The following is a 144,179-nucleotide window of genomic DNA, read 5'->3' as shown; positions in this document are numbered from 1 at the left end:
AGCTTCGACAACCAACCCGGAAACCAACCCACCCTACCATCTGCTGAACACTCTCCCCCCGTGAACACCCTTAACGACTGGAACCCAATCTCCACTGAGGACACAATCCGCCTGATGAATTCCATCCACTCAGGATCCCCCACAGACCCATGTCCTCACCACATCTTCAACAAAGCAGACTCCGTCATAGCACCGCACCTTCGAGACGTCATCAACTGCTCCTTCAACTCCGCCACCTTCCCGGAAGACTGGAAACACGCTGAACTCACCGCCCTTCTGAAAAAACCCACAGCGGACCCCACCGAACTCAAAAATTACCGCCCCATCTCGCTCCTTCCATTCCCGGCCAAAGTCATCGAGAAAGCTGTCAACAACCAGCTCGCCGCCTTCCTCGAAGCCAACAAATCCCTCGACTCCTCACAATCTGGTTTCCGAGCAAAACACAGCACTGAGACCGCCCTCATCGCAGCAACAGACGACATTCGAACTCTACTGGACAATGGAGACACAGTCGCCCTCATCCTCCTCGACCTTTCTGCAGCATTCGACACAGTCTGTCACAACACCCTTTTACAACGCCTCAATCACATCGGAATCCAAGGAAAAGCACTGGAATGGATCACCTCATTCCTCACCGGAAGAACCCAGAGAGTCCGCCTCCCACCATTCAAGTCCGAGGCCACTGAAGTCATCTGTGGCGTACCACAAGGATCCTCACTCAGCCCCACCCTCTTCAACGTATACATGAGCCCCCTCACGGCCATCGCCCGCCAACACAACCTCAACATCATCTCTTACGCGGATGACACTCAACTAATCCTTTCTCTCACCAATGACCCCAGCACCGCCAAAACTAACCTACACGAAGGAATGAAAGAAGTTGCCGAATGGATGAAACAAAGCCGTCTGAAACTGAACTCAGACAAAACAGAAGTCCTCATCTTAGGTACTTCCCCCTCTGCATGGGACGACTCCTGGTGGCCGGAAGCCCTTGGAAAAGCACCCATCCCGACAGACCACGCACGGAACCTAGGCGTCATCCTTGATTCTTCACTCTCAATGAACAGACAAGTCAGCGCCGTATCCTCTTCCTGCTTCAACATTCTTCGCATGCTCAGAAAAACATTTCGCTGGATCCCCACCGAAACAAGGAAAACAGTCACCCATGCTCTGGTCACGAGCCGACTGGACTATGGAAACACCCTCTACGCAGGCACTACCGCTAAACTCCAGAAGAAACTCCAACGAATCCAAAACGCCTCAGCCAGGATCATATTAGACATCCCACGCAACGAACACATCTCTGGTCACCTTAAAGACCTCCACTGGCTACCCGTCAATAAGAGGATCACTTTCCGACTGCTAACCCACGCACACAAATCACTCTACGACATCGGACCAGAATGCCTCAACTCTCGACTGTCCTTCTACACCCCCTCCCGCCAACTACGTTCTTCCAGCCAAGCCCTCGCCACTGTACCTCGCATCAACAAGACCACCATGGGAGGCAGATCCTTCTCATACCTGGCTGCTAAAACATGGAACTCACTCCCCGCTCACCTTCGCCTTACCCAGAACCACCTAGCATTCAGAAAGCTACTTAAAACGTGGATATTTGACAAGTAATCCTCTTCCCCTTTCTAAGCGCCTTGAGACCCTCTGGGTATGTAGTGCGCTATATAAATTCTCTGACTTGACTTGACCTGTAAGAGTCACCAGCAGAGCTCAACATGTGACCTGCAGGGAAGACAACGGTCTCTGCAGCACAAAGAGTAACCAGCAGAGCTCAACATGTGACCTGCAGAGAAGACAATGGTCTCTGCAGCACAAAGAGTCACCAGCAGAGCTCAACATGTGACCTGCAGAGAAGACAACGGTCTCTGCAGCACAAAGAGTCACCAGCAGAGCTCAACATGTGACCTGCAGGGAAGACAACGGTCTCTGCAGCACAAAGAGTCACCAGCAGAGCTCAACATGTGACCTGCAGGGAAGACAACGGTCTCTGCAGCACAAAGAGTCACCAGCAGAGCTCAACATGTGACCTGCAGGGAAGACAACGGTCTCTGCAGCACAAAGAGTAACCAGCAGAGCTCAATATGTGACCTGCAGAGAAGACGACGGTCTCTGCAGCACAAAGAGTCACCAGCAGAGCTCAACATGTGACCTGCAGGGAAGACAACGGTCTCTGCAGCACAAAGAGTAACCAGCAGAGCTCAACATGTGACCTGCAGGGAAGACGATGGTCTCTGCAGCACAAAGAGTAACCAGCAGAGCTCAACATGTGACCTGCAGGGAAGACAACGGTCTCTGCAGCACAAAGAGTCACCAGCAGAGCTCAACATGTGACCTGCAGGGAAGACAACGGTCTCTGCAGCACAAAGAGTCACCAGCAGAGCTCAACGTGTGACCTGCAGGGAAGACAACGGTCTCTGCAGCACAAAGAGTAACCAGCAGAACTCAACATGTGACCTGCAGGGAAGACAACGGTCTCTGCAGCACAAAGAGTAACCAGCAGAGCTCAACATGTGACCTGCACGGAAGACAATGGTCTCTGCAGCACAAAGAGTAACCAGCAGAGCTCAACATGTGACCTGCACGGAAGACAATGGTCTCTGCAGCACAAAGAGTAACCAGCAGAGCTCAACGTGTGACCTGCAGGGAAGACAACGGTCTCTGCAGCACAAAGAGTAACCAGCAGAGCTCAACATGTGACCTGCACGGAAGACAATGGTCTCTGCAGCACAAAGAGTCACCAGCAGAGCTCAACGTGTGACCTGCAGGGAAGACAACGGTCTCTGCAGCACAAAGAGTAACCAGCAGAGCTCAACGTGTGACCTGCAGGGAAGACAATGGTCTCTGCAGCACAAAGAGTAACCAGCAGAGCTCAACATGTGACCTGCAGAGAAGACAATGGTCTCTGCAGCACAAAGTCACCAGCAGAGCTCAACATATGACCTGCAGGGAAGACAATGGTCTCTGCAGCACAGAGAGTCACCAGCAGAGCTCAACATGTGACCTGCAGGGAAGACAACGGTCTCTGCAGCACAGAGAGTCACCAGCAGAGCTCAACATGTGACCTGCAGAGAAGACAACGGTCTCTGCAGCACAAAGAGTCACCAGCAGAGCTCAACATGTGACCTGCAGGGAAGACAACGGTCTATGCAGCACAAAGAGTAACCAGCAGAGCTCAACATGTGACCTGCAGGGAAGACAATGGTCTCTGCAGCACAAAGAGTAACCAGCAGAGCTCAACATGTGACCTGCAGGGAAGACAACGGTCTCTGCAGCACAAAGAGTCACCAGCAGAGCTCAACATGTGACCTGCAGGGAAGACAACGGTCTCTGCAGCACAAAGAATAACCAGCAGAGCTCAACATGTGACCTGCAGAGAAGACAACGGTCTCTGCAGCACAAAGAGTCACCAGCAGAGCTCAACATGTGACCTGCAGGGAAGACAACGGTCTCTGCAGCACAAAGAGTCACCAGCAGAGCTCAACATGTGACCTGCAGGGAAGACAACGGTCTCTGCAGCACAAAGAGTCACCAGCAGAGCTCAACATGTGACCTGCAGGGAAGACAACGGTCTCTGCAGCACAAAGATTCACCAGCAGAGCTCAACATGTGACCTGCAGGGAAGACAACGGTCTCTGCAGCACAAAGAGTCACCAGCAGAGCTCAACATGTGACCTGCAGGGAAGACAATGGTCTCAGCAGCACAAAGAGTCACCAGCAGAGCTCAACATGTGACCTGCAGAGAAGACAACGGTCTCTGCAGCACAAAGAGTCACCAGCAGAGCTCAACATGTGACCTGCAGTGAAGGCAACGGTCTCTGCAGCACAAAGAGTCACCAGCAGAGCTCAACATGTGACCTGCAGGGAAGACAACGGTCTCTGCATAACAAAGAGTCACCAGCAGAGCTCAACATGTGACCTGCAGGGAAGACGATGGTCTCTGCAGCACAAAGAGTCACCAGCAGAGCTCAACATGTGACCTGCAGGGAAGACAACGGTCTCTGCAGCACAAAGAGTAACCAGCAGAGCTCAACATGTGACCTGCAGGGAAGACAATGGTCTCAGCAGCACAAAGAGTCACCAGCAGAGCTGCAGGGAAGACAACGGTCTCTGCAGCACAAAGAGTCACCAGCAGAGCTCAACACGTGACCTGCAGGGAAGACAACGGTCTCTGCAGCACAAAGAGTCACCAGCAGAGCTCAACATGTGACCTGCAGGGAAGACAATGGTCTCTGCAGCACAAAGAGTAACCAGCAGAGCTCAACATGTGACCTGCAGGGAAGACAACGGTCTCTGCAGCACAAAGAGTCACCAGCAGAGCTCAACATGTGACCTGCAGGGAAGACAACGGTCTCTGCAGCACAAAGAGTCACCAGCAGAGCTCAACGTGTGACCTGCAGGGAAGACAACTGTCTCTGCAGCACAAAGAGTAACCAGCAGAACTCAACATGTGACCTGCAGGGAAGACAACGGTCTCTGCAGCACAAAGAGTAACCAGCAGAGCTCAACATGTGACCTGCACGGAAGACAATGGTCTCTGCAGCACAAAGAGTAACCAGCAGAGCTCAACATGTGACCTGCACGGAAGACAATGGTCTCTGCAGCACAAAGAGTAACCAGCAGAGCTCAACGTGTGACCTGCAGGGAAGACAACGGTCTCTGCAGCACAAAGAGTAACCAGCAGAGCTCAACATGTGACCTGCACGGAAGACAATGGTCTCTGCAGCACAAAGAGTCACCAGCAGAGCTCAACGTGTGACCTGCAGGGAAGACAACGGTCTCTGCAGCACAAAGAGTAACCAGCAGAGCTCAACGTGTGACCTGCAGGGAAGACAATGGTCTCTGCAGCACAAAGAGTAACCAGCAGAGCTCAACATGTGACCTGCAGGGAAGACAATGGTCTCTGCAGCACAAAGTCACCAGCAGAGCTCAACATATGACCTGCAGGGAAGACAATGGTCTCTGCAGCACAGAGAGTCACCAGCAGAGCTCAACATGTGACCTGCAGGGAAGACAACGGTCTCTGCAGCACAGAGAGTCACCAGCAGAGCTCAACATGTGACCTGCAGAGAAGACAACGGTCTCTGCAGCACAAAGAGTCACCAGCAGAGCTCAACATGTGACCTGCAGGGAAGACAACGGTCTATGCAGCACAAAGAGTAACCAGCAGAGCTCAACATGTGACCTGCAGGGAAGACAATGGTCTCTGCAGCACAAAGAGTAACCAGCAGAGCTCAACATGTGACCTGCAGGGAAGACAACGGTCTCTGCAGCACAAAGAGTCACCAGCAGAGCTCAACATGTGACCTGCAGGTAAGACAACGGTCTCTGCAGCACAAAGAGTCACCAGCAGAGCTCAACATGTGACCTGCAGGGAAGACAACGGTCTCTGCAGCACAAAGAGTAACCAGCAGAGCTCAACATGTGACCTGCAGGGAAGACGATGGTCTCTGCAGCACAAAGAGTAACCAGCAGAGCTCAACATAAGACCTGCAGGGAAGACAACGGTCTCTGCAGCACAAAGAGAAACCAGCAGAGCTCAACGTGTGACCTGCAGGGAAGACAACGGTCTCTGCAGCACAAAGAGTCACCAGCAGATCTCAACATGTGACCTGCAGGGAAGACAACGGTCTCTGCAGCACAAAGAGTAACCAGCAGAGCTCAACATGTGACCTGCAGGGAAGACAACGGCCTCTGCAGCTCAAAGAGTCACCAGCAGAGCTCAACATGTGACCTGCAGGGAAGACAATGGTCTCTGCAGCACAAAGAGTAACCAGCAGAGCTCAACATGTGACCTGCAGGGAAGACAACGGTCTCTGCAGCACAAAGAGTAACCATCAGAGGTCAACGTATGACCGGCAGGGAAGACAACGGTCTCTGCAGCTCAAAGAGTCACCAGCAGAGCTCAACATGTGACCTGCAGGGAAGACAACGGTCTCTGCAGCACAAAGAGTAACCAGCAGAGCTCAACATGTGACCTGCAGGGAAGACAACGGTCTCTGCAGCACAAAGAGTAACCAGCAGAGCTCAACATGTGACCTGCAGGGAAGACGATGGTCTCTGCAGCACAAAGAGTAACCAGCAGAGCTCAACATGTGACCTGCAGGGAAGACAACGGTCTCTGCAGCACAAAGAGTCACCAGCAGAGCTCAACATGTGACCTGCAGGGAAGACAACGGTCTCTGCAGCACAAAGAGTAACCAGCAGAGCTCAACATGTGACCGCCAGAGAAGACAATGGTCTCTGCAGCTCAAAGAGTCACCAGCAGAGCTCAACATGTGACCTGCAGAGAAGACAACGGTCTCTGCAGCACAAAGAGTCACCAGCAGAGCTCAACATGTGACCTGCAGGGAAGACGACAGGGAAGACGATGGTCTCTGCAGCACAAAGAGTAACCAGCAGAGCTCAACATGTGACCTGCAGGGAAGACAACGGTCTCTGCAGCACAAAGAGTAACCAGCAGAGCTCAACATGTGACCTGCAGGGAAGACAACGGTCTCTGCAGCACAAAGAGTAACCAGCAGAGCTCAACATGTGACCTGCAGAGAAGACAACGGTCTCTGCAGCACAAAGAGTCACCAGCAGAGCTCAACATGTGACCTGCAGGGAAGACAACGGTCTCTGCAGCACAAAGAGTCACCAGCAGAGCTCAACATGTGACCTGCAGGGAAGACAACGGTCTCTGCAGCACAAAGATTCACCAGCAGAGCTCAACATGTGACCTGCAGGGAAGACAACGGTCTCTGCAGCACAAAGAGTCACCAGCAGAGCTCAACATGTGACCTGCAGGGAAGACAATGGTCTAAGCCCGTCTACGCCCGTCCGCGCCTGGACCGCGCCCAGCGCCAGACCCCCTGGCCCCCGTCCCTCCCAGCCCCCCCGCATTACCTACGCTGCCGCCACCCTCCTAGCCCTTAACCCCGGTCGAGCCCCCAACTGCGTCCAAGCAGCCCCTGGACACACCCATGGCCCTTTCTCCTGCTACTCCTGCAAATTCAGCGGCAACGACAACATCTCCGCTACGACCACACCACTGATTCCCGACCCCAACCACCTACAATGCATCCTTCTCAATACCCGCTTGGTCCACAGACACGCCATCGACCTATGGAATCTACTAGACACCATCTCTCCAGACGTCGCCTTCCTAACAGAAACCTGGATGAACGCTTCCTCCGCCCCAGATATCACCATTGCCATCCCTGAAGACTATAAGATCACTCGCAAGGACCGTACCAGCCACACAGGAGGAGGAATCGCTATCGTCCATAAGAAATCAATCCGCATCTCAACCAGCTCTGACGCCAACCTCACCAACTCCGAACACCTTCACTTCCAGATCCACATCGACCCCAAGACCACACTCAGAGGCACCCTCCTCTACAGACCACCAGGACCCCGCGCAAAATTCAGTGAAGACATCACGGACTTCATCACTCCCCACGCGCTCCCCTCCAAAGAATACATCCTTCTGGGAGACCTCAACTTTCACCTTGAAAAGATCAACGACCGCAACACCGCCACCCTCTTAGACAACCTCGCCAACCTCGGACTTAAACAACTAGTCACTTCCCCCACCCACATCGCAGGTCACACACTCGACCCCATCTTCACCTCCAGCAACCATGTCTCCTTCAGCCACACTACGGATCTCCTCTGGACTGACCACAGCTGCGTTCACTTCACCTACAACAAACCAAAACCCACCAACCTCCTCCAACCAACTCTGCAAAGAAACTGGAACAAAATCACCTCGGACCAGATCTCCGCATCGCTCCTTCTAAACACCCCAGCCCACTCTTCTAACGCAAACGAAGCCGCCACCAACCTCACCCTATGGTTATCCAACACCGCCGACAACTTAGCACCACTGAAAAAACGTCAAAGCAAACCTAGCAGCAAAAAGGCCTCATGGTTCAACGATGATCTTAAGAAGTCCAAGAAACTCTGCCGCTCCCTTGAAAAGGCCTGGAAAAAAGACCCAACCACTAGCACCAAGGACGCCTTCAAAAACGCCACCCGCACTCACCACCAACTAATCCGAAAGGCCAAGAAAACAGCATTCAAGGATCGACTTGACAACAACGCCCACAACAGCAAGGAACTTTTCAACATCGTCAAGGAATTTTCCAATCCCTCGGCCAACTCCAACGACATCACCCCCTCTCAAGCCCTCTGCGACTCCCTAGCCTCATTCTTCCACAACAAGATTGCAGACATCCACAACAGCTTCGACAACCAACCCGGAAACCAACCCACCCTACCATCTGCTGAACACTCTCCCCCCGTGAACACCCTTAACGACTGGAACCCAATCTCCACTGAGGACACAATCCGCCTGATGAATTCCATCCACTCAGGATCCCCCACAGACCCATGTCCTCACCACATCTTCAACAAAGCAGACTCCGTCATAGCACCGCACCTTCGAGACGTCATCAACTGCTCCTTCAACTCCGCCACCTTCCCGGAAGACTGGAAACACGCTGAACTCACCGCCCTTCTGAAAAAACCCACAGCGGACCCCACCGAACTCAAAAATTACCGCCCCATCTCGCTCCTTCCATTCCCGGCCAAAGTCATCGAGAAAGCTGTCAACAACCAGCTCGCCGCCTTCCTCGAAGCCAACAAATCCCTCGACTCCTCACAATCTGGTTTCCGAGCAAAACACAGCACTGAGACCGCCCTCATCGCAGCAACAGACGACATTCGAACTCTACTGGACAATGGAGACACAGTCGCCCTCATCCTCCTCGACCTTTCTGCAGCATTCGACACAGTCTGTCACAACACCCTTTTACAACGCCTCAATCACATCGGAATCCAAGGAAAAGCACTGGAATGGATCACCTCATTCCTCACCGGAAGAACCCAGAGAGTCCGCCTCCCACCATTCAAGTCCGAGGCCACTGAAGTCATCTGTGGCGTACCACAAGGATCCTCACTCAGCCCCACCCTCTTCAACGTATACATGAGCCCCCTCACGGCCATCGCCCGCCAACACAACCTCAACATCATCTCTTACGCGGATGACACTCAACTAATCCTTTCTCTCACCAATGACCCCAGCACCGCCAAAACTAACCTACACGAAGGAATGAAAGAAGTTGCCGAATGGATGAAACAAAGCCGTCTGAAACTGAACTCAGACAAAACAGAAGTCCTCATCTTAGGTACTTCCCCCTCTGCATGGGACGACTCCTGGTGGCCGGAAGCCCTTGGAAAAGCACCCATCCCGACAGACCACGCACGGAACCTAGGCGTCATCCTTGATTCTTCACTCTCAATGAACAGACAAGTCAGCGCCGTATCCTCTTCCTGCTTCAACATTCTTCGCATGCTCAGAAAAACATTTCGCTGGATCCCCACCGAAACAAGGAAAACAGTCACCCATGCTCTGGTCACGAGCCGACTGGACTATGGAAACACCCTCTACGCAGGCACTACCGCTAAACTCCAGAAGAAACTCCAACGAATCCAAAACGCCTCAGCCAGGATCATATTAGACATCCCACGCAACGAACACATCTCTGGTCACCTTAAAGACCTCCACTGGCTACCCGTCAATAAGAGGATCACTTTCCGACTGCTAACCCACGCACACAAATCACTCTACGACATCGGACCAGAATGCCTCAACTCTCGACTGTCCTTCTACACCCCCTCCCGCCAACTACGTTCTTCCAGCCAAGCCCTCGCCACTGTACCTCGCATCAACAAGACCACCATGGGAGGCAGATCCTTCTCATACCTGGCTGCTAAAACATGGAACTCACTCCCCGCTCACCTTCGCCTTACCCAGAACCACCTAGCATTCAGAAAGCTACTTAAAACGTGGATATTTGACAAGTAATCCTCTTCCCCTTTCTAAGCGCCTTGAGACCCTCTGGGTATGTAGTGCGCTATATAAATTCTCTGACTTGACTTGACCTGTAAGAGTCACCAGCAGAGCTCAACATGTGACCTGCAGGGAAGACAACGGTCTCTGCAGCACAAAGAGTAACCAGCAGAGCTCAACATGTGACCTGCAGAGAAGACAATGGTCTCTGCAGCACAAAGAGTCACCAGCAGAGCTCAACATGTGACCTGCAGAGAAGACAACGGTCTCTGCAGCACAAAGAGTCACCAGCAGAGCTCAACATGTGACCTGCAGGGAAGACAACGGTCTCTGCAGCACAAAGAGTCACCAGCAGAGCTCAACATGTGACCTGCAGGGAAGACAACGGTCTCTGCAGCACAAAGAGTCACCAGCAGAGCTCAACATGTGACCTGCAGGGAAGACAACGGTCTCTGCAGCACAAAGAGTAACCAGCAGAGCTCAATATGTGACCTGCAGGGAAGACAACGGTCTCTGCAGCACAAAGAGTAACCAGCAGAGCTCAACGTGTGACCTGCACGGAAGACAATGGTCTCTGCAGCACAAAGAGTCACCAGAAGAGCTCAACGTGTGACCTGCAGGGAAGACAATGGTCTCTGCAGCACAAAGAGTCACCAGCAGAGCTCAACATGTGACCTGCAAGGAAGACAATGGTCTCTGCAGCTCAAAGAGTCACCAGCAGAGCTCAACATGTGACCTGCAGAGAAGACGACGGTCTCTGCAGCACAAAGAGTCACCAGCAGAGCTCAACATGTGACCTGCAGGGAAGACAACGGTCTCTGCAGCACAAAGAGTAACCAGCAGAGCTCAACATGTGACCTGCAGGGAAGACGATGGTCTCTGCAGCACAAAGAGTAACCAGCAGAGCTCAACATGTGACCTGCAGGGAAGACAACGGTCTCTGCAGCACAAAGAGTCACCAGCAGAGCTCAACATGTGACCTGCAGGGAAGACAACGGTCTCTGCAGCACAAAGAGTCACCAGCAGAGCTCAACGTGTGACCTGCAGGGAAGACAACGGTCTCTGCAGCACAAAGAGTAACCAGCAGAACTCAACATGTGACCTGCAGGGAAGACAACGGTCTCTGCAGCACAAAGAGTAACCAGCAGAGCTCAACATGTGACCTGCACGGAAGACAATGGTCTCTGCAGCACAAAGAGTAACCAGCAGAGCTCAACATGTGACCTGCACGGAAGACAATGGTCTCTGCAGCACAAAGAGTAACCAGCAGAGCTCAACGTGTGACCTGCAGGGAAGACAACGGTCTCTGCAGCACAAAGAGTAACCAGCAGAGCTCAACATGTGACCTGCACGGAAGACAATGGTCTCTGCAGCACAAAGAGTCACCAGCAGAGCTCAACGTGTGACCTGCAGGGAAGACAACGGTCTCTGCAGCACAAAGAGTAACCAGCAGAGCTCAACGTGTGACCTGCAGGGAAGACAATGGTCTCTGCAGCACAAAGAGTAACCAGCAGAGCTCAACATGTGACCTGCAGAGAAGACAATGGTCTCTGCAGCACAAAGTCACCAGCAGAGCTCAACATATGACCTGCAGGGAAGACAATGGTCTCTGCAGCACAGAGAGTCACCAGCAGAGCTCAACATGTGACCTGCAGGGAAGACAACGGTCTCTGCAGCACAGAGAGTCACCAGCAGAGCTCAACATGTGACCTGCAGAGAAGACAACGGTCTCTGCAGCACAAAGAGTCACCAGCAGAGCTCAACATGTGACCTGCAGGGAAGACAACGGTCTATGCAGCACAAAGAGTAACCAGCAGAGCTCAACATGTGACCTGCAGGGAAGACAATGGTCTCTGCAGCACAAAGAGTAACCAGCAGAGCTCAACATGTGACCTGCAGGGAAGACAACGGTCTCTGCAGCACAAAGAGTCACCAGCAGAGCTCAACATGTGACCTGCAGGGAAGACAACGGTCTCTGCAGCACAAAGAGTCACCAGCAGAGCTCAACATGTGACCTGCAGGGAAGACAACGGTCTCTGCAGCACAAAGAGTAACCAGCAGAGCTCAACATGTGACCTGCAGGGAAGACAACGGTCTCTGCAGCTCAAAGAGTAACCAGCAGAGCTCAACGTGTGACCTGCAGGGAAGACAACGGTCTCTGCAGCACAAAGAGTAACCAGCAGAGCTCAACATGTGACCTGCACGGAAGACAATGGTCTCTGCAGCACAAAGAGTCACCAGCAGAGCTCAACGTGTGACCTGCAGGGAAGACAACGGTCTCTGCAGCACAAAGAGTAACCAGCAGAGCTCAACGTGTGACCTGCAGGGAAGACAATGGTCTCTGCAGCACAAAGAGTAACCAGCAGAGCTCAACATGTGACCTGCAGAGAAGACAATGGTCTCTGCAGCACAAAGTCACCAGCAGAGCTCAACATATGACCTGCAGGGAAGACAATGGTCTCTGCAGCACAGAGAGTCACCAGCAGAGCTCAACATGTGACCTGCAGGGAAGACAACGGTCTCTGCAGCACAGAGAGTCACCAGCAGAGCTCAACATGTGACCTGCAGAGAAGACAACGGTCTCTGCAGCACAAAGAGTCACCAGCAGAGCTCAACATGTGACCTGCAGGGAAGACAACGGTCTATGCAGCACAAAGAGTAACCAGCAGAGCTCAACATGTGACCTGCAGGGAAGACAATGGTCTCTGCAGCACAAAGAGTAACCAGCAGAGCTCAACATGTGACCTGCAGGGAAGACAACGGTCTCTGCAGCACAAAGAGTCACCAGCAGAGCTCAACATGTGACCTGCAGGGAAGACAACGGTCTCTGCAGCACAAAGAATAACCAGCAGAGCTCAACATGTGACCTGCAGAGAAGACAACGGTCTCTGCAGCACAAAGAGTCACCAGCAGAGCTCAACATGTGACCTGCAGGGAAGACAACGGTCTCTGCAGCACAAAGAGTCACCAGCAGAGCTCAACATGTGACCTGCAGGGAAGACAACGGTCTCTGCAGCACAAAGAGTCACCAGCAGAGCTCAACATGTGACCTGCAGGGAAGACAACGGTCTCTGCAGCACAAAGATTCACCAGCAGAGCTCAACATGTGACCTGCAGGGAAGACAACGGTCTCTGCAGCACAAAGAGTCACCAGCAGAGCTCAACATGTGACCTGCAGGGAAGACAATGGTCTCAGCAGCACAAAGAGTCACCAGCAGAGCTCAACATGTGACCTGCAGAGAAGACAACGGTCTCTGCAGCACAAAGAGTCACCAGCAGAGCTCAACATGTGACCTGCAGTGAAGGCAACGGTCTCTGCAGCACAAAGAGTCACCAGCAGAGCTCAACATGTGACCTGCAGGGAAGACAACGGTCTCTGCATAACAAAGAGTCACCAGCAGAGCTCAACATGTGACCTGCAGGGAAGACGATGGTCTCTGCAGCACAAAGAGTCACCAGCAGAGCTCAACATGTGACCTGCAGGGAAGACAACGGTCTCTGCAGCACAAAGAGTAACCAGCAGAGCTCAACATGTGACCTGCAGGGAAGACAATGGTCTCAGCAGCACAAAGAGTCACCAGCAGAGCTGCAGGGAAGACAACGGTCTCTGCAGCACAAAGAGTCACCAGCAGAGCTCAACACGTGACCTGCAGGGAAGACAACGGTCTCTGCAGCACAAAGAGTCACCAGCAGAGCTCAACATGTGACCTGCAGGGAAGACAATGGTCTCTGCAGCACAAAGAGTAACCAGCAGAGCTCAACATGTGACCTGCAGGGTAGAAAACGGTCTCTGCAGCACAAAGAGTCACCAGCAGAGCTCAACATGTGACCTGCAGGGAAGACAATGGTCTCTGCAGCACAAAGAGTAACCAGCAGAGCTCAACATGTAACCTGCACGGAAGACAATGGTCTCTGCAGCACAAAGAGTAACCAGCAGAGCTCAACATGTGACCTGCAGGGAAGACAACGGTCTCTGCAGCTCAAAGAGTAACCAGCAGAGCTCAACATGTGACCTGCAGGGAAGACAACGGTCTCTGCAGCTCAAAGAGTAACCAGCAGAGCTCAACGTGTGACCTGCAGGGAAGACAACGGTCTCTGCAGCACAAAGAGTAACCAGCAGAGCTCAACGTGTGACCTGCAGGGAAGACAACGGTCTCTGCAGCTCAAAGAGTAACCAGCAGAGCTCAACGTGTGACCTGCAGGGAAGACAACGGTCTCTGCAGCACAAAGAGTCACCAGCAGAGCTCAACATGTGACCTGCAGGGAAGACAACGGTCTCTGCAGCACAAAGAGTCACCAGCAGAGCTCAACAGGTGACCTGCAGGGAAGACAACGGTCTCTGCAGCACAAAGAGTCACCAGCAGAGCTCAACATGTGACCTGCAGAGAAGACAATGGTCTCTGCAGCACAAAGAGTCACCAGCAGAGCTCAACATGTGACCTGCAGGGAAGACAACGGTCTCTGCAGCACAAAGAGTCACCAGCAGAGCTCAACATGTGACCTGCAGGGAAGACAATGGTCTCTGCAGCACAAAGAGTCACCAGCAGAGCTCAACATGTGACCTGCAGGGAAGACAACGGTCTCTGCAGCACAAAGAGTCACCAGCAGAGCTCAACGTGTGACCTGCAGGGAAGACAATGGTCTCTGCAGCACAAAGAGTCACCAGCAGAGCTCAACATGTGACCTGCAGGGAAGACAACGGTCTCTGCAGCACAAAGAGTCACCAGCAGAGCTCAACATGTGACCTGCAGGGAAGACAACGGTCTCTGCAGCTCAAAGAGTCACCAGCAGAGCTCAACATGTGACCTGCAGGGAAGACAACGGTCTCTGCAGCACAAAGAGTCACCAGCAGAGCTCTGTATATAAAAAAGAAATCGCTCTAAATATAAAAAAGAAAAATCGGTGATCTGCATGTTTCATGCTGTGCATTACAGCAGCAACATTGACCCTCTATGCAATTTTATGTTCAGTCAAACCTTTGATTAGAAGAATGCACACACACATTTTCAGCAAGTGCATTAACCACCAGAGTTATTAAAGTGCCACTCTACCCGGGAATGGACTGGATGCACAAAGATCTCTGTACCAGGTTTCGAAATGCAGCATGCTGTGATGATTTAGACAAGGCAGATTAAAGGTATTATCACATTTGTCTTGTTGTCAAACTGTTTGGGGCAGAGTTAAAAAAAATAATTAAGTTTCAAATCAAAAAAATACTTTATTCGGTTTTGCAAAAGAAAACCATAAAAGCAGCGTTACAAAGATAAAAAAGTGACAGTTTTAAGACTCAAGTACATTAATGGTAAACATGTATTTAAAAAGAATTGTAAAATATTGGTATAAGCCTAGTAAGAACCTGATACCCATACAGTTTATGTAAAAAGCTGAAATAAAATGTTACCATTTAAAATAGTGGCCACAGTATATAAACAATTCATTTGGAAAACTCTTCCTCAATCTCAAAGCCGATTTTAAGAATCAAACCACAAAAAAAGTACTTTCTGGTTTTAGCATTTGCAAAAAGCAGAGAGCTGAGTTTAAAATAATAATTAAGTTCAGACTTTACTCTATGAGACTGCGCCATTTTCTGCTTCCAACCCTTGGCCTTTGCCCGATGAATAAAGCTAGAGTTGGCCCCATGAGTAGGTATTTTTAAAGAGCATTTGTTAGAGGCGTGTGAGCCACTTGCAGGTTGAGCCGGGCTTCAGCCAGATGTTGGGTTCTGGATCAACTCTTGGAACTTCGAGCCCAAAATGAGGCAAAAGTTCATGTGGCTTCTGCCCGCTGCACTCGCTGTGCCCTTATGCACAAAGTTAATGACAAAACATTAGCATCTGACGTAAAAAGAGAGATAAATAGCTACCTATTTAGTGGCTGATATGTACAAAGTGAAACAAGAAAACCTTAGATTTATCCTGGCTTCTCCACTCAACCAAACTCTGTGATCTTAGTCAAATATTGTGTTTTACAAATGTCCCTTTTTTTCTACATTATTCCTCAATATTGTATAAAGAGACCTATTAATGTCAAAGCTACACCATGTTAAAGAAATATGTTTCTTTTTTATTTTTAAGATATTTTATCCTTTTTGTCGGATGAGTTGCATTGGAAACATTTCTGGGCTTGGCTGATTCAAGGTCTCTTAGAGCCCAGCTAGGCCCTTGGCTCGGCTGCCCCTGTACAATCCCCCCCCCCCACACCACTACATGTGTGTTCTGAATGGTAAACCTGCTGCATCATTTGCTCACATGACTCGCATTTTCTTAAAGAGATACTCAAAATTCCACAAAATAATCAGAGCATCACAAGAAGAGATGGACTGTTAACACACATTCCCTACAAGCTGAAAAAAAGTCTAACTACATTTGCCCCCTTTCACACACACTCGCCCCTCACACACTTAAAAGCCTATTTTATGCTCCCTGAGGCACATCTAGTTTCTCACAAAAACACAGGATACTTTTCACTCTCAGTCACACCTACGCCTGCTAACTAACACACCTATTGCTTTTACTTCCTGGCCCTCACACATTCTCTTTCACACGCAGTACCTGACGTTGGAGGCAGGGGCGGCCTTAGGCATGTGCAAGCTGTGCACCTGCACAGGGCCGCCAAACCCCAGGGGACGCCAATATATATCCCTAATATAATAATCCTCTGAGAATGGATACATATTTGCGTGGCAGCCCCTGGCAGGGATTTGGCGGCCTCCGGCTCTGTTCCACTTCCAAACACCCTGACCCCCCTATTCGGGGCCCACGCCCGGACCCCCTCTTCCTGGACCCCCTACCTACGGTCCCTGCCCAGGGCCATGAGCCTAGAGCCGCCCCTGATGGAGGCCACCAAAAACCTTAATAGGTGCAGCACAATGTTGGGGGTCGCATTTTGTGTGATGTACGTATTCGGTACTGAAACTGTCACGGGTGTGTCTTTCTCATTGGAAAACAGATTCTTTGGAGGTGATTTGGCTGCTGCTGCGGACCCCAAATTCCACCTCCAATCACAGAAACAACGACCCCTACCATCAACCTCAGCGCATGGACACCCATCAGCACGGAAGACACCACCCACGTCATGAACACCATCCACTCCGGATCCCCCCGCTGACCCATGCCCCCACCACATCTTCAACAAAGCCGACAGCATCATTGCACCCCACCTCCGGAACATCATAAACAGCTCCTTCACATCAGCCACCTTCCCAGAGAGCTGGAAGCACGCAGAGATCAACGCCCTACTGAAGAAACCCATGGCGGATCCCAGAGACCTCAAGAACTTCTGCCCCATCTTTCTTCTTCCCTTCCCGGCCAAAGTCATTGAGAAGACCGTCAATAAACAGCTGACCGCTTTCCTTGAGACGAACAACTCGCTCGACCCGTCCCAGTCTGTATTCCGAGCAAACCACAGCACCGAAACCGCTCTCATCGCAGCCACTGATGACTTCAGGACCATGAAGGACAACGGAGAAACAACCGCCCTCATTCTCCTAGACCTCTCGGCAGCCTTTGACACCGTATGCCACCGCACCCTAATAACCTGCCTCTACAACACTGGGATCCAAGGAAAGGCCCTGGACTGGATTACATCATTCCTCTCCGACAGAACCCAGAGAACCCGCCTCCCTCCCTTCCGCTCCAAAGACACCAAGATCATCTGCGGCGTACCCCAGGGCTCCTCACTCAGCCCAACCCTCTTCAATATCTACATTATCCCCCTTGCTGCCATCGCACGCAAACACAACATGAACATCATCTCATACGCCGACGACCCCCAATTGATACTCTCCCTCACCAAGGACCCAGCCGCTGCCAAAACCAACCTCCAGGAAGGAATGAAAGACGTAGCAGAATGGATGAAGCTCAGTCGCCTGAAGCTAAACTCAGACAAGATGGAGGTCCTCATCCTCGGACGATCCCTCTCCACCTGGGACGACACCTGGTGGGCCACAGCGCTAGGCCCTGCGCCGACTCCCATGCACGTAACCTAGGATTCATCCTGGACTCCTCCCTCTCATTGACCAGACAAGTCAACGCCGTCTCATCATCCTGCTTCAACACCCTGCGCATGCTCCGAAAAATCTTCCGGTGGATCCCCACAGAAACCAGAAAGACCGTCACCCAGGCCCTCGTCACCAGCCGTCTGGACTACAGAAACGCCCTATTTCGCAGGCACCTCAGCCAAACTCCAGAAACTACTTCAGCGCAAACAAAACGCCTCTGCTCGTCTCATCCTCGACATCCCCCGCCACAGCCACATATCCACCCACCTAAGAAACCTGCACTGGCTTCCCGTCAACAAAAGGATCACGTTCAGGCTCCTCACGCACACAAAGCACTCCACGACAAAGGACCCGCATACCTCAACGACTGCCTCTCGTTCCAAACCCCCACCCGCCAGCTCCGCTCAACCAGCCTCGCCCTTGCCACCGTTCCACGGATCCGCAGAACCACCGCTGGAGGAAGGTCGTTCTCCTACCTAGCCGCCAAGACATGGAACTCCCTCCCCACACACCTTCGACTGACCCAGGACCACCTCACCTTCAGGAGGAACCTCAAGACCTGGCTATTCGAGCAATGACAGCACCCCTCCCCTCAGCGCCTTGAGACCCTCATGGGTGAGTAGCGCGCTCTATAAATGCATTGATTGACCTAAGTTTATAGTTGTATACCAAATGTTTATCAATAAATGGCATATTTTATTTTATCTTTTCTTTTTCCCCCATTGGTAGCATTGCAATGGTTTTAGTTAACTATGCAACAAATAAATAAACTTAAACACATTGACGAATCAGTACCAGTGCTGCAGTTTTAAAACAAGCATTTACACTGCAATAGGTCTCGCATTAGGAATGTGTGAGCTATTAGTATTGTAAATGACATGTTTGTTTAATATGTGTTGGTTTTGCAAATATATAAATTAATAGTACTGTTATTTACCAAGCCAATACTTTAGAGTGTCCTAATGCGAGTTTTAATAGCTATGGTAATGCTTTTTGGTATCAATGAAGGATAGTGCTGTTGTGGTGCTGAGTGATGATGTGGTTGTGCTGAGTGATGTGTTGGTGTCCTAGAGTGATGTCAATGTGTCTTAAAGTGATGTGGTGGTGGTGTAGAGTAATGTGGTTGTGTTCTAGTGTGATGTTGTTGTGTTTGAGAGTGATGTGGTGGTGTCCTTGAGTGATACCTCTACTACAGAACTGGAGTTACAGGACAGAAACTAGTAATGTAGTGTCGTAGTGATGTATTAATGTTCCTGAGTAATGTTGTGGTGTTTGAGAGTGATGTTAATGGTATCCTCTAGTGATGTGTTGGTATTTTTGAGTGATCTAGTAGTACTTGAGTGATGTGGTAGTGTCTGTGAGTGATGTGGTGGTGTTCCTTAGTGATGTGGTGGTGTTTATGAGTGATGTGGTGGTGTTCCTGAATGATGTGATGGTGTCCCTGAAAGGTGCCCCTGAGTGATGTGGTGGTGTTCTTGAGTGGTGCCCCTGAGTGATGTTGTTGTGTTCTTGAGTGATGTCGTTGTTGACTATAGTGATGTGGTAATGTCCTAGAGTGATGTAGTGGTGTTCCAGAGTGATATGTGGTGTCCCAGAGTTATGTGATGGTGTGCTTGAGTGATGTGATGGTGTCCACGAGTGATGTGGTGGTGTCTTTGAGTGATGTGGTGGTGTTCTAGAGACATATGGTGTTGTCCCAGAGAGATGTGGTAATGTCCTAGAGAAATGTGGTGGTGTCCTAGAATGATATAGTAACGGCGAAGAGTAATGTGGTGATGTCTCTGAGTGATGTGGTAATTGAGTGTTGTGGTGGTGCTCTTGAGTAGTGTGCTGTTGTTCCTGAGTGATGTGGTGGTGTGTCCCCCCAAACAGGCACTATGGCTAAAACGCGAACAAATGCTATTAAATCGACTCGATTTAGATCTGTTAATGCCATCTGGTATTAAAATATGTACTTTAAATGTGAGATTTCAGCGGTAATACAAAATGTGTACAGTTATAACAAAGCCCACAAATAAGTAATTTACCAAAAAGCAAATACAGCTGTGGATATTCCACAAACGCAAAACGACTGAAAAATGCACTGCATGCATGCCTTTATTGGCCATCACATCTGAACAAACAGGAGGAAGCAGACAAACAACACGCATTCACATAGAAACATGCTCACTAGGCCAACATGTTACAATGTGGGCCCCACAAATGTACGACGCTGTGAGAATACGGTCCATCTTAACAATTACTGTGTCCCCTAAAAAAGTTAGAAAAAGTGCGGTCTGCGCCTTACCTGCCCCCACTGGACTGGCTGCTCCCAAGGCACGTGTCTGGCAAACTGAAAGCGACCGCGGGCAGGCAAATGTTTTTATCAGGAGCAAGGAGATTAAGTGATTTGCCCCGAATCACACGACATTGAGGTCCCTGACGGGCCACCGCTCTAGCCGTTAGGCCACATCCTCTCCCTCTGTACCACAATTGCATGATACAGAGGCTGGCAATTGTAATTTTGAGGCCAGTATTCCTGTGGCTCTTGTACTGTACATCTCTGAATCGTGCTCCAAGTATGTTTGTGCACCCTAGGAACAGCTATAACCAGGTATCATTTAATGGCAGGTCATTACGCCACTTTAGTATTAACATCACAGAAAAAAATGAAGAAAACATGTATGTCACCCTGACAAACAGTGAAAGGGTCCCATTTTTTCGTGCTTAAAAGGCCCGGAGCCACTAACAAGAAACGCGCTTGGAATGTATTAGGAATTCTTATTATTGGCAGGCAAGCTATTCGCTAGGTGAAGCCATCCCTAACTAGGCTGCACTTCCTTTGTTTTCAGACTGGACGTCCTCGTCCTGTAATTCGGATTCAAATAAAAACGCTGCGCAGCTTTTGACATCTGACAATTGGAATCGCACAAGAACTGAGCAAACAGGAAACGGCCAGTGTTGTTTGGAGACTGCGGGGGAAATGGTTGACGGGAGAGGTGAGGTGAGGAGGGAAGAGATAGCGGAAATAGGTAGGAGAGGTGAATTAGGCGCTATAATACTGGAAGTGTGCTTAGATGCCTCGGCGGGCACCCCAGTTCTTGGCTGGTTGCTGTTGCCTTACAATGTTTTGTACTGATGCACACACACACACACACAGTAAAATAAATAAAAATAACTTATGTCGAGTTAGGGTTCTCCTTTCACGCCAGAATGTATTTGCTTTGCTGTCCAACTTCCGTCCTACGAGAACAGGGCTAAGGATAGGTTTTGAACAATGTCACGTGACAGAAAGGACGCCCAATGGGAGAGCGAGTACGTTCTGTGACGTAAGGTGGACTTCCAGGATATCCTTGTTGTGCTAGAGAGACGTTGAATGCGGCGCAGTGCGTCAGCTCTACATCCTGGAATTCTGGGCAAGTCGTTTAATCACCCGGTGCCTACCAAAAATGAATGCGTCCGTGTGTAATGCCGCCACCACCGCGGGGACGAGAGCAGCCTGAGACACCCGGTGAGTAGGGGAGAGGGGGGCTGTGTGCGCGCGTGATGAGCCTGTGAGTGGTGGTGGGGGGTGTGTGCGTGCGTGGGTGTGGGCGCGTGAGCCTGTCCTGTGAGTGAGTGGGGGGGGGTGCGTGGCTGTGTGTGTACGCGTGAAGGGGGAGGGGAGGGTGCGTGCGGGGGGGCTGTACGTAGGTGTGTGTGCACGCGTGTGTGTATTCGGCGGGGGTGGGTTCTCTGTATGTATGGGTGCGTGCATGGGCGCTTGTGTGTCTCTGTGTATGGCATACGTGTATTTGCCACTGTAAACGAAAATCAGAAAATTATGACACGCGCTTAAAAGGAAAGTCTACTTTTGCAGTTACTTTGAGAGAAAATCACACGAAAAGCACTCAAATTAAGGTCTGCCTCATTGTGTGCGATCGCAACGGAATAATAAAATAAAATAACACGACACGCGTTTCGAAAAGTCTGCCTTTGCAGTTACTGTGTGAAAGAAAATAACCGACACGCACTTAAATTAAAGTCTGCCTTATTGTTTTACATACATACAATGTCTTGCCAAAGCCTACTAAATAAATAACAGGAATTAATGCTGTCAAAAAATAAAGACACGCACTCTAAAAGTGAAAGCGCTCAAGCTTTTACACAAAAGCCAGAACACGTAGTTCGAAACCGAAAGCACTGAAGCTGTCTCCAGCAAGCTGCCAGCAGCTAGATACAAAAGCGCGTTCACACGGACGAATCTGAGACAGCGAAGCGCGTGGGCGATCGCTGTCTCACATTCCCCCAGACACGCCAGCAAAAGATGTCTTCGCAGACAAGCATGCTTCGCATGCTTTTTAGGTCTGCTCGACCTAAAAAGCATGAATGCATCAATTTAATCTAGAGGTCCGGGATTGTGTTTCATGCAAATCCTTTTCATTTAAATTGTTGATGGGCGAAGATTTGCGCATTGAAAACAACGGGCTGCTAACAAGCTGTGGCCCTGAACAATGTGGCCCACGCTCGCGCCCGTCAGGGGTTTTGGCCCCTTCTGACCCCCTCTAAAGGGACCCTTTCCACCCAGAGAGGCCCCCGCAGCTCTGTGCTGGCGCTTTGAAGCAGCTCAGCTCAGCCCTGGCTTCAGCTCGGTTTCAAGGCGCTTCAACCCATTGTAGGCCGAGCAGAGACCTGCCAAAGACAGAGCTGAGGAGCGCTGCACCGACCCCATAACAACCGGGCCATTAACTTAGGAGTACCAGTACTCAAGTGCCGGTACTCTGTAGCGGCGAGTACCTACCTGCCCATTTAAAGCACTGGTTATAGTGGGTGCTGCACAGTGGACACAAGGGGGCGCCTGTTTGTTTGTTTAACAAGCTGGAGGCAGAGGAAACTGAAAGCTCCGGTCCTGGGATCAGCCTCATCCGTGGCTGCACCCCTGCGAGCTGGACCACAAAGGATGCTTCAGCCATTAAATGAAGTGAGATGAGGGAAGTTGTTTTCCATATCCCAGGTCTGGCAGCCGGTGATGTCTGGAGCTGCCTTGGCCCAGTGGCAAAGAATACAGAGCGCCAGGGGAGCTGTAAAGTGTTTGGGGAGAATTGTGGAGGGCACCGGGTGAGGCCAAGTTCAACAAGCACTGCAGAGACAGACAGGGTTGGATTGGGATTGAAAATCGGCCACATTTGCATAATCACCCCTCAGTCAAATCACTGATTTGGCTTAATCTTATAAAAACAAATTTAGGATGGGGAGAGGTGGGGTAGTTAGTTCACAATGGTGAAAGAGGTGAGGCCGCTCCTCCTCAGGCCCCCTGCCCCCCCTCGGTGTGTGCACACATGAATGGGCCGCCAGCGAGACAAAGGCTGCTGCAGCGCCCACCTGCCCCCAGAGAGGCCACTCAGACCCCCCCCCCCTGGGCAGCTGAGACAGTGCCCACCTGCCCCCGGAGAGGCCTCTCAGACCCCCCCTGGGCAGCTGAGACAGCGCCCACCTGCCCCCAGAGAGGCCACTCAGACCCCCCTGGGCAGCTGAGACAGTGCCCACCTGCCCCCGGAGAGGCCTCTCAGACCCCCCCTGGGCAGCTGAGACAGCGCCCACCTGCCCCCAGAGAGGCCACTCAGACCCCCCTGGGCAGCTGAGACAGTGCCCACCTGCCCCCAGAGAGGCCACTCAGACCCCCCTGGGCAGCTGAGACAGCGCCCACCTACCCCCAGAGAGGCCACTCAGACCCCCCTGGGCAGCTGAGACAGCGCCCACCTGCCCCCAGAGAGGCCACTCAGACCCCCCCTGGCAGCTGAGACAGCGCCCACCTGCCCCCAGAGAGGCCACTCAGGCCCCCCTGGCAGCTGAGACAGCGCCCACCTGCCCCCAGAGAGGCCACTCAGACCCCCCCTGGCAGCTGAGATAGCGCCCACCTGCCCCCCAGAGAGGCCACTCAGACCCCCCCCCGGCAGCTGAGACAGCGCCCACCTGCCCCCAGAGATGCCACTCAGACCCCCCTGGGCAGCTGAGACAGCGCCCACCTGCCCCCAGAGAGGCCACTCAGACCCCCCCTGGCAGCTGAGATAGCGCCCACCTGCCCCCCAGAGAGGCCACTCAGACCCCCCCTGGCAGCTGAGACAGCGCCCACCTGCCCCCAGAGAGGCCACTCAGACCCCCCTGGCAGCTGAGACAGCCCCCACTTGCCCCCAGAGAGGCCACTCAGACCCCCCTGGGCAGCTGAGACCACGCCCACCAGCCCCTAGAGAGGCCACTCAGACCCCCCTGGCAGCTAAGACAGCGCCCACCTGCCCCCAGAGAGGCCTCTCAGAACCCCCCTGGCACCTGAGAAAGCGCCCACCTGCCCCCAGAGAGGCCACTCAGACCCCCTGGGAAGCTGAGACAGCACCCACCGGCCCCCAGAGAGGCCACTCAGACCGCCCCTGGCAGCTGAGACAGCGCCTACCGGCCCCCAGAGAGGCCACTCAGACCCCCCCCTGGGCAGCTGAGACAGAGCCCACCTGCCCCTAGAGAGGCCACTCAGACGACCGAGAGGCCACTCAGACCTCCCCCCCCCCCCCCCCCCCCCCCCGGCAGCTGAGACAGCGCCCACCTGCCCCCAGGGAGGCCACTGAGACCCCCCCTGGCAGCTGAGACAGCGCCCACCTGCCCCCAGAGAGGCCACTCATACCCCCCTGGGCAGCTGAGACAACGCCCACCTGCCCCCCAGAGCTGCGAGACGAGGAGAGACAGACGCTAGAAGAGAATGAGACAGTCACTGCTGGAAGAGGACACGAGAGACAGACAGGGCAGCGGGGGCAGAGTAGGAGGCCCGGGAAGAGCCAGACGGCAGCACTCAGGGCGCTATAGTGAGGCGCTAAGGATGAAAGGCCGAGACAAGGAGGGGAGGTCTGAAGACCAAAGAGAAAGACAGGGCTCACAAAACCAGACTTTGAAGCTCAAAGAGCTGCCTGTCCCGGGGTGCCCTGTCCCTCCCCACCCCTCGCCTGGAGGTAGAGACAAGGAATGAGGTGAAGAGAGGTCACAGGGCATGGGTGCTCCAGCGGGGCCTCTCACCTGGCGGCGGAGTCCGGCTTCAAAACCCGTCCGACCGGGGGAGCTTGTCTAACCTGCGCGGCTCCCTCCGCCCCCGCCCCCCTCCACCCCTGCAGCTCCCTCCCCTCTCCCGCCTCCCGCCTTTCTGGGCTCCTCTCACCTCCTCCCGTCCAAAATCGACGCAGAAGAATGCCTTTCCGCATTGCTAGAGTTCCGCCTAGAGTCCCACAGCGCCGAGAGGCCTCTGATGTTCTTCTAGGCGCTGTACCCCCTGGAATCCTGCTCGCCCGTGATCCTGAGGAAGCAGGAGGCGGAACGCAAGACTACTGCCGTAAGTGTGACCTTTCCACTTCCTGTATGTTAATGTGAAGGATGTTGTGTAGCGCTGAATTCTGCCAATGCTGCTTCTGGGCGCCTGTGAAAGGGATGCAGCATGTCCTCCAACAAGGCCTCCCGCGCATGTCCTTCTTGAAACGCAGCGGATAGTGCTTTCATGCTAGGGAAGGCGCTGTATTCTTTGCTAGATTATGAGCGATGGATTCTTCTAGAGCAGAGGTCTTCAAACTTTTTGATGCCGAGACCCCCTTGTAAAACCTTTTTAGGGGTAAGGACCCCCTTCCGACAAAAGTGTCTAGAAACTGGTACTCCTCATCATCATCTTTTGACAACCATAAATGCGCCTGTTAGACCTCATCACATCCATCATTCATCCACCCACACTTTCACACATCCATTCATCCTTTCATCCTTCCTTCCATCCATCCATCCTTCATCCATCCACCCTTTCATCTTTCCATCCATACATCCATCCTTTACCCATCCACCCTTCCATCCATCCACCCATCATCCATCCACCCACCTTTTCACACATCCATTCATCCTTTCATCCTTCCTTCCATCCATCCATCCTTCATCCATCCACCCTTTCATCTTTCCATCCATACATCCATCCTTCACCCTTCCACCCTTTCATCCATACATCCACCCACCCACCCTTTCATCAATCCATCATTCATCACCCCCACCTTTTCACACATCCATCTATGCATCATTCATCCATACAACCTTTTATCCATCCATACATCCATCCTTCATCCATCCACCCTTTCATCCATCCATCCACCCTTTCATCCATCCATCCATCCATCCCATCATTCATCCCCCCACCTTTTCACACATCCATCCATGCATCATTCATCCATGCAACCTTTTATCCATCCATACATCCATCCTTCATCCATCCTCCCTTTCATCCTTCCATCCATCCACCCTTTCATCCGTTCACCCACCCTTTCATCCATTCATCCACCCATTCGTCCTTCATCCGTCCACTCTTTCAATCTTCCATCCATACATCCATCCTTCATCCATCCACCCTTTCATCCATCCATTCACCCATCATTCATCCACCCATCTTTTCACACATCCATCCATCATTCATCCATGCAACCTTTTATCCATCCCTACATCCTCCATCCATCTACCCTTTCATCCTTTCATCCATCCACCCTTTCATCCATCCATCCTTTCATCGATCCATCCACCCTTTCATCCATTCATCCATTCATCCTTTCATCGATCCATCCACCCTTTCATCGATCCATCCACCCTTTCATCCATTCATCATTCATCCACCCACCTTTTCACACATCCATTCATCCTTACATCCATCCACCCATCCATCCACCCACCTTTTCTGTGCCTCTCTCATGGGGGGGGGTCAGTATCTCTCTGCGTCTTCTTCCTTCTTTCCCGATCATGGGAGGGCATCTCTGTGCCTCCCTGCTGGGGGCGGGGGACGTGTCACGGGACCCACAGCTCCAGGCGCGCAATATCCATTGACCTCAAAGGGCTACACCCGTGGTTCCCAAACAGTTTGAACTCATGGCTCCCTTGACCTATTAGTCGTTGACCGTGGCTCCTCATTATGTTACTTTATTATGTTGGTTGGGGGAGGTGCAATTTCGGCCTCAGGAGTACTTCCATTTTTTCTCCCTGAAAATGATTGGGATGAAGCAGATGAAGGAATTATAATCATATACAGCCTGAAAGCATGGAAACACGCCCATTAACCTTGAATTGCGCCCACAAACCTAAGTCCACGCCCACAGGGAAATAGCCTCTAGTCTTGTACAGGTCCAGCCCACAGGCCAAAGAAATAGAAGCCACCAGCGCCCCATTCTGTGGCTCGTCGCATAGCCATCCACCTAGGTCATGGAGTGTTCTAGATCTGTTTGTGTTGCCTGCATTTCTGTGACCAAGCAGTGTAATATATACATGCAAGAAGTATTTCTCTGGGAGAACCTGTACATCTGGGATTGCTGCAAGGAGGTATACGTGTGCAGTTTAACATGCACAGATTTTACTGCAACCAAAGTAGCAATGGTAATTTAATCTTTAGTCTGCAAAAACCCTGAATGCATGTGTGCATTTATTCAACACCTGGACTACTGTTCGTGTCATGCTCATCACATTGTGAGGCTCATCAACGAAGCACTGGAAAAAATGTCTCCATCTTCGATCACATCAGTTTTAGGAAACGCAAGTACCAAACATAAGTATTTATGTCTTCTAAGAAAGCCAATGTTATGTGTATGGTACATAGAGTTTGCCTTTTGGAGGTTTCTGTCCCCTGCTAATAAAGGCAAGTGTCAAAGTCAAAGTCAAAGTTTATTATGTTTTGGCTCTCAGTGAGGGCCACATAAAATAAAACACACAGTATACATCACATAAAGGAAACAACAAAGTAGAACCATACAGTCTAGAAAAAGCGATGTGGCACATACAATCATTAGTCTAGCAATCCCCAGCAATTCCCCGTGCATTATTAATAAATATCTAAAAAACTTTTAAAAAAGTTAAAAATTCTGTAGCAAAACATTTCATTAGGTGGGCTATAAAGTGCATGGAGAAAAGTATTTACATTTAAAATTCCTAGCTGCAGACAAATTGGTTTTAGCCATTTGAGGCGAAAAGGACGCAATACCTTGCATACAAACAAAACATGATTACGATTCTGTACACCATTATGACAGAAATTACATACGGGAGACACACCGTACCATTTTGCGTGAAGAGAATTTAAAGGAAGCAGATCTTGTCTCAATAAAAACCATAACCTTCTGATTCTGTGAGGGATGTTCCAGATGAGATATTGTTGGGGCTGTTTAAACAAGTATGTATTTAACAGAGATTGTCTATCTTTTTTCCTTGATTGGGCTATCCTATCTAGTTTGTAACATAGTTCCCAGGATGCATTTTTTAATTTCATCTTAAGTTCAACAGGGTCTAATAAGAACAAGATGTTTGCATCCAACTCTAGTAGACCAACAGCCATTCTAAAGTTTTTTACCAATAAAGAGAAGTCGTTGAGATCCCCCAAAAGTTCTCTTTTAATCGCTTCTCTGAGGGAACCATTTTTTCCTCTAACCAGACAGGCTACCCATCTTACAAGGGCAATCAACCCCTGCACCCAACCACTTCTCAAACCAAATTCTAGCCTGCATGAACTGTCAGAGCAGGCCGTATTTAGACATGATATTTTCCTTAAGATCTTTCCTTCTGTTTTCGGCACAAATCCCCAGTGTTTTATATCCACTAATTCAATCCCATAAAGGAGAGTGGCAGGTATCTTAGCTTTGAATACATCAAGGAATAATGTGAAGTGTCTCTTCCCTGTAGCATTATACAAAGAGCACAATCCCATCCCATGTGACAATGCTTTACGAGAATTGTGCTCTATGTGGGCAGTCTCACTTATGTTTGCTGTAATTATTTTCCCTAAAAAGGTGTAGGTTTTAACGACCTCTAATTTCTGTCCTCCTAATATCCAGTTGTAGTTTGCAGACCTGCATTTTTTCTTACCGAAAATACACATAATCTTGCTTTTAGTAGCATTAATCTTCATAAAGTGTGTTTCTGCGAAAAGTGTTAATGCATGCAGGCGGTTTGACAGGCCCTTCGGAGTTAGGTCAAGAACAAGTATATCGTCTGCATACATTAGAACAGATATTGGTACTCCCCCGATTTTTGGGGCTAGTCCTCCACTGGATGTTATTTGGGACGGTAGGTCAGCTGTATATAGGGAGAACAGTATAGGGGCTAATATGCATCCTTGTTTTAATCCATTCGGGGAAGGGATTGATTGGGAAAGTCCCCTTTCCCCACCTAGTAACAGCTTGCACCATGTGTTGGTGTGAAGGGACTTTACCAATTCTAGTAAATATGCTGGCATACCCATTGTGGCAAGTTTTTTCCATAACATTGACCGATCTACCTTATCAAACGCGGTTGAAAAATCAATGAATGCCACATATATTCCGCCTCCTCGAACTCGGACATGTTTGTCTACAAGCACCTGTAAGGCAGTTAAATTATCCAGGGTTCCATGCTCTTTACGAAAGCCAGTTTGCTGCATAGGTAAAATATCATTTACATCTATCCATTTCATAATTAATAATAAAACACATTTTGCGAAAATTTTTCCTATTGAATCTAAAAGTGCAATTAAGCGATAATTCTTAGGGTTATCCCGTTCTCCCTTTTTGAATATGGGAATCAGAATACTACCCCTCCAAGAATTGGGGACTAATTTAGTAATAAAACATGTCTGAAACAGTGGGAGTAATATCTTACTCCATAAAGTAACATCCTGCTTTATCATAGTCATGGGCAATTCATCCGGGCCCATGGCTCCGGAAGAGCGCATACTTCTTATCACAGCTGCTATAGATTCTTCAGTAGGAAGATCTATATTATCATCTTTATTCAGGATAAATTCCAAATTATTATCCTCCACTCCATTGGAAGCGTAAAGATTAGAGATAAATGTCATCCATACTTCCTCTGCAATAGAAACTGGAGTAGGAAGAGTTCTCGCTCCGCATCCTTTTCCTATTACAGACCAGAAGTCTCTAGAGTTATTATTGACAGATGCCTCTCTTAACCGTATCCATAGATTGTCTTCTTTTTCTTTCTTTAATTTATTTTTTAATCTGTTCCTTCTTCTTTTGAGTAGGGCTAAGTTTCGTTCGTTTTCTCTAGTTCTGTTTAGGTATTGTTGCCTAACGAGTTTATTTACTTCCTTATTTAAGGATAGCAATAAAGGCGGAGGGCGTGGGAGGTTCTTAGGATTACTATTCTTCTTTGCCATCCTTCTTAGTTTCTGCGATAGTAATTAAAACTGAAGGAGTTCTGAACCTTGCCATTCCTCTAGTTCCAATATGGTTTGGGCAAGAATACTTTGAACGTTCCTTATAGATCTAGAATCCCAGAAACATCTTCCTCCCTTACACTTAATATTAATTCCTGTATTACTCAAAGTCCAGGACTCAGCCGCAGGGGGTTGGAGGGAAATTGTTATATTAATGATTTTATGATCACTCAAGGTAGAGTTAGAAATCACAATATCCTGAATAAAAGAGTACGTCTCATAGTCTGTGATAACATAATCTAAAATAGATTCACCTCTGTATGACCCATGTGTGAACTTAGCTGGGACATCAGAGGGCATTCTGCCATTTACTATAAGCCCCTCTACCAAGCTTATTTCCTCTAATAAGATCTTTCCTCTTTTATTGGTTTTTATTTTATTAGGAAAAACAGATTGAGGTATATTATACGCTTCTTCCTTTGTCTTATTTCTAAATAGCTCTAGGCTTATGTTAGAGACTTTACAGTTCAGGTCACCCATAAGAAGGATATATGGAGGGACAGCCCCCTCTATCAACTGTTTTATGTACAAGAACATTCGCTTTAAGACAGCATTAAACTTATGTTCTGGGGGTATATATGCATTAATAACTACGAGTGACTTTCGAGGACCTTCTAAAGCTAGATTATTAATGGTTATTACTTGAAAAAGTTTGCTAATATCAACGTGATGAGAGAATTGCCATTGGAAAGCATTAGATAAAAAACAGACAATTCCCCCTTTTGCATGACCTCTATTTGATGGAGTAGCGGGGGCCTCAAAAACAAAATAGTCTTTCCCCCCATATTGTATATCTTTACACCATGTTTCTTGGATACACAATATATCAGCATTCAGAGAAAGGAGATAGTTCAGTTTCTCAGGGGAATTGTATAAACCTGCAGCATTCCAGGAGATGATATTAAGTTGTCTGTTAAAGATGCTGAAATAAGCATTTACTCATCGATGTGTTACTCGATAATGCTCCAGGTAGCCAATTCCATTTCTGGGGGTCATGACATTGAGACGAAATCACGTTCTCATTACATGTTGGAATCTTTGAAACCATACGCTTTCCCCTTGATACACAGATTTTTAAATCCTTGTTACAAGCGGACAAGACATTTTGTTTAACACCCAATTTAAATGGTCCTTCTCTACAGCAAATACTAGTAAATGGTAATACATCTATACCTCGACATTGAAAAGCTTCTGCTTGCTGGAGAATGATATTAGCAATTATTTTTGAGCAGAATTTAACCCTTGCTCGTTGACCATTCTCACATGTTACTATTGAAACCAGATCTATGTCACTTGACTGAATTAATTTTAAACTTTCAATATCTTTAAGGCAGCTAAGCAGCCATGACCTATTCAAAGTTAGGTCAAAGTCAAATAATGGCAAAAAGTCCAATGACAGTGTATCTACCCACACCGGAGCAACTTTTGGTGGCACATTAATTGATACCAGTGGTACTTCAGAAGGCAATTGAAAAATAGGGGCAGATGGATTAAGTGTCCGTATTACCGTAGTCTCCTTTCTTATGTTTTCTTCTGCTGATACACGTGGTTCTGACTCGTTAATCTCAGAACTTGGGGCTCTTCCATCACTAATTTTAACAGCAGGAATGTCTTTCACAGTCAAGGTGGAGGCGCAAACCTCTGCCACTTTCATATTGGTATCTAATATGGAGTTTTCTGAGATTTCCAGTTCCTCCAAAGCTTCATTTACATGTTGCTGAAATATAACTTGCCTTTGTCGTCTCCTCGTATACTTGCGAACTGGCTTCCTGTTCTTTCCTTTATATTTTTTACATTTTCCCTTTTTGAATCCCTTAGTATCAGATGTTGATTCATATTCTTTTTTGTCATGACTAAAGATAGGGAATAACGCATTTCCAGTGGTTTGATTGTCCTCTACAGGGCCTTCTTCCTCCTTTGTTTGACTCTTTGATGTAGTATCAGATGTGAGGCGTGAACTTTCGTCCATCACTATAGAGTCTCTTTGTTTTTCATTCAACTTTATTGTGGAGGATGGTATTAAGGTTTCAACATGCTCATGTACTTCTACCTGGAGCGTTGGCCCAACCACAGGAGTTGTTCTTAATATGTTATCGCCTTCCACAGTATTTGGGTTCACAGGAGTTGTTCTTAATATGTTATTGCCTTCCGCAGTATTTGAGGTCACTGGAGTACTGGGCATGACTTTTCCATTCTCCGTATGCTTTGTCACTAGGACTTTCAAAATCTCAGTTACTGAGTCCATAATACAATCAGTACTCACAGCAAATTTTCCTAATAGCAATAATATAGAGGCCAGAAGGTCCTCGAGAGCTATTAAAGAGTCTGAAATCGGTTTTTCATTTTTTGGATATTCGGTCTCTACATAAGCACGAATCCCTGATAGATTGAGATTTGGAGATTTCATCTCACTTTGCATAGAGGGAATGTCGTTGGATGCAATGGATGGAGTACTGCTATATAATGTTAGTCCAGGGGGATGTACTTTGTTGGGAGTTTTGTTCAGTTCGGATTGGTTCCCCTGTCTCTCATCCATGTATCGACCACAGAGTTCTAAATCAATACTGGACAACATAGATAGTTCCACTGCATCCTTCTCCATCTGTCCGACTTTCTCATTTTGCTGTTTTACTTCTAACTTTGATGATATCAACTTAGGGAGCTCACTGTCAGTAGAAGCTGGCATAGTACTTGCCTCCTTAGAGATTGGTAGAAACATGGAAATTGAGTCTTGAGTAAAATCAGACTCAAAAGGAAAGTCTAATTGTGGTAGCGACCCCTCTTCCTTTGGAGGAGATCTTTCCATTTCCTTTTTTGCCGAATTTTCCCAAATTTCCATTAACTGCCTTTGTCCCTTCAATTGCAAGCTATTAGCGTATTTGTTCTGCAAGGGGTTCGATCTTATTAATGCATTTGGCCGCCCTTCAAGCGTTCTTCCAGAACGTAATTTCCTAACTGACATAGTGCACTCTGCAGAAACCTGTCAGTCGTTTTGTGATTAGAATCAAATTTAAGAAATTAAAATCTGGGATAAAAAAAGTTGGAAATGGACTGACTTAAACTATATAAAAGTCAATGCACGTGTTATGCTGTATGTGCCAGGCCCAATGAGCGAATGGTCACCTCGCCAAGTATCCGTCAGCTATATCGACTGATGGTATATTTAAAAATATTTGAAAGAAAGTGGGCCCAGCCCAGCCTACCTCGGCCACTGAGGGCCACAGAGGGCCCGCCCTTTGCCCGGGCTTAGCCCGGCGTCCCGCTCGCGTCCCGCGAGACGGGGGTGACTCCCCTTTTCTGCGCCTCCTGGCGCGAAACTGACGCGGCCGGTGCCGCTAGGGCTGCTGGGAGTAGTAGTCTCCTCGCCCTGCACCGCGCTCCGCTCACCGTCTTCGAAGCTGGTTTTAGGAGCGGGAGGCGGGCGGGTGAAGGCGCCGATCTGTTGGAGGTAAGCAGCAATCCTCAAAGCAGTCCTCAGAGCGTCAGTTCTAAAGATACCCCCTCGACCGGGGTGACTCCGCTTTTCTGCGCCTCCTGGCGCGAAACTGACGCGGCCGGTGCCGCTAGGGCTGCTGGGAGTAGTAGTCTCCTCGCCCTGCACCGCGCTCCGCTCACCGTCTTCGAAGCTGGTTTTAGGAGCGGGAGGCGGGCGGGTGAAGGCGCCGATCTGTTGGAGGTAAGCAGCAATCCTCAAAGCAGTCCTCAGAGCGTCAGTTCTAAAGATACCCCCTCGACCGGGGTGACTCCGCTTTTCTGCGCCTCCTGGCGCGAAACTGACGCGGCCGGTGCCGCTAGGGCTGCTGGGAGTAGTAGTCTCCTCGCCCTGCACCGCGCTCCGCTCACCGTCTTCAAAGCTGGTTTTAGGAGCGGGAGGCGGGCGGGTGAAGGCGCCGATCTGTTGGAGGTAAGCAGCAATCCTCAAAGCAGTCCTCAGAGCGTCAGTTCTAAAGATACCCCCTCGACCGGGGTGACTCCGCTTTTCTGCGCCTCCTGGCGCGAAACTGACGCGGCCGGTGCCGCTAGGGCTGCTGGGAGTAGTAGTCTCCTCGCCCTGCACTGCGCTCCGCTCACCGTCTTCGAAGCTGGTTTTAGGAGCGGGAGGCGGGCGGGTGAAGGCGCCGATCTGTTGGAGGTAAGCAGCAATCCTCAAAGCAGTCCTCAGAGCGTCAGTTCTAAAGATACCCCCTCGACCGGGGTGACTCCGCTTTTCTGCGCCTCCTGGCGCGAAACTGACGCGGCCGGTGCCGCTAGGGCTGCTGGGAGTAGTAGTCTCCTCGCCCTGCACCGCGCTCCGCTCACCGTCTTCGAAGCTGGTTTTAGGAGCGGGAGGCGGGCGGGTGAAGGCGCCGATCTGTTGGAGGTAAGCAGCAATCCTCAAAGCAGTCCTCAGAGCGTCAGTTCTAAAGATACCCCCTCGACCGGGGTGACTCCGCTTTTCTGCGCCTCCTGGCGCGAAACTGACGCGGCCGGTGCCGCTAGGGCTGCTGGGAGTAGTAGTCTCCTCGCCCTGCACCGCGCTCCGCTCACCGTCTTCGAAGCTGGTTTTAGGAGCGGGAGGCGGGCGGGTGAAGGCGCCGATCTGTTGGAGGTAAGCAGCAATCCTCAAAGCAGTCCTCAGAGCGTCAGTTCTAAAGATACCCCCTCGACCGGGGTGACTCCGCTTTTCTGCGCCTCCTGGCGCGAAACTGACGCGGCCGGTGCCGCTAGGGCTGCTGGGAGTAGTAGTCTCCTCGCCCTGCACCGCGCTCCGCTCACCGTCTTCGAAGCTGGTTTTAGGAGCGGGAGGCGGGCGGGTGAAGGCGCCGATCTGTTGGAGGTAAGCAGCAATCCTCAAAGCAGTCCTCAGAGCGTCAGTTCTAAAGATACCCCCTCGACCGGGGTGACTCCGCTTTTCTGCGCCTCCTGGCGCGAAACTGACGCGGCCGGTGCCGCTAGGGCTGCTGGGAGTAGTAGTCTCCTCGCCCTGCACCGCGCTCCGCTCACCGTCTTCGAAGCTGGTTTTAGGAGCGGGAGGCGGGCGGGTGAAGGCGCCGATCTGTTGGAGGTAAGCAGCAATCCTCAAAGCAGTCCTCAGAGCGTCAGTTCTAAAGATAAAGGCAAGTGTATTTATGATTACTGTAATTGAATTCCTAATACATATATGACTGAAATTGGGAATTTTCGTGAAAATCCTTTTTTAAAGGCCCCTTGAGGCAGATTAACACACATTTGTTAGTTTTCTTTTCTTTTAAATGTTTTAATGTTTATTTTAAATGTTGAGCCCGTTTCCATTGTTGCTGTCTGCCTTAGTGGTTGTTGTCTGTCGTCCCAGTAAATAGAGCAGGTAGCTTTTGTCCCCACTACAAGAAACGACAGGTTTCTACAAAAATGCATTTTATTTCAAGTAGCGGATTCAATATTTATGTCTTCTGTACATAGTTGTCAGCTGCTTGGGCCCATCAATCTGGGAGAAGCCCAGCTGATTAGTATGCTCAATTAGCCAGAGCGTGAGCGGTATCTAGTCTGCGCGCATAACGTTTGATGGAGCCTGCCTTGCATGTACATCATTTGCTGCCTTTGGAAAACTTCACTGCAGAAGTTACACACAGGAGCTAGACAACTTGAGCAATGTGCAAATAGCGAGCAGCGAAAGATATCGCACCACCCAACACGACTTTAACGTTTGCTTTGGGAAATCAGCCAAACAAACAGCACAGAACAAAATGCTCCATTTTCTTGCCTGTTATCAAGAATGGCGATATTGTTTGTGAAAAATGAAAGGCCTGTATCTTGGCATCCTAGAACAGCGCTACTCGCTGCAACGACCCCTTCGCTTCAGTCGCCATTCTCGAGGGCGAGGCGAGACACGCCCCCTCGGCTGGCCACGCCCCCCCGCCACGACTACAAATAGCGCGCCCCCAACGCCAGGCGCTGCATTAATGATTGGCTCCTGAGGCGGAAAGCCGGGAGCAGGGACGAAATTTTAAAACTGTATTCTGTGTCTAATTACTGTGCTTTTAAAACCTGATATCCCTTCTTACCTGTATCTTGGCATCCTAGAACAGCGCTACTCGCTGCAACGACCCCTTCGCTTCAGTCGCCATTCTCGAGGGCGAGGCGAGACACGCCCCCTCGGCTGGCCACGCCCCCCCGCCACGACTACAAATAGCGCGCCCCCAACGCCAGGCGCTGCATTAATGATTGGCTCCTGAGGCGGAAAGCCGGGAGCAGGGACGAAATTTTAAAACTGTATTCTGTGTCTAATTACTGTGCTTTTAAAACCTGATATCCCTTCTTACCTGTATCTTGGCATCCTAGAACAGCGCTACTCGCTGCAACGACCCCTTCGCTTCAGTCGCCATTCTCGAGGGCGAGGCGAGACACGCCCCCTCGGCTGGCCACACCCCCCCCAACCTCCTCACCTACCGGTATAAAGCATGTGTTTTGGCAGGAAGCGCAGCGGACGAGCGCAGCGGGCGCGACTTTTGCGCACCGAAGGCGCGCCTAAGGCAAGCCCGTCTGCGCCCGTCCGCGGCCGGACGGGGCTAGGGGCTCGACTCCATGCCAAAACTACATCCTACTCTTCAAAGGATCTTATTGCCCTTCAAGGTCAATGGCTACTTCCAGATTCCACCCGCAGATTGATCTCCTCTCTAGGCCTTGCCCCCACTTCCCCCATAGCCCCTCACTTCCCGCTACCCGCTCCCCCGTCACCCTGCCCCACCCTTCCCCCCGACCCCCCCCCCCCCTTCGCCGGCACTGTCTGTCTTCTTACTCAATACCAGGTCAGCGGTCAAGCACCACCATGAGCTGTTCGTCTTACTCGATACTGAGAAACCTGACCTACTGCTCTTGACCGAAACCTGGTACTGTGACACTTCCCTCCCTGCTCTCCTAGCCACCCTACCCCCCTCTTATGTGGCCCTTCGAGCCGACCGGCCGGCGGGCAAGACTGGTGGTGGGGTTGCCCTGATCGCTCGGTCGGAGTTGAATTTCCAATTACTTCCCTCACCCCCCATTCCCCCTGCTGACTTTCTGGTAGCCCGTTCTCTTTCTTTTTCCCCCCCCATCACCTGTCTATTAATGTACCGGCCCCCTCAGCCCTCGCCTGCATTCTTGCCGGCTTTTCAAGACCTACTGGCCAACTTGGTGGTCAACTACGCTTCGGTCTTGGTGCTAGGGGACTTCAATTATTGGCCCCTAGACCTGCTCGAGTGCTCAGCCTCTAAAGAGTTCACAGACTGCCTCTCAACCCTCAATTTTGTGTCGCACATAGCCGTCCCCACTCACTGCCATGGGCACACATTGGACCAGGTCTGGTCCCTCAATCTCCCTGTGGCCTCGGTCACTGTCTCGCCATGCCCTTGGTCCGACCATGCCCTCATCTCCTTCTCTATTCCCCGTAACGCGATGTCTAAAACTCCGCGTGCCAAAAACACCTGGGCACGGAACTGGAATAGATTAGATTACCCCTCCTTGACCTCCATGCTACGCGACTCTACTCCTATCCTTACTGGCTTAACATCTACCTCTCAAGCCGAAGCCATTAACATCTGGCTGGCGGATGGCTGCGACTCTGTGGCGCCCTTACGCCGCATCTCCATCCGCCGACCTAAGGACTGTAATAGATGGTTCAATGACCACCTAAAAGACCTTAAACTGAGCGCCCGACAAGCTGAAAGGCAATGGAGGAAAAATTACGATCCCCTATTAAAAACCCACTACTTATCAGCACTGGACAAATATAAAACAGCGATCTTGGCTGCTAAGTCCACCTACTTTTCATTTAAAATTACCTCCGCCGAAAACAAACCCAGGGAAATTTTTAGAACAGTGAATGACCTGGCATTCTCAGACCGTACCTCGCCCAATATCCTTCCCTCCCAACTTCTCTGCGACCAGCTCAATACCTATTTCTTGGAGAAAATAGCAACCATTAAGGTCAATATCCCTCCACCCTCCTCTGCCTTCGTCGATCCCGCCCCCCCTCCCCTCCCTTACCTGCTTACTTCTATTCCTCCCCTCACGCAGGACTCCTTCCTGGAGATACTCCCTAAAGTGAAGTCGGGATCTCCCGCGGACGTCTGCCCAGCACGAGTCCTGCAGCAAATCTACTCCAGCTGCCCCGACCCCCCCATTGCCTTCCTCAACAGCTCCCTGGCACAAGGCGTAGTGCCCTATCCACTTAAGGCAGCTACCATAGTGCCCATCCTGAAGAAATCTGGCGCTGACTCCTCTATCTCGGCCAACTATCGCCCTATCTCCTTACTACCCTTCCTGGGCAAGGTGATGGAACGCCATGTCACCGCGGTGCTCAGCGCCCATGTTGAGGCAAATGGGAGTCTGGCCTCCCGCCAAGCTGGGTTTCGTCCCAGGCACTCGACCGAGTCAGTCGTGGTCTCAGTCTTGGACAAACTCAGAAAAGGTATGGACGAAAATAAACACCAGGCACTGGTCCTCCTTGATCTTTCCGCCGCCTTTGACACGGTGGACCACACCATCCTACTCACCCGTGTCAAGGCGGCTGGCATCGGGGGATCAGCTCTGATCTGGCTCTCCTCCTTTCTGAGGGAACGCACTCAGGCGGTCCGACTAGGCGACTTCACGGCTACTCCCCTCCCTGTCACTTGCGGTCTTCCCCAGGGTTCCTCGCTTTCCCCTTTACTTTTCAACCTTTATATCTTTCCTCTCATCTTTGCACTACAGCAGCTGGAGGTCACAGTCTATAACTACGCGGATGACCTCCAGCTCATCTTTGATCTATCCCCTTCTCCTCTTTCGGTCTCCAATTTCCAGTCAACTATGACATTCATCAGGGACTGGATGAACCACAACCACCTTAAACTGAACCCGGATAAAACCGAGCTGGTTCTCACCGGTGGTTCATCCAGTCCCTGGAACTCTCTCTTCTGGCCCCCTTCTCTTGGCTCTGCACCGACCCCCTCCACCACGGTCAAAACACTTGGGGTCAAAATTAACAGCCAACTCACTCTTCATTCACAAATTAGCTCTGTGGTGTCCTCTTGTTTCCTTTCTCTCCGCACTATCCGCACTGTTTCCCGCTTCTTTTCCCCCCAGGCACTCAGGATCATCATGGCCGCACTTGTAATATCCAAATTGGACTACGCAAACGCTCTTTACCACGGCATCCCTGCTTACAGTTTGCGTAGACTCCAGACCGTTCAGAATCAAGCGGCCCGGCTTGTGTACGGCCTCCCTCGATATCACCATTCCATCCCCCTTCTCAGGGAACTCCACTGGCTCCCCATAAAGGAACGGGCTCTATTCAAGATCGGGTGCATGGTTTTCCAGGCCCGTCAGGGCTCTGCCCCTGCCTTCATCTCCTCACTAATCAAGTCCTATGTACCTGCAAGAGAACTTCGGTCTTCCTCCAGGTCCCTCCTCCAGATCCCTGGCTTCACTCGCAAAAAGTGGGGCGGGGCTAATTTCTCCACCCTAGCCCCAACCTTCTGGAACTCACTTCCTGACCACCTCCGCTCTGCTACTCAGTATCTCCCTTTTCGCAGAGAACTGAAAACGTTTCTTTTCAGTCAGGCTTTCCCTACTTAAAAACTCCCTCAATATTTTTTTTCATCTCTCCCTGGTCTCTCTTCATCTCAGTTGCCGATCCCCCCAGCGCCAAGAAACCGCAAGGTGTACGCTGCGCTCTACAAGTATTTTAAATTAGAAATTAGAAAATTCTTAGAAATTACCAAACTGTTCCCAGTATTAGTGGCAACACTCTTTAAACACCGTAAAAAGCCACAGTGTGTTAGTCTCAAAGTGGTTTCACAGTTTTTCAGCCTGGGTAAAAGGCTTCGCTGGCTCCCGATATTCTCAGATTTATCAGCTAACGCTGGTAACAGCTGTAGTGGGCCAGTGGAAAAAGAACCTAACAGTTTGCACCCTAATTAACTTGGTGATTCCCAAATTCTGTGCATGGCGCCCCTGGCTAGATTTGCCCGGCGCACAGATTGGGAACCACTGGGCTACACTACAGCCTGCTCCCCCAGCCCCCCCCCCTCCCTACTTCCCCTCCTCCCCCAGCTCGAAACGGCTTCAGGGACACACACACACAGCCACACCCGAGTACTTGACAGGTCTTATAAAGACCTTTTACTTGTTAATGAGGGTTTGATGTTTTTCACACCTCGGTGTGAATTAGGCCTCCACTGAGCACCCTCGATCAGCCCAAGCCAGGAACTGCACTCTGCCGGAATCTGCGACCCCCTTCCAAGGACTCCACGACCCCCCTGGGGGTCGCGCCCCACAGATTGAAGACCTCTGTTCTAGAGCATGGGTACTCACCAGTGGTCGAAGTGGGGACAAAAAAGTTGGGGAACTGTGGGCGGAGACTCAGGGGGCGTAGGGTGACCATGACAGGCCCGGTTCTAGCGGGTGGGCCGGGTGGGCCAGGCCCACCCAAACAGGAGCCTTGGCCCTCGCAGTGAGGGCTTGAAGGCAGGCGTGCAACGCTCAGGTCGTGTGCGTCTGCCCGGGCCAGACAGCTTCCCGGTGAATACACACACACAGTTTTAGAGATTATGGCAGCGGCGCCCGAGTACTTCGCGGGTCTTTAAAAGACCATTAACATGTTAACGAGGCTTTGTTTATTTTTTCACCCTTTCATCTCCACATGGTAAAGGCGACACATCCTTTCTTAGTTAAGGGTAACCTTTGCCTACTGTTCTGCTGCGTGGATATTTCTATGCAGCGCTGTAGAAAAGAAGTTTGTTTATTTCTATTCACCTTTCCTGACCTCTACACTAGAGGTGTCGCTGCTTGATAATCTAAACATATCCACTCTAAAATAAGTTCGCTCACAGCACAATCGAATACCAACCAAAGTACGAGAAATGCCAACTGTGCAAGGGGGCCAACCCAGCATACCCATGTTTGTCATTACAATGTTGATGGTACATAGAGGCCTCCTTTAACTTGTCTTGGAGAAGCTTAAATATGATATTTTCACGAATGAACATCCCATTATTGCAGTGTATTTATACTCTCGTGCAAAAGCATGTAACATTTTACTCCTAGTCCTCTGATAGTTTAGGTTGTTATAATGAACCCCAGTCACTTCACAGTCGCTTTGTTCAGTCGTTGCCACTTAGCACGTTTTGTGCAGCCCTCTAATTGCCCTTTGGAGATTGCCCCTCCTTTTCATGAACCCTGACTGGATAGAGCATGACATCGGGTGTTTTGATTACTTGTAGTAGTTTTCTTGGTCTGTAGAAATGAGAATCTGGCCTCCTGCACCTGAATTGAAAAATGAGGGTAAAAGGACAACGTATGTTCCCTCTCCTATCTTATGTGCCAGTCTCCGCAACATCAATCAGTGACACTTATATAGCGCGCTACCTACCCGTAGGGTCTCAAGGCGCTGGGGGGGGGGGGTGCCGCTACTGCTCGAACAGCCAGGTCTTCAGCTTCCTCCTGAAGGAGAGGTGGTCCTGGGTCAGGCGCAGGTGGGTCGGGAGGGAGTTCCAGGTCTTGGCGGCCAGGTAGGAGAAGGACCTTCCTCCTGTAGTTGCTCTTCGGATGCGGGGGACGGCGGCGAGGGCGTGGTTGGCATCGGAGGTGGCGTTTGGGAGCGTAGAAGTTGATTCGGCTGTTGAGGTAGCTCGGGCCTTGGTCGTGTAGGGCTTTGTGTGCGTGGGTGAGGAGGCGGAAGGTGATTCTTTTGTTGACGGGGAGCCAGTGGAGGTCTCTCAGATGTCCGGTGATGTGGCTGGTTCGTGGGATGTCGAGGATGAGTCTGGCTGAGGCGTTCTGGATCCGCTGGAGTCTCTTTTGGAGCTTGGCGGTGGTACCGGCGTAGAGGGCGTTGCCGTAGTCCAGTCGGCTGGTGACGAGGGCCTGGGTGACCGTCTTCCTGGTCTCGGTGGGGATCCACCAGAAGATCTTCCGTAGCATGCGTAGGATGTTGAAGCACGCCGAGGAGACGTTGTTGACTTGCCTGGTCATGGAGAGGGAGGAGTCCAGGATGAAGCCAAGGTTGCGTGCATGGTGTGTCGGTTTGGGTGCGGTGCCCAGGGCGGGAGGCCACCAGGAGTCGTCCCAGGCGGAGGGTGAGGAGCCCAGGATGAGGACCTCCGTCTTGTCGGAGTTCAATTTCAGGCGGCTGGTCGTCATCCACATATCACTCTCACAATAGTTCATGATATGTGGTATAATCTGTCACAGGAGCCCCCCAGGGATTGGCTTGGGGGAAGGGACCTCGGCACTCTGTCCACAAAGAAGACTGACAAAACACTTTGCAGAAGATTCTATGTCAGGACCGGAGGCTTCAGATTATGCTATATCTTCCTTCGCTTTATTAACATAAAGACTCCACAGCAGCTTAGGAAAAGATATAATAAGAACAAAAAATGCTTCAAACATAAAGCATTGACGTAATGTTCAACAAATCAAACAACAACTCCCAAGAGTCTCTTTGCATAACAATAGTCCATAGTCCTTCTACTCTGTCCATCATCACTATATAACCGGACTTCTCATCATCTTCCTCCTCTTTCTTCGCTGCTCCCGCAGCCAGATAAGTGCTTTTCCTATATTTTTCCCTTTTTCAATGTGATTGGTTGTATTGTGTACGATCGTTGGGGGACTCATTGCATGGATTATTCCCTTACAGAGTCCCCGGTTGCGGGAACGTTCTTCGTTCCTACGCAACTTTATTTCCCACTTGTGTGCGGTGTGTACATAGACCGCCAGGGGGCGGCCTGTCGTCTCGCCGACCCTTCGGCGCGCCTCCGCAGTGCCAGGAGCCGCGCCGTGGAGTCTGCTTGCGCAGGAGCCAGCCCTCGCGTACCCCTCTGACACCTGGTGCCCCGGGTCTGTAATTTCCTACTCTTGACGCCCCGTTGGGGTCTGTATAGCGGCTCTGACCGCGTGAATCACCTTCGGGTGTCCTTTGTGCACCTCTTTATCCGAAGTGTGGCCTAGCGCGCTTGAGGGGTGCGACGACCCGGTCCCGGCGAGGAGGGTCTGCGCGCTTGGGGGTTGGTGCAGCCCACCTGCCACGTCAGTTGGCCCAAAACGTGATCGCAGCCGCTTGGCCTGCCCACATTCGAGATCTTTCTCGGTTGCCGCCCTCTTGGGTGCCCCGCATTTGCCCTTGGTTCCGAGATGGAAGGGGAATACGAGGAGGAACCCTGCCCCTATCTGCAGGACGACGAGTTCTACCAGGCTGTGGACAATTCCATCTACCGCTGCGTGACGGAGGTGGTAGGCCCCATGGAAGACCGCCTTTCTGCCCGCATCATGGAAGAGTGCGCAAAGCTGGCAGCGGCGCATGTGCCTCCGTCCCCCGAACTCCCGGGGACGTCCGGCGGGTTGCCACCCGCCCCGAAGAGGCCTTGTAAGGAGGGGCCGTCATCGGAGGCCCAAGGTGTGGACAGGGGCGCTTTTGAGCGTCTTCGAGACACCTTCCTGGCTAAGGCGACAGCGGTGCCCCCTGCGCCCTTGGTGGACCCTAGTGCTTCGGGGGACGTGTCTACGGCCCCCGCCTCCCCAATCTACGACTCTCCGGACTCGGATGACGACGGGGAGTCAACCCGATCTTGGCTTCCGGCGCCCTCTGCCAAGGAGATGCCCCGGGATGAGTCGGGCATGTTGGACCCGGACGAGATAGTCCACCCCCGCTCCGCGGCCTGGGCACCGGGGGAGACGGTGGCGAAATTTGTCGCGGGCAGGCTGCGCAAGCCCCTGGAGAAGGAAGCAAGGGGTTGCCTACGTGGGGAGTGTCCTCGGCCAACTTTGGAAGGGAAAGTGGCCATGACCCCGGAATTGGATCCCAAGATGGCCACCTTCCTGGCAAAGTTTATGAAGGACCCCAGGAAAGGGATTGACCGGTCCTGGCGGGCCTGCCAGGACAAATTGTTAGATGCGGTCGGGCCCGCCACGAAGATCCTCGACATGGCGGAGGAGGCTAGAGCGAATGGCACCGCCATTTCACCGGAGGTGCTCTCGAATTGGGCCCAGAGGGTGATTGTGTTTTTGGGCAACGCCAACTGTGCCCTGTCCACTGAGAGGCGGCGTTCGCTCCTAATCAAGCTGGACCCAAAGTTGGGGGACCTGGCCTCGTCGGAGGCGGGTGCTGTGGCCCAGGGAGGCCTCTTCGGCGAGCCCTTCATCAGGGAGCTGGGCAAGTTTGTGAATACGTTCACGTCGCTGAATAAGGCCCAGTCTAGCACCAAGAGAGTGTTCCACCAGCGTTTCTCTGGAGGGGCCGGTCGCGGTAGGGGCCGCGCGATCGGCCGTGGTCAGCAGACCAACAACAAAGGACAAGGCTCCGGAAGAGGTCAATACCAGACCTCTGCCAACTATACCAACTTCTACCTCACCAGGGGACAGCGCTTCGGTGGCAGAGGGTTCAAGAAGAACTCCGGACAAGGCAATGCCCCCGGTAAGTGTACTTTGTTTGGATCAGGTTCCAATTGGGGGGCGGCTGGCAAGCTTTTACGAGGAGTGGGAATTGCTCACTGCCGACGCTTGGGTTTTGCAGACTGTACGAGGTTTCCATTTCGAGTTTTACGACCAGCCCACTCAAGCGAGGCCCCCGCGCCCGATGAGTTTTTCAGAGTCAGACGCGCGATTGATAGACGGGGAGATCTCGGACTTGCTGTGCAAGGGAGCCATCCGTCTATCAACGCGCCACCCGCATGGGTTCCTCAGCAACGTCTTTTTAGTGGACAAGACGGATGGGGGCAAAAGACCTGTGATCAATCTCAAAGAGTTCAATGGGTGGTTGGTCTACTGTCACTTCAAGATGGAGGGTATCCACCTCCTTCGAGACGTGCTCCTCCCTCGGGATTGGATGGTGAGACTAGATCTCAAGGACGCCTACCTGGTCGTCCCCATCCACCCCCCTCATCGTCGCTTCCTACAATTCCTGTGGGACGACAGGGTGTTCGAATTCACCGCTCTGCCGTTCGGTCTTTCTTTGGCCCCGTGGTGCTTCACGAAAGTCCTCCACCCGGTAGTGGAGTTTCTCAGAAGTCAAGGGGTCCGTATGCTAGTGTACTTGGACGACATCCTCCTCATGGGGCAGTGCCCAGAGGTGCTGGCGGGCCAGCTGCGTCAGGCTGTCGGCCTGCTGCAGAGACTGGGGTTCGTGATCAACGGCTCCAAGTCGGTTTTGGTTCCCACTCAGCAGATCACCTTTTTAGGTTTCGTGGTGGACTCGGTGCAGGCGGTCTTGAGCCTGCCGGGTCGGAAGGTCGCAAAGATACGACACCTGCTTCGGCAGACGATCGCGAGAGATCGCACGTCCCTGCGACATATCGCCAAGGTGGTGGGTCTTCTCTCGTCCTCCATCCAGGCGATTTTCCCAGGCCCGCTGCGCTACAGGGCTCTCCAACGCCTGAAGGCGCAACATCTGCGCCGTGGGATGAGTTACGATCAGTGGGTTCCCCTCACGGACGAAGTGAAGGAGGAAATGTCATGGTGGCTGTCTCACATGGAGGCATGGAATGGTCGGGCGATCTTCGGTTCGGCTCCGGACCTGATCATAGAGTCCGACGCCAGCAGGTCCGGCTGGGGCGCCCGGTGCGGGGATTTTTCCACCGGCGGCGCCTGGTCTTCAGAAGAACAACAATTGCATATCAATTGTTTGGAGCTTCTTGCGGGCTCCTTCGCGGTTCGTTGTTGGACCAAAGATTCGGTCAAAGCTTGTGTCCTGTTACGGATGGACAATATTTCGGCGGTCCGTTATGTGAACCATCTAGGAGGTCCTCGGTCCCGCGCCTTGGCGGACTTGGCGAAGGACTTCTGGGATTATTGCCTGTCCCGTCACATTGCGGTGACGGCGGAGTATCTGCCGGGTCAGTGCAATCAAGTGGCGGATTGGCACTCCAGACATCTCAGGGACGCCAGCCAGTGGAAACTGGATCCGGAGGTTTTCCGGTGGCTGCACACCCTCTGGGGTCCCTTCTCGGTGGACCTCTTTGCGTCCCGTCTCGACCACCAGCTGCCGCGTTTTTTCAGCTGGAGGCCGGACCCTCTAGCGGAGGCCACGGACGCGTTTTTGCAGGATTGGAGTCGGGAACAACCGTTCGCGTTTCCCCCGTTCTCCATGATAATGCGAGCGGCGGCCCAAATACGCCGCCAGGGAGCGGAGCTGGTGTTGGTTACACCACTCTGGAGGTCTCAAGTGTGGTTTCCGGTTCTTCTGGAACTTTCTTGGGATTTTCCAATCCTACTCCCCCTGTTTCCTCTGCTCCTGACAGATCCGGATCAGGAACCGCATCCCCTCGTCATGCAGAACTCTCTCCGCCTCGTGGCGTGGAGGCTCTCAGGAGACGCTGGTCGCTCCTGGGCCTTTCGGGGTCGGCTGAGCACTTGCTCTCCAAAGCATGGGCCGATAGTACGACGAAGCGTTACAGATCCGCTTGGCTTAAGTGGATGCGTTGGTGTTTACGAAGGGATCTGGATCCCTTGGTCGCAGGCCTCGTTCCCGTGCTGAATTTCCTGGCACATTTGGCCGACAAGGGCCTAGCGTATAGGACGATCAATGCTATTCGATCGGCGATTTCGGCTGGCCATGACAACATCGATGGTCATCCAGTAGGGGAACATCCTTTTGTGTGCCGGCTTCTGCGAGCTATCCGCCTCGCGCTGCCTCCGGAACCCAGGTACTCCGTCCTTTGGGACGTCAATTTGGTTCTGAATTTGTTCCTGTCGTGGCCGGCCAATTCCTATCTGTCTCTTAAAGAGCTGTCGGCGAAGTTAGCCATGTTGTTATGTCTGGTTTCCTGTAGGCGCGTCTCTGACATGCGCGCGCTGGATGTCTCTGCTCGCATCTTTTCCCCGGATGGGGTTACTTTTACAGTAGGCCGACGCACGAAAATGTCGTCGCGTTCTATTTCATATCCAGCTTTTCTTGACACTCCTAAGTTGTGTGTCGTGCAATGCCTCAAAGCATATGAGGACCTGACCTTAGATCTGCGCCCTCCGGGCGAGCGTCAGTTGTTGATTGCCCTGCGGAAGCCACACAAAGCTGTCTCCTCCCCCACTATTGCGCGGTGGGTGCGGTGGGTCATGCAAGAAGCGGGCATCAATACTTCTCTCTTTGGAGCACACTCCGCCAGGGAGGCCATGGCCTCTAAGGCATTCTCGGTGGGTGCTCGTCTGGAGGACCTAATGCGAGCGGCGGATTGGTCCTCGGATTCCACCTTCAAGAGGTTTTATTTTAAGCCGGTGGTGGATTTGGCCCAGTTGGTGGTAAGTAAGCTTTAAACTAGCATAATCTGAAGCCTCCGGTCCTGACATAGAATCGAAATTTGCCTAGCTTACGTAACGGTAAGTTTCAATTCTATTAAGGACACGGAGGCGAGGATTATCCCACCCAGGCTACAGTGGTGTCTCTACCCACCCGTATGGCAGTAAGTAAAGCGTTTTCCTTTACATTGTCAGTACTGTATTAATCACTGAATGCTCCTCGCCTTGTTGTCGCATTCCTGGACCACCTCGTTGATGCTGTTCCTTTTTCGACAGGCAACGACGGTGCTAAACAGGACCAATGAGGCTCAAGCGTGATCTGCGCGAAGGAAGAGGAGGAAGATGATGAGAAGTCCGGTTATATAGTGATGATGGACAGAGTAGAAGGACTATGGACTATTGTTATGCAAAGAGACTCTTGGGAGTTGTTGTTTGATTTGTTGAACATTACGTCAATGCTTTATGTTTAAAGCATTTTTTGTTCTTATTATATCTTTTCCTAAGCTGCTGTGGAGTCTTTATGTTAATAAAGCGAAGGAAGATATAGCATAATCCTCGCCTCCGTGTCCTTAATAGAATTGAAACTTACCGTTACGTAAGCTAGGCAAATTTCGATTGTTCGTTTCAATGTAGGTCACCATGTTGCCTATATTATCTGTGACTGTCACTCCTATCACTTAGTGTTACGCTTGGCGTGTGTTTTCTAGTTCTGCAGATGGTCAAAATGCCTTTTTTCATATTGCCATGAAGATTGACGAACATTGATAATACCTTAGTTTGCTATTGACGATTAGGACTTTCAGTATTAATGCCTCAGAGCCAATTTCAACTCTACTCCAAGGCCAGTACAAATTCCAGACCAGCAAGTTGTCCAACAGGATCTATACTCGCAGGTACTATCCTGACTGCTATGTATGCGAGAAGTGAATATGTACCAAGGAAAGCAGAGCTTTCACAAAAGATAACTGCGGCGATTCACCTTTGTGCCACATCCTGATTATCGTGTGTACCCCTGTGGCGCGACCCCGGGCAAAAGCAAATGGCTGTGCGGAGATAAGTAAAACTTTATTGAGACGCTGCCCATCACAGCCGCACTGAGAGCCGTTGAACCCCTGCAGGGCCGTGAGTATGCTGCCGCGAACTGGCAATAACTTCCATACTCCGTGACATGCTATGGAAACCATATAGACTGAGAGTGGGGCACAATATAATATTGTAAAAATACACGGGACGATGCGCAACCGCACGCACTGAACACCTGCGCTGCTGTGGCACCTATTTGAAATAGTGCTAATATCTGGTGGCATCCTACTGAGTCCCCACCGTAACAGCCTGTCTGCTCCAATGCACGAACTAAACAACCATGAATTTGAATTTAAAATTTGAATTTAAAATTATTTATAAAGCGCACATACACCAGCGGCTTCTTGGCGCTACAACTAACAAAAGATCTGAGCAAAAGGGCCGGAGCTGGAAAAGGAAAAAACAAACTGCTAGTGGGTTAATTGAAGGACTTCGTGAACAGGTGAGCCTTGAGCTGCTTCCTGAATTGCGGATACAGGGTTAAGGCTCTGAGCTCGAGAGGCAGGGAGTTCCAGAGGAGCGGGGCAAGGGTCGCAAATTTCGAACCTCCCCATTTCTTTCTCCGGAACCGTGGGATTGTAAGAAGGGACTGAGTGGATGAACGTAGTTCCCTGGTGGGAACGTAGGGGGTGATCCCAGGAGGCTGCCTGAATAGACGAATAATACCTGCACAATACGTGGGCAAACATCAGGGCACTGCACCACTGAGGAGAAGCAAAATACCCACATGAGCCCGAAAACAAAATACCTAATGACCAGATCTCACAGACGGAGCCAGTCCCCAGTAATTTCCTCATTGCTACGCATGGCTAATGACAACCCCCATTATACCACTGCAACCCCAGTGAAACAGATTGGTTGGATCTGAAGAATGCCACCAGGGCAGCACTCATCGGGACCCTTAATTAGCCCAATACTCATTCTCCCCAGGGTGCAAAATATAGACTCATCAAGCAACATGGGCAAACTTGACAAACAACAGCCCAAACTATCATTCGATACACGTCGCACGCCCTGGCCCGCACAGGCACTTTCTGATACGGAGATCGACTCGGAACGTTCCTGAGACTCTAACATGGACTACCTTTGATCTTCTCTCCTCTCCACTGATCCAGGCATCGTCTAAGAATATTGCTGACACCACTGTTCACCCCACTCTTTTTATGTCATATTCTACACCCCCGTTTATTCGCTTGTTTTAACACCATGGTACGTAATGTGCAACACTGCATCTGTCCTTTGTTTACTCCCTGTAACTTTGTATCTTACTAATTCCCTTGTTAACACGCTAAATCCTCCAGGTCTTTCCAGCACCCCTGGTGACCATCCCTGTGAAGACTGCCAGTACCTGCTTGACATCCAACTTCTCCCTGGGCCACATCTTCCCTTCCCCTCTACTATCATTTGTTTGCAATGTTTCTACGATCTCCTTATTCTGCCTATGCTCTTTCACCCTTAACTCACTTCTTTCTGCTAGCCCTCCCATTTTAGACCAGGAGGGGTATTGACTTTCATTAAGCTACGTTCAGTTCGGCAGGCTACTTATTTTATTTTCATGGTTTTTCCCTTCTACCTCCATCGTTAGCTGATCTAGGGCAGAAGGCGCCTGTACATGTGTACCTACTCTCATTTCCCCGTCTGCTGTATTCGTCCTCCCCTACCACCCAACTGTCCCTAAACGGCCTCCATGTTTGTGGCCCTTGCCAAAGCACTCAATCGCCCCTTGTTGGGGTGGGATTCAGTACTTTTGCCCTGGAGTTTCAGATTCCCCTCTGAGAGATTCCACAGTGTTAAGGGTTTCCCCCATAACGGAAAAAGGCCTTAATTGGCCTCCTTGAATGTGCCCCTTACTAAAGCACTCCTTCTCCCCTTGTTGGGGAGGGATCCTAGCATTCATGCCCTGGAGTCTCAGACACCCCTCTGAGAGAGTCTATAGTGTTAATGGATTCTTCACATAGCGAAGGTTTGGGAATATTCCCATTATCGCTGGGAACCCAGCACCTCGCACCGTGAAAGGCGCTCTCCTTGAAACCTTTTGATAATCTCCTCTAGGCTGATACCTCGACCCTTTGATGTACTTCGGCGACCGAGTAACCTTGAGCTGATAACCGGTGGGGTTGCCCTATGCAGCTACTGAGGAGTTGGCTCTGGTTCCCCCCTTGGCCATCACCTACCCATCTGATCGTCAAACACGGTTTCTTCTCTTGTCGCCCCTTGTGTTTTCCTATCCCCACCCTCTCCTCTGTCCTCCCTCCCTCCTTATCTTCCTCTTCTATTCCCTCTCTCTTGTCACCGAATCTCTTTCCCCTGCCAGCCTTTCCCTCCCCATACCTGAGCCATCCCTTTGTAGCTCTTGTATCTCCAGTAACTACGTACCTGAAACTGTTGTAACTATGTAAGTATGTTTTGATGCAATTGTACCTCCCCATGTAAAGCGCTCTGATAGCGCCGGGTTTAGCCAGCGCTATATACAACTTTTCAAATAAAATGGCTGATGCAGGACAACAATAAAACAAAACAAAGTGCCCAGATAATGCTGGGGATTAATGATCCTGCTGGAGAGCAATCATTTGTCTGTTGGTAGTTTTTAAATGCAGATAAACTGTATTTTATGTGGAAGCTTAGTGGGTTACTGCCTTTGTCACAGAAATCCTTGTGTTATTTGCAGTTCAGAAGTTACAATCCTAACATAGGACAGCGACCAATGAACTGTCACAAAAGAGCTGCATACAAACACGAATAGTATAGTTAGAACTTCGCTTTTTTTGTTTTGTGATATAGTTAGAACTTCCCCAGTCTCTCATTATTCTAATATTGGTAACATGAGTATGTTTGGGCAGATATACATTTTTATCAGTAAAGCTGACCCCCATGGAATACTCTTTAAATCCTAAGGTTGTGTTTCCCCAGACCAAACCCTCTTTAAATATACTGTCCACCAGTATGGATGACACGTGATTCCTACACCTTGTAATCCTCATTGGCTTATGTGACATTCCCTGTAGACTGATTTGCATACTTGTATGATTAATTGTCTCTGTATAATGTGTGCGTGGTGTAAAGTACTGACACACACTATACTGATATGAGTAGCGCTATACAAAAAGGAAATGCATATGAGAGAAGGGCTGCGTAAAGATGAGGGGCACTGTTGGAGGGTGGCAGTGAGGGAATCCAAGGAGGAGGTCATGGGGTGGAGAGGGAGCTAGGGAGAGATGAGGGGCACTGGTGGAGGGTGGTAGTGAGGGAGTCTGAGGAGAAGGTCATAAGGGGGAGGGGCTACAGAGAGATGAGGGGCACTGGTGGAGGGTGGTAGTGAGGGAGTCTGAGGAGGAGATCATGAGGGGGAGGGGCAACAGAGAGAGGAGGGTGGCAGTGAGGGAATCCGAGGAGGAGGTCAATAGGGGGCCCATGGAGGGATGAGGGGCACTGTTGGAAGGTGGTAGTAAAGGTATTTACGGAGAAAGAGGTCAGTGGTGGGGCGCCAAAAAGGCCTTCCACCAGCGCCAAAGCTGACCCTGTCATGGCCTTTCTGTTTTTGTTTATTTAATTAGCAGTCGGGTCATAAGAGCTACTGTGGAACACACTTTAAAGTGTGTGCTAATTACATTTACTGCTATATTCAGTGATTTAAGTTTGAAGGCGATTTTTCTAATGTTTTTACCGGGCAAAATGAAAGTGGAGCCCGATGGTGCCTGATATGGGGCTGGGGCCCAAGGTCAGCTGTGACATAAGGTGCACTGGAGAGGAGTAGTGGATAATCAAGCTTGTAAGGGAGTGCGTTGCAAAGTCTGGGGTCAGGTGGAGGTGGTAATGAAGAGGGTTTCTCCCTGAAGGCTTGCACAGAGGGAGCCTGAGAAGTGTCACTTGCCTGATACTCCCACCTCAGAAACCTCCTCTTCCCATCAAAGGAACATTACATGGAAAAAACACTTTTTGAGAGTGATACTATTTAGAAAAAGATTTGGAAAATAGTGTGTTTTACTTGGCCTTGTAAGACTAAGAAGAGATAAAGGAGGAGCCTGAAGCAGGCCTGCCCAGACATATATGCGACGAATCGATCCCACAGTGGCCCAGCCAAATGCACCCTTGGCCCACCCAAATAAAAATTCCTGGAGCCGTCCTTAAATTTCACGGACAGTCCGTAATTGGGACCTCACGTCCGTTGTCCGTGAGGATCCCTTTTACGGATGCCTTTTGTCCGTAATTTTAGACTCTCACAGGGAACAGCGCTGCTCCCCTGTGAGAGGCCTCTCCCCCGCTGATGGAGCCACCTCACACTCCTCCTGGAGCACAAGAGCAGCCCCACCCGCCCATTGTCATTTTGTATGCCGGGTAATTGCCACATACAGAATGTCAATGGGGCAGTCTGGGGTGTTAAAAGCATGTGGCGGCCTCCTCCTGCCTCAGTTTAGGGCCAGGCATTCTGTTAGATGTTACAGCATGGGCGTTTTACCTTTTATCTAAGTTAGATAAAAGGTAAAACGCCCATGTTGCAACGTAAGAGAACAGGTCATTTAAAGAAGCCAGTAAAAGAAGTTAAAAGAACGGGTATCGTTCTTTCACTGTCTCATCATTTTAGAACTGAAGTATTTTCAATATAATATTCAACAAAGCCATGGTTGCTGCTTTTTTGGTCTCGCCTTTTCCATTCCGAAGGAATGGGAAATGGCGAGAATTCAAGTGCTCAAAATACTCGTGAAACCAAGGGTTTTTTCGTGCAGTTTTCTTTGAGTTCACGTGAATCACGTGACCAAACAAGCACGCACATCAGCCTCCCTCCCTCCCTCCTAATTGCATTTTTTCACGGCCGCCACCACATCAAAGGGCTTCTCCCAGAGTGTGCTCCACGGCTTCTCCTCCCCTAATTATTCATGGCTGGCCGGTGGCCGGCCGTACTTTCAGTTTCCCGGCCGCTCTTGTTGCTTGCGCTTCTTGTTAAACTTGTCTCCATTCCTGCACGGGCTCTAGCCTTGCCTACCACAAAGTTGGTAATCTCACATTAAAGCCATGTTTCCTGAGGGTTGATTCAGCTTTTACTCACAGTAGAAGCATGAAAGTTGCATGCAGACGTATTTCATGCAAAATATGACTTCCGCATATCGTATACGATGAAATGTTTCAATGTTTGGTATACTGTTGAAATATGGTATGCATGCGTGTGTAGAACCATTTCCCTGATTATACAACCATCAGAGGAGGGAACCTATAAATTCAGCACAGATCAACTAACAGGCATTTTTGTTGCTGCTCTGTAGAAGCCCGAGCCGTGTTTGCGTGCTATTTAGTTGTGCCTGAAAACAAAATATACTGCGTTCTGGGTGTTTTGCTGCTGCTTCTCAGCGCTATTTCTTCCTCTGGGACAAAGTCTGCAGACAGCAATCGGACAACTCTCCGCTTCAGCAGCTCTCATGACTGTCCCAAGTACGAGTTAGTATAGAAATACGATGTAAGAAGAGTGTCTTACTAAATGCTGATCTACTTTTTTTAGTATTAAATGTTTTTATTCAGCGCAACAGAACACTCCGACCCATGCATGCGAAGGCGCCGGTCGCACATTTACAGTGGTTAAAGTAACTCTTGGCGGGCACAAGCATTATTCGGTATATATTAACACAGCAAACCGCCTACAACCCAGCCGGGCCGGCCGCGTCAAACAAGTATGGCATGAGTCGGATTCTGTAGTGATCTATGCAATACGGTTAAACCCCCAACAAGCCCAAACTGCCCCCCCAATCCCATTCCCACCCTCCTTCTTGTCCGGTAAGTAATGCTGGCCTGATCCCTTCATTACAATTGGTCTAGAGAGCTGGTACCCGCACCCTCCCGCTCTGAGGTGCGTTCCCACGAGGCTTGACCTTAGGTTCCGGGATAGGAGTGTCTACCAAATGCAGTAGTTGCAGGTAGCGGGGACAGCTCAATTCCCTAAATTCCCCTGTGAGCAGCGTCAGAAATGGCCGCCAAAGGTCTGCAAACTCCTCACCCCGCCCCGCTGCAGTCAGGGATAGCTTCTCCATCCCCAGTACCATCCAGAGTCTATGGAGCCAGCCAAGGTGTATGGGGGGCTGTGGGTCCCTCCAGCGTGCCACTATATTTTGTACCGCAGCACCCAGGGCTATGGCAATCAACCTCCCTCTCACGGATTTCAGGGGATACATCCGTGTATTCGGCAGGCCTAGTAGCACATAAGCAGGGAAACGTGGCAGTTGAGTATCTAAGTGTGCGTCTATGAGGTCCAGGATGGTGGACCAGTATTGTTGCAGCTTCTCACAGCTCCAGAGCAGGTGTTCAAGTGTGCTCCGTTCCCCACACCCCCTCCAGCAGCGATCACTTGTTTTGGGGTCCCATCGGTGTATGCGCGCCGGGGTGTGGTACCAATACATGGCTACTTTCGTCAGGGTCTCCGTGAGGCCAGTATGGTAGGCCGAATGTCTGGCTCTATGATGAATTCCCTCCCATTCCTTCCGTGTGAGTTGCCTCCCGAGGTCCTCCTCCCATCTGGCCCTCCCTGGGTGGTAGGTGTGTATGCGTGTGAGGAGTAGGTGTTGGTATAGATCTGAAAGTAGTTTCATCTCCGACGTGCGCGTGAGAAGCCATTTCTCATATGGCGTGAGGAATCGTTGCGCGCCCGGACGAACGGACGGGTGCAGGACCCAGTGCCGGACCTGCAGGTAAGGGAGTCGATCCGCCTCTTGTATCCCGTAATCCTCTCTCACTTTCTGAAAGGAGAGGATTCCATCCAGGTTAAACATATGCCCCACCTCCCTGCAGGGAGTGGTCCTCCAAGTTTTGAATGCCTGCGGATCTAGGCCCGGTGTGAAATCGGGGTTCCCGAATATGGGCGTCAGCGGGGAAGGGAATGAGGTGAGTTCATTCCGTACCGCCACCTGATCCCAAATTTTCATCACAGTACTCGTGATATAGGACGCGTAAAGATTAGGGGGTCTGTGACACCTCAGTAAAAAGGGTACACCCTGGAGGGGGCGGCCAGCCACCGCCTGGTCTTGAAAGAGCCAGCGTTTGCTGGATTCAAGTTGGTACCATTCCACTAGTGTGCGCAGCTGTGCTGCTTGGAAGTACAAGGTGTGGTCCGGCAGACCAACGCCCCCATGTGCCGGTGGTAGGGATGCTATTCGCTGCTTAAAGCGGGGACGGTGCCCGTCCCAGACATAGCGTGTCAAGTCCGCCTGGGTCTTCTGAAGCCAACCCGTCGGCGGGCGTAGCGGGAGGGTTTGAAAGATGTAGAGAATCTGCGGCAAAAGCGTCATCTTAATTGCCGCCACGCGTCCGAGCCAGGATAGAGTGAGGCGATTCCACTTTCTCAGTGTCTCATTGATTTGCGTGCTCAGTTTGGCATAGTTAGCGTCGGCCGTTCCCCGCACTGTAGGCGCCAGAAGGACCCCCAGATACGAAACTGTGGAAGCTGACCACTGCAGGTCGAATTCGGATTTGGCGTCCACCAGCACGTCGGCGGGTAGGGACACATTCAGAGCCACCGACTTATCAACGTTGATTTTAAAGCCCGATGCCTGCGCGAAGGAGTGTAGTTCCACCAACAGAGCCCGGAAGGATTGCATAGGGTCCATCAGGGAGAACAAGACATCGTCAGCGTACAGGCTGATCTTGTGCGTGTCCCCCCCAAAGGGGATGCCCCGGATACAAGGATGTCTCCTGACCCTTTGTGCCATTGGCTCCATGTATAGCACAAACAGGAGAGGGGAGAGCGGGCAACCTTGTCTGGTCCCCCTACCAATCGGTAGACGCGGTGAGGTGTGCCCATTGACCCGTACTGTCGCCGTGGGCTGGCGGTAGCAATTAAAGATTCGGTTACGGGTGGTCTCCCCAAGGCCGAATCTCTGAAGAGTCTGCTCAAGATAGGGCCAGTGCACCCTATCAAATGCCTTCTCGGCGTCAATGGTAAGCAGCATACATCCCGGTCTTGTGCGTGAACCGGCCTCTATAAGGTGGAGAACGCGTCTGGTGTTGTCGCTCGTTTGCCGCTGAGGGATGAAGCCGGCCTGGTCGGGTTCGATCAGCTGCTGCATATATGGTGCCAGCCGGCTCGCGATGATACCTGTATACAACTTCAGATCCACATTCAATAGAGAAATGGGCCTGTATGAGCTGCATCGGGAGGGATCTCTCCCGGCCTTGGGTATCACTGATATGGCTGCCTCCATCATTTCAGGGGGAATCGTCCCGGTCTTATCGAAGGTGTTAAACAGGTCCCGTAACAGGGGGGCTAACTGCTGGCAGAACTTTTTGTAAAAAGCCGCCGAGTAGCCATCGGGGCCCGGGGACTTCCCCAGTTTAAGGCGGGAAATCGCGGAAATGACCTCCTCCAAACCGATGGGCCTGTCAAGGAACTGAGACTGAGCCTCAGTCAAAGACGGGAGAGTTGCCCCATCAAGGTAGTCGCTGCCCTGCTGCCAGTCTAGCTCGTCTGCATCGTACAGATCGGTATAAAAGGCCCCAAATGCTGCCACTATGGCAGCGCTGTCTGTGATCAGGTCCCCCTGGTTGGGCTGAATGGCCTGGACATGTTGGCGTTGCCGTTGTTCCCGCAACTTGCACGCCAACAATTTCCCACATCGGTCCCCCCCTGTATAGTAGGCATGCTTCAGGCGTATCGCAGCAAATTCCGCGACATCCTAGTCTAGCGCCGCTAGCATCTTCCGTTCCGTGCAAAGTTGGCGCCATGCCCTGGCCGCTCCGGTGCGTTGATGTAACTGCTCCAACTCCCGAACACGCTGCGAAAGGTCAGCCCTCTTTTGCGCGCGCTCTCTATTGTTGGCCGCTGCCAGAGAGATAAATTCGCCACGGAGGACTGCTTTGAGCGCGACCCATTGAGTAGCCTTGGAAGTGTCCCCGTTAGCATTGTGCTGGAGAAAGTGGTCGAAGGCCGTCTTAATCTTTTCCACAAAGGAAGGGCTCTGCAGCAGGCCGTCGCGCAAGCGCCCGTGCCGTTGCGGGCTTGGTGTATCAGGCACCAGAAAAGTTGCCGAAACCGGGGAGTGGTCCGAGAGCGAGGCCGGGTGGATGTCTACTCCCTGAGCGCGCCCCGCTAGGAGAGTTGAGCAAAGCAGGTAGTCCAGTCGCGCGTAAGTCTTATGGGCTGCGGAATAGTGGGTGTAGGCTGTGTCGTGAGGGTGAAGGTGTCTCCACAAATCGATCAGTCCCAAGTCGGTGAGATGAGCGTGCCCCTCTGTTGACACGGCTTCCACCTGGCCCACCCTCTGGCTGGAGCGATCAGTGACATTATGAAACACTAGATTGAGGTCCTCCCCAGGAGTAAGTGTTGGTGTGTGTTGGCTGTGGCCGCCTCTAGCGCCGTGCGCAGGAACCTCTCTTGACCCTCATTGGGTGCATACACAGAGCCAATTAGAAGCGTCTGCCCCGCCACCTGGAAGCAGTGGAGCAGTAGCCTGCCCTTGATCTCCGCCTCCTTTTGCAGCACCCTCCCCCTAAAGGACTTCGCCACCAATATGGCCACACCCGCCACCTTCTTAGAGGTGGACGAGAACAGCTGCTCAGGAAAGGCCCGGGACCGAAGCCTATGATAATCTTTGGACAGCAGATGCGTCTCCTGCAGGAGACAGATGTCAGCTCGTGAGCGCTCTAGGAAGGAGAGGATCGCCTTGCGCTTGTTTGGGCTGTTGAGTCCCCTAACATTCAGGGAAAGAATGGTCAAGTGATACATCAACCTGGGTGCGGGGCGCAGACTCGCTTATGGTCAGTGCGGGTCGGTGGCCTAAAGGATAAACAGTCAGTGCCATCTTGTGGCGCCAGCGGACAAGAAGGTCCCCTCCCGCCCCCCCTCTCCCTCCCCTCCAAACAACTGCCCCCCCTACTCCAGAACCAACAAATCCCAAGGGTCCTCCCCCAGCCCTCACCCCGCTACCCTCCCCGACCTCCCCCCTCTGAGGAACCCCAACTTGGAACAAATGAAACGAACCATAGTCTCGGGCCTGTTAAACCTCACAGGTCCGTAGAAGAGTGTCTATGGGAAACGTGACAGTAGCGGCTCTCTCCCGGCCCCCCGACCCCCCCTCATTTCAAAGCGAGGTGTGAGCAGTGGCCCTCTCGTGCTGCTCACGGGGCTACAGTGGTATCTCGCTCCACTTCCTATACTGCTGCCGCCTGTTCCTGTGCTATCGTCTCAGGGTCTGGCTTCAAGCGGGCCCCACGCCTGCGCCTCCGTCTGACCTTCCGCCAGTCACCCTGAACCCGCTGCTCCGACCCTGCCTGAGAGCCATGTTGCATTTCATCCTCCGAATCCGAGGGGTCCGGCAGGTCTATGTTCAAAAGGGAGCAGGTGTCTCTGAGGGATCGAAGTTGGTGCAGCTTCCCTTGCCACTTAAAAATGATCCGGAATGGGTGGCCCCAGGAATACGGTATTGCTTTCTCACGTAGAAAGGTGGTCACGGGTTTAAAATTTGCGCCGCTTCTGCAGCGTGATGGCTGACAGGTCCTGATACAACGCCACAGTCACTCCCCGGAATTGCAGAGGTTGCTGCACCGGGCCTCCTGGAGAATCCGTTCCTTCAACGGAAAATCTGGGAGGTAGGCCAGTATGTCGGGTGGCGGGGCCGGTGCTCGTCTCGGCAGGCCCACCCTGTGGGCACGGTCTATGCGGACGGGAAAGTCCTCTGCCTCCCCCAACACCGCTCGAAAGAGGGCCTGTAGATATTCAGTGACACTGTTCCCCTCGGCACCCTGTGGCACATTCCGGACCCAAATGTTATTCCTTTGTGAGCTGTTCTCCAGGTCCTCCGCGTTCGCCTGGAGGCCTACCTGTTGTTCTTGAAGGCGGAGGACCTCTTGTTGCAAGTGCGTGAGCTCGTCACTGCGAGCATGGCCGGACTCCCCCACCGCCGCTACCCTCTCCCCCAAGCCATCCAAGTCACGGCGTAGCTCCTGCTGTTCCCCTGCGATGTCCTGCTTGAGAACCTGGAAGTCATCTCTAAGGGTGTTAAATAGCGTCTCTAGGAAGGTGCGCGTGATGGGAGCCTCCTGCTCCTCCTGCTGCTGCAAGCTTGTGGCTGCTGGGGTAGAGGGGTCGTCTGCGCCTTCCCTCCCTTGGTGGTGGGTTTCGCGAGCATGTCTGTGATGGTGCGGTTGGTTCTGCGACTCGAACTGGCCATACCTCCTCCCGTCGCAGGTTCGTAACTCAGTCAGCTCCGGGGGGGGAAGCCTACTCCCGTCCACACGCGTCCGGCGCAGGCTCACCAGCAGAGCCCCTGTGGCCTTCAATCCTCCCCCACCAAGTCCTCTGTGCCACTCCTCTCCGCCGGGCTCCCCGGGTCTTGCCCTCACGTACTCCTCTCTCTTGCACACTCCCAACCGGGGACTCGATTACTCTGCCCCCCGAGATCAGCGGCCCGGTCTGCTCTGCCGCCGGGGTCTCTTGGCACCCCCAGGACTCTCCAGTAAGCCGGGTGCGGGGGGCACCGTTCCAACTGTCGCTGGGCCCACCCCACCTTCAGTGCTCCGGCGGGGGGGCCTGCCTCTTCCCACTGGTGCCACAGGCCCCAGTTCACCCCGTTGGCGCCGCACGAATCTGGCCCTCCGTTCCGCTTCCTCAGATTGCCTCCGGTCCGAGGCCGGGTAACCACGTGGTCAGGAGGCCCAACCGCCCAGACTCCGGTGCTGCTCCTCCGGGCCGCTGGCTCAGTGTCCAGCCCTTCGGCCCCTATACGTGGTCTCACCCGCACCCCCCGGAGCCCCCTGCCGCCTGTCCAGCGTCCTTAATCCGGCGCTGCGTGGCCCCAGGGATGCGCGGGCTTACCTTCGAGTGTTCCGTTTAGGCCAGTCCACGGTGCTGTGGGGGGGCGGGGGTGTCGCACGGAGAGCCTCCTGTTGCTCTAGGCTTCCGCTGCATCCATCGGTCACCCACCACGCTGGTCTCACCGCTGCCACTCCAGTCTGCTGGGCCCCGCTGCTGCCACCAGGCCCAAAGCCGGGGCCTCGCCCTGGACAGTACGCTGATTGGGAGCCGGGCGGAGACTGCTCCCTACAGCCACTGGCGCCCCTCAACAGGCGCGGAGCTCAAAGCCCCCGCCCAGGCTGAGCGACGCATCCTTCGTCTCGCGCCTGGCCCCTCGCTGTCTCCGCCAATGTGTCCGGGGATGTCCGCATGGGCCCAAGCCGGGGCCTCAATTAGGGACGGTGCAGACGTGCACCGGGCCGCCATCTCTCACCCTGGCTCGGGGGCGGGTCACTCCACTTCCGCCAGCCCCCGGGGGACTCTACGCTGCCGCGGCTGGGGACGCCGGTCTCCGCTTGCTCCGCAGCCAGTGGGATCGATCCGTGGAGCTCTCCGGATCTCCCAGCCCCGGGTTCGCCTCGGCCGAGGCCGTCCTCCACTCCGGGCCTGCTTGCCGGCCGTGCCGAATTTGTTCGCCTCCTCTCGCCGGCGGTCTATCTCCAAGCTGGAGGTTACTGCCCACCTCCCGAGGGTCAGAATGCACTTGTTTTCGAGGGCCACCACAGCGTGAAGGGGGCTAACAGGGCATAGGGCCGGGGAGCCGAGGACAAGCACGTCCGTTCAGCTCGCCATCTTGGCCACGCCCCCCCTGATCTACTTTTTTTAACGTTATTAAATATGTTTTTATTTGTTTTTGTCCCAGTGTTCCCTGGCATCATTAGGCTTTGTGGAGATGTAGGTCCCACGTGCGAGTGAAAACATGTTTTTCTTTTGTGATTTTTTGTTTTGTTTTACTTTTTATATTTTTACTATTTCTGAAATCAAAATATGTCCATATGTCCAATGCATTTGTTGTCGCTGTTGAAGGTTGTGCTTCTTTGCGGTTCAAACCAGGTCATAGTAAAGTAGATTGTTGGGAAAATAGCATGACTGTATTTCTCTAAAACATTTCTTTCTGGTGGTGTTGTTTTTCCAGTTTATTTTTGCAGAGTTTACACTCTCAGAAATGCATGGGTTATGCTTGTTTGAACTTACCAGTCTGTATTGTGCGCTGCTTTGAAAAAAGCGCCTGCAGACTTAGCCGTTGTGTGTGAACGCTACAGAGATGTGTGACGAGTGCACTGGCGTTTTCTAATGGTCCCCTCTCTATTTTTCTTTCGGGCTTTACACCTGTTCTCGTACTTGATTTGAACTCAGAAACAAAAGATATTGATATATTTATGGAAAGATTTGAGCTTTTCAGCACTTTTTAAAAGTCGAAGCGCTATGCAAGTGTTGCTTAACTTTCTGAATTCTGAGGACCTCCAATGAATCCCTTTTAGTAGCCACTGATCTCCGCCTAACCAATTTTTAACGATGTCAACCCCCAAACAATACACCATAATACAGAAACGTGTACATCAAACAAATACATTAGGAAGTAATTTATTTAATGCACAAATCAAAACCGCAGACATTTTAATGGGGAGGTATGACCTTTTCAACATTTAGCTTTATTTCTAAAAACTGAAGCTATATGCTAGATTCTGCATATCCCTTTGTCTTCTTTGCTTCCTATACATTCTCTCTTTTTATCACCGCATGCAACTGCTGCTTCATTTCACTTAAGTATGTGACATTGTCACTGTGTTGCGCCCCTTCCCCCCACGCATTCCCAGCCCTTTGATGCTTCCGCCGCACTTCAATTGCTCCCCTCTCCCGTGGCGTTTGTAATCCTGCCCCCTGCGTTGCCCCCTCACCCTCACACTCGACTCGCATCTTTTTAGGTCTCGTGACCTCTCAATGCGCATGCATTGAAAGAAGCGAGACTATAGGGCTTTAAACAGACTTTAACTGACTGGCGATTTGATGCTGTGCCCGTGTGCTTTTAGGCCAATGCGCAAGCGCATTGACCTAAAATGCGCGTGCACAGCATCAAATTGTCAGCCATCTGTTGCCCAGCTTGGTGCCGCTCCACCCCCTGCAACATCAAAGGCTTTCACAGCCGGCCGGCCGTGCTTTCAGTTTCACGGCCGGCCGGCCGTGTGAAGTGCGGCCGTGTCGCATTTCTCCTCCCCCCTCCCCACAGAAATGCCCTCCGTCTTGTTTCTCTCTCTCTCTTAGTCAGGCCTTTTCTGAGCGTAGCGTCAAAATAGAATTACGGACCAGTTTGCTTCTCTGATCTGCTTGTTATATATATTCAAAGGCAGAATCCACAATCATTGCATACCAAATCTCACCGCTGTAATTCAAACCTCGTACTTAATTTCTGCGTAGGAGATGATTTCATTATGCCTGTCCCTTCTCTGTCTGAGGTTGTGGCTGCCAAAGGACCTTAGGTGCGTCATCATTTGAAAGAATCTGCTTAAGGTGCGAGTCGCTCGCCCCTCATACCACATCCTGGACAGCCTGCTAGATTTCTTCAGACTAAACATAAGCTTCCTGAACATCTAGCCACTTTTAATCGAGGTGCTGAAAGAATGCTGGAGCAGGCTTTAATCTCTTGATCCCCCTGCTCTCCGCTTGGTGAGAATAATTATTTTGTGGAAAATGGAGTGTGAGGCATTGGTGTGAACTGAACCCTCTCTGCCGACAGCTCTGCTGTGCCGCCTGACTCTCTACAAACCAGAAGTGTTGCTGGAGTAATACGGCTTACGATTTTGCTTAATGTCGCCATTATTCCATTTTACGTACAGGGATGGGCGGACAGCATGGTGAGCGAGCCCAAACCAAGGTTTCGCTCATGTGCTCTGTTGCAGAGCCACAGTGTTGAAATTGCATGTATTCCTCTCTGGGAATTTCCTGATGGGCACTGATTTATTAAATCTTCCTGGGACAGGGTGATGGTCTCTCTTGTTTGAACCCTTGACAGAATAACTATTATTTTCTGTGTTGCTTTGTATTTCTGAGCCCCATATTTTAGCTCCTCTTCCGAGCACCCTATTGCACTATAACCAGGATTCAAAACCTTTCCTATTTGATAATACCGCCTGATCCATTTCTGTTAATTTTGCATAATGCAGCTGACAGGGCTTTGTCCCATTTGTGTGAGATTGCGTAGATGTGAGACAGAAACAGTGCTTTGAAGCACAAAGCTAGTTTTTTGTCTGCATAATTATTCTGCGAGCTGGAGCACAGCATGTAGTCAACATATGCACTATTCTTCGTTCATCTACCCTGCAGTTTGTGTTCCTATTATCTCGCGCCTCAGCCCAGGCATACGTATCTATTACGATCATTGCGTAACGTGGCCACTTACCAGAGTATGATCTGGCTTCAAAAGGTCAAAGGTCGTGCCAATCTTTGGCACTCCGTAAATCATCTTGGGAGTAGGCAGCATGCATTTTACTACCTTTGCAAAAACCTCACTAAGTGCATTTCCTTCATTCTTTTGGACGCTATCGGGAATAACGACATCCATATAGGCAGCATGAAGATGGTTTGGCATCCTTGCTGGGACACAGACGCTATTCACTGTGGGCAAAAACGGCCACCACTGGTACATTTTCAACATAAGGAGTCCATCAGGGTTCGGCCGTCTTGTATTCCTTATTTTAAACTTGTATTGATGTTGTAAGTTTCTCGTTTCTCGTTACAGACCTATAGTTCGGTTACTGGAGTGGATACCTGACATCATACATACACTGCAGCTCCGGGTAGTGTATAAAACGAGTGCCTTGATTATACCGTGCTAGCAGGGAGGGTGACATTATTCCTGAGGAATATCACTGACACCTCCTTGGAGGATTGAATGGGCAGACAAATGTAGACCTCAGTTTGTAGATTTTTCCCCCCAAGTTTCTTTCATCCTGCCACTAGGGGATTCAATACATTGTATACATTCCACCCTTATAGATCGTTTTAACACGCACACATACTCCTTTTCCCCCTCTGCACTCCCACACACCCTTGCAAACTAGACAAGTAACTAACTCACATCCCTGCCAAGCACTGTTTTCTCATCAATAATTTTATTGTAAATGTTTACAACTAAACAACGTCCTAAAAAGACAATGAAAATGTGTTTGCCCTCGGCCTTAGTTTACAGAACCCAGAATTTAAAATCAAGACATATGCCATAAAGCAGTTTAGATACTCAAGGGGGCGCACCAAAATGAAAGTCCAAATAAAATAAGTAGAGAAATGTTCTTTATTTATCTTTGTTCGGCAACAAAAGGCATATCAATAAAATAAGTAGTGAGATCAGCCAATGCGTTTCACTCCCTACCAAGGAGTTTTTTCAGGGCGCTGCGAGTATATCCGGTAAGTTGTCTTTTGTAAAATCCCTCTGTAGTCACACTGGGAATTTTCTGGTCATTTCTTTATTCCAGCTTATTTCTTTAAAAGCCTTTGGAGTATCTCTCTTCCCTTATCTTTTCTTTGTATCGTGGACTTTGTAGGTCTTGTCCGAAAAACGTTCTTGTATTTCAAAGAGCTACCCGTCCCTGGTTGTACTTGTTACAGGTGGGTACAGAGCTGTGGTTACCGTTGTCAGTTTCGGCGTCTCGGCATGGCTGGTTCCAGGCCATAAAGCATTCAACCCACAATGCAATACTCAACTTAATATCACAATTCCTGTACCAGGAATTGCATTTCCATACTAAATGACTGAGTCACTGCAATATGAAAGCACACAGAGCACTGACTCTCCCACTCACTCACTGACTCTGCCACTCACTCACTCACTGACTCTCCCACTCACTCACTGACTCTCCCACTCACTCACTGACTCTCCCACTCAATCACTCACTGACTCTCCCACTCAATCACTCACTGACTCTCCCACTCACTCACTGACTCTCCCACTCACTCACTCACTGACTCTCCCACTCACTCACTGACTCTCCCACTCACTCACTGACTCTGCCACTCACTCACTCACTGACTCTCCCACTCACTCACTGACTCTCCCACTCACTCACTGACTCTCCCACTCAATCACTCACTGACTCTCCCACTCAATCACTCACTGACTCTCCCACTCACTCACTGACTCTCCCACTCACTCACTCACTGACTCTCCCACTCACTCACTGACTCTCCCACTCACTCACTGACTCTCCCACTCACTCACTCACTGACTCTCCCACTCACTCACTGACTCTCCCACTCACTCACTGACTCTGCCACTCACTCACTGACTCTCCCACTCACTCACTGACTCTCCCACTCACTCACTGACTCTCCCACTCAATCACTCACTGACTCTCCCACTCAATCACTCACTGACTCACTCACTCACTCACTGACTCTCCCACTCACTCACTCACTGACTCTCCCACTCACTCACTGACTCTCCCACTCACTCACTGACTCTCCCACTCACTCACTCTCAACACATATTGCACTACAAATGCAATAGGTGTCACATTTGCGAAAGGAAAAGCTATTGGCATTGTAAATGACAATGCTATTAATGTATGTTTTCAAAACAAACACATAAAAAAGTGTCATTTACAATGCCAATAGCTCAAACTTTCTTCACTGCCTTTGCCAGTGCTTGTTGAATTGTGTCGTAAGCACAGTCCATTGCAACCGCGGAGCCCAGCCATTTGAGGTGTTATTTTTTTCATACAGGCATACAGCCAAAGGGACCTAGATGTTGCTTCACACAGAACCAAGGCCATTTCACCCCCTCACCCACTCATCCTCACACACCCTCACTCACCCTCACACCCTCAACCCCCCTCACAACCCTCTCACCCTCACTCACCCTCACACCCCTCACCCTCAGACCCCTCACCCTCAGACACCCACACCCTTACTACCCTCACCCCCTCACCCTGACACACCCTGTCACCCTCACACCCTCACCCCTCACCCCCTCACTCACCCTCACACCCCCTCACTCACCCTCACACCCCCTCACTCACCCTCACACCCCCTCACTCACCCTCACACACCTTCACACCCCCTCACACACCCACTCACCCTCACACACCCTTACCCTCACCCCCTCACCCTCACACACCCCCAGTCACCCTCACACTTCCTCACCATCACACACCCTCACATCCTCTCACCCTCACAAACCCTCACCCACCCTCACCCCCCCCACAACCCTCACACCCTCACCCTCACACACCCTCACCCACCCTCACACACCCTCACCCTCTCTCACCATCACCCCCCTCACCCTCACACACCCTTACCCTCATCCCCTCACCCTCACACCCTCAGTCACCCTCACACCCCCTAACCCTCACCTCCTCACCCCCTCACACCCCCCTCACACACCCTCACTCACCCTCACACTCCCTCACACACCCTCACCCCCTCACACACCCTCACCCTCACACCCCCTCACTCACCCTCACCCTCACACCCTCACACACCCACTCACCCTCACCCTCCCTCACCCTCACACCACTCAGTGCTACAACGCATATTGTGTTACAATAGGCGTCACATTTGCGAAAGATAAAACTATTGGCATTGCAAATAACAAAGCTATTAATTTCGCTATTATCAAAACAAGCACATAAATAAAAAAAGTGTCCTTTACAATACCAATAGCTCAAACTTTCCTAATGCGAGAACTATTGCATTGCTGTGCTTCTCTCCCCTGCTGCACTCTCCTGCTCTCTAGAGATGTGACCTAACGACCAGAGCTGCCATCGAAGTCACGTAAATACAAAACATGTTGCATTCCAAATGCTATAGGTGTCACATTCGCGAAAGTTATAACTATTGGCATTGTAAATGACAAAGCTATCAATTTAGCTATTTTAAAAAGCAACAAATAAATAAAATATTTGTCATTTACAAGACCAATAGCTCCAACTTTTCTAATGCGAGACCTATTGCATTTCCAATGCTTGTTTTTTCTTCTTTTCATGTGCTTGTTTGACTAATAAACGCCAATGCTTGTTGTACTTCGCTACTTTGGTGGTTGATTATAACTTGCTTTTAAGATAGCACCAACTGCCGCAGTTTGCTTATTCTCAGCGCTAATCAGTAAGTAACTTGATTTGCTTTGACCAAATTCACCCGTGCTCAGTTTGTTGTCATTTGAAAGACGTGAAAAGCTGAGCTGGCATTCTTTGTCTTACCCACATCGACTCTTTGTGCACTCGTGGCAAAGTCGTCAGGGCGGGAGGCATGAATGTGTTCACAATCATGTAAAAAAAAAAATACTTAAAAAAATGCCCAAAACACTGCAAAGATTTAGAACTGTTGTACAAGGGTGAACATCTGCATTTTAAATAAATGTAGTTGTTTGAATTTAGAAGAGAGTTCGTCTCGTTTTTACATGATATACATGCCAAACATTTTTCGGGCTGGGCTCGTGCACACGCTCTTAGAGCCCAGGAAGGCCCCTGGCTCAGCTCTGGTCCGACTCGCTGTGACTATTTTTTTTACTTCCACCCCTACATCCATAGAGTTTGTCTGGGGGGACTGAGTTGTTTTGGACTCAGCAAATTACACCCGATTGTTTACAGGATTCATGGGACAGGTAACAGCACCCACAGTCAAAGATCACACAACACCCATCTGTTGACTATTTCTTTGCCTTTGACCATGTATGCATCTACTCTGTTGTCTTTTTCCTCTACCTTCATGCTGCATTAATACCGTACACAAGCTTTAAGACATGCAGACTCTACCCAGCTGCCACAGCTCTCTCTCTGCCTCTCTCGCTACCTCTCTCTCTCTCTCTCTCTCACTCTCTCTCTCTACCTCTCTCTAGTCTCTACCTCTTTCTCTACCTCTCTCTACCTCACTCTCTAACTCTCTCTCTCTCTCTCTCTACCTCTCTCTCTCTACCTCTCTACACCTACCTCTACACCTCTCTCTATCTACCTCTCTCTGACTCCACCTCTCTGACTCCACCTCTCTACCTCCCTACCTCTCTACACCTCTCTACCTCTCTCTCCACCTCTCTACCTCCACCTCTCTCTACCTCTCTCCCTCCACTCCTCTCCCTCTACCTCTCTCCCTCCACCTCTCTACCTCCACCTCTCTACCTCCACCTCTCTCTCTCTCTCTACCTCTCTACACCTACCTCTACCTCCACCTCTCTACCTCCACCTCTCTACCTCTCTACCTCCACCTCTGCACCTCTCCACCTCTCTACCTTCACCTCTCTCCCTCCACCTCTCTCCCTCCACCGCTCTCCTCCACCGCTCTCCCTCCACCTCTCTCCCTCCACCTCTCTCCCTCCACCTCTCTCCCTCCACCTCTCTCCCTCCACCTCTCTCCCTCCACCTCTCTACCTCTCTACACCTACCTCTACACCTCCCTCTACCTCCACCTCTCCACCTCTCTACCTCCACCTCTCTACCTCCACCTCTCTACCTCCACCTCTCCACCTCTCAACCTTCACCTCTCTCCCTCCACCTCTCTCCCTCCACCTCTCTCCCTCCACCTCTCTCCCTCCACCTCTCCCTCTCTACCTCTCTCTACCTCTCTCCCTCTCCTTCTCTCCCTCTACCTCTCTCCCTCTACCTCTCTCTCTCCCTCTACCTCTCTACACCTACCTCTACACCTCTCTCTATCTACCTCTCTCTGACTTCACCTCTCTACCTCCATCTCTCTACCTCCCTACCTCTCTACACCTCTCTACCTCTCTCTCCACCTCTCTACCTCCATCTCTCTACCTCCCTACCTCTCTACCTCTCTACCTCTCTCTCCACCTCTCTACCTCCATCTCTCTACCTCCCTACCTCTCTACACCTCTCTACCTCTCTACCTCTCTCTCCACCTCTCTCCCTCCACCTCTCTACCTCTCTCCCTCCACCGCTCTCCCTCCACCGCTCTCCCTCCACCGATCTCCCTCCACCGCTCTCCCTCCACCGGTCTCCCTCCACTGCTCTCCCTCCACCTCTCTCTCTCTACCTCTATCCCTCTCTCCCTCTCCCTCTCTCCCTCTACCTCTCTGCCTCTCTCCCTCTACCTCTCTCCCTCTCAAATATGGCTGCATCTACGTGGGATGCGGTGGACTTAATGGCAGCTGGAGCTGACAGCACTGCTTGTTTTTTATTCCGCACTCCCCATTGCTCTCTTACTAATTGTGAACATTGCAGATTTTTTTGAGGTCTTGCTTGGCAGCTGTCATTTGCTACCAAGTGCTCTGCCACAAGAAAAGTGCTTTCATTCTCTTAAGTTTTTATTTTTTGCATTATTGAAATTTAGGATCTTAGTAATTCCCATCTTAGATTGGTCAATAAAAAAAAAACATAGGCAACAGCGCCATTCTGTAGGCGTGTGTAGTAACGCATGCGGGTATAAGTCATAACACATGCAGGCCATACAGCACAAGGTGACCAGCCGTCAGTGCACACTTCCACCAGGCACACACACCACCAGCCATCAGTGCACACATCAATTGTTAACGCATCCACAATTAACTATTGTAGCAATCGCAGCATGGCACTCTTTACTTTTAAACATATTCATCTAAAGCGCAGCATGGCACAATTGCTACAAAAATAAATACACATTTTTTTGGGCCTACAATTTATAGACTTTTGTTGCAATTGGTGTTCCAATATTTAGCAATGCCAATAGCTCAAACTTAATTAATGCGAGACCTATTGGCAATGCCAGTGGTTGTTTATTTTAAGGAACTAGCAAACATTGACAAAGCCAATAGTTCTGGCTTGTTGTTGGTGTAATGATACTTGCTGTATTATATATCTGGAGGATGCAATGACAGAAATAACAATACCAGTCACGCGAAACACTATGCTAAGGGCAGATTTTTAGCCTGGGTGTTTTAAACCACGCTCTAAATTACATCAAACACCCCCTTTGAAGAGACCCACCAGTTTTTTACACCACTTAAAGCCCTGGAAACAACACCATGTCACAGTCACCTCACATCCTGGCACTGTGCATCATGCATGACTCATGACTTCTACGTTTTCAGACTGCCTGTATGCAAGGGCATAGTGAACCCACCCCACCCCACCCCTTGCTTTAGGAACTACAGCAAGGTGAAGTTCTTGATGGGCCTCTTCTGCCTGCAACTCTGCAGAAAAAGGCTCGGCTCATAATGTGAAAAGTTGGGTGAGTAAATAAGTAAAGGGAAAGTCCCACAAAACATCAGCACCCACATACTGATCACTCGGTGTCTAAGATCACACATACAGTTAGAAACTGGACTTTTCTGGATTGCTGAGATGCATGTTGCTTTAGCTATGTTCTAACGCGATTGAGTGTATCTCTTATGTGTTGTGTGTCACCAAACTTTGATGCAAGGACATAGCGGTGTGTACTAAGTGAAGTACCTCGGTCGACTAGGGCAGCCAATGCACAGATATGTCTGAAGGTCACAAGTTTGAGTCTTGACTGGTTCACTCTTCTCTTGCTCTAATTCGGTTAAAGGTGATAAAATGAGGACTGTTGTTATTGGCACCCAGAGAAGATATGATTTGGTTTGTTTCGTAGGCTAAATAACTAGTAATCCATATTATATGACATGCAATCCGAGTACAGACTGACTCGCACGTTGTTCTTGCATCGCTAGTCACTGACAAGTCACCTATAGGCTTCCTTGAACCTCAGGCCTCAACACATTAGTAGCACACCGCAACCAAACATTGACGCAATCATATGATAACTTGCATTCAATCTTCATATCGCACACCCCAGCCAATCAGATGTTGAATCTCCTCATGACCTGCAAACAATGATTTCCTTCTTCATGTTGGATAGTACAGTTCATTCTCTCCCTCTGGGTCCCCCTTCTCAGTCAGACATGCACTCTAGACGTGTTGTTACTCTGAATGCATACAGTCCCTATGGCTCCAGAAGGGGTTGTTGGGATCCCCTCCTGAATCCTATTCTACTCTGACAAGGGGCTGTACCTAATCCCTTAACCCACCAAAGGAATGTCCTTATCACGATGTATCAGTTACTCTAGAAATAGATTCTGTTTGACAACACTCTCATTACAGCTGCTATACCAATCTATTGCAAAACACTCAAATGCATTAGATCCTTCAACATTTTTTAATGAAAATCCGGTACACCCTTCTGAAAGTCTCGAAAGAGACACATTGCTCAAAAAGAGTTTGGCTAGCAGTAGGTCAGTTGAGATTACCCTGACAACACAATAGTAATTTATTAGGTATTCTACAATCACTAAGATAGTGGTGTACCCTTTGACAAACCAAATATCTGCATGAAATCCAGAAAGATAGCATTACAAAGCCTTACTGGTACTAGGGCAATCTGACAGTCCTTCATGGTTTGTGTGCTCATTCCCCTTTTTGTATTTAGAACATCTGATACAGCTTTTTATAGCAGTCCATCAAATCGTCCACCAAAAATGCTTTTGATTGGGATCCTCCGTTATTCAGCTACTTAGGTTTACAACACCAATGAGGATGTGTATAATACAAACTCTTAAAGCTTTTTCTAAGGTGGGTCCACAGCTAAGCCACATCTTTGGTGATATTGAGTTCTTTTCAGCTACTCACTTCTACATTTAGGGGTGGTAAAATCCAGAGGGATCATATTCTTGAAATCCTTTTTGATGTAACATTCGTCAAGCCTCGGCTTTAATGATGCATTGGATTGGCATTTCTTCCAATGAGTCCATGTCATTTTGAGTTATTGCTTGTGCTTTTCTATTGGAATGTTCTAGAGTGAGAGAGTAGTCAGAGAACAAGCATTGGCATAGCCAATAGGTCTCGCCTTGGGGGCCTTATAAGTGTTTTGTTATTCAGCACAATATCCTTGGTGCAACTACATCTACTGTTGCATGGCTAAACACTTATACGGTCCCAAAGGCGAGGCCTATTGGCTATGCCAATGCTTGTTTAGTATTTTTGTTTACCCTGGCCTCTTACATTACTTGTAGATATCTTAATCACTTTGTACATATCACGCATCCAGACATGTCACTGAGCACAGTATGTCACTTGATCACAACTCACCTTGACTTTCACCTTGTTGGCAGCCGTGTATATGAAATGTATTGTATGTGGGTATATATAAATGATGCAATTTATATAAAATATCCCAATACCTTGAAACCCTGATTCTGTGCTTTTATTGTGTGTTCCAGAAAATGTTTTCACATTTAACCTGTGCATAAAATACCTTGTTCCTAAATTGAATTGTATTTATAAGAAATATTTTGGTTACACCGGACAGAACCATTGTACTTTTTGCAAGATTTTTTCAGAAACACACAATTTGGACAGTGGACCACTTTTCGCACCCTGCCAGCACCAATCCAACTATTGCCAATATTTGTATTTAGATTATTTGTCAAATCGTGTGCAATCTTCAGAATACTCCCTGTCCAGAGAGTATAACCAACAACTTTGGTTAGACACAGAATTTACAACAAGTTCCGAAATGCACCACTTTGGCAGTCAAAATTACACCATGTGTCGGTGAAAGAGTCTGTATTCAAAAGGAAACAATCCAAATAAGAGAGCGCTGAGTCCAAAATTGCAAGTAGATGTTCAGGATTCTTTAATTTTCAGATCGAAAAGCCAGCCAACGCGTTTCGTTCCCTCAGGAGGAACTTCTTCAGGGCTGTGAATCGTGAATAAACATACAAAAACCACGTGTGAATACCTACAACTAACCAATAATGTGCTTAATACATAAATAAACAATCAGTGCTAACATTGCCAAAGGCAAGCTGAGATTAAAAACAAGCTACCATTAAAATTGCAGCAAGACATGGAAGAATTGTATGCGTAGGGGGGAGAGGAAAGGAGTTATCCTATCATGTTTGTCCCCTTTCTTATAGCTGCATGAAACATTTAAAAAACAGTCACATGTTATGGGGTGTGTTTTCCTACTATGTTTTTCTGTTCCATCCAATTTCATCTAATAGCAAAATTTCTTGATTGAAACACATATCAATTTTCAACACATTCAGTTCATATATCATAATATTGTCAGGGTTACAGTTAACAAAACAGCGCTCACAACGTTTGGCTTTTTTGTTGTTTGCCAGATTCATGACTGCTAAACATATCCTGAATTTACACTCGGTTAGTCGATTAAAAATAATTCATATTACCACATCGGGAAAGGAATTCCATTTGTCTATCATACAATAACCAATACTATGGCCAAGAACGGTATCAAGTAAACCAAGTCATTCGTTTAGGAATGTGACAATTAGAAGAGCCATTCCTACAGATCTATAGCCAGCTGTGCCGGTCATGACAGGCACACATAGCATCACTACACCTATCTCCAAATTCATGAGTAGTCATAGACAAGCACATACATGTCTGGAAGTGACTATTCTCTTGTTTCATCATATAGCAAGGAGAAATACAATGAAATGAAACAGTGCAAGGGTGAAAATCAGGTTCCTACCAGTAATAATAGATGACAAATTAATGGATTTCGTGAGCCGGGATCAAAGATTGTCCGTAGGTATGTATAGCCTATGTCAAGATATCGACGAGTAGATGGGGTCACCAGATATTTATTTCAGAAAGGTAATTGCCTAAAAGTAATGTATAAAACAAAGACAGTATCTTTGAGGACATAGGTACCATAATTTCATAGTTTTCTTAAGCTAGTAAAATAATCATTTGATTTTTAACGGCATGTCAAGACCTTTCTTACGGTGGGTACATGTAGACAGAAATTACCTTATATCTTCCAAAAGGGAATACACCTTATGAGAGCCTTCCTGTAGGAATTTCAAATGTCTCTATTGTTTTCTATTTTTCATTCCTTCTTCATGGGTAACAGAAGGCTATGAAGTATTCTTGCTGAATAATAACCTGCAAGAATGTTAAAAGTCATAGCTAATTACATTACATCGAGCTATGATAGCTACATGAATCATACTTTGTCAGAATGGAACTACTGGAGGACACATTGCGTGAGACAGAATAGGGTAACATACCTATAAGTATTTAGGAGGTTCGTATTATTCGCTGTCACTGGTTCCAATTCAGAGATCCCTAATCGACTCTAGACGAGGTAGTCACATTCAGGTAGTTACCTTGAAAGAAAGATTTTTTATTTTAAATTTTGAAAAGAAGTAATCATACTTGCACTTGTTACATGACATCACGCGACAACGGACGTAGTGCGTTCTTTTAGACAGTCTTAGGTCAGAAGGGGCAGCCCGCCTTATAGTTCGAATGTGTTAAGAAAGAACTGGACGAGATGCTTCCATACTGCCCTGGTTCATGACAACATTGTGTCGAACCCTCGGGAATTATTGCAACTAATGCTACATAGCCGATCGGGTTTCGGATTTTGTTTGCCCAAGCAGCAAATAAATGTGACCAAAGTGAGGTCATGGACGCGCATAGCAAAATACCTCCAGAGCGTGACAGCAAGATAATTTAATCACGTTAGCCAGATACAAAAGTGAGCTATATAAACCCATAAGCTGTCTTTCCCGTGCATGAGAATATTTGCGTGTTGTTTTTGATGGCATGCTGGTTTGGTTCAGGAATAGCGAGAAACAAAGATAAAATAGTGAGGGTCCTACCTGTGGGGGTTCCATTCGATATCCCCAGTCGGCGTCTCCTCAGTGCTCGCGCCTGGTCTGCTCCGGCCAAAGTTACCGTCCTCTGACGGCGGGAGAGTTTTTAAAGATTACACACTCTCTCCACGTGTTAGCGGCTAGTAGGAACCACGACCCGAACCACTACTGGGAGGGTCGAAAACGGCCGCCATTTTGGACTAGTCAAGAATGGACTAGTACTTAGTCAATGAGAGACGATAAAGATATCAGCGGGAAAGAATATGGAAAGTATAAAGCGGGAATATAAACCAATAGGAACACCGGCTGTGAGGGAAGGTAATAAATAAACCCGTTATGGGGTGATGTAATCAAGTAAAAGAATTTGGAGATATTGCAGGATAAAAAGGTTGGATAACTGGTGATACCAAATATAAATCAAAAACGGCACTCTGACAATAGAGGAGAGGGCTGCTCGGTCTACCCGTTAGAAAGAGCCCAGGGGACACGTTTGGTATATTCTACATCCATATTAAATTGAGAATATAAACATTTCACATTGCAACTATGGACAAATATTGGAACTTGACCATACGAATGAATCGAACAACATAGTCAAAGCAACCATGAGGAAATTAGTAACCTGGAATTCCAGAGAGGTTCATAGGGGAAGCAGAATTGCATAAGGACAAAACACAGGGGACCACAAGCACCTATGATGTGTTTCGGGTATAGTCTGACTCCCTGTAATACAGGGTGAGATGTTCCAATCTTTGGTGCGATGGTGTCCTAAACAAGATAGTAGTGCAACTCGTCCTGTGTATTGTGTCCCATCTCTAAACACTTTAAGCGACAGATCCAAGCCGCTTCTCTTTTTCTGAGCAACAGTTCCCGATTTCCTCCTCTTGGGTGGGGTGGTATATGGTCAATACCCTGAAACCATAGTGCCTTCCCTTCTCTGTGGTGTTCCTGCATGTGATACGTCAAGGGATACTTGAGGTCATAATTCCTTATGGCTCGAGTATGTTCCTGTATCCTCTGTTTCAAGGGTCGTATAGTACTTCCAACATATATCTTATTGCAATCACAGCCTATGACATAGATCACATAGCTGGTATTGCAATTGATATAATGCCGTATCTCGTATTCTCTGTCGGTGTTGTATCTGAATTTCTTTGTTTTGTTTCTTCCTAGTGGACAGACATTACACCCTCCACATGTGTAAAATCCTATAGGTTTTGTCTGTAGCCAAGTGCCTGTCTTTTTCTTCTTGGTGGGATAACTGGGGCACAAAATGTTTCGTAGGGTTTTCCCCCTCCTGAAGGTGACACTAGGTGTTTCCATAATGTCTTCCCTCAGGTTGGGAACCTCACACAGTAACTTCCAATGTTTTCTCAACACCTTGAAAACCTCCGTGCTGTTTTGTGTATATTGCGTGGTGAACGACAATCTCGGTTTGTTATTCTTTTTGTTGTTCTTAACTTTTTTAATGAGGGTATTGCTTCGTGATACGGTTAGTATTCTTTTCTCAGCCTTCTCTAAAGTTTTCTTATTGTAACCCCTGTTGGTAAATCTGTTCTTGCAGTCCTGTATTGCATGTCTGAAGTTTTCCTCCTTGCTACAATTGCGTCTGATGCGCACCATTTCGCCGTAGGGTATATTGCGAATGGTGGAGCTGGGGTGTGCACTTGAGGCATGTAACAAACTATTGCACGATGTGCCTTTTCGATATAGATTGCTATGTATTATGTTGTCTTCAATGAAGAACAAGATATCCAAGAACTCGATTTGTTTGGGGTCAGATTTAATTGTTAGTTGTATATTGTAAGGATTGTCATTCAAGAAGTTGAAGTATTCGTGCAGTTGTACTTTGCTCCCCTGCCAAAGCATGATAATATCGTCGATATACCTCCCCCAGAATATGATCATATCCATCCAGGGGGAGGCATATTTGCCGAAGGCATGTTCACGCTCCCACCACCCCATAAACAGCCCCGCGTACGAAGGAGCAAATTTGCTCCCCATCGCGGTGCCCCTTATTTGGTGGTACCACTGATCTTTATACAGGAAGAAATTTCTTGACAGGATAAGCTCAGTCATTTCAATGAGCATATCATTATGATCCATGTGGTCTGCAGTCCTCAAAGATAAAAATGACGACAGTGCTCTGATGCCAAAATGTTGCGGTATACACGTGTACAGTCCCGTGACGTCTAACGTGACAAACATGAGGTCAGCTGACCACTCTAAACCATCCAGTTTTTTCAAAATGTCTCCTGAATCCTGTATGTAGGAAGGCAAATTTACCACCAGGGGCTGCAAAAAGCCATCAACGTATTGTGATAGGCGTTCAGTAGGGGAATTGATGCCCGATATAATCGGACGCCCTGGTGGAAAGTGGCCTCCTTTATGGATTTTAGGCAGTGTATAAATACAAGGTGCCATAGGATAGGTGACTTTTAGGTAACGACATTCTTCCTCTGATAGTAGGCCAATCTCACCCCAATCATGTATGCGGTTGTTAATGTGGGTGGCAAGGGAGGGCATGGGATCTTCCTGAATTCTTTTATAACAGGTGCCATCACTTAATTGCCTGTTGATCTCACTCTCATAGTCGACAGTATTCATTACGACCACATTCCCACCCTTGTCAGCCTCCTTTATTGTGATGCTATTATCCTTGGCTAGATCTTCTAAGGCCAACCTCTCTGCCTTTGTGAGATTATTGTGTTTGATTGCATATTTGTTGGGGGAATCGATCATTTTGTAAAAGTCCTGTGAGACCCTTTCCTTAAACACATCAATGTTCCTATGTGTGTTAGTTGGTATGTATTTGGAGCGAGGCTTTAAGCCACTATTGATTGTTATATCCTCCTCAATGTCTAGATCAGACCGGATTTCCTGTAGGGAAGGATCATCTCCAGTTTCAATGGATAGCAAAAGTTGTGCGTTTTGGAGGTCAGTGATAGTGGTAGTACAAAGAGATTTCGTATTTGAATCACAGACAACAGCACCAGGATGGTTGTGAAAATGATCCTTTAATTTTAGTAACCGTATGAATTTGAATAAATCAACCATCAACAAGGTAGGGTCCCCCACCTGTGATGGACAGAAACTTAGACCTCTCTTAAGGATGTTATTCTCCACATCCGTAAGTTGGCGGTCTGACAAATTGACTATAGACAGGGCGTTGTTAGTGGTCAATGGGGATTCCATCTCTAATTCGAGATCTAAGGAAGGAATAGGATTATTTAATTTCTCTTTGACCTGGTGTCCATTGGATGGACAGTTGCCCCCTTTGCCTGTGTTGTTTTTCCACTTTTTCCCTCCCCTTCTGGTTTTGGGTCTGGGTTGGTATTGGGTTTCTTTGCCCCATGGCGGATGCGTTCCATCTCCCATAAAAAATTACGTCTGGGAGAGACGGCCTGGCATGCCCCGCCTTCCTTGGAGGACGAGCTTCCCATTGAGGATATAGAACTGCTGCTGGCGCTCATAGATTCCTCCCTACCACGTTTGCCTTCTCCCCCCTGTTTGGGATTATCAAATTTACGTGCAAACGTGTAGATGCGCCCTGTCTTATAGTCATTGTCGTCGCGCTTTATTTTGCGTAATTTCTTATCACGTAGATGAACCTGGTATCGACTAATTACATCGTCAAAAATCTCGTAGTTCTTTTTAATGCTATCTTTCAAGCTCGATGTGTCTATATCACGTTCTAAGTCAAGGATTTCTTGTTTTAAAGCTGCCACCTTTTTCTCTGAGTGCCGAATTAGTATTTTCATCATTGTGTGTGAGGCCTGTTTCAAGTTATCTTCCCAATCCCTGAGAGCGTCATCGTCTAAATCTTCAAAGGTCGGGAAGATTAAGATTCGCAGGCCTCTGGGGATTTTTTGATTGTCCAGGTACTTTTGTAAGGTAATGCCATCCCACCACCTTGACATCTCTGATTTTTTAAGTCTTTCCAATTTTAGGAATTTGGCTCGAAGACCTTCCGTACTGGGTGCTATTGGTGTTGAAGCACCCGTAGGTTGGTTGTTTCCAAATAGGCTTGATGCCATTTCCTCCCTGGTGTCTTTGAATTTGGACATAGTGCTAAAAACCAAGTTCTAACCGAAACCGGTGTTCTGATACAATGTTAGCAGTCAAATGTTTTAAAAATACAATGTAGGAGGGAAAGATAAATCAATACACTATTACACTTGGCATGGATTGTGCACTCAATGGGTCCAAGAAACAAATTTTTCAGAAACACACAATTTGGACAGTGGACCACTTTTCGCACCCTGCCAGCACCAATCCAACTATTGCCAATATTTGTATTTAGATTATTTGTCAAATCGTGTGCAATCTTCAGAATACTCCCTGTCCAGAGAGTATAACCAACAACTTTGGTTAGACACAGAATTTACAACAAGTTCCGAAATGCACCACTTTGGCAGTCAAAATTACACCATGTGTCAGTGAAAGAGTCTGTATTCAAAAGGAAACAATCCAAATAAGAGAGCGCTGAGTCCAAAATTGCAAGTAGATGTTCAGGATTCTTTAATTTTCAGATCGAAAAGCCAGCCAACGCGTTTCGTTCCCTCAGGAGGAACTTCTTCAGGGCTGTGAATCGTGAATAAACATACAAAAACCACGTGTGAATACCTACAACTAACCAATAATGTGCTTAATACATAAATAAACAATCAGTGCTAACATTGCCAAAGGCAAGCTGAGATTAAAAACAAGCTACCATTAAAATTGCAGCAAGACATGGAAGAATTGTATGCGTAGGGGGGAGAGGAAAGGAGTTATCCTATCATGTTTGTCCCCTTTCTTATAGCTGCATGAAACATTTAAAAAACAGTCACATGTTATGGGGTGTGTTTTCCTACTATGTTTTTCTGTTCCATCCAATTTCATCTAATAGCAAAATTTCTTGATTGAAACACATATCAATTTTCAACACATTCAGTTCATATATCATAATATTGTCAGGGTTACAGTTAACAAAACAGCGCTCACAACGTTTGGCTTTTTTGTTGTTTGCCAGATTCATGACTGCTAAACATATCCTGAATTTACACTCGGTTAGTCGATTAAAAATAATTCATATTACCACATCGGGAAAGGAATTCCATTTGTCTATCATACAATAACCAATACTATGGCCAAGAACGGTATCAAGTAAACCAAGTCATTCGTTTAGGAATGTGACAATTAGAAGAGCCATTCCTACAGATCTATAGCCAGCTGTGCCGGTCATGACAGGCACACATAGCATCACTACACCTATCTCCAAATTCATGAGTAGTCATAGACAAGCACATACATGTCTGGAAGTGACTATTCTCTTGTTTCATCATATAGCAAGGAGAAATACAATGAAATGAAACAGTGCAAGGGTGAAAATCAGGTTCCTACCAGTAATAATAGATGACAAATTAATGGATTTCGTGAGCCGGGATCAAAGATTGTCCGTAGGTATGTATAGCCTATGTCAAGATATCGTTTTCGATCTGAAAATTAAAGAATCCTGAACATCTACTTGCAATTTTGGACTCAGCGCTCTCTTATTTGGATTGTTTCCTTTTGAATACAGACTCTTTCACCGACACATGGTGTAATTTTGACTGCCAAAGTGGTGCACTTCGGAACTTGTTGTAAATACTTTTTGCAAGACTATACCCAGGTTCTAACTGACACAGGGTCACTGCATTGTTTATTGAGCATGATTCATTGCAGCCACTCCATTTCTCCCTTGTTCAGCCTGGTGGCGGATTCCCATGCCATGGTCCTTTCTTATTTCCTACACGGCCCGCTTGTTTATACCCTCTGCTTTCATGCTGCTTTGTTGTTCTCACCAGTATATTCCATTCTTAGCCGTTTATGGTAGCAGGCTACTCATTTAGGAGGTTAATGTTTTTCTGAATACACAGTTTGTAGTTCGAGGCAACAAAGTCTCGTGCTTTGTAAACCTGTCGCTGCATCTGATGGGCAACGGCCTTCGCGCCCACTAACTCCGTAGTGCTGGGCACGTCCATTGGCCGTCACGGCCCCGCCCACTCCACTAAACCGCCGCACTGCGACGGAATAGCTGCCGCGGTTAAGCAGCTAAAATAAACAGCAAAGATTTGTAAACCTTGTTTCTAGTATAGTAATTTCCTTACTAATGTTTCTCTTTTAGGATGGCCGCCAATGTTGTTCTCGGCCAACATGGCCTACCCAGCTTGTTTCTCTTGTCCTTCTTCAATGTCTATGGATCGCCTGCAAACACAACAAGCTTTCATGTGGTTGCACAACAGCAGCAATTGTCCCCGCAAGTGCTGAGCTAGTTTCAGCATGGCTGCCACACGCCCTTCTTTTTATTAGCGCGGGGCCCTTCCCTTGCCTCCCTGACTAGGAGTGCAAGTAATTCACTTCCCATCATTGAGTACAAAGTCTCCCATGCATTGCTACTGTGCATGCAGTGTCTCCTGTAGCACGTGTGCTGTCGGCAGCACGCGCAACCCGAGCTCCTCCTGTGATGTGCACCTGTGCTCCCGGGGAGCCCCCAGCCGGGGAGCCTTGACACCGGTCCTGGACCCCTTTCACCCCAGACAGACGCATGGAAACCACTGAGCTCTAGTAAATGCATAAGGTCTGGTTTCATCAGCTGCTGTTGGGTTCTGCCATTGGAGTACGTAGGCCTTGTTACACAAGCACAGCGCTTGGGAGTACAGATCCGTGCACTTTCCCTCCTCAACAAGCAATAACAGGCCCACTTTGTGCATGGGAGAGTCTGGGACGAGGGTGAGCAGACTGTATTCAGTCTAATATTTACTGCTGTCTGTCCAACTCCACAAGTGGCAGCGGGACAGCAGAAAATCACCGAAAATGAGCACACAGCCGACAGTGGCAGTGCCGCCTGCCCACCCAAACCCTGTGGTAAGGCACCCTGAGGGTGTCCCCAACTTACACTCCATTGTTTACATTAACTTTATTGGCTGCCGAAAGCACATGTGTGTCAGCAGTATTGGAATGTCAATAAACATACACTGAACAGAAGCTGAGGCAGCATATTGAGAAGTGTTGTATGTCTTGTGCTTGAGGGGACTCACAGACCCATAATTCTCCTTCACCATCTTCCTATATTTCTGCAAACCTTTATTTTTTTACAGATTTATATAACTCTACATGAGCGCCAGATAACATGTCACATTTTTTAGGCACAGAGATTTGCCTAGAATCACATGAAGTTGAGCCGAGGCTGGGACTTAAGCCTGATTCCCCCAGTTCCAAAGTTGGCTGCTCTGCCCATTATGGCACATCTCTCATACCCATGAAGTTCACAGCTCTGTTCCTACACTGCAGCGGGAATTCCAAGTCAAGACTAGGTATGTACCTGTCGGAGGCACATGACGGCACCAACATGGACTGCCCACATAAGGGGAGAGGAGTTGGCCCAATGGCTAGGGCGGTCGACCTTGAATCTAGGGAACCGGGTTCGAGTCTCGGCAGGGATGCGAAACATCCTGTGATGCAGGGCAAATCACGTAATCTTCCTGTGCCTAACAAAAAAATGAATGTGTCCTCATGTAACGCAACTGGTGCTATGTAAGGCGCTCTGATACCCGATACCTTTGGGTCAACCGTTTTGCCCTCAAAAGCTTTTGCAGGATGCTCCATGACTTTCCCTACAATTGTCACGTGGTACGAGGTCAAATGCCGCCTTGAAATCCACAGAGCACATGTGCAGCGGCGTCTTACACTCTTCGTGATCAGACACACGGCCATCAGATTGGATAGGATCCCTTGGTTCTGATTCAAGGGCAGTCTTCCAGCTTCTAATGCCCACTCAGACAGGCCTTGTGACAACAGGGTTGAGAAGTATTTTGTAGGAGAGGAGGGTCTGCTATCCTATGGTCACCCCAATTTTTTGCTTTTTGCTTCACTGGTTTATGACTTAATGTGGCTGTGGGCCTGCTAATCAGACCCACAGCCTGCTGTTCTCTCTCTAAATTACTGCCAATGCACTTAAGGTGCATTACGAATTGGAACTGGTTCACCTTATTAGCCCCTGTAGTAGTGTACCCTAGGTACCCAGGGCATAGATGTTTCCAAGGCCTACCAGGGGCTGCAGCATGTATTGTACCACCCCTGGCCTGGCCTCCATATTTGACACAACTGGCTGATCACTCAGCTGGGGTAAGTTGGTGTAATCACCTCTTACTTTGGTACAGTATGTCTGTGCCTAACCCTAAACTGGACACATATGTTCCTATCAGCCACTCCTATGGAAGGCCTCATCAATCCTAGAGGCAGAGTGCTTGGAAATATGTGAGATGGTGCTCTAGCATGAGCTGAGCCTGTCTGCAGCTGTCGGGAACCACTCCCTAAGCTGTTCCGGGATATTGCCATACCATATACTCTTAAGTGCATTATAATCCTCGCGGTTAAATGCTATCTTTGGTTTGTCTTTATCAAAACATGTCGAGTAAGGTGTCATACGAATTGGTTCTGTCGACGGGGATAGCATTCCACCCTTCTAGAGGGACACGACATGTGTGTAGCCTTAACCCCGGTTAAAGTTAACCAGAGCCTCAGCATCACAAAATGGATGCTGCCACCACAGACACGAGTCTGGCCTCCTGCTGCTGACCGAAACTCGGCAGATGGTGGCCTGGACAAAGGGTTTCCTGCCTGGGGAGGTGCGAGCACCACCCCAGACAGGGTTTTGTGTATTGGATAGGACAGGGCTGAATAGAATCAGACATGCCCGGGGCACACAAGGTGTCCCCGTGCATAGGCCAGTCCAAACCGGTCCTGGGACTTTCCAGACCCAGGGCTGGCGAGGAGCTGGACAAAGGAAAGGGGGTGTAACCGCCCCCTTCCTGGTTCCTCCCAGAGGAGCGACCTAGTAGGTGATCCACCCCTCAGATTGGGAATAAGAGTGGGAGCAGTGCCATTGCACAGCAGATCATCCTGAATCAACTTTAAACAAAGAAGAAGACTGGACTTCGACATTCTGCTGCTCAGAAGACTGAAGAGAATCTCCCTTGTGGCCTAGGAGTGGCCACCCTGTGAACACAGGCACCAACCAGCAACTCGACGTCTGCTTTGCCGCCGCCTCCCGCCGGAGCCCGAGCCCAGAGCCCGACAAGAACCAGACTCCCAGACCTCTCAGAGCCCGATCCACAGTCCCGGCAAAGAAGGGACCCGTGGAGGCACCGAGTGACGTGGGACCGGACCTCTTGGAAGACACTCGAAAAGCTGACTGCGCAGCTTCTGAGGTATCCTCAACGTTGTGCTTTGGGGACTGAGAACCCCCACCATCGAGCAGCCCTTGCACCGAAGATCAGCCCCCCAGCATCTCCACGATCTGCGTGGGGCCCTTTTGCATTGTGCCACTCGACGCGCCATCCCGGCCACTAGCCACGTGGTCAGTGGCCATCTTGGCGACGAATCCGACTAACTACACAGCAGGTCTGGTTGCTCCAGACCTACCCAAGCTCCTGTGAAAAGGAGCACTCGCTCTGACCTTGCTGGTCCGAGTGTTAAGCATCTTTCAATTCCTGCATGGCTTGCATTAGCCAAGGCCTGTTTGCTCCGATCAGGTCGCCGACACCGCCAACAGCGAGAAGCCTGCGTGGGACAGCTCGCAACCGACTCCTGGACGTCCTCGACCCCCGGTGTCCACGTGGCTGCAGAGAGAAGCTACCCGACAACGCCTGTTTGCACCCGACATCGCCTGGTTCCAATCTGGTTCCACGGTAGTCACTGGCTAGTGACTTTGAACATTGTCCCCTCTGCTTTCAGGTCTTCACCACTTCAGATCCACCCTTGGATCCACCGGAACTCTTCACATCGAGCCGCCTGCAGCATCTTCAGCTCCAAGCACCATCGACCAGCGTGACGAAACCCGACACTACTTCGACCCTGTGCACCCGCTTCCTGTGGGTGAGGTAACTCAGCTCCGCCGGTGTTCCTACACTGGTACACATCTCAAGGGCCTGTGTCTTAAGTTTCAGCGTTCTAGGTCACTCGGAAGGTTCCTAACTCTTTAACTTTGTACTTTTTACGCACCATAGACTTTACATTGGAAAGTGCGTGCACTTTGAACATTGCACCCGAGTCCCGCGGGCCTTTCCCGACTTAATCATTGATAGTCTCGAATAGCTCCCGCGATTCCCAAGGCCCTAGGCCTGTTCCCATTCCGATTGGTATCTCTTATACCACTTTCTTATATATGGTTTAGGTGGCCCCTAGGGCTCATCCATATTGTGCAACTTTCGTGTATTTTAAACTGTCTTGTGATTTAACGCTTGTGCTTCTGTGCTCATAAAGAGTCCAGGGGATTTTATAGTTAATAAATCAATATATATTTTCAATATATATCTGTGTGGTGTCCCTTTCATTTGGTATTCAAGGGGGTTGTGTATGGTATTACAGCTGGCTTCACATGCCTTTCAGAGTTTAGCCTAAGACTGCTTTGTCCACGTTACCACTAGGATAACTGGTCTACAAGGTTGAATTACAACCAATCATCATAAGGGTTGCTTGGCATGGTACAAAGTGATCACTAAGAATTAGTGAGCATTATATACCAGGCCAACTTCTCACATTGGTGAGCAGCGGATTGGGATCTGAGCTTGCTGTTGTTTTACCATTACAATCTTTGAGATTATCATTTGAAAGATCATACAGGTACCTGCTAGGTACATATAAAACAAGACTAGTACACTTAAGTTCTACTGAACTTAGTTGTTGTAGAGCAAAGGGAGTAGCACACCCTAGCTACAACTACTAGATAGGTTTAGTAGGTAAACACCAGTGTAGGTAGATTGCAACACATCCACCCACACTAGAGCAATGTCTGGAGCAGAGGGTTCCACTGGGAACATCCCTGTTGAGAGTGACCCTCCAAGGGCACCATCCAAATTTGCTATTTTTTCCTTTAAGGAATTAAGACAGCTTTGTGTCTTAAGGGGTCTGAAGACAGGGCCTTCCCCTACTACAGACCACCTAAGAGAGCTCTTAGACCAGTCTGAGACTCTAAAGCCCTCTAAGGCAAACCCCACAGGGGATGCTGAAGGAGGCCATCCTTCAGAGGATGACACTGTAGACACCCCTGGTCCTATCATCCTGGTAGATGAGAAAGCCCCCATCACTGGAGCTCCTCCGGTAGATGAAGAGGAAGAGGAAGAAGAGGAAGAGGGGGGAAGCAGTGAGTCAGATGATGACAGAAATAGTCAGGTGCTGGTCAGTAGACTGAACCAGGCTAACTTAAGCCAACTTGGGAATGAATCTGGTAACAACCCATTCAGACCCCCAGGTGGACTTAACCAGAAGCCTAGAAGGAGAAGGACTCACTCAGGTGACTCTGACAACTCCCATGCTTCTAGAGGCTCTCATGGTCACTCCAGAAGGGAGATGACTAGCCCTCAGAGAAGGAAACATGAGGCCAAAATGAGAGAGGCTGAGCTTAGGATCCAGAAGCGAGAACTAGAGGTTGCCCTGGTCCAAGAGAGACTTGCTAGAGCAAGACAGCCTAGAGAGAGTGGGGTAATAGAACCCACTGGTGGCAGCAATATCCACAAGGATAAAGACAGGTCTTTTGATAATAGAAACCTGAGTAAGATTGTGCCCCCCTACAAAGCTGGGGATGATATCCATAAATGGATCACTGCAATGGAGAGAGCCTGCAGAGTACAGCAGATCCCTCAGGAGCAGTGGGCAGCAATCTTGTGGCTCTCCTTTGAAGGTAGAGGCCGAGACAGACTCCTCACAGTTAGTGATGGGGATTCTAGAAACTACCTGGTCCTGAAGAGTGCTCTGATTGATGGGTTAGGCTTAACCACTGAACAGTACAGGTTAATGTTCAGAGATACCCAGAAGACACAGACTCAGGACTGGTCTGAATTTGTTGAGTGTGCCACTAAGGCTCTGGAGGGATGGTTGCTGGGAAGCAAGGTTACAGACTATGAAGGATTGTATAATTTGCTGATGAGAGAACAAATTTTAAATAATTGTCAGAACCAGCAGTTGCATCAACATTTGGTTGACTCAGATTTGACCTCTCCCCAAGAATTGGGAAAGAGGGCAGATAAATGGGTAAGAACCAGAGTTAAGCAAAAGAACCAGAACCAGAACCAGGGTGGTGACCAGAAGAAAACAGACCAGAAGGGTGGAGAGCAGAAAGCTAAAGGCCAGAAGTCTTCAACAGGGCCCCAAACTGATGCAGAGGGTGGGTCCCAAACTTCCAAGAAGAAGAAGAAAGAAGGTCAGAAGAAACCCTGGTGTAAAACTTGTAAAAACACCTCTCACTGGACAAGTGAGTGTAAAAAGGGTGGGGCCCCCAGTACTGCAGCCCCTAAGGCAACTGCACCCACTAGTACAGCTAGCAGTGCTGGTCCACAAACCAAGGGGGTAGTGGGTATCACCTTGGGAACTGAAGGAGATTCTGACCTAGTCAGAACCCTTACTCAGGCTGTTCTGATTTGTGAAGGGGACATAGATTTCACCCCTGACATAAGCCCCAGTAACCTGGGCAAATACAGACAGACGCCTTTGATTAATAACAAAGTGGCTCAAGCTTACAGGGACACATGTGCCAGTGTCACTATGGTGACACCTAACTTTGTGGACCCTGGACAATACATGCCAGGTGATAATTACCTGGTGACCAATGCCAGCAATGTCACTACTACACATAGTGTGGCACTTGTTAACTTTTCCTGGGGAGGGGTAACTGGCCTAAAAAGAGTTGTGGTTAGTGCTGATCTCCCAGTAGAATGTTTGTTGGGCAATGACCTGGAGAACTCTCTATGGTCAGAAGTTGAGTACAGGACTCATGCAGAGATGTTGGGGATATCATCACATGTCCTTGCTGTGACCAGGTCACAGGCCAAAAAGTGCCTCTCTGAACCTCAGGTCTTGGATCCTGGAACAATGGACCAAGCACCTGAGGTAATATGAATTTTTATGGTCAATTGTGTCCCCTATCGTAGACCCCAACGGCTCCATGTACGTGCTTCAAGTACATATATGTTCCCTCCGCAACCTGCTATGAAGACGCAAATACATTTGCGTCCAACGTTAACATGTCCTCTTTCAGATCCACCATGAATGGGTCGGATATTCAGTTCCTAAGTATGCCTTGCCACCGTCTTTACATGGTGCACTTTCACGTTTTCCTGGCTCTGGCGAGTTAGGCCCTGATTTCTGCCATCGAGTCCTTTCAAGCCTTTTCTGCCTTCTGCCTCTGAAAGCAGCTTGCCGCTTCCATGACCCTTGCCTTACTCCCTGCGCGGCGAGCGGTGCCCGGCTCGGCCTGCCTGCCTGCCAAGACTGTATTCAGCCTTCAAGTTATCTGCTCCGCTCCTCGAAAATACATTCCTGTCTAGTAGTTCAGGTAAACATCCTCCCAGCTGCAGAGCAAAGGGCCCGGTCTCACTGTCTCCATGCAAGTAATTCACTGCTCCTGTTACTATGGGAGGCCCATGGCCCCCGCACTACATGCAGACACATAGACGCTTATGCACGCATTAGCAGTCAGTATAGAATAGCCTCTGCCCGAGAGACCTTTCCTTCTAGATAATATAGTTCCTCAAACACAAGATACCAGATATGATTTGGGATTAGGTTGTTCTGACACGCCAGACTTCTGTCTCCCCGTATAGCGCAAATGTCAAGTCCCCTTCACCCTCCAGTTCCACGTCAATCACACGTCATGCTGCTGCGCGCGCATCTCTGCCATGTATTTCTGCTGACACTGCACGATTCCTCTATGGATCCACCTACCTGTGACACTTTCATATGACGTCTTTAGCACACACCTCCGTGTACGCCCTTGTGCACGCCTTCTGTTACGCCTTTTTATTACGTACATGTGTTCTTATCTCTCTTCTCTCAGCTGTTACGCCTTCTGTATTCATCACCATTATATGCATTAACTATATAAATTGTATTCTGTCAATAAAGCATTGTCTATCCCTTCCTGAACCTTCGTGGTGATGGAACATGATACCTGGTTCGAACCAATTCCTTTTTAAGGAATAAAACCCTTATAAACTCAGATGCCACGGACTCTGCCTCTTAATTTTTGACTGAGTTATTCTTATTGAACTTTACCGCATAAATTAAGTATAGGTAATTTTATTTACCACACACCTTCCAAGAAGAAGAACAGGAGGGTTAAGGCTGTGCCTTCCCAACTGCCTGCAAGTGAGGATCAAGCTTCACAGGAAGCTGGTCTTGAGACCCCTGAAGGAACTGTCTCTGAAGAACTTGAACCTGATCAGGTTGAGTTTCTGGGGACAGGGGGACCTTCTAGGGCAGACTTGGGGCATGCTCAGTTAACCTGTCCTTCTCTTGAACCCCTCAGACAGCAGGCTGCTGCTGAGGCTGCTGGGAATGCTCAAGGTGCCCATAAAGTTTATTGGGATGAAGGACTCCTTTACACAGAGGGTAGAGACCCCAAGCCTGGTGCAACCAGGAGGTTGGTTATACCTCTGCAATTTAGGGGTTTTCTTCTCACCTTAGCCCATGATATTCCTCTAGCAGGACACTTAGGCCTGAATAAGACCTGGGACAGGCTTGTCCCTCACTTTCACTGGCCTCACATGTCTGAAGACACCAAGGAGTTTTGTCGCTCCTGTGAAACCTGCCAAGCCAGTGGTAAAGCAGGTGGAACAACAAAGGCCCCCCTCATACCACTATCTGTGGTGGGGTTTCCCTTTGAAAGAGTGGGGATTGATATTGTAGGTCCAATGGATCCCCCTACAGCATCTGGGCACAGATTCATACTGGTGGTGGTGGACCATGCCACCAGGTACCCAGAGGCAATTCCACTTAGGACCACAACAGCTCCTGTTGTGGCCAGGGCCTTACTTGGAGTTTTCTCCAGAGTGGGGTTTCCTGAGGAGGTAATATCTGACAGAGGTGCCAACTTCATGTCAGGATATTTGACAGCTATGTGGAAGGAATGTGGTGTTAACTACAAGTTCACCACTCCTTATCATCCACAATGCAATGGGTTTGTTGAGAGATTTAACAAGACCCTAAAGGGCATGATTAAAGGATTACCTGAAAAGCTCAGGCGAAGATGGGACATCCTACTGCCCTGCCTATTGTTTGCTTACAGAGAGGTCCCTCAAAAGGGGGTTGGTTTCAGCCCCTTTGAATTGTTGTTTGGGCACCCTGTAAGAGGACCCCTGTGTCTGGTGAAGGAAGGATGGGAGTTACCTCTCAAAAAGCCTAAGCAAGACATAGTGGACTATGTACTTGGTCTCCGCTCCAGGATGGCAGAGTACATGGAAAAGGCATCCAAAAACCTTGAGGCTAGCCAAGAATTACAGAAAGCTTGGCATGACCAAAAGGCTGTCCTTGTTGAGTTTCAGCCTGGACAGAAGGTATGGGTGTTGGAGCCAGTGGCCCCAGCAGCACTCCAAGACAAATGGTCTGGACCCCATACAATTCTGGAGAAGAAGGGAGAGGTTACCTACTTGGTGGACCTAGGAACTCCCAGGAGCCCCCACAGGGTGCTCCATGTCAACAGATTGAAGGCATATGTCAGCAGGGAAGACATGGGCTTGCTCATGGCTACAGATGAGGGACAGGAGGAAGAGAGTGACCCTCTCCCAGACCTGCTCACTCATAACCCTGAGGATGGCTCAGTTGATGGTGTGGCCTTAGGTGGCAGCCTCACTGAACATCAGCAACATGACTGCAGACAAGTTCTACAGGCATACAGGCATATGTTCTCATTGACACCCAGTCAGACTAACTGGTGTGCACATGTGGTGGACACTGGTGACAGTCTTCCTGTAAAGAGCAAGATTTACAGGCAACCTGTCCACGTCAGGGACTGTATAAAGACTGAGGTGCAAAAGATGCTGGAATTAGGTGTTATCGAGCCTTCAGAGAGCCCCTGGGCTAGCCCAGTGGTTCTGGTCCCCATACCTCACACCAAAGATGGCAAGAGAGAGATGAGGTTCTGTGTGGATTACAGAGGACTCAATGCTGTCACCAGGACAGATGCACACCCTATTCCAAGGGCAGATGAGCTCATTGACAAGTTGGCTTCTGCCAAATATTTGAGCACATTTGACTTGACAGCTGGCTACTGGCAAATCAGGTTAGCTGAGGAGTCTAAAGCCAAGACAGCATTTTCTACCCCTAGTGGGCATTATCAGTTTGTGGCAATGCCCTTTGGTTTGAAAAATGCACCTGCCACCTTCCAAAGGTTGGTGAATCAAGTCCTCACTGGGTTGGATGACTTTTGTGCAGCTTATCTGGATGATATTGCTGTCTTTAGCTCCACCTGGGAGGATCACCTGGTCCACCTGAAAGAAGTGCTTGAGGCTCTGCAAAAGGCAGGCCTCACTATCAAGGCAACAAAGTGCCAGATAGGGCAGAGCAAGGTTGTATACCTGGGCCACCTTGTAGGTGGAGGCCAAGTTCAACCACTGGAGAGTAGGATCCAGACCATCAAGGACTGGTTCCCTCCAACTACCCAGACTCAGGTCAGAGCTTTCTTGGGCCTGACTGGGTACTACAGGAAGTTTGTTAAGAACTATGGGTCCATTGTGACTCCTCTTAATGATCTGACATCTAAAAAGATGCCCAAAAAGGTTCAGTGGACAGAAGTCTGTCAAAAGGACGTTGATGACCTGAAGAAGGCCATGTGCTCTGCACCTATCCTGAAGAGTCCTGACTACTCAAGAGAGTTCATTGTCCAAACAGATGCTTCTGAGTTGGGAGTGGGAGCAGTGCTTTCACAGCTTAATGTAGATGGCCAGGACCAGCCCATTGCTTTTATTAGCAGAAGGCTGACCCCCAGAGAGAAACGTTGGTCAGCTATAGAGAGGGAGGCCTTTGCTGTGGTGTGGGCCCTGAAGAAGTTGAGACCATACTTATTTGGCACTCACTTCAAGATTCAGACCGACCATAAGCCCCTCTTATGGCTTAATCAGATGAAGGGGGAAAACCCCAAACTACTCAGGTGGTCCATTTCCCTACAGGGGATGGACTTTACAGTGGAGCACCGCCCAGGGACTGAACATGGCAACGCAGATGGTCTCTCCAGGTACTTCCACTTCGAACATGAAGCCACAACTGGTCAAGGTTAGTCTAATGTCCCTGCGTTTGGGGGGGGGTTGTGTAGGAGAGTAGGGTCTGCTGTCCTATGGACACCCCAAAGTTTTGCTTTTTGCTTCACTGGTTTATGACTTAATGTGGCTGTGGGCCTGCTAATCAGACCCACAGCCTGCTGTTCTCTCTCTAAATTACTGCCAATGCACTTTAGGTGCATTACGAATTGGAACTGGTTCACCTTATTAGCCCCTGTAGTAGTGTACCCTAGGTACCCAGGGCATAGATGTTTCCAAGGCCTACCAGGGGCTGCAGCATGTATTGTGCCACCCCTGGCCTGGCCTCCATATTTGACACAACTGGCTGATCACTCAGCTGGGGTAAATTGGTGTAATCACCTCTTATTTAGGTACAGTATGTCTGTGCCTAACCCTAAACTGGACACATATGTTCCTATCAGCCACTCCTATGGAAGGCCTCATCAATCCTAGAGGCAGAGTGCTTGGAAATATGTGAGATGGTGCTCTAGCATGAGCTGAGCCTGTCTGCAGCTGTCGGGAACCACTCCCTAAGCTGTTCTGGGATATTTCCATACCATATACTCTTAAGTGCATTATAATCCTCGTGGTTAAATGCTATCTTTGGTTTGGCTTTATCAAAACATGTCGAGTAAGGTGTCATACGAATTGGAATACTATCCCCTCGACAGTTCTGTCGACGGGGATAGCATTCCACCCTTCTAGAGGGACACGACATGTGTGTAGCCTTAACCCCGGTTAAAGTTAACCAGAGCCTCAGCATCACAAAATGGATGCTGCCACCACAGGCACGAGTCTGGCCTCCTGCTGCTGACCGAAACTCGGCAGATGGTGGCCTGGACAAAGGGTTTCCTGCCTGGGGAGGTGCGAGCACCACCCCAGACAGGGGTTTGTGTATTGGATAGGACAGGGCTGAATAGAATCAGACATGCCCGGGGCACACAAGGTGTCCCCGTGCATAGGCCAGTCCAAACCGGTCCTGGGACTTTCCAGACCCAGGGCTGGCGAGGAGCTGGACAAAGGAAAGGGGGTGTAACCGCCCCCCTTCCTGGTTCCTCCCAGAGGAGGGACCTAGTAGGTGATCCACCCCTCAGATTGGGAATAGGAGTGGGAGCAGTGCCATTGCACAGCAGATCATCCTGAATCAACTTTAAACAAAGAAGAAGACTGGAATTCGACATTCTGCTGCTCAGAAGACTGAAGAGAATCTCCCTTGTGGCCTAGGAGTGGCCACCCTGTGAACACAGGCACCAACCAGCAACTCGACGTCTGCTTTGCCGCCGCCTCCCGCCGGAGCCCGAGCCCAGAGCCCGACAAGAACCAGACTCCCAGACCTCTCAGAGCCCGATCCACAGTCCCTGCAAAGAAGGGACCCGTGGAGGCACCGAGTGACGTGGGACCGGACCTCTTGGAAGACACTCGAAAAGCTGACTGCGCAGCTTCTGAGGTATCCTCGATGTTGTGCTTTGGGGACTGAGAACCCCCACCATCGAGCAGCCCTTGCACCGAAGATCAGCCCCCCAGCATCTCCACGATCTGCGTGGGGCCCTTTTGCATTGTGCCACTCGACGCGCCATCCCGGCCACTAGCCAAGTGGTCAGCGGCCATCTTGGCGACGAATCCGACTAACTACACAGCAGGTCTGGTTGCTCCAGACCTACCCAAGCTCCTGTGAAAAGGAGCACTCGCTCTGACCTTGCTGGTCCGAGTGTTAAGCATCTTTCAATTCCTGCGTGGCTTGCATTAGCCAAGGCCTGTTTGCTCCGATCAGGTCGCCGACACCGCCAACAGCGAGAAGCCTGCGTGGGACAGCTCGCAACCGACTCCTGGACGTCCTCGACCCCCGGTGTCCACGTGGCTGCAGAGAGAAGCTACCCGACAACGCCTGTTTGCACCCGACATCGCCTGGTTCCAATCTGGTTCCACGGTAGTCACTGGCTAGTGACTTTGAACATTGTCCCCTCTGCTTTCAGGTCTTCACCACTTCAGATCCACCCTTGGATCCACCGGAACTCTTCACATCGAGCCGCCTGCAGCATCTTCAGCTCCAAGCACCAAGCCCCATCGACCAGCGACGCGACGACACTACTTCGACCCTGTGCACCCGCTTCCTGTGGGTGAGGTAACTCCGCTCCGCCGGTGTTCCTACACTGGTACACATCTCAAGGGCCTGTGTCTTAAGTTTCAGCGTTCTAGGTCACTCGGAAGGTTCCTAACTCTTTAACTTTGTACTTTTTACGCACCATAGACTTTACATTGGAAAGTGCGTGCACTTTGAACATTGCACCCGAGTCCCGCGGGCCTTTCCCGACATAATCATTGATAGTCTCGAATAGCTCCAGCGATTCCCAAGGCCCTAGGCCTGTTCCCATTCCGATTGGTATCTCTTATACCACTTTCTTAGTATATGGTTTAGGTGGCCCCTAGGGCTCATCCATATTGTGCAACTTTTGTGTATTTTAAACTGTCTTGTGATTTAACGCTTGTGCTTCTGTGCTCATAAAGAGTCCAGGGGATTTTATAGTTAATAAATCAATATATATTTTCAATATATATCTGTGTGGTGTCCCTTTCATTTGGTATTCAAGGGGGTTGTGTATGGTATTACAGCTGGCTTCACATGCCTTTCAGAGTTTAGCCTAAGACTGCTTTGTCCACGTTACCACTAGGATAACTGGTCTACAAGGTTGAATTACAACCAATCATCATAAGGGTTGCTTGGCATGGTACAAAGTCATCACTAAGAATTAGTGAGCATTATATACCAGGCCAACTTCTCACATATTTGACGTCCACCTCTGTCAAGGCCCTACTTGTACACTCACTGTCCTCAGTTCACTCACAGTAGCAGAATGATGTGAGTTCTCTTTTCCCCCTGCAGACCTCCACACACGTCTTCTAGTTACAAGCTCTCGCATGAACCCCGAAGGGAAAGGGGACAGAGAAGAGACTGCCTTGCATCTGGGTTCACTTCTGCACCGCCCGGCACCCACTGTTGCTAATCTGCAGTAACACTTCTATGCGAACTGCAATTAAATAACATCAAATTAATGAGCTTCTCTAACTTATTCTTTTACACTATTTTACTCTCTTATTGAATACATTCACTTATACCACCTTTGTTAAGGCTTAGCCTCTCTTCAATGAGTCTTTTTGTACCTTTAACTTATAACTTCAGCGGTATCCGGGACCATGCTCCAAATTGAAATTTCAGACAGTCTCCAAATATTTCTTATAACTAAAACTGTATATTTTTTCTTTCAGGTACTTGCAGTTATAAAGACTGGATTCTACTCCTTGATGCAGACCTCCGTGAGGTGAACAGGTGAGTGTAACTGATTTGCTATGAACAAATTTCTCCAATATTTACATTCTACTCCTATTTAATAAATATATTAATATCCTATCTAGCTCATTGTCGCACGAGACGCTAGCTACCCTAAAACTGTTTCTACAAATGAACTTGAGCTACACTAAACCCTGACTACCTAAGAAAATTCCTGAGCTCTCTTTCTCAATCAAACCGTTGTTGAAGTGCGCAGCTTCGAACGCTGCCAATGCACTTCACTGCTGAGCGGCTGTTCTCGCGCCTTTAAAGGCTGTGACCGGCAACTTCTGAGTCTTTAACGCGTGCCTGCAGTGATCTCTCTCTGATCACTGCAGGGGGCGCGTTCAAATCAGACAAAGCATAGCTCAATCTGTGTCCCCCGATCCGACTGCAATAGAATACGGCTACACAGTCTGGCGCACAGGCAGTCGGACGCGGAGCCTTGACAGTACCCCTCTGCAAGGCCACACCTCCTAGCTTGGGTTTGTGAGGATACTGATGATGAAAGGCTCGTATTAATCTAGGAGCATGAACGTCAGATCTCTCCTCCCAAGATCTTTCCTCTAGTCCATAGCTTTTCCAATTGATCAAATAATGTCTTTTCTCTAACAATTTCTGAATCTAGAATCCTTTTTAACCTCATATTCTTCCTTGCCTTCAATCAACAATGCTTTTGGAGGTTGTGTTTCCATAAAATATGGTGACACCTTTTTAAACAGAGACACATTAAAGACGGGCTGTATTTTGACCTGCGAAGGGAGTTTTAGCCTGTTAGTCACGGGATTTATTTACTGATCCACTGAGTATGGACCTACAAAACAGGGGTGACATTTTCTATTTCCTCTGAGCCTCAGATTCGTAGTGCTCAGCCTCACCATATCTCTCTCCTGCAAATTTTCCCCTGGTCTCTTCTTCTTAGTCGCACTTAATCTGTAATGTTCTTTCACTAGAGCCAAATTTCTAGTTGCTGATTCTTGAACTTTTGATAGATGTTGAACTAGATCTTGTACGGCAGGCACCATCACCTCTTGAAATGCTACAGAAAAGTTTAGGTGCCGCCCATAATTTAAATAGAAAGGGGAAAACCCTGTGGAAGCATTTTTAGCATTGTTGTGTGCGAATTCAGCTGCCCAAACGAGAACTGGCCAATCACCTTCCTGATCTAACAGAAACAACCGTAAGTATTTTTCTAATTCCTGATTGATTCTCCCTGTCTGACCATCAGTTTGTGGGTGAAAACTTGTGGAATACCTAATTTCTATGCCCTGCTTTCTAGTAAAGGCCTTCCAATAATGGGACAAGAATTGAGATCCTTGATCAGTAATCAGAATCTTAGGGATTCCATTAATCTTAAACAAATCCTGATTGAACTGCATGGCTAACTGTTTGGCATTTGGGTTTCCCTTTAAGGCGACAAAGTGAGCCATCTTAGAGAAAGCTTCCACCATTATCAATATTGAACTGTATCCCTGACTGGAGGGCAAATCCACTATCAGAACCATGGTGACCGTGTGCCATGGGTGAGGAGGAGTGGGTAAGGGTTATTACAGCCCGTGAGGGGCTTGCCGATCCGACTTTCCTCGTGCACAAGTCTTGCATCCTACTACATATTGTTGAACATCTTTTGTCAAGCTGGGCCACCAAAATTGTCTCTTAAGTAATTCTTCCGTATGAGGAATTTCAGAATGACCGGCCAAGGGACTGTCATGGCAGTCAAACAAAGCTTGCTTTTGGAGTTCACAAGTTGGCCAATACAATGTGTCTGCGTGGTAAGGCAATCGCTGGCGAATCTCTCTCCCAGGACCTTCTTCTACCCATTTTCGTATTTCCTCAAGCGTAATTTCTTTCCTGATCTTTTCTTCTATTAATTCCTTCAGTGGCCCCAATTATTTTGGTTTCAGGAATGATTTGCAGCTCGTGCAAACAAGTTTTTTTCACTTCAGTATCAATTCTGGATAAGGCATCCGCCTTTCCATTATTCTTGCCTGGTCGATTGGTGATGACAAAGTCGTAGTCAGGAAAGTATAGGGACCATGGTAGTTGTCGAGGAGCCATGGTTCTGGCTGATTTCAAAAATTGCAAATTCCTGTGGTCCGTAAATACTGTCACTATATGATTTGCCCCTAAAAGATTGTGTCTCCACTCCTGAAAGGCATCCTTGATGGACAATAATTCTTTTTCCGTAATAGTGTAGTTGATTGCTGCCGGAAGTAGTTTCCTAGAATGATATGCTATTGGATGCAACTGTCTGGTATCTTTATGCCGCTGTGACAAGACTCCTCTGATAGCTTTCTCTGAAGCATCAGTTTCTACGTAAAATTGTTGACTTGGATCAGCATGTAACAACACTGGTGCTGAGGTGAAGCTTTCCTTGCCAGACTGAAAGGCTTCTTCTGCCCTAGTAGTCCATTGGAAAGGAGTTCTCTTTTTTTAAAGTCTGGTGATTGGTATGACCTTCTGAGAAAAATCCTTAATGAACCTCCTGTAGAAATTGGCAAAGCCAGTAAAGATTAGTACTTCCTTCACAGTTGCTTGAGGAGACCATTCAAGTACCACTTCAATCCTTTTTCTTGTCCATAGTCTGACCCTCTGGAGCGACGATGAATCCTAAGAAATCCACTGATCTTACTCCAAAGGCCTATTTCTCTAACTTTGCGTACAAACTGTTTTCTCTTAGACGCTGTAAAATTCTTTTGACCTGTAACCGATGCTCCTCTTCGGTAGATGAATAAATCAAAATATCGTAAATTTTTTACAATTGCACATTGATCAATAAATTCCTTTAACACGTCGTTGATAAAGTATTGGAATGCCGCGGGGTGTTGCAGAGACCATATAGCACTACCTGATATTCAAATAATCCATATTTGGTTCTGAAGGCCGTTTTCCACTCGTCTCCTTCACGCACGCTGATAAGGTGGTACACACCCCACAAATCTAATTTCCTAAAAAATTTTGCACCTTTCAGTTGATCCAGTAAAACTGAAGTCAAAGGTAAGGGATAACGATTCTTAGTAGTTATTCTATTCAGTGCGCGAAAGTCAATACAAGTCCTTAATTCGCCATCCTTCTCGGGAATGAAAGAGTGGCGATGAGATTGGAGACTGTGAGGGTTGGATGAAACCATTTTCAAATTTGTTTTGCAAATAGTGCTTCAAATACTGATTTTCCTTTTCAGTGAGAGCGTAAATTCTGATGCACGATATATTAACTCCTGGTTCCAGATCAATTTTACAGTCATAAAACCGGTATGGCAGTAGTTTTTTTGCCTCGGTTTCATTGAACACATCGGCGAATTCTTGATATTCTTCCGGGAGTTTTGCAGTTTGAACCGTACACACCATTAGCTTGTTCTCGCACAACTGGGAGGCTGGACTCTTTCTTGTTTTCCACCTTTTCATGACTGCAATGTTCAGTGCAATACTAGGAGTCTAAAACCACAGTTGAGTGAGGAAGATCTGAGCCTTTTGGGGTCTCCTCTAAAACGTTCTGGTGGAGCTAGGGAAATGACCGGGGCAAAGGAATGCACTACTTGTGTTGTACTACCTGGATTCAGGTTTGCACTGGTACTTGTCGTAGCTGAACTAGAAGTGGAATGGTGAAATTTAGCCCCAGGACCCTCACTCTTCAACTTGACTGCCATTTCTAAGGTTTTCCTCTTAGAGGCTTCAATTTCAGTTTTTAGGGCCATATTCTCCTCTCTAACCGCCATTAACTCCTGCTGTATTACTTCTAGAATTTTCCCCAGATTCTTCTAATCATAACGTTCCGCCATTCTGCTTGGGTGAGTTCACTTCTTTGGCACATCACTCTGCCAAGGCCCTACTTGTATACTCACTGTCCTCAGTACACTCACAGGAGCAGAATGATGCGAGTTCCAAATTCCCCCTGCAGACCTCCACACGATTCCTCTAGTTACAAGCTCTCGCATGAACCCCACAGGGGATAGGGGAAGGGGACAGAGACAGAGAAGAGACTGCCTTGCTTCTGGGTTCACTTCTGCACCGCTTTGCACCCACTGTTGCTTCTTCTGGAGTAACACTTCTATGCGAACTGCAATTAAATAACATCAAATTAATAATCTCCAATAGTTACACTCTACTATTTAATAAATATATTAATATCCTATATAATTCCTCGTCGCACACAAGACGCTAGCTATCCTAAAAATGAACTGGGCTATACTAAACCCTGACTAACTAAGAAAATTCCTGGGCTCTCCTTCACTCTCAAACCATTGGTGAAGTGCATGGCTTTGAACGCTGCCAAAGCACCTCACTGCTGATCAGCCTGTGACGACTAGACCGGCAACTTCTGAGTCTTTAACGCGCGCACGCAATGATCTCTCAGATCACTGCAGGGGGCTCGTTCAAATGGCAACAAAGCATAGCTCAATCTGCGTCCCCCAATCCGACTGCGATAGATTACAGCCACACAGTGTAGGACGGGGATCCTTGACAACATCTAACAGCGCTATCTAGCGATATATGTATATTCTCATTTTCAAACAATCCCTTTCCCAAGAACAGATGTGAACACATGTGTCGACACCCATTCTTTGGAAGGGGATTGCTGGAATCTTTAAATATGGAGAAGCGTCTCCATTTTGCCGATACTCCCCCGAGCTTTGCTTTGCAGTACAGCGGTTACGGCATTCTTGTTCGGAGATATATATATATATATATATATATATATATATATATATATAAAAATATATATATATATATATATATATATATATATATATATATATATATATATATATATATATATATATATATATATATATATATATAATCTCCTACTGGCGGTCACCAGTAGGTAGTTATAGTTAGGACCTTGTTTCTATTCAAAAAGCGTTTTTTTCTATTGCCAATAACTTTGACACCGAATGACGAATCTTCGAAAAATTTAAAACTAATGGGGCGGTCCGGTCAGTTTCTGTCTTGAAAGTTTCTGCGTGATTCGTCAAGCGGGGCCGAGCAAAAAAGGGGGGACCCAAAACACGTTTTCACCATGTTAATTACCATAGGAATTTTGGAACTTGCTACAGCCCGAACTGCTGAACGGAATAACACCAAATTTGGCAAAAATGTAGTTCTTGGTTCAAAAAGCAACCTTTTTTTTTAAATGGTGTAAATCCGTTCAGTAGTTCCTGAGAAATTAAAAAGATTCAAATATCGATATCTGAGCACCGAGGAGGATTTGTGAATCCTTCCGAGAACAAACATAATTTGGATTGGCTGCCAACACTTCAAACTAGAAAGTGTTGGCAGCCATCTTGTGACTCGGTTGAACCGAGTCACAAGAAAACATTTAAAAAAGGATAAAAAACAAGAAAAGGAGGAAGGATAGAAACACCATGAACCCCTAGGCCTGCTCAGGGGTTCCACTGGGATCCCCAGGCCCCAAAAAAGTATTGTTTAAAAATGTTCAACCAAATTTGTGCTGTTTGTGCAAATCCAGTTGAAATAATAAAAAAAAAACAGAAGCAAAGGCTACAGTGCTTTGTTTTCCTTAAGCTCCCGGGTGGGCCAGGTCCTGGGGGCAATTTATTATTGGTATGCGGGGGCCCCGCTGCCCCGGAGACCGCAACCTCCCCGAGGCTTTCTCTCAGCTCGTGGCCCCTGAGGGGAGGGAAGTGACTGCTTTTGCATAGCTTGAATTGCTCATTGCACACAGCACATAGACCGGGGGTGTGCTTAGGTGCCTCTGGGTTTCTTGCAGTGGCGGCTGATCCATTAGGGTGTTACGGCGCCACCCCACTGCTTTCTCACAGTGCGAGAAGCAGAAAATAAAATGGTATTTTGAATACCATTTTATTTTCTGCTTCTCGCGCTGCGAGAAAGCAGAAGGCATGGATATGCCTGGTTGGGGGTGGGTATGCCTGGTTGGTTATGCCTGGTTGGGGCCGGGCAGGTGGGTGAGTCGGGGAGGAGTGGCTTGCACCACTCTGAATGCCCTGACTGTTTGGACGGCACTGGGGCCGACCAGCGCAGTCATGCGCACTCGCCATTTTCTCTATGTAGGCTCCGTGCAGCCTACATAGAGAAAATGGTGTCCCTACTGGTGCATGGCTGGGCACTGTCCGGGACTCCCCACCAATCGCAGAGCTGCCATGGCAGCATTGTGATTGGCTACAGGAGGGGAGGGAGCATGCCTGTTCCTCGGCCTAGGAGCAGAGGTGGCGCAGGACTGGTCAGGTAGGTTTTATTTATTTTTATTTTTATTTCCACCCCGCGGTAACCCCAGTGCATAACGAATAGTTTCTTACCTGTCGGTGTAGTTTTGCAGCTTGAAGATCTTTCTGGATTTACTATGCTGTGCATATTCCGCAATCTGGTGGTTGGGTTCGGACGGAATCGTAGTCTTTTTTTTCTCTCTTTTTTTTTTTTGTTGTTGTAGCCCAGGTGAGCGTTGACGTCCCACCTTCTGGTGTACCTTTGGTGACGTCGGCATGCTTCTGGCGGAAGCTACCACCCTTGGGCGCCATCTTCGGATTCTTTTTTCTGTCTCTTTTGTCTTTTCTGCTTGTAGTGAATCCATGGCTATGTATTGTTAATCTTCCTTTTTTTTTTTTTTTTAACGTGAATCTTTTCACGTATCTTGCCAGCTTCAACTTTCTTTCCTTTTCTATGCATTTCCACCTTCTTTTCCAGCCTCATCTTTCTGGCGGAGGCGGTGGGTTCGCTAGTGAATCCAGAAAGATCTTCAAGCTGCAAAACTACACCGACAGGTAAGAAACTATTCGTTTTGCAGCGTGAATCTTTCTGGATTCACTATGCTGTGCATAGATTTTGTAGCGATTTTTGTTACTTTTGTGGCGGCTGGGTGGAAGATGAGCGTTGGTTGTTGAAAATATGTTGAAGCACCTTTCGTCCTACTTGTGCTTCCTTGTTCATTTTTCCTTGTTCATTTGAACATCCACGCAATAGTGCTTAGTGAACGTGTGCACTGAAGCCCATGTTGCCGCCAGGCATATGTCCTGAATTGGTGTGTTGGCCAGAAAGGCAATTGTTGCTCCTTTCTTCCTGGTTGAGTGGGCCTGTGCCCCTCCTGTTAGCTTCTGGCCCGCTTGCTTGTGGCAGAATTGTATAGTCTGTGCGATCCATCGAGCTATGGTGTTTTTGTCACTAGTTTACCCATGTAACTGTTTGCGAAGGATACGAAGAACTATTTTGTCTTCCTGTGTCCTTTCCTCCTTTCAATGTAGATCATCTCAGCCCTTCTTGCGTCTAGAGTGTGGAGTGCTCTCTCAGCGCTTGTAGTGGGGTTTTGGCAGAAGCTAGGGATCTGAATACTTGGATTCATGTGGAACCTTGACACCACCTTCGGCATGAAGTGCGGGTCCGTTCTCATTACGACCCTGTCACTGTGTATCTGAATGTAAGGTTCCTGTAGTGTTAGAGCCTGCAGTTCGCTCACCCTCCGTAGCGATGTGATTGCTACCAGAAAGGCAGTTTTCATAGTCAGCATTTGCAGTGATGCTTTGTGGATAGGTTCGAAAGGTGCTTTCATGAGCTCTGTTAGTACTACATTCAGGTTCCAAGCCGGTGGTGGCATTCTTTTTGGTGGCGCTATTCTTTTCGCCCCTTCCAAGAATCTTTGCACGACCTGAGATGTGAAAAAGCTTCTCCCTGTTTCTCCTCTTGTGTATGCCACAATCGCTGCCAGGTGTACCCTTGGCGAGGATGAGCTTAGTTTAGCCTTTATTAGGTGCGTGAGGTACCTTAGCACCGTAGATTCCCTTGTCAGTTTTCTGTGTAGTTTTTTCTTGCGTCACCACTGAGTGAATCTTTTCCATTTTTCCCATAGCATTTGCGTGTTCTGGGCCTTCTTGCCTCTCGCAGCACTCTCAGGGTGCTCTCTGGTAGTTTTAGATGTGCGAACTCTAAGTCCTCAGGAGCCAGGCTGAGAGGTTGAAGCTCTCCGGCTCTGGGTGTAGAACTTCTCCGTTTTCCATAGAGAGTAGGTCTCTTCTTTTTGAGAACTTGTGGGGGGGCCCTTGCGCCATCTCCATTATCTGAGAGTACCAGGTCTGCCTGGCCCATTGTGGTGCCACCGGGATCAGCGTCATGTTGCTTGTCATGCATTTGTTCAGAACCCTGGGGATCAGTGGTATCGGGGGAAAAGCGTAGGCAAATGTCTTTGACCAGCTTATCCATAGGGCATTCCCCTGTGATAGTGCTTCTGGTTGCCTGGATGCAAAGTATTGGCATTTTGCATTCCGGCGTGTTGCAAATAGGTTTATTGTCGGAGTGCCCCACTTCCTGAATAGTTTCTCTGTCTCCTGTATATTGAGTTCCCACTCGTGGGATGCTGAAGTCTGCCTGCTGAGCCAATCGGCTTCTACATTGTCCTTCCCTGGCAGGTGTATGGATAGCAGGTCTATTTTGAGTGGTATTGCCCATCTCCAGATTTCCTGTGCCAAGCTTGACAGGGGGAATGATTGAGTTCCCCCTTGTTTGTTTATGTAAAACATCGTTGTGGTGTTGTCTGTTTGTATCAGCACCTTCTGTCTGTACAGGTGTTTCTGGAAGGCCTTGAGTGCCAGCAACACTGTTTTCAGTTCCAGGTAATTGATGTGTCTGACCGCATCTGTAGGGCTCCACAGACCCCTCACTCTGAGCTTGTTCATGTGTGCGCCCCACCCCTTCTGGGAAGCATCTGTGGTAATGGTCACTGTTGGGTCCGGTGGTGTTAGAGGTTTCCCTACTGTCATCCTTTCCTTGGTCCACCACCTTATTTCTTCCTGCACCCTGTGCGTCTCAACCACTAGATCCTCCCAACTTCCTGTAGCTTGTGACCATTGCTGTTGTAGCCACTCTTGGAGCGGTCTCATCTGTAGGCGTACATTGGGGACCAGGTGTATGCACAACGCCATCATCCCCAAGATCTTGCTCACTGTCCTCACTGTCAGAGCTCGCCCCTTCTGGTAGTGACGTTTCTCCCTCAGTAGGCTGAATGTTCTCTTTTCGCTGGGTGACACCCTGCATTGGACGGTGTCGATTTGAGCACCCAAGAAGATCTTCACCTGCTCCGGTTCCATTGAGCATTTTCCCCAGTGTATGGAGAAACCCAGGCCTGTTAGCGTTCTCGTGACTTGCTGTGCGTGATCTTTGCATGTCCTGTACGAGCTTGCCTTTACCAGCCAGTCGTCTAGGTAGGGGTACTCGTGTATCCCCTCCTTTCGCAGATGCTCGCCAACTGCTGTGAGGCATTTGGTGAACACCCTTGGTGCGGATTTTAGACCGAAGGCCAGGGTTGTGAACTGGTAGCGATCGTTGTTCACTGTGAACCTTGGCATGTGCTTGTGCTGCCTGTTCATGGGGATGTGCAGGTACGCATCCTTGAGGTCTATGGTGGACAAGAAGTCCCCGGCCTTTATCTGTGGGATGACTTCTTGCAGGGACGTCCTCTTGAATATTTGGGTCTTTACATATTTGTTTAGGAACTGTAAGTCCAGGATGGGCCTTAGGCTTTCGTCTACTTTCGGTACCAGGAAGTAGTTTGAGTACACTCCTCTGTTCCGTTCTTTGAATGGGACTGTTTCGATGGCCTCTTTGAGGAGTAGTTCTTGGGCTTCCTTTTGGAGCAGTCGCAGCTCTGTTCCAGAGTGCTCTCTTCTCTTTGGCTTTCTGTTTGGTGGATTCTTTAGCAGCTCTATGCAGTATCCGAACTGCATGATGGTCAGTATCCACTTGTCTGTGGTGATTTTTCTCCACTCCTGGAGAAAAAATCTTAGCCTGCCTCCTACTGGAGTTATAAGATCTTTTGTGTCCTGTCCGTGTATCCCCCTCTTTGTTCTTCCGTGCTCTCCCCTCGGAGGGTTCGGGTGGGTGGGCACCTTTTCTCGTGAGCAGTCACTTAGAGGGGGGTTGATCACCGCCTCTTCTTTGTCCTCGTCCGTTTCCTCTTGATCGAAAGGACTGGCCGCTGTTCTGGTAGTTCCAGTTTTGCCTCTGCTGGCCCTGGTGACCTTGCTTGTCACTCTGTTGTCCCTGGTGGAACGCCTGGTGTGATTCTCCACGCTGGTTTCCACCTCTGTCGTTTGGCCTCCGCGTAGGAGTGCCCCTTCTCATCCCTCTGAATTTCAGGGCCCCCATGGACCTTGCTGTCTCGTTGTCCTTCTTCAGTTGTGTGAGCTTCTCATCAACTGGGGCTCCGAACAGTGTTTCACCATTGAAGGGTGTGTTCAGGATGTTGTTCTGCACCTCTGCCTTGAAACCTGAGATCCTGAGCCAGGCTTGCCTTCTCTCTGTGATGCCTATAGCCATCAATCTGCTGGATGTTTCAGCCCCATCCAAGGCTGTCTTCAGGCACGAGTTTGCAATGCTTTTCCCCTCTTCCACAAGGTGTGATGCCCTCTCACTGTATTGTTCCGGGAGGTGCTTGAGCAATTGCCCCATCTCATCCCAATGTTGGTATTGATGTCTGTTTAGGAGGGCGTTTGAGTTCGCCATCCGCCAGTGCATTGCAGCGTTCCTCTCTATTTTCCTCCCAGTTAGGTCCATCCTCCTGCTTTCCTTGTCAGGTGGAGGCCCAGATGTTGTTGGGACGTTGGCCCTTCTTCTGGCCGTTGCAGCGATAATAGAATCTGCTGTGACGGACCCCTTGATATAAGCCGGGTCCTGTGAGGAGAATTTGTATTTCTTTTCCGTCCTCGGCGTTACTGATCTGCATGTAGCCGGGTCCTTGAAGGCTTCCTTCCCCTGGTCTGTGATACTTTTCAGCATGGGAAGGAATTGGCTTCTTGTCTGTGTGGGGATCAATGTTTCTAGCAGGAAATCTGCTTTTGGCTTTTCCTCCTCTAGCTTGACCCCATAAGCTGCTGCTGCCTTCCTGGCTACCTCGTTGTATGCTCCGATGTCATCCGGTGGCGAAGGCCTCGACGGATATGTCTCCACCGCCTCCTCCGGGTTTTCGGCCTCGATGTCCTGCCACTCCTGGTCTTGGGCCGTCGAAGAACCCGAGCCGTAGCTTGACTGCTGGTCCCCGTAATCACCTTCATTATAATAGAGGTCCTCTTCCTCTTCGTGCTCCGAGAGCTCCGGAGTTTTCGGCGGCTCTTCGACGTCGAACTCCTCCTGTTCTGTCACCTCAGCGATTGATGTTGCCGGCCTCGAGGGAATCTTGTAACTTCTCATTCTTTCGCCGAAGTCTTTCTTTCTCTGGAGGATGTTCTCCATTTTGGCCTCGAGCCTTCTTTTCTTTCTCAGCATCTCTGCGGCCTGGTCGTCGTCGAGCGTTTCGGCCGCTCTCTTCGGCGGCGGCGTCGACGTCGAAGCTTTCTTCAGCTCCTTTTCCTTCGAAGTCGAAGACCCTTTTTCGGGGGCTTGCTTCGATGACCTTTGCTTTTCGCCGGTCTTCTGCCTTGGGAGTCCTTGTCGAAGGATCCGCTGGGCTCTTTTTCAGAGGATGCAGCTTCGGCCGTCGAACTTTTCGGCGCCAGTGCTCCTTTCGAGGCTTTGGACTCTGCCTTTCGAGGGTCCGCCTCTGGCTTTCGAGGCCCTGAGGGAGTTTTAGGGGTCGTAGACTCTCCTACCTTGTCAGGCGTTTTCTTATCGGTCTCTGCGACCGTGAAGTCATCTGGACCTTCGGCGATGTTGTCCTCGTCGTCGGTGGAGAGGCCCAGTTCGTAAAGCGTCGAGGCCTGGCCCTTGCCCTGCATCGTGTGATGAGCTGTCCTCTGCTTCTCTCGAACTCGGAGTGTCTTCGGCTTGAAGACGGAGCAGGCGTTGCAGTCTCTGCTCTCGTGGTCGATAGGCAGGCAGAGGTTGTAGACCGGGTGTTGGTCCTTCTGCGCGAACTTGTGGTGGCAGTTTTTGCAGAATTTAAATGGAGTCTTGTACATCCCTGCGCTCAGGGTGTATGCGCATTCCTCCAAGGACGTCGAAGATCTCGATTTTCTTCGTCGTCTCCTCTCTGATGGTCTTCTACTCCCAATCTTTTCCTGTCTTTACCGTCGAATAGTAGTTGTATTTTCTCCTTTTTTCCTCCAAAACTTCTGGAGCTTCACGCGACGATCCAGACCCAACGGCGGAAAAAAGAATCTGAAGATGGCGCCCAAGGGTGGTAGCTTCCGTCGGAAGCATGCCGACGTCACCGAAGGTACACCAGAAGGTGGGACGTCGACTCCCACCTGGGCTACAAAAAAAAAGAGAAAAAAAGACTACAATTCCGGACCCAACCACCAGATTGCGGAATATGCACAGCATAGTGAATCCAGAAAGATTCACGCTGCAAAACCCAGTTCGACCCCCGCTCCCCACCCGCGAGTGTTGCGAGCTACGACCGCACTGACGGTTGTTGAGAATGGCGCTGAGATGTCTGGCCTCTCTGCACCAGAAAGACATCTTCCTGCTGCTTTTAAATTGGCTTTGAGAAGAGCAGTAGCAGTTTTCGTGAGGCCCGCTAGCATTCCGTTGATGTTATTGAGGTGTTAGTTTGTATTGCAGTCCTGCACTCACAATGTCTGACTGGACGGCTGACTGAGCCCTGGAGTTTTCTGAGTGAATTATTTGCAGGCCCCTCTTAAATCCACCCTCCTTACCCATCTTACTCATGTGTGTATAGAATCATATCTTGAATTAAGTGCTTAAATTTTTTTTAATTATGGTGCAGTGGCAAAATTGTAAAGATGGCCCCAGGCCAGAAAGTATTCTCACTGTTTGTTGTGTCACATTTGAGCCTTTAGGCATGTTAAAATGGGCTTTGTAAACAAAAAAGACCAAACTCACTTTTATGCTTAAGTTGGCCGTCCCTGGGTTATGATTGGTCCACTGTGTTAATGATCCTAGGTCCATCTTCTGACAAGGCTGGACTCTTGCACCTGGTCAGTGGTGCAGCTTCTAGTAGCCACATGGCAGGTGTGATGCAACCCGGCTAGACCTTGCGTCTTACTCGGCAGCTTTTATCGTGGCCCAGGAAGTTCATTAGTCTAATAGGAGGATCAGAATTCTTAAAGATTGAGATATAAGTAATAAGAAAATCCCTGCCTTTGGCTCTCCTGGAGAAGAGTGGGTAATAGATCAGCTTGTGTGTAATTCAATACAAATTTATATCATTAAAGTTGCGTACGTTGATCTAAAACTTGCTTATTCCTCTCGGATCAAATTAATATTGCACCATCTTAAACAGCTTGCAGGCAAATGTAGGCAAAGGCTTTTGATGCTACATGGAGCAGAGGCAATCTAACTTACTTAATACTAGATTTAGTATGTCAATTGTGAAAAGATTAATTTAACATTTCGGCATTGGTACTTGGCCCTCTGTGTGTCATTGTTGTTTTTTGTTACTATGGACTTTGATTTAACTTCCCACATGTGTGTGTCGAAAGCCTTACTGCGACACATTTGAGAGATTTTACTTGTACATAACCTTTGCAGTGCTGGCCACGTTTATCAGCAACTTAGCTCAGTGAAAGGAGGCTCCTGCTGCACAGATATGTGCATATATAGGAGGTCTCTCTATGCAGATACATCAAATGGATAAAGTGTCTTATGCAGTACGCTGTATTCAATTTTACGTCATAGACTGAATCCTTGTAAAAAATATTGGTGGGTTCGTGCATTTGTAGTTGTGGAGACCCGTGCAAAACCTGAATCAGGTTACAAGTTCCAAACGTCACAGCATCACCAAAGACTTGCATGTACTAAATTAAAACACAGTCCCTTAAACATCGCAAACGTCACACGAACTGGTACTTGGGGGTCATATAAAACTTTCCTAAAACTCGTTGCTCCTGATTGGTTAGGAAGGCCGTTTTGAAGTGGTAGTTGGCAGTAAAACATGGCCAGGTGTTCCTCAGGCATGCCAATTGGTCTTACCTGCAGTCAATAGACATGTCAGCTTCCTCCCTGCCTGTTTCATCACCATGGCTACCTGATTGACATGAGTGTGTGGCCAACTGATCCCCACTATCACGTGAGGTGAGCTGCCATGGCAGCCATTACCAGTATGGCCATTATGTTTTCAGTGCGACGGGATGTGCAGGTGATATTTAGATGATTTGTGTTTGGTTTCACATGACTTACACATTTGCTTCACTGTTTGCGACCTCGTTCTTGCGAAACGTGGAGGCCGTAGCAGCATGCACTTTTTTTAATGTGCTGTTATACATTTTGGTAACATTGCAGAGTTTTGCGTATTTAAAGTCCACATAATTAACAGCATGGACCATGTTGCATAGTACATAGGTTGTGTTACAAACCCTGATGTGAGGGCTTGCATTGCATTTGGAATGAAACAAGGCCATCATCCTTTTCCTATTCCTGTTCAGGAAATGCTGTATATTTATTGGGCAAAATGTGCCTGATTTGAGCCTCCTTCCCTGTCTTTGTTGCTTCTTCTTTCCCTTTCTTCCCCCCTCCTTTTTTTAGGGCTCGTACTGCGATGCAATCGCGAAGTTATTGTCGCTGTGGAGCCCTATTGTAATCAGTTTAGCTTTCAAGGAGTTCAAAGGGAGACAAGAGACTGTCACGCGCAGCCTGCCGGAATCGGATCAGGTCGCGCGCATAAACACGCGCTCCGATTCCGGCAGGCTGATCCTCGTCACAATGGAACGCGCACGTAGACAGACACACACGCGGGCACACACACACACACACACACACACACACAGACACACAGACACACGAGCACACGCACGCCACCACCCTCCCTTACCGGCGCGCGCTCACACACACACACACACACACACAGAAAGTGACGATCTTACCTTGCGCATCCCACCAGAAGACAGAGAAACCGGATGTTTTGATATTCACCTGTCACTTGCAAAAAACCCATATCCCTCTGTCTCGAGCGCTGTTGTTGGCAGCCTATTGTACCTATTGTATATAGGCATGGCCCGAGCACAGAAAATGCACCACTTATCCCCTGCCAAACCAAGTTAACCTGTCATTGCGCATGTGCAGTACAGACCCGGCGCAGGCGCACTCCTGCCAATTGCTGTTCGATGGTCAAAATAAGAGTCTGGCCCGGCAGGGAACAGGTAAGAAGCAGCCAGAAGGAGGGGGAACATCGGGGTGGCTCAGGGGAGGGGCAGCGCATTAGAGGAAGGGCAGTCAACACTCGTGGCTGGCCGTGCACGGGCAACGCTTGGGGCTTACGGCATCTAGCGCGAGTCAGAGCACCGAAGAAGCCGAGACTGCTGCGCCCTTCGCTGCAGGGAGAGGACATGGGGGTCCCGGGGAGGCTGCACGCGCTGCATGGTGGGAAGAAACATAGCTCCAAAAGCCTGCACTCCTGAGGTGGTTGCAAAAGCAGAGTAGTGCTGCCCTCTTCAGAAAATCGGCATTGCCCTTGTCGGACGGTACTTGATGACTGTCACTGATTGTTTACGTTCCGTGGTATCATTATTATACGATTGCCTTTCTCCACCCTCAAAAGTCTTTCAACCATTTTTCTTGCTAAGGAAAATGAACTATTCTCGTGTGCCTGCTCGGATGATTCTCGCTAGGAAGCTTCCAGGAGTAGCCGCGCACTTTACAAAACACTTTTAATCATTCATGTTTTGGAATATTGCGGTTACAGAGCTTATGTCAGCCCTGGAGTTTATGTTTTCCTTGAAAGGTTGCATGACGACTTCCTTAACTTAGCAACACTATTATCCCAAAAGGGGCGAACATGTATTTTTTGCATATTATATAACCAACGCCTCTAAGCCATCAGGGGTGTTTATTAGTAGTTGATTGCTCGCTTCTTTATGTTTATATTATAAAAGTACTCTTTATTGGAGAGCAACGGCATCTGTTAACTTTCTTTGTGAAGTTTACCTCAGCATAACTTTCACCCATTTTTCCTGAATTCCCAATACCTCAACATTAACTCCATGTTACCCTAGCAACCTAAACATCCATGCACATTGCAGCCGCACAGCAGTCAATCCACCAGGCACGTTCAGCTTACAGTGAATCCTATCCAGACTTCTTAACTGCATAAACAAAACCAACGAGAACCTCGGCTCCATACTGCCTCCCCGCTCTCATTTTTAGGTTGAGTCTCGGCGGCGCATGCGCTGTGCGAGGCATGCAGTATTGGAGTATGGCTTTGAAGCCCCGCACGCTCTCTGGCCATATTTGTAATTGGCTTGTGCCATTGTCCTTTGTAAATAATGGCTTCCAATTTGTTATTAGGCTTGTTAGGCCCTTCTTTGTACCGCCTTGTCTGCATTTGTTACCTCCCATAACGACTGGACCTTTTTACTTGTCTTTTTACACGGTCTGCTTTATCTTGGCTGTGAGAACTTTTTTGTTTATTGATTTGCCCCATGCCACCCACTACGTCTCAGCACACCGCCCACTTTTATTTTATTTATTAATGGCGGTCCGCTGTAACTATACCAGCCGCGTTTTTTATTTATTATAGCTTTTAGTATAGCGGCCGCGCATACTTATTTTTTTGTTTACTAGCACCCATGCGGCGCTTTCACATTCATGGAGGTCACGCCCCTTTCTTTAGACAAGCGGCATCTAAAGAAAGGGGCACAGCGCTATTAAAGAGTACATGGAGTCCATTTTACAGAAAGAGCAGATATCCTGGGGTCCTGAATAGCAGGATCCCAGGCCAAATAAGTCGAAAACCAGCTAAACACTAAGCAAAAAGTTGGGGGTAACCATAGTCAGATATCCACCTTCCTACAATCTGCACCGCCAGCACAGGGGCGAGGAGATAGAAAAAAATCTTATGAATGCGCTGGGGAGTGTAATACCATTGGGTCATTAATTTATAGGCATTTTCCCGCTGTGGGATGCTACGGTATACTTTGGGGATGTCCAGCCATAGCCTATGCCATTGCGCAGGGGTAATGTCCGTGTCCGACAGCGCCTTCCATCTGTCCTGGTAAGGGTGGGAAGCCGGCGTTTGCGGGTGCTGGAGGATCTGGTAAATTCGAGACACCAGCCCTTTTGATTCGATGGGGGTGGCGGGCCAGCCGCTCGAAGGGGGTGAAGGCGCGCGTGGCTGACTGGTACATTGCGTCTGCAGTCACCCAGTGTCGCAGCTGGGTATACTGTAGCTGGACACGTGAACTCTTCTCTACATTAAGCGAAGGACTTTAGTTTGCCCTCCTCTAATAAGTCTGTAACCACCCTTCAGTCCCCCTGCGTCCACTTGGCAAAGGCTCGCGTTTGGTGTGCCGGTGGAAAAGATGGGTTCCCCTCTATCGGGGTGTGCGGCGAGGGAAAGGTCGTGAGGCCTCTGCCCACAGCCACCTTGTCCCAGATGTCAAGCACCAACCTCGTAGGGACCGCCAGGTAGGCACTCGAGGAACGCGCCGCCCGATGGTGCCAGACTAGGTCCCAAATGGTTCACCCCGTCACGGCCCAGTCCATGTGGAGCCATCCCTTTTCACTCTCTGTCACTCCCAACTCCACCACAAATCAGAGATACGAGGCCCAGTAGTAGTCCAATAAATCGGGGCATGCTAGTCCCCCTTCCCCCACCCCCACCCCCGACCCCCCCTGTCCCGCGGTGTCATTAACAATTTCTGGGAGAATCAAGGCCTCTTACCGCCCCAAATGAAGGTCGCGAATGTAGCGGAGCGGGATGGGCGTGGGGAGACACTGAAATAGGTACAGGATTTTAGGGAGGATTGACATTTTGACAGCGTTGAGCCTGCCCAGCCATGTCAGCACTAGGGGCTTCCACTGCCGCAGTTCCTCCAGGACTGACTGCCGACACTCCCGCCAGTTTACTTGCGTCCACGTGTCCAGGATAGGAGTTATCTGCAATCCGAGGTAACGGAGGCCTTGGGTGGCCCACTGGTATGGCGACAACTGGTGGGGGCTGTCTGCCTCCGGAATGGTAATGTTAAGGGCCCAAGATTTATTAATCTTAAGGCCGGAGGCCCGCTTGAAAAGGGTCAGCGCAGAGTGGAGTGCCGGCAGAGACTCACCGGAGCGGGTGAGGGTGAGGAGATCAGCAAACAGCGCCACCTTGCTCTCGCAGCCCCCCATGGGAACTTCGTGGTCGGTCAGGTTTCCTTGGTAGTCATGGTCGTAGTGTGTTTCTGTCAGCAGTGGGTGAGTCACTCTGTACGATTTGCGTTGGCTCAGATCGCACCGCCTGCCACCAATGTTAGAAAGGCGATCTTAGTGGGGAGGCAGAGGCTATCTGGCCGACCACCCCGAGACCCACCTCTCCTTATGGAACTGGCCAAGCGTTGTCAAGAGGTCTCCTGGCGAATTTCCTCTCCCAGGATCGTACAGGCGAGCAATCACACCACTACAGAAGGACACCACACAAGGATAGATTCTTAACGTCTTTATGGGTAATCAAGACAGGTTATCTCAGTGATATATGTACAAAGGGATCGAGGGATCCTTAAGGTCTCAGAAACTGTGGGAAGGGGGTAGCGGGACAGCCTAGTACCAGCCTGGTACAGGGATACCCTGCGCTCAGCTCTCAATCCTCGAGCTGGGGGGTTCCTCGGGGTCGGGCCGCGGCAGCGCCAGCAAGGCTCCGAGGATAGTTCAGCGAGGTCGAGCCGCGGCAGCGCCAGCAGGGCTCCGAAGACGGTTTCAGCGAGGTCGGGCCGCGGCAGCGCCAGCAGGGCTCCGAAGATGGTTTCAGCGAGGTCGGGCCGCGGCAGCGCCAGCAGGGCTCCGAAGATGGTTTCAGCGAGGTCGGGCCGCGGCAGCGCTAGCAGGGCTCCGAAGATGGGTTCAAGGTTCCGTAGTGAGTTCGTCTCAGGGTCAGCCGCGGTTCAACCTGCAGGGCTCTCGACTCCAGGATACAACTCCCGACCCATTCCAGAGCTGCCCCAGATATAGATCTGGAGTCCTTTGAAGTCTGGACCCTCGCACCTGGGGGTCAGAGGGGCTGGGATGAGAGTGTCCAAACACCCAGCAGGAGGGTGGAGCCAGCGCCCAGGGAGGCCGGAGGGCGATCGAAACCAGGCATCCGTGGACAGCTGGAGGGCCATCGAAACTCTCCTCCTCCTTGATGTGTCAAGTGGCCGTTTTACCACCTGGTCGGATCTTGGTGCCTCGATGTCGAGTCTTCGCTGGGGCTGCGGCCAAGGTCGGGTCGAGGCCACGGGGCCCGAACGTGGAAGGCCCAAGATGGAGTCGGGCCCTGAGAGGGTGGCCCGGGATAGTGGTCGGACCAGCAGCGTGGGTCGAGTAGGGGTTGCCATGTTCTGGAAGGGGAGAGCCGGGGGTCGCCATGAGTGGTGGCTCTCGTGAAGGTTGGAGGGGGTAGCTTCAGGCCAGAGGACAGGGGTCGATGTTGTCCAGGGCCCGCCATGCGGGGGGAGTGGGACCAAGCCACGAGGCCGGGTCCAACACAAATGTTCTTCTTACTTTTACCCTTTTGTACCAGTTTGTGTGGCTGTCCATGAGGAAGGGGCGTTCTGGCCCCGAAACGCGTCGGACCTTTGTCATTTTTTAATGGAAAGAGGCTGTGAAGTTGATCGGGAGGTGCAGGGAGGGCCGTGGTGAGCCTTTCCGAAAGCGCAAAAACGCATTGCTTATTGAATATATATATATATATATATATATATATATATATATATAATATATATTCCTGCTTCTGAAATTCCTTCACAATCCAATGCGAATAAGAGACAGCACTCATAGGGGGGTTATCCAAGCCAACATATCTTTATTTGGCCAACCAGCACGGACTTGACGCGTTTCGGCGCTGAGCCTTTGTCAATTGACAAAGGCTCAGCGCCGAAACGAGTCGCGTGAGGTCCCGGTCCCACGGGAGGTCGAGGGACAGGTCGCGGGGACGGAGCCGTCACAGCTCCGGGAGTCGGCACCACTCCTCCGGGTCCAAGTCGTCAGCTAAGATACACAAGAAGTCGAAGAGGCACCATCGCTCTTCTGACTCACTCACTCCCCCCCCCCCCCGACGCTCGCGCGATGCAGCCGGGGGTTCGGGTGACCCCGCCCACGCGGCTCCTCTGGAGTCGCGTCCGGACCCATACCCTCCGGTCCGTGGGCTGAAGGCGACGCCGGAGGAGATTGAGCGCTTCCTCATGGCCATGAGGTCCCTTTCTCCTCCGACGGGCTCCGCGGCGCCTTCGGGCCCAGCAGACCCGTCTGGGGGCCCTAGTGGGTCAGGGGCTTCGACCCCCGACGCCGTCGGGTGCTTCGCCGCCGGCGCCTTCGGGTCCAGCGCCGCAGGGCCCCACGATCCCGACACCGCCGGTGCCCTCGGCCCCGGCGCCGCAGGGAACAGCGGCACCGGTGCCGCGGGACGCGGCTGGGACTTCCTCGGGCTCTGGATCGTCTCCAGTGGACCGTACGACCCCCCTAGCGTCGGTACGTCCGGTGTCACCTCCGGTGCCGCCCCCGATGCCTCCTTTGCTTCAGGTCCGATGTCGGGGCGGCGCCTCTCGGCGCCGCACCCGACGCCGTTTGGTGATTTTTACTTCTATGAACCGACCTCATTCAATTACAATCCTGAATCTCAGGAGATGGGTGATGAGGAGGATTGGGAGGGGTCTGAGGACCCTCTGACCAAGGAGTGTCAGTCTCATGAGGACTGGGCAGGAGACCTTGGGGAGGCCTGTGGCCTGGACACCTCTCCAGACACTGGTTTTGTCTCTCCTCCTACCGTGGCTTCGGAGGAGGGGGCTACCTATAGTGTGGTGTTGACGAGGGCTGCCAAAGCCTTGGGCTTTGAGCTCCCCGTCGCAACCGTGAGGACTAATCTCCTCACAGAGGTCCTTAAACCGCGGTCATGCTCGGCTGAGCCTCTGCTGCCTTTTAATGAGGCCTTGACCGACGTTCTTTTGGGCACTTGGTCCAGGCCCGCTACGGGTTCGCCCGTAGATAGGAACGTGGCCAGACGCCACCGCCCGGCTCCGGGCGACCCATGTTTCGTGAGAGTCTGGTCGTCCAGGCCTCCAATTCCCAGACCGCATTTCCGTCGGCTCCGCCCGACAGGGAATCCAAAAGGTCTGAGAATTATGGTAAAAAGATATTCTCCTCCCTTAGTTTGGGACTGCGGTCTTCCAACACTGCATGCCTCTTGGGCTGCTACACCCACTCTCTGTGGGAGGCGGAGGTGCTGCCAGAGTGCCCGTTGGAGGTACGGGCCAAACTCGGCCAAGCCCTTGTGGAGGGCCGAGAGGCAGCCAGATATTCGATCAGGTGTGGGCTGGATACCACCGACTCGCTAGGCAGAGCGATGGCTACGACGGTGGCAGTGAGACGCCACGCCTGGCTGAGATCCGCCAATTTTTCGGCAGATGTCCAGAACACTCTAATGGACATGCCGTTCGATGGCCGTCACCTCTTTGGCGACAAAGCGGACCACGCGCTTGAGCGCTTTAAGGACTCCAGGGCTACGCCCAAGTCCTTGGGCCTCTCGGCCCCGCGCCAGCAAACGGGTTCCTTTCGCTCCTTTCGTGGCCAAGGAAGGGGTGTCCCAACAAGTGCTGCCAGCCACTCGCCGCAGGCTAACACCCAGCGCGGCGGGCGTGGAAACCGCCGCGGAGGCGGTCGGGGAAACAGGCGTGGTCAGTCCACACCTTCCCCCGCAGCATCCGCCTCTAAACCCTCCTAGTCCGTGCTTTTCGGCCCATGTGACGCCAGTGGGAGGCAGGGTTCGCCATCACCACTCTCACTGGCGCACTGTCACTTCGGACAGGTGGGTGCTGCAGATCGTCCGGAGGGGCTACTCCCTCCCCTTCGAGACGAACCCTCAAGCCATGCCACCGCAACACCACCGCGTATCGGGGGATCACTTGCGGCTCCTGCAGGAGGAAGTTTCGGCCCTCTTGGCTAAGGGGGCCATCGAGCACGTTCCTGGGCCAGAAGTAGGACGTGGTTGCTACTCCCACTACTTTCTGGTACCCAAGAAGGTAAAAGGGGGCCTACACCCTGCTTGGATCTGAGGAACGTCAACGGCTTCCTCTGGAAGGAGAAGTTCAAAATGCTGACTCTGGCTCAGGTCTTAGCTTCCCTAGACCCAGGAGACTGGATGTAGCGTTGGACTTGCAGGACGCGTATATCCACATCCCCGTCCTGACGGCCCACCGGCGTTACCTGCGGTTCACGGTAGGCTACGAGCACTTTCAGTTTACCGTGCTCCCCTTCGGCCTTACCAGCGCCCCACGGGTGTTCACGAAGGAGATGGCGGTGGTCGCAGCTCATCTGCGCAGGTTGGGGGTCTCAGTCTTCCCCTACCTCGACGACTGGTTGTTGAAGGCGGGCTCGCCCCAGACAGTCGTCAGCCACCTCCAGACTACGGCGGATCTCCTGCACCAGCTGAGATTTTCCATCAATGTGCCGAAGTCGCACCTGTGCCCCTCTCAGAAGCTCCTTTTCATCGGAGCGGTTCTCGACTCGGCGCAGTTTCGGGTTTACCGGCCCGAACAGCGGGTTCGGGATATACAGGCTCTGATTCCAATCTTCCGGCCTTTATCCCGAGTTTCGGTAGGGTTGACGCTGCGGCTTCTGGGGCTGATGGCCTCCTGCATCCTTCTGATGCATCACGCACGGTGGCGGATGCGGGCTCTGCAGTGGGACCTGAAGTTTCAGTGGGCCCAGCATCAGGGCAACCTGTCCGACCATGTCCTGATCTCGGAGGGCACTGCGAGACAGCTGCAGTGGTGGCTCACGGACCACGATTGGGTCAACGGCAGATCCCTCTCCCTTCCCCAACCGGAGCACGTGGTTGTCACTGACAAGTCCCTCCAGGGCTGGGGAGGCCACATGGGAGAGGCGGAGATCAGAGGCCTCTGGTCTCCGGCGGAGTCCCGGCTCCATATCAACCTTTTGGAGCTGTGGGCGATCCGTCTAGCACTGAAGGCATTCCTCCCGTCTGTCCGAGGGAGTGTAGTGCAGGATTTAAAGGACAACACCACCGCCATGTGGTACTGCAACAAACAAGGCGGGGTGGGGTCGTGGATCCTCTGCCAGGAGGCTCTGCGCCTCTGGCAATGGCTGGAACATCAGGGCGTGACTCTGATGGTTCAACACCGGCAGGTTCTCTGAACGCCAGGGCGGACTAACTCAGCCGCCGGTGCATGCTGGATCACGAATGGCGTCTGAACTCAGACAAGGCGCAAGGACTCTTTCAGCAGTGGGGAGAGCCCTGGTTAGATCTATTCGCCACCGAAGAGAACGCGCAATGTCACCAGTTCTGCGCGTTGGAATTTCCAAGGCGGCACTCGCTCGGAGACGCTTTTCGCCGCGAGTGGAGCTGCGGTCTGTTGTACGCCTTTTCGCCTATACCACTTCTGCCCAGAGTGCTGAAGAAGATCAAGCGCGACCGGGCACAAGTCATCCTTGTGGCTCCGGACTGGGCACAAAGGTACTGGTATCCCGAGCTACTCAGTATGTCAGTCGATCCCCCAGTCGTCTGCCTCTTCAGGAGGACCTTCTGTCGCAGCAGCAGGGGACGGTCCTCCACCCGAACCTGTCCAGTCTCCACCTCCATGCTTGGAGATTGAGCGGCGACAGTTGAGGCCATTTGACTTGCCTCCTGAAGTCTGTACCATCATTCCGGCAGCCAGGCGTCCCTCCACAAAGTCGGTATACGCCTGCAGGTGGAATAGATTTGTAGCATGGTGCACAGCAAAGGCTGTGGATCCCCTCAATGCCCCTCTTTCTGAGGTTCTCCTCTTTCTTCTCTCTCTTGCCCAGCAGGGCTCTGCTCTGGGCACTGTCAAGGGCTAACTTTCAGCTCTTTCAGCCTTTCTGAGGCTGCCTGACCAACCTTCTTTGTTCAAGTCCCCTATCGTTAATCGATTCCTGAAGGGCATCACTCATACGTTCCCTCCTGTTCCCTTCGTGATGCCTCAGTGGGACTTGAACCTGGTTCTTACGTTTCGGATGTGCGCTCCCTTTGAGCCACTTCACAACTGTCCTCTTCGCCTTCTTTCTTTGAAGACTGCCTTCCTGGTAGCCATCACCTCTGCCAGGAGAGTGAGTGAGCTCCAGGCTCTATCTTGTAAGCCTCTTTTCCTTTCAGTCCATCCGGACAAGGTTGTGTTATGAACGAGGCCCTCCTTCCTACCCAAGGTAGTCACGGCCTTCCACATTGGGCAATCCATCACCTTGCCCACCTTCTTTCCGCCTCCGCACCCCTCGAGAGAGAGGAGGAGAGGCTCCACCGTCTGGACCCAAAACGTGCGCTCTCATTTTATTTGAATCGCACACAACAGTTCCGGGTGGATGATCAACTGTTTGTTGGATACGCGGGCGCTAAGAAAGGGAAAGCGGTGCACAAGCGGACCATCTCCCGGTGGATTATCTTGTGCATCCAGGCGTGTTATTCCTTGGCTAAGAAGGCCCCTGTTGGGCTGAGGGCTCATTCCACTCGAGCCACAGCCACCACAACTGCCTTGTGCCGAGGTGTGCCCTTGCAGGACATTTGCCAGGCGGCTACGTGGGTCTCGCTGCACACGTTTGCAAGACACAATTGCCAGGACAGTCAAGTCCGGAGGGATGGCTACTTTGGCCGTTCCGTCCTCCAGGACTTTCTGGTGTGATTATTGGTTCGCAGATCCACCACCACGGGGTTGGTATTGCTGGGGTATCTATTCTAAGGTAAGGAATCTATCACTAACGTGTCTCTTTCAGATGCACAAGTTACTACTTGTGTAACGATATATCTGTAAGAGACATTAGTTAGTGATAGATTCCTTACCGACCCACCCATCCTCCCTGTTCTGCGAACCGATATCTTGGGTTAAGGTCATCCCCTTTCAGGGCCCTAGTTTCATGGCACCAGTGTTGGTTCTATCATGGCTCTGCGCTTGTGGTGCGGAAAAGCTGTGTCTAAGAACTGACGTCAGCACGCAGAGGCGGCGTCTAAGTACTCCGACGTCATCACGGCGCCCACGACGCCGACAACGGACGCGGAGCCGCAGACGACGCCTACCGACGCGCAAGGGTACTGCTACGCAAAAGTTTCCAGATCCAGTCTGACGCCTGGGGATATTCTAAGGTAAGGAATCTATCACTAACTAATGTCTCTTACAGATATATCGTTACACAAGTAGTTGTGCATCAAAACACAACAACATATAGCATAACAAAACATAGCAAAACCTAGCATAGCAAAACAAAACATATAATAGCATAGCAAAACATAGCATAGCATACCAAACACAACTAAACATAACATAGCATAGCATAACAAAACTTAGCATCGCAAAACAAAGCATAGCATAATAAAACACAAAACATAGCATATCATAACAAAACATAGAATAGCAAAACATAGCTTAGCATAACAAAACATAGCATAACAAAACACAGCAAAGCATAGCATAACAAATCAAAATATTGGATAGCAAAACAAAACATAGCATAGAATACAGCATCACTCAGCAGCACCACAGCATCACTCAGGGGCACCACAATATCACTATGCACTACCACAGCATCACTGAATGCCACAGCATCACTTGTTCGCCATCACATCATTCAGCGCCACCACAGCATCAATCTGTGCAACCATTCAACAACAACTGGTTCAAATATGTCCTCTCAATGTTTCAAGCTTTATTACAAATTTAACAAAAAGATGTTAATATTTCACTTCTGTTCTTGGATTTTCGTCACAATAAAATACACTGAACATAATCTTCACAAAAGTTATTTACAAAAGTTTAAGCTATTTCCATTATAAATTACAAAAACATTTATTTAAGTATTAATGATTAAAAAAATAGAAGCCATTGTAATTTGTATTATCAATACATGTAAGTCACATAAATACAACACATATTGCATTACAAATGCTATAGGTGTCACATTTGCGAAAGTTATAACTATTGACATTGTATATGACAAAGCTATTAATTTCGCTATTTTCAAAACCAAAACATAAATACAAAATTTGTCATTTGCAATACCAAAAGCTCAAACTTTCCTAATGCGAGACCTATTGCATTGCAAATGCTTGTTTGACTTTCCGTGTCTACAAAATTTTGAAAAAGTATGTTTAAATGTTTTACATCATTGCACTTTATTTAAATGTCATCTTCTCTCCCATTTATTTTTCTCCTTTCCTTTCTTTTCCCTCGCTCCGTCCCTTTTCCTCCTTATTTCTCCTTCTCTCCTCTACTGTGGTTTTTCTATGTTTCATCTCTCCTTCTTTCCCTATCTGATTCTCCCCATTCTGCCCTGTCCTGCTTCCCCACCATCTGACAAGTGCAGAGAACCACGCTGCGCGCACTTAGGACCCGGCCTCTCCGGACCCCGCCCGCCCCTGGTCTCTGGTGGTTGGTCGGGCGGACGGCCCAATCGGCGTCCGGCCGACCCATTTCCGTTCCGGCGACATCGCGTGACCTGGGGGTCAGGGGTGGAGCCTCGGGGCCTATTTAGGGTCAACTCCCTGTGACTGGGGTCTCTGTTCCCGCTATCACTCCTGGATACCTGACTGCTCACGCCGGCACCTGGACATTCCCGTGATCCTGGCCGGCTTTCCGAAACTCTAGAAGCAGAAGGATCGAGCATCGTTCGTGTATCCAGGTAAGGGGTCGAGTGCCTCGGGGGGCCTCGTGGGCAGCCGTGAGTCACGGTGGGTGCTGGGAAGGGATAGGAGTGTCGCTGCCTTACGGGGCTTACGGCTGTGTGCGGGGATCCTCGTGGTGCGGGCTCCTGCCGGGCAGCGTGAACGGTGCGTAGGGGCGCGGGAGCAGGGAACTCTGGGCGCGTTAGGTGCTATAGCAAGGTAGTGCGAAGCGTGATATAGTTAGCATGGCGCCAAAAAAGGGAGGACAGAAGCGAAAGGATTCTGAGCCTGAATTGGCACAGATTATGAAATTACTGCTGAAGAAGATGAACAAGGAGGCCCCCGATAGCGGGGATGAGAGCGATTCTTCCCGGGGGGAGCAGCCCGAGGTAGTGGAGCGACCGTGCAGGGGGGCGGCCACCCAAGGCCCCTTGTTCGCCAGTGAAGAAGAAAGTCAAGGCACAGCCTAAAAGAAAAGGGAGGCAGGAGAGGAGATGCAGAGCGGGTTTACCCTTCTGATCCCATTCCGAATATGCCCGCGCCAGCAGACCCGGTGGGTTCAGTTTTGTCTGAGATTAGGGAGGCGCTGAAGGCGTTGGCCCCGGGAGGCGCGGTACCAATAGGTACGGTCCCTCCGGCTCCACTCCCACCGCAGCCGGTGGCCGCAGTGGCAGATCCGTTAGATAGCTTGCTGCCGTCAGTTTCCACATTAGTGGGCCAATTATCAGCTCCGGAAAAAGTATTAGAGCGAGTGAGCGCTGGAGCAGGACATTCAGAGGCAGTTGGCCCTCTTAGTCGAGTCGCGCAAGGCATTGCCCAGTGTAGCGATTGGAGCCCATCCCCCCGCGACAGAGATAGCTGTAACACCTACAGGAGGTAAGCCTGGTGACGCTACAGCAAGGAGCAGCGAGGTGGGGGCTAGTCAGGGGAACGTCAGGGGAACGTGTTGTCTCAGTCAGGGATGTTAGCTACGCATGTGAGTGTGGAAATGCGAGAGAAGATTTGGAAGGGTGCCTACGTGGATATATTCTCCCTTATCAGGCCGAAGAGAAGAGAGGAAGATTACAAAGACAGGGAGGGGAAAGAGCACTCCTTCCAGGATCGGAGACCTAGGATAGAGGAGACAATAACCAATTGGTTGTTTGGCTTCCATCTTCTCACATTCACTCTCTACCCTTCCCTGTCTTATCTTTGGTCTTTGTCCTTCTGTCCCACGTTTTGACATCACTTTCTCCTCCATGGGTTTTGATTTTCCTACATCAACACCCTATCAGCCTTGAAAAAGCCCACAGCCATTAGGCCACCAGGGCGAAACACGTGTCGGATGTTCTTTTTTCGCATGCAACAATAAATAAAAACCACGCACGCAAAACCATTGAACGCTTGAAATTTCTTTTTGGACCAATTTTGACAGACCGTGAGGGCATGATCCTCCATTTTCCTCTATAGAAGTTATTATACGTTTGTGCTTGTTATTTTTATTACGGTGATTAATTTGGTGGAACCACTAGTGGGCTGTTATTGGTAAGTTTGGGCCTTTCCTTTTTTTTTAAATTATTCTTTTTTTATTGTCAATAAAAAAGCAAAGTGTATATAGCCAATTTATACAAGCTAAATCTTAATCCCAGACGTGATCATAATAATCAAGCCTTTTACATCACATTAAAGAAAAAGAGGAAAAAAAAATTAAAAAAAATACAAAAGTGTAAGCGATCAGCAATAAAGTAACATACATTATTCTAACACCAGAGAGCAGGATGAATAGATATCCAATTTATATATTCATTAAAAAAATTACAATTTGCCTTTTAGTGCAGTGGTCCCCAGATTAAATTAAATTTACACATGGGCTTAACGCCCTTCGATTTGGCTAGTGCTTCCTCCATATCATGTATTTGCCTAACTAATAGCCACCAATCCTTAACTGTGGGAGCTTTTGGCGATATCCAGACCCGTGCTATTGTCAATCTTGCACAGACAAGCACAATTGTTAAAAGATCTTCATTACCAAATCTCGGGTCCCTTGCCCACAACAATATTTCCATGACCGTTAGTGGTGTTTCTATTCCCAATTTTTGCATCAAAATTTGTTCCACTTACTGCCAAAATAATGAAAGTTCAGGGCATGTAACGAACATATGTTGTATGTCTGCCGCATATTACTCGCACCTTGGACAGTTTGTCCTATCATTTGCCTGATTATTTAATGACCATTTTGGAATTCGTCCCAAGTGTAATATAATAAGCAGATTGTACAGAACTGTTGAATTCGCAAACTGAAAGAATGTACTACCCTAACAATTTTACTGAGTGAATATGTTATATTTTTAGCTGAGACTGGTGTCCCCGTAATTCTAGTCCAACAGGCAGCTATTCTTGGGCTATCCTCCAATCTGTGACCACATAAGGTTTCATATGCTCTGCTAATCATAGATTAATCATTAGAACCATATTAACAGTCCCATATATCTGAATGGGATAGATTCACCAGTTTCAGATGATTAACAAAATAGTCATGAATCTGTATATATTTAAACTGCATATTATCCGTAAGCTTATAGACAATTTGCATTTTACCGAAATTCATAAAACCACCATAGTCGTATAGGTCCATGTTGTACACAGAAAGTCCAGTAGCCAGGTATACAAAACAGGATAGCATTATTATTCAGGCTTAAGTTCCAGGTTACGTTCAGGATAAGAAGATGAGTAGATGGAAATGTAAACCCCACCAGGAGCGACCTCCCTGTCGCTCAGCCTGCCTGCCCTCAACTGCCACTCTACACCCAAGCCATGCACCCAAAAATTCCATGAGGTCATCAGGCATTCTAGCACACATACTAGCTGAGCAACAGGGAAGACACCACCAGAGTAATGAAAGGCATAAGTCACTTAACAGTCTCCTAGGCATGTTACCCCATAATTGATCCAGCGATTACTTGCCGGGTGCTTGCCAACCTTGGATTACCCAAAAGGGTAATTTTCTATTCACAAATGTCAAGCCATACTTAAGAGCGATTGCACACCATATTGTTATGCCCTCGTGAATCATCTTAAATTGAACCCTTTTAGAATAGTTTGGGTCACTAGTTCTAAACAAAAATAAATTGCTCTCTGCTGACAATATAAATTTGTGATAGTAGGTGCTTTTCTCAGAGTGAATAAAGCTACGGAGCGACCAAAAAAAGCAGCCCAAAAATAAATTCTAAAATCCGGGAAATTTAGACCCCATGGCTAAAGGGGAGTTTTTAACAGATCCAGAACTTTTCTCGCTTTTTTATAGCCCCAAATAAAACTGCTGAGAATCCCATCTAATCGCTTAAAAAAAACCTAGACAATCACAACGGAACAGATCTAAACAGGTACAGAAATTTGGGCAGAATCTTCATATTTATGTTGTTTATACTCCCTATAATACCAATAGGCAGCATATGCCAATTCTTAAATGATTTAGGCGTCTCCTTCAGCAGAGTCTCGTAATTTAAAGGAATTATTCCTGCAATCTGTGCCGCCATCTTAACTCCCAAATATATAGCAGTTGAACAAACCCCCTGTATCGGAAGCGCTAATTTATAGTTCAGTAGGATCTGAGTCTTGTTGATATTCAGTTTGTACCCAGATATCAAACCGAACTTTTGCGCTTCATCTGTAATCACTTGGATAGCCCCCTGCAGGTCCATTGAGAACACAGCTATGTCATCGGCATATTCGATGACTTTAAGGAGTTATCCCCAAGCGAGAAGGGGCGGATTAGCTGCTGATTTTGGAGGATTGAAACAAAAGGCTCTATATAAAGAGCAAATAAAAGTGGTGATAGGGGGCACCCTTGCCAGGTGCCCCGGAGAATCGAAAAAGCAATTGATTGTAAACCTGCATACATTAATTTAGCCCTGGGTTTATCATATAGAACTTTTATCCAAGGGAGATATTGCCCCTTAATGTCGAAAGCGTCAAGTATGGCCCACAAGAAGTCCCACCCCACTCGGTCGAATGCTTTCTCAGCATCTAACAATATCATACCGAGTGAGGTTGACTGTATTTTTGCTGCATCGAAAGCAGAGACAGCCATATTCACATGTGCAGTCGTGTCTCTCCCTTGAATAAAGCAATGCTGGTAAGGCAACCCCATACTAGGTAACACTAGAGATAATCGATTCGCTAGTATTTTTTCAAAAATCTTTGCGTCTGTGTTAATGAGTAATATCGGCCGATACGACCCGTACTCATCTGCCTTTTTATTCTTTTTAGAGAAAAAAATGATTTGCGTTACTTTACATGAGTCAGGAGCCCTGCCTTCTTCACCAATAAATCCTATAACCTGACTTAGTGATATCAATAGTTTCTCCATAAATTGCTTATAAAATTCCAAAGGAATGGTATCGTCTCCTGCTGCTTTGCCTTATGGTAGGGAAGTAATTGCTAACCTTATCTCTTCCATTGTTATGTCCCTAGCTAGAGAATTGGTTATTTCCGCCTCCATACTTAACACGGGATTATCTTGTATATAATTATATATTTCCTCTTCCTTTGGCTAATTATCCAGAGTATATAGCTCTTGGTAATAAGCCACACATTGTTCCAATATTTGATTTGGGCGTTCATATAATTTATTATCGATCCCCTTAATCTTCTTTATAGTTGTCTTGGCCCTGTCATCAGCTACTTTAAAAGCTAAAGCTAAAATCTTACCTATCTTTTCCCCAGACTCATACTGCGAAAGACGATAATTATTCAGTTTCACTATACTCCTCTCCCTGAATGTCTTTTTCAGTGCTGATCTAAGATCCACTAGTTTGCACCCCAGCTCGTCTTGGTTTTGATGGATTCTGGTAACTGCCTCTATATGATCATTTTCTATCTTCCGTATTTCCTATTTAGGTGCTTCCAATTTCGTTTTCTGCTCTTTGTTTTGTCTCAAAATAAATTGCTGGACAAATCCTCTAGTTGTTGCCTTAGCCCCTTCGATGCTCATGACGAGCTCAGCTCGTCATGAGGCACGGTTGAGCTGTGCTCATGAACAATGGGAAAGCTCTCAAAGAAGCGCAGGAGGGGAAAACCCATAGCAGCCAAGGTGTTTAAATCTGTCCCATACTACTATGGGAGAGGCTGATCCTATGTTAATTTCAAAGAACTCTTTAAGTTGTTTCTTAATCTTAGTCGTAAACCCTTCATCTGTCCGCAAATATCTGGGAAAGGAGAAAGTTCGAGAGCTTTTATGCTCGGGGGAGATTTTAAGTGTGAAAAGAACAGGGTTATGGTCTGACTTGACCCTCAGACATATTTCCATATTGCTCAACCATAAGATATTGTCTGATGCCCAAGCCATATCAATTCTTGAATATAGCTTATGAGGGGCAGAGTAGTACATTTAACCTGCTATATTGGGATAGAGGGTCCTCCAAACATCCTTGATTGCCAGCAAACGCCCCAGCTCCCATATAGCTGCCCGTGTTTTCCTCATCATTTGAATAGCCCCTCTCCTTGTAGTGTCTACTCCATAATCCACCCGCTCCCCTTGCCAATTTAATAACTCCAAAGTCACTGCCTCTATTATAGTAGGATCGTCTACGTTTGGGTCGTAGAGTGAACAAAACACATACTTTTCACCGACTATTTTCACTTGCGCGATAGCCCATCTACCCCCGTTATCAGACTATGTCCTACAAATTTCTGCTCCAAATCGGTTACTCTTCAAAATAGCTACCCCCTGAATAGACCTAGTTTGCGCCGAGCTAACTATCACTTCATAACCTAAATGTCTCAGAAAACCTCTATCTTTGTAAGAAAGGTGTGTTTCTCACAGCATAACAATCTGGGGGTTATACATTTTAAGTTCTTCTGCTACTAACTGTCTCTTAATCTTGCTGTTGAGACCAACCACATTCCATGCTAAGCACTTTATCACTGCCATCCTAGCATTAATTCCTCCCTGCTTTTTCTATTATTACCTCCATTAGCTTTTGAATATTTTTTTGATTACTTTGTTGCTTACTTTCCATCTTAGATATGCACTTGCTTTTTTCCACCTTTATCCCTACAATTGTGTTGACTTTTTCCCCTTTAACACACCACCCTCCACCTCTCGCCCCCGCAAACTAAAGGAGGAATCAACCCCTTCCTGTTGCTGCCAGTGCTCTGGAAACTGGAAACCTGCAGCCATGATGGCCACCTAGTAGTCACGATCCCCTAAGTCAATTAGCCGGAGAGAAAAAAAAACATACGAGGTGGCTGAGCCTTCTGCAATCTGAGCGACAGTAAAAAAGAAAGAGGAAAAAAAAAAGGGGAATAAGAACCAGTTTAATGCAACAAGGATGATTAGGATAGCTAGCCACGAACAAAGAGGAGCCAGCTTATCCTTTTTAACTAGTTTTGGGCCTTAACGTTACAGCTACTAATCCCTTCTCAATCTTTAGCAGTCCCCTCTTTCTGCCATTTTAATAACACCTCCTTTGCCTCAAGTTCAGACGTAAAAGATAACATTTGGCCACTCCTGATGATCTTCAGGTGAGCTGGCTCCTGTAAAAAAAGCATGTGCCCCTATCAAGTCAAGTCAAGTTTAAATTTGTATAGCGCACTACTCACCCAGAGGGTCTCAAGGCGCTTGAGGGAGGGGGGAACTTTACTTATCAAATATCCAAGTTTTTAGTTGTTTTCTGAAGGAGAGGTGGTTCTGTGTAAGGCGGAGGTGGGTGGGGAGAGAATTTCAGGTCTTGGCCGCTAAGTAGGCGAAGGATCTTCCCCCCATGGTGGATCTTTGGGTGCGTGGAATTGCGGCGAGGGCTTGATTGGACGATCGAAGTTGGCGGGTGGGGGTGTAAAAGGACAGGCGCGTGTTGAGGTATTCGGGTCCTAGCTCGTAGATGGCTTTGTGTGCGTGAGTGAGGAGGCGGAACGTTATTCTCTTGTTGACGGGGAGCCAGTGGAGGTCTTTCAGCTGACCTGAAATGTGAGCTTGGCGGGGATGTCGAGGATGAGTCTGGCTGAGGCATTTTGGATGCGTTGGAGTTTTTTCTGTGGTTCCGGCGTAAAGGGTGTTTCCGTAGTTCAGTCAGCTTGTGACCAGTGCATGGGTGACAGTCTTTCTTGTTTCGGTGGGGATCCAACAGAAGATTTTTTTGAGCATACCTAGTATGTTGAAGCATGATGATGAGACGGCGTTGACTTGTCTGGTCATCGTGAGGGAGGAGTCCAGAATGAAGCCCAGGTTACGTGCGTGGTCTGTTGGTATGGGTGCGGTTCCCAGGGCCGGTGGCCACCATGAGTCGTCCCAGGCGGAGGGGGATGATCCTAAGATGAGGACTTCAGTTTTGTCCGAGTTCAGTTTTAAACGGCTGTTCTTCATCCACTCGGCTACTTATTTCATCCCTTCGTATAGGTTAGTTTTGGCGGTGTTTGGGTCATTGGTGAGGGAGAGGATCAGCTGGGTGTCGTCTGCGTAGGAGATAATGTTGAGGTTGTGTTGGCGCGCAATGGATGCAAGGGGACTCATGCATACGTTGAAGAGGGTGGGACTGAGTGAAGATCCTTGGGGTGCGCCGCAGATGACTTTGGTGGCGTCTGATCTAAAAGGGGGGAGGCAGACTCTCTGGGTTCTTCCGGCGAGTAACGAGATTATCCAGTCTAATGCTTTTCCTTGTATTCCGACGTTGCTGAGGCGTTGTATAAGGGTGCTATGACAGACTGTTTCGAAGGCTGCAGAGAGGTCAAGTAGGATGAGGGCAGCTGTTTCTCCGTTGTCTAGTAGAGTTCGAATGTCATCTGTTGCTGCGATGAGGGCGGTCTCGGTGCTGTGTTTGGCTCGGAAGCCAGACTGTGAAGGGTCGAGGGATTTGTTGGATTCGAGGAAGGCGGCGAGTTGGCTGTTGACGGCTTTCTCAATGACTTTGGCAGGGAAAGGGAGGAGCGAAATGGGGCGGTAGTTCTTAAGTTCAGTGGGGTCTGCTGTAGGTTTCTTCAAGAGGGCGCGGAGTTTGGCATGTTTCCAGCTTTCCGGGAAGGTAGCGGAGTTGAGGGAGCAGTTGATGACGTCTCTGAGATGGGGTGCGATAATGGAGTCTGCTTTTTTGAAAATGTGGTGGGGACATGGGTCGGTTGGCGATCCTGAGTGAATGGTGTTCATCAGGCTGATGGTGTCTTCAGTGGTGATTGGGTTCCAGGCGCAAAGGTTGTTGGAGGGGGGTTTTAGTTCGGAGGTGGGTGGGGTTGACTGGTCTCCAAAGCTGTTATGTATGTCAGCGATTTTGTTGTGGAAGAACGAGGCTAGAGAGTCGCAGAGGTCTTGGGAGGGAGTGATGTCGTTGGTGCCGGCGGTGGGGTTGGTGAACTCTTTGACGATGTTGAATAGTTCTTTGCTGTTGTGGGCATTGTTGTCGAGTCGATCCTTGAATGCTGATTTCTTGGTGGATCAGATCAGTTGATGGTGTTTACGGGTGGCGTTCTTGAAGGTGGCCAGGTTGTCAGTGGTTGGGTTTTTTCGCCAGGCTTTCTCAAGGGTGCGACAGATCTTCTTGGATTTCTTAAGGTCATCATTAAACCAGGGGGCTTTTTTGCTGCCTTGCTTGATTTGAGGGTTTTTCAGGGGTGCTAGTTTGTCAGCGCTGTGGGTGATCCATTGTGTGAGGTTGGTGGCTGCTTGGTTTGGGTCCGATGATTTTGCAGGAGGGTTTTGGTGAAGCGATTTGTGAAGAGCTGGTCGGTGGTAATTTTGTTCCAGTTTCTCCGGGGAATTGGTTGTGGGTGGTTGTGGGTCGTAATCTTTTTGTAGTTGAAGTGAACACAGCTGTGGTCCGTCCAATGGAGAGCTGTGGTGTGATTAAAGGAGATGTGCTTGCTGGAGGTGAACATTGGGTCGAGCGTGTGCCCGGCATAGTTGGTGGGGGTATCAACAAGTTGTTTCAGTCCGAGATTGGTGAGGTTGTCCAAAAGGGTGGTGGTGTTGCTGTCATTGTTCTTTTGCAGGTGGAAGTTGAGGTCTCCCAGTAGAATGTAGTCCTCAGAGGGGAGGGTGTGAGGGCTGATGAAGTCAGTGATGTCTTCGCTGAATTGTGTGCGGGTCCGGGTGGTCTATAGATGAGGGTGCCTCTGAGTGTGGTGTTAGGGTCGGTGTGGATCTGGAAGTGAAGGTGTTCGGCGGTTGTGAGGTTGTCATCGGAGCTGGTAGTGATACGGATGGTGTTCTTATGAACAATGGCGATTCCTCCTCCAGTTTGGTTGATGCGGTCCTTTCTGATGATTTTGTAGCCATCCGGGATGGCTATGGCGATGTTGGGCGTTGATGAGGTGTTCATCCAGGTTTCTGTAAGAAAGGCGACGTCCGGCGATGTGGTGACGAGTAGGTTCCAAAGTTCAATGGCGTGTCTGTGGACAGAGCGGGTGTTGAGCAGGATGCACTTCAGGTGGTTAGTGTCGGAGCTCTGTTTGGAGTCTGTGGGTTTGGTGTGGGTCCTGATGCAGTCGAACCTGCAGGAGTGGCATGTGAAGGATCCATGGGTGTGTCCTGTAGCTTTTAGGGAGTCAATTAACTGTCTCATCCGCCATCGCCTGTCCATAGTTGCCTTTCAAAAGTCAGAGCAGAAAAAAATCGATTACTACCCTACAGCGACCGCGGTGTTCGCTCGCTTTTAAAGAAACTGCTTGTCTCAGCAATAGTTCCCAAAATATATCAAAAACGGCCTTGAATAGCGGTCATTCTTTAGACGCTGAACTAGAGGGAGTCTGTGAGCCCTCTGAATCTGGCAGTCCCAGTCCCTTTCCACCAGATCCTGGAAGGCCTTCTGCATCACTTGGACAATGACTGATCTGGTCTCTGAACCCTATTGCCCTTCAGGGATACCAAATAATTTAAAATGTTGCCTCCATTGCCTATTTTCCAACTCTTCAAGTTTAAGTTCGAGGCTTTCTAACTGGTTGTCATAATACTGTGTTAAATTTACTAGCAGTAACCTCCTCAGTAGGGACCATTCTATGCTGTATCTCTGTTATCTCGCCGGTCTTTTCCCCAACTTTCCCTGTTACTTCCTTCAAGGATAGTTGAGTACTAAGATTGTCTGCCCTAATCTGGGCAAAGAGATCTCTCGTCTCCTCCCTCTGATCTTTTAAGGCTTGTAATATCAAGAAGAGTATTGGAGCATCGTTTTCCTTGGAGCGCCTTCTTTGCGAATCCTCGCCCGGGCTCAACGAGTGAGATAATTGAAATGAACCACGTGAACCAGATACCGTAAGTGGTCCATTTTGGCCTGAGTCACCATTTCTCTTAGGCGTTATGCAGGATTCTGAATCAAGGTCAATTTCTGAGCAGCTTGCACCACGTACACTGGTGACATTTGTAGCCTTGTCCGTCAACCCTACATCAGATAACCTTGACATAACAGTTTTTATCCTTCCTTTTGAATGAACCCATCTCCGCATGGGGCTGTTAGCAGACAATCCCTTAATTTGTTCCTTCTTATTGGCAGACCCGACACTGGATATACTCTGTCTCCTATTTATGTTTTCCCCAATTTTGACCTTTGGGCTCTTCTTTTTTTTCAAGGCGAGGGAGACCAAGGAAACTTGATTGTTGATGATGCTGGTATGGTGCAGCAAGTTTATGCAAACACAAGGGAAGTGCAATATAATTATACAAATATCCCGGCACTCAAGTGACATCTCCTGTTCGTAGTTAGTCATAACACACTACATTGTTCATACTTATAATATCACTGGCAACAAGCAGATTTAAGTTAAAAAAAAACAGTGGTTATTTAATCTAAACAATCATTTAAGACATCATGGTTTACAAAAAGGACCAAGAAGAGACCATTTCCCCTCAAAAATATATAACATTCAAGAGAATCCGATTGATGGTTATGTCCTCATAATCTTGATCCATATACACGACAGCCGACACGTGTTTCGTCACACCAAGTGACTTCCTCAAGGCTTTTTCCCGATTTTAAGGGCATGAGAAGCTGCACAATAGTTTGATTCCCGAAGTCTTCCACTGTGGACGGCGTCGACCAGGGAAGTTGCTGTTCAATAAGAAAAGTCCATCTATTTCTTGTTTCAAATATTTGAGCAAAAAAGCCGCCTATGAAAGTAATTCAAAAGGACGTGTCATGCGAATAAATACTAGGTATGTCTCATGTATTCTCAATAATTCGTTCAAAGTGTCCCCGTTGGAACCGTAATACTGTTGACTTTCATTAGCTTCAGTATAGTTATCCTGCTATTTAGTGTGCCACCGAGACAGTTGTTGAAAATCAGGCTGGCTATGATAGGCCCCGCAAGTTTTTCTGTCTGTGTACCACCAGCGCGGACTCAACACGGCACGTCCATGATAGGGTTCCTGTGTGAAGTGCAAACGACCTCGCCGGTATTATTGGTAAGTTTGGGCCTTTCCAAGAGGTTCTGTTCAGAGCAATTACACAATGGTACCTCGGGGTGACTAAGTTGATGGAATGTCATGTTCAGTATCTGAAGTTAATGTCTCCATTTGCAAGGTGTCTGGAAAGCCTCCCTTTTATAAAAAAAATTCTATTTGCATCTATTTCCTTTAGAGGTAAGGCTGGTTTGGGTAGGGTATGCTTGTCTTTGTCCTTCTGACTTGCCTTCCACTTTTTTGCGCTATTTTCATTAACTTTATTTTTTAACTTATTAGAACGAGGGGGCGAAATTCTATCCGCTGATTGAACCAGTAGCGTACATTTTTCTTCTACGATCTTTGTTTCTGGAAGAGATTTCTTTTTTTTGCGTAGCACTAAACAGTGAGTAGAATGGTTTGGCCTCTGCATCGATTTGCGTGGGACCATTCATGTTCTGTCTTCCCTTTCTAGCACTTTTTTTTGCCTTTTTGTTAATACTTGGGTGAATGTGTTTTTTGCTTTTGTAGTAAGGGATTGTAGGCCACTAGTTGTTAACTGGATCAGCGATATATCGTTTTGGGTTTCTTTTGTATTTACACAACCTGACACATTTGGTTGTCCTCCCTGTTGTTCATAGGTTTCCTTTTTTGGTGAGTTGTCTAATAACTGCAATTGCTCTTTGTGTGTTCCTCTGGAATTTGCCTTAAAATTAGTTTATGATCGGCCTTGTGCTTTATTTCTTTCAATATATCAATTAGTGTAGCTGGCAGAGTACTTAATTTATCTATTATTTGGTCGCATTTGCAGATTCATTGTGGATCTGTGCTCTTAGGTGATTGGACCTTCTTCAGCTGTTTGGTAAGTATATCTATTTTGGTGTTAATACTAGAGACGTGTGTTTCCATAATGTTCATAGGGTCGATCTGAAGATCTAATTTATCAGATTGCATATATTCAGTGCTGATTTAGACGTTTGCAGAATGCTTAATAATGAGGAGTGTAAAAAGGATAGGTTGCCTGTCTCCGTTTGGTTGATATATTTTTCGGTTTACAGGTTTCGTATCCTCCAGTTTTGGAATTATTCTGCTGAAATTATGAAATACTTAAACTTTTTTCATGTTTGTATATCAAATTGATCCTGCCTTGAGTTGGGTACTGAACCATGTATTGAATACTTCTTTAGGTCTGTTAGGATTTGAGAAGAAGAGTGGCTTGATGTTTCTATAATTGAGGAAAGGTCCTGCTTTGTTTCAGTGCCAATTGATCTAGTTGCAGGAACTTCTTTTGTTTTGTATAATTGATTTGTAGTTTCTATTTGTGAGGTTACAGGAGTAATTGCCAAGTTTGACAGTTTTTTCTTTTTGTCTCCAGGGCTTTTACAAGTTCAGCATTGTCCATTATTAATGTGGAGTGCAACCATGAAGTTTGCAGACCGTCCTTCTTGGAAGCCTTTATATCACAGGGTGTTGAAGGGGAATCGTAGCATCGATTCTCCTCAACCTGTTTATCTCTGTTAGGAGTTGAGTGAAAGTGATCCAGTGTTTTGAACTTGGATGCTATTGCTATTTCATCATGTTGATGGTTTCTTTTTTTAAGTTCAGTAGTCAGGTCTAGACATGTTTGCTTAATGTCTTCCAAATCGTTCTTGTGATTATTCACTGAGTGTATAATTGCCTGTACAATGATTTTTTTCCTACTTTTTGTTTAGTGTGTTTTTAGCTGATTTTCCTCATCTATTGAATCTGTTATTATTTGTTCCATTTTTCCTACACTTTCCCTGTGTCTGGGCTCTGTAAATGGTGCCATTGCATAAGGTGCTGGTTGTTGTGCCTCTCGCGTTTCCAAAGCCATTGGTTTTTGTGGGGCAAGAGGTGTGAGCAAACCCTTTATACTTCCTGGTTCCGAAAAGATTGCTGCTGCCAGGTCTTTCAGAAAGAAAAATGTATTTATTTCTTGTTCCAACCTTTTCGCTTTTCCAAAATTGGTTTCCAGTGGAGGAAGTATTGGGCTGGGATGGTTTCAATCAATCAATCAATCACGGCATTTGTAAAGCGCGCTACTCACCCGGGAGGGTCTCAAGGCGCTGGGGGAAAAGGGGATGTTACTGCTCGAACAGCCAGGTCTTGAGCTGCTTTCTGAAGGAGAGATGGTTCTGGGTTCGCCGAAGGTGGGTGGGGAGGGAGTTCCAAGTCTTGGCTGCCAGGTAGGAGAAGGATCTTCCTCCGGCGGTGGTTCTGCGGATGCGTGGTACGGCGGCGAGGGCTTGGCTGGTTGATCGTAGCTGGTGGGTGGGCGTGTAGAAGGTCATGCGGTCGTTGAGGTACTTGGGGCCCAGGTCGTGGAGAGCATTGTGTGCGTGGGTGAGGAGTCTGAACGTGATTCTCTTGCTGATGGGGAGCCAGTGCAGGTCTCTCAGGTGTCCGGTGAGGTGGCTGTGTCGGGGGATGTCCAGGATGAGTCGTGCGGAGGCGTTCTGGATGCGCTGGAGTCTTCTTTGGAGTTTGGCTGTGGTTCCGGCGTAGAGGGTGTTCCCGTAATCCAGTCGGCTGGTGACGAGTGCCTGGGTAACGGTCTTCCTGGTTTCAGTGGGGATCCATCTGAAGTTCCTGCGGAGCATGCGTAGGGTGTTGAAGCACGAAGATGTGACGGCGTTGACTTCTTTGGTCATCGGCAGGGAGGAGTCCAGGATGAAGCCCAGGTTTCATGTGTGGCCCGTTGGTTTGGGAGCAGTGCCCAGGGCCGGGGGCCACCAGGAGTCGTCCCAGGCGGAGGGTGATGATCCCAAGATGAGGACTTCCGTCTTGTCTGAGTTCAGTTTAAGGCGGCTGTACCTCATCCTGTCGGTGACGTCTCGCATCCCTTCGTGTAGGTTGGCTCTGGCAGTGGTGGGGTCGTTGGTGAGGGAGAGGATCAGCTGGGTGTCGTCGGCGTAGGAGATGATGTTGAGGTCGTGTTGGCGTGCGATGGCTGCGAGGGTGCTCATGTAGACGTTGAAGAGGGTTGGACTGAGTGAAGATCCTTGTGGTACGCCGCAGGTGACTTCGGTGGCCTCGGATCTGAATGGGGGAGGCGGACTCTCTGGGTTCTTCCGGCGAGGAACGAGATGATCCACTCCAGTACTTTCTCTCGGATTCCGATGTTGCTGAGGCACTTCACTAGGGTGCGGTGGCAGACAGTGTTGAACACCGCAGAGAGGTCCAGGAGGATGAGGGCTGCTGCTTCCCCGTTGTTGATCAGGTTTCCTATTCCTTGGGATCTTGTTGATGTCCCCCTTGCTGTAGTTGACTTCTTTTGTGACTTTTTAGTTTGTGTGATTTTTGTAGTGGGGGCACCTGCCTAATCCGCCCTGATCTAATTTCGCTTATACCACTTTTCTGGTGAGACACCAATTAGAGGTTGCCGCCCAGGTTTCCTTTTTTTTAAATGCCTGCCGGTTTAATACAGCAAGATTCCTCACAGTCAGCAAAGGTCAAAGGGCAGATAGCACAATTGCTGGAGCCAGCCCGGCCCTCCACCCACTCCCAGTGTGCAGTGGAATAAATAGCATCTGATAATTCATTAAAAGTATTACAAATATATTGGCTGCGTGTGATAATAAGTGTTAGAATATATGTCTAACTTGTTATTCTTTCCTAAAGATTCACTTGTTTTGCTTTCACAACCTTGAGTTCCAGTGGTTCCAAGCTCCCTTTCTACACAGTGTCCCCGAGCTGTTTCACCACTATTAGAAATGCAACTCAAGCTGATTGCCTATCTTGCTTCTATATATGCTTTCTTTCTGCAAAGTACAAAGTCATAAATATTTGTTCTTTATGTTGATTTACAATATCAAATTCTATTTCTCCAGGTGACTGAAGCATGAACAGAAAAAAGAAGGTTTTAATTTAGTGAAACACAATAAAAAGGATTATTTCAAGGAAAGTTAAAACATTCTCGAGCTCTAGAGGAGAAACATATTATATGTGCCAGGAATGTTGATGAATTTGGAGCGGAAGAAACTGCTGAATGTGAAATTTGTCAAATATTGAAAGAAATTACGGTAAATGTTTACGAAGAGTCATTTACTGAGATTGAGGACTCTCTGAAGTATGAATGGAACTCAAGAGTAAATTGAAAGTCTGCATCTACGAATTGTAAAAATATTTTCACTTAAAAGAAACATTTCAAGATTGGTTGGACAAAGAACATTTGCTACATTGGATACCCACACAGTGCATTTGAGAATAATCAGTGTTGCAAATTCTGTCTGATGGTTTATGAGAAATGCCCTGGAGACCCAAACCCCTCCTAAAAAAACAGTATTTGTGCATGTGATTAAAAGAACGAGCTTTTGTCTACGTCTCAAGTAATTGTTAGAGAGAAGACATTGTTAAGAAAAAAAACAATTGTAAATGCTCTTTCTCATTACAGCAAAGACGCTGGATTATCATCTCCAGTATCGAAACATTATCCCCCATCAACTCTGTCTCTTGGGTTGATCAGAGTATTTTCAAATTGGCTCGGACTACCAAAGTTGATCATGTACCTGCCCTAGCCACTAGAGTGGCAAAGAATGTACCTGCACAAAGTTTAAAAGAGGCCAGTGCTATGTATTGCTAATTCATAAAACCACCCTGGCATGCCCTAATCACCTGTCATTACTTGTATGAACAAATCTACTTTAACGGCAAAAACTAAACCCCAAAGACCTTATCAGTTATTTTAAAACTTCTAAATCTAATCTGATAAACCGGAGTCACAAAATGAGTTAATTCAACTTGATAAAACTCACTCGGGCATAACAAGGAGAAAATGAACCCATCTCACTAAATTCAAGGGGCTCCTCAGTGAAAGTTTATAAAACAGGTTAGACAGGCTGCCTTTAAAAGTAGGAAAATAGTTTCCAGATAAAAGATATAATTAGTTTAATACAAATGTTAAGAAGAGCATCTGCCGTGTATTTTAGAAGTTAATGCTGAGTGTAGCATAAACAAGTACAAACTCTGGAATCAGATACAGTCTTAACATGGCCGGTGTCCAGGAGCAAACCCAACATGAAAATTCCCATAACTCGATTAGGAGTAATGGATTTGAGAACAGCTTTAGTTGTCAATACCACCCCACTAAACACGAGAGAACTGACACTGGACAAAAACCTTATCAGTGTCCTGAATGCCAGAAATTCTTTACTCAAAAATACTCTCTCATTCAACATGTGACAATCCACACTGGGGTAAAACCATATCAGTGCACTGAGTGCCAGAAAAGCTTCAGTACGAAAAGTAGTCTCACACGACATGAACGGATTCACAGTGGGTACAAACCTTATCAGTGCTCAGAGTGCCAAATAAGCTTCAGTCATAAGGTCAGTCTAATTTCTCATGAGAAAATCCACACTGGGCTAAATCCTTATCAGTGCTCTGAATGCCTGAAAAGCTTCAGCCACAGAAGTCATCTCACTCGACATAAGATAACACACACTGGCTACAAACCTCATTAGTGCTCAGAGTGCCAAAAACGTTTCCGTTGTAAAGAAAATCTCAATCGACATGAGAGAATCCACACTGGGCAAAAACCTTATCAGTGCTCTGAATGCCACATAAGCTTCAACCGGGAATCTAGTCTTGCTCAACATGAGAGAACACACACTGGTGAAAGACCTTATAAGTGCACCGAATGCCAGAAAAGCTACAGTCAGAAAGGTAATCTCACTGAACATAAGAAAACACACACTGGGTACAAACCTTATCAGTGCTCAAAGTGCCCAAAAAGTTTCAGTTGTAAGGCCAGTCTCCTTAAACATGAGCGAATCCACACTGGGCAAAAACCTTATCACTGCTCTGAATGCATGAAAAGCTTCCTTTGTAAAAGTTATCTAACTCGGCATGAGATAACACACACTGGGTACAAACCTTATCAGTGCTCAAAGTGCCCAAAACAGTTTAGCTGTAAGGCCAGTCTCATTAAACATGAGAGAGCTCACACTGGTGAAAGACCTTATCAGTGCACCGAATGCCAGAAAATGTTCAGTCAGAAAAGAAATCTCACTGAACATAAGAAAACACACACAGAGGACAAACCTTATCCGTGCTCAGAGTGCCAAAAAAGCTTTGTTTGTAAGGTCAATCTCATTCAACACCAGAGAATCCACACTGGGGAAAAACCTTATCAGTGCTCTGAATGCCAGAAAAGCTTCAACCGGGAATCAAGTCTTGCTCAACATGAGAGAACACACACTGGTGAAAGACCTTATCAGTGCACTGAATGCCAGAGAAGCTTCAGTCTGAAAAGTAATCTTACTCAACATAAGAAAACACACAATATTTACAAATGGTAGTGGTGGTCCTGCTGGTAGCACATCACTCTCTAAGTGCATTAGATATTAAGTCACAGTATTGGTGCCCCTCAAGTTTATAGATTTTCACCCCACTCCCTAAGGTGTTATCCACTGTTCTCAAAGAGCCCAGTGGCAATGTCAAAGACTATAGATAAACCTCGGCACTCAAGTCAGTTTAATTAGATTCCTAAAAAAAGATTTTATATTTGATGTATCTACAAACAGTGAGTTTCATAGAGAAATTCAAAATGTCATTGCTTGTTGTTCAATAGAGTAAATATATAAATCAAACGCATTTAGATCATATGTTTGGAAACAGATGACATATGTTTTAACGATGGAAAGCTTGATACAGTAATCCTTCCACATGTGTTGGACTGGCAGCCGACACGTGTTTCTGTTGGAACTGCAACACCCTCCCTAAATAATAATAGAGGTGGGGACGTCAAATAAAATCCTATAGGAACTAATCTTACATTAAATAAAAATCTAAATAAATGGAATTGAATGGCAAAAAATAGCTGAAAAGGAAGCATTTTATTATTTTGAGATTTTTTTTTAATTATTCACTCCTATAACTTTCATTTTTAGAAAAGTATAAATTATCTTTTTTGTACTCATTCCACCGTCAGTCACTAGTTAACCTAGTCGATGGTCTGAGAAACTCCTTACCGTAGATGTGACTGCGTGTCTTGCTGAATAGTATTATACACATTACAGTCCGGCATCAACTCAGCAAAGTTATGGTGTAATCATTAAACTAATAGGATTCGCTTGCTAGGTTACAAAAGGAGACCTATGCTTTGAAGCTTCTTTATTGTTATACGCTAGGTCTAGTTGACTATTACACCTTCCTGACTTAATCCAGTCTAGTTCAGACGGCAGAACCAGAGAAATGATTTGGTGCTCATTGAGGTTAATCAATGCCAAGTCTACACCAAGGGATATCAGAGAGTGTCTTATCTTTACTTCACAGCCTGTGAGTTCCTCTACATAGTCACCTAGTCATTCCAGTAACGTTTCAGCATAGGACAATCCATGAACTTATGCTTGTTGCCTGCTTCCGTCATATTGCATCTCTTCCAACATGGGACTACTTGGGAGTACTTAGCCAGTCTCTGGAGCATCCAATGGGCTCTGTGGAGAGTGAAGAGTAAGTTTTGCTTCAGCGGTGTAGACTTTACTGTTTTATCAAGAAGATTTCTAGATACTTCCAGAGGTCTTCCACAGCCAGCTGCCACAGGTCTTTCTCCCATATTCGGTGTGGGTCTATATTCTTCTTGTCCTTTGCAGCTATCATGTCCCAGTACCACAAAGATACTTCCTTTTTAATCCATTTATCCGCATTAAAGAGCGTTTTGTGTTCCCAGGGCTCTATTTTTGTTAGTCTCTGAGCTGACCACCGTGAAAAAAGCTGCAGATATTTCAACTTTGAGATTTCCCTTACCGTTAACAAATGGAGGTCCTACCCTGCAATAAAGATGTGTCTCGACTTCAGATCCCTCCGGGTACTAGAGTTTACCTTTTGTAGTTGGAGACTGAGTTCATCCCTTAACCACAAAGGAGTCCCAGGAAAGTCCTAAATGGGAGCGGAGTCTGTATAGCAGTGGATCCCCGGAGCCTTCATTCAGTGTACCCTATCCTTGAGTGCTGCCAAAGGGACTTTACTGCCTTACTTACTTAGAAAATTTAGGCTCTCCAAATTATATAAAAAGATTCTCAGCACTCAGGGATGTCAACATAGCAGAATATATATGGTTCAGCTGCAACTGATTGAGCGTCCTAGCTAAAGATCAAAACTTTTTAAACTGAAAAACAAAGCAGGGGATCTGGAAATCTAGTAAGGCTTAATGTGGGCCTGAAAATGGAGGTGCTAAGAGCTCTGGGAGCCTCTGTTAAGTTTAAATTCCTCGCCAAGTTGAAGGCTATATGGAATAATGAGATGCACAGTCTTAGGGAGGGGAGAGGATGCAGATGAATTAATCTGAAAAATTAAGTGAACAACAGCCTTTAAGAGTTTGTGGGCCAGGAAGAGGTGAAGATCTGGTGGGAGAATGGTCTAGAGAAGGGTAATGTGGGTAGGTCTCCAGTAGTAGATAGTGGAATGTCTGAGACAAGCCGGATGAATCCCTGGAGCTCCCTGCGACCGACATCAACCTGCAGCCATGTTCCCATTCCCTTCTGCTCCTCGTAAAGTATAATTACATTTATTATCATTATCGCTCTACAACTCATTTAATAGTTATTAATACATAATGCAAATGTTACTTTATGTGTGAAACTTTTAATTTAAGCTGAAGAAAAGATACACATAATATATTGTACTTGGGTGGAGCTCTCTCTGTAAAAACATAGGACAAATTAAAAAAGTTTATTAAACTTGAAAAAAATGAAATATTTTTATGTTTAATATCAATGTAAATTAATTTTATGTACTTCAAATGTAGAGCGAAATGAAAAATGCTACAATATTTGTAATTTGTATTTTAATTAAATATTTAATTAATTTTAAATGCGTTAAATAAAAATGTCTTTAAAGATTTGTTGTAAAACATCACATGGAAAATGAAATTGTGTTTTATTTGTTATGTACTCAGAATATCTAAATTGCCTTACACATATCTGTTTAGAGGACACTGCCTTACAAAGAGTTATGTATATAATTATTTCTAATTATTTTCTTAATAGTTATAATATTTTTTAAATTAAAAGTTTAACATTTTTATCATGAAGAAATTATTTTTGTTATTTTGTAAAACAAAATTGAATTTATATGCAGGCTAAATAAATCATTTTAATTCATCTTAATTTCCCATTGGGTTCTATTTTTAAGTCTCTGTCTCCAGTATTTTCCAAGGGAGAGTTTTGTATTACCGTTGACTGGCTATGTGTGGGGCTGCACTTTCTATTGCTCAACTTTAGGTGTAGTAAGTTACATTTGGTAAATTTTGCCCCACCTCAGTTTAATGGCGTAGAGATGTGCAGTTCTACATGTTTTAGTGTGTTTACGATCGTAATGTTGGCTAGCTAAAAGGAGCACAGTAAGTCTCGGAGAGCATCCTTGCATGTGCGGAGTACTCATAAGTGTAAAATACCTTTGTGAATAGCCCTCGAGGTGTCCATCTCGACGAGTGTTTAATTTTTGTAGTAAAGCTAAAGTGGATGCGGTTACTTGGGCTGTTAGAGTGAAAGGGAGGATCCTGCGCGAACACCAGAGCACTCGTCCAATGTGTTTGACGGAGGAGCGGCAACAAATATCTTGAAGCCATTTTCCTGGACTTGCTACATCACTCAGCCTCCTGAGGGCCTCTTGTAACAGTGATTCGATACTGCAGTAGTAGGATCAGTTATTTCTCCTTGTTGTTAACCGTGTTAACATGACTTGTTTTTATATTTTCCCTACTCGTCCGTTCACCTGATTTTGTTATGTTTACCGCCCCATAGGCACTGAAATAGACTTTGCTGCTGAATGGTCCTGAGATCTTATTATTCATGTACATTTTTATACGATGAACAGTTGTTTTTCCTCACTGTACGGCTACAGTGTAGGCACCAAGAGCCCAAAACCTGAGATCCCTCCACCTTGATTTGCCTTTATTGGTATTCCACCTTTCCACTTGGATAATTGAGATATGAGTCGAATTGCTGATCATCCTTTGAACCTGCTGTGGTATAGCTTGGCTGTCACAAGTGTCATGTTTGTACTGTTCGTATGAGCTCCCATACGCTACTTTTTCTCACACCACGTTCTTCAACCTTGAATCATCTCCATAATCTGGAAACCATGAGCGCTTTGCATCTGTTTTAATTGCCTGATGTTTGACGCATTTTGATGGCCAAGATTTAGGTTTGACTTGATGAATCAACTCTTCTTTGTGACTATTTTGCACTTAATGCCAGTTCAGTGCATCTCGTCACCTTCTCTGACTGGTTCTGCCCAAAACCTTGCATCAAATTCCAGTCCCCCTCGAGCACAGCTTGTACCTTTTTTTTTTACGTTGCTTCAACATTATTTCAGTGGATCTTTTTTATTTTATTTATTACTTTTCCTTTTTTGTGCTTTTGAATACATGACTGAGCGTGTTTTTTTTTTGTTTTTTTTAGATCAGTTTTTGCTAATCATTAATCCTTGTTTTTGATTTTGCTTCTTGTAATTATCAAATATTCTTGTTGGTATAAACTTGGTTTGACTCAGGAAACCCCATGTCTCTTTATAAGACACTGTATTGAAATGTGTGACTTCCACTGTTTTGCATTACCTTCGAGCATGGCCTTACTGCTCAAGACACTTTACTATAGGAAAGCCAAGAACACTTTAGTGCAAGACACATTTACCTTTGTTGACCGCACTACGGGAACAAAGCAGGCTGATTCCAGGAAGCAAACTTCCCAGCTGAAAAGGTTACCATTGTGGTTTTTGATTGGGCTCGTGCTCCCGTATGTAAATGAGCCTCTGTGACCAGAAAACCCAGGCTTTTATCTTATTTAATATTGATGATGATGTAAGAACTGCAACAGAATCACAAACAAGGGCTATATTGAGAAATAATTGTCATCCAAGTCACACAATTGTGGTTATGTAATTATTTATTCGTTTTTTAAATTTGAGTTAATTTGCAGCAGTTCTGCAGGTTACTTATTACTAAGTATATCACTAATGAATGTTTATTCATTAGTATTATACATTTACCAAGTGTTTTATTATTGCTTGCATATAAATATATATCTCTATATACATTTGCATTTGGCATCTGGGAAAGCCTTTCTGTTAGGGAGCATTGCATGAATAAACCCCAAGGCTTTTTTAAAAAATATATTTCTTTATTAGGTTTTCGCCAAATCGGCAGTTCACATCCAAAACAACATGTATACATTTCGTCCAACTCAGCCGAGGTGAGGAACATCACAGTAAGAATACATGTCAAAAATAATGTATGAGTTTGCAACCGTGGAGAGTCCACTATCTTCAACATTATCTTTGGTTTGTCTTTTTATATGCATAATCAAACCCAACTGTATTAA

At 48.7% G+C, this 144,179-nt stretch overlaps 1 protein-coding gene and 1 pseudogene across 2 annotated transcripts; one reads left to right on the top strand and one right to left on the bottom strand.

The window, feature by feature from the left end:
• Nucleotides 1–25,027: 25,027 nt before the first annotated feature.
• Nucleotides 25,028–141,924, top strand: LOC147736812 (uncharacterized; annotated as a pseudogene). Its single transcript, XR_015307582.1, has 3 exons — nt 25,028–25,176; nt 95,009–95,069; nt 136,689–141,924. The product of XR_015307582.1 is annotated as an uncharacterized LOC147736812 (transcript).
• On the bottom strand, nt 80,550–106,294 carry LOC147736813 (uncharacterized). The gene is made up of 3 exons (XM_086952704.1): nt 105,396–106,294; nt 104,830–105,013; nt 80,550–80,747 (listed from the first exon to the last, which is right to left on the bottom strand). The coding sequence occupies exons 1-3, from the start codon at nt 106,292–106,294 to the stop codon at nt 80,550–80,552; spliced, it is 1,281 nt and encodes a 426-aa protein (XP_086808830.1).
• Nucleotides 141,925–144,179: the final 2,255 nt, after the last annotated feature.

This window comes from Lissotriton vulgaris, chromosome 1_2 (assembly GCF_964263255.1).
Source record: "Lissotriton vulgaris chromosome 1_2, aLisVul1.2, whole genome shotgun sequence".
NCBI lineage: Eukaryota > Metazoa > Chordata > Amphibia > Caudata > Salamandridae > Lissotriton > Lissotriton vulgaris.
This window is presented reverse-complemented; position numbering and strand designations above follow the sequence as displayed.

Bases quoted from the DNA above. Each gene is read 5' to 3' on its own strand.
- LOC147736813 (XM_086952704.1), bottom strand. From the start codon at position 106,294: ATGCTGAGAAAGAAAAGAAGGCTCGAGGCCAAAATGGAGAACATCCTC. The intron at 105,014-105,395 runs GTGCCTGAAGAC...TGGAACTACCAG, and splicing joins GGGAAAAGCATTGCAAACTC to AACAGCGGCCAGTCCTTTCG. The intron at 80,748-104,829 runs GTAGGAGGCAGG...TGTTTATTTTAG, and splicing joins CAAAAGATCTTATAACTCCA to CTGCTTAACCGCGGCAGCTA.